General features: G+C 31.7%; 10 protein-coding genes, 1 long non-coding RNA gene and 2 pseudogenes across 25 annotated transcripts in view; 8 read left to right on the top strand and 5 right to left on the bottom strand.

Annotated features, from left to right (window-relative positions):
- Nucleotides 1-24,720: 24,720 nt before the first annotated feature.
- On the bottom strand, nt 24,721-29,750 carry QUA3 (S-adenosyl-L-methionine-dependent methyltransferases superfamily protein). The gene is made up of 7 exons (XM_016327334.3): nt 28,976-29,750; nt 27,945-28,148; nt 27,651-27,861; nt 27,301-27,562; nt 26,672-27,046; nt 25,897-25,992; nt 24,721-25,231 (listed from the first exon to the last, which is right to left on the bottom strand). Exons 1-7 carry the CDS (start codon nt 29,402-29,404, stop codon nt 25,024-25,026), a joined length of 1,785 nt encoding a protein of 594 aa, XP_016182820.1. The 5' UTR covers nt 29,405-29,750; the 3' UTR covers nt 24,721-25,023.
- A 1,073-nt stretch (nt 29,751-30,823) lies between these two features.
- Nucleotides 30,824-33,874, bottom strand: LOC107624864 (COP9 signalosome complex subunit 1). Its single transcript, XM_016327335.3, has 6 exons — nt 33,340-33,874; nt 32,372-32,692; nt 32,090-32,206; nt 31,897-31,982; nt 31,339-31,573; nt 30,824-31,225 (listed from the first exon to the last, which is right to left on the bottom strand). Exons 1-6 carry the CDS (start codon nt 33,742-33,744, stop codon nt 31,049-31,051), a joined length of 1,341 nt encoding a protein of 446 aa, XP_016182821.1. The 5' UTR covers nt 33,745-33,874; the 3' UTR covers nt 30,824-31,048.
- Nucleotides 33,823-43,704, top strand: LOC110268698 (uncharacterized). 3 transcript variants are annotated; one of them, XM_088504794.1, is made up of 17 exons: nt 33,823-34,226; nt 34,782-34,822; nt 34,915-35,170; nt 35,331-35,817; nt 35,899-36,096; nt 36,168-36,239; nt 36,325-36,389; nt 36,465-36,536; nt 36,803-36,892; nt 37,122-37,205; nt 37,284-37,370; nt 37,508-37,562; nt 37,645-38,161; nt 38,251-38,337; nt 38,468-38,596; nt 38,686-38,819; nt 43,293-43,704. In XM_088504794.1, the coding sequence occupies exons 12-16, from the start codon at nt 37,540-37,542 to the stop codon at nt 38,737-38,739; spliced, it is 810 nt and encodes a 269-aa protein (XP_088360920.1). In that variant the 5' UTR covers nt 33,823-34,226; nt 34,782-34,822; nt 34,915-35,170; nt 35,331-35,817; nt 35,899-36,096; nt 36,168-36,239; nt 36,325-36,389; nt 36,465-36,536; nt 36,803-36,892; nt 37,122-37,205; nt 37,284-37,370; nt 37,508-37,539; the 3' UTR covers nt 38,740-38,819; nt 43,293-43,704. The 3 variants fall into 3 exon arrangements, with proteins under 3 accessions (XP_088360920.1, XP_088360918.1, XP_088360919.1); XM_088504792.1 differs by lacking the exons at nt 37,508-37,562; nt 37,645-38,161; nt 38,251-38,337; ... (1 more) ...; nt 38,686-38,819; nt 43,293-43,704 and having other exon boundaries at nt 37,284-37,369; XM_088504793.1 differs by lacking the exons at nt 36,803-36,892; nt 37,122-37,205; nt 37,284-37,370; ... (4 more) ...; nt 38,686-38,819; nt 43,293-43,704 and adding an exon at nt 36,618-36,661.
- Nucleotides 43,705-49,446: 5,742 nt separating this feature from the next.
- LOC110269168 (uncharacterized) lies at nt 49,447-50,679 on the top strand. Its single transcript, XM_021116837.2, has 3 exons — nt 49,447-49,818; nt 50,405-50,455; nt 50,542-50,679. The coding sequence occupies exons 1-3, from the start codon at nt 49,447-49,449 to the stop codon at nt 50,677-50,679; spliced, it is 561 nt and encodes a 186-aa protein (XP_020972496.2).
- Nucleotides 50,680-54,922: 4,243 nt separating this feature from the next.
- LOC107626804 (E3 ubiquitin-protein ligase RHA2B-like) lies at nt 54,923-55,543 on the bottom strand. The gene has a single exon (XM_016329702.1). It carries the CDS (start codon nt 55,541-55,543, stop codon nt 54,923-54,925), a length of 621 nt encoding a protein of 206 aa, XP_016185188.1.
- A 7,171-nt stretch (nt 55,544-62,714) lies between these two features.
- LOC148573020 (uncharacterized) lies at nt 62,715-63,409 on the top strand. The gene is made up of 2 exons (XM_088504717.1): nt 62,715-62,975; nt 63,068-63,409. Exons 1-2 carry the CDS (start codon nt 62,715-62,717, stop codon nt 63,407-63,409), a joined length of 603 nt encoding a protein of 200 aa, XP_088360843.1.
- Nucleotides 63,410-65,523: 2,114 nt separating this feature from the next.
- On the top strand, nt 65,524-66,272 carry LOC107626805 (uncharacterized; annotated as a pseudogene).
- An 8,243-nt stretch (nt 66,273-74,515) lies between these two features.
- LOC148573021 (uncharacterized) lies at nt 74,516-75,496 on the top strand. Its single transcript, XM_088505629.1, has one exon. The coding sequence runs from the start codon at nt 74,516-74,518 to the stop codon at nt 75,494-75,496; it is 981 nt and encodes a 326-aa protein (XP_088361755.1).
- Nucleotides 75,497-78,992: 3,496 nt separating this feature from the next.
- On the top strand, nt 78,993-82,550 carry LOC107624865 (uncharacterized). Of its 4 annotated transcripts, none has more exons than XR_002357062.2 (6): nt 78,993-79,255; nt 79,341-79,396; nt 79,510-79,564; nt 79,651-79,722; nt 80,236-80,513; nt 81,923-82,550. XR_002357062.2 is itself a non-coding variant. In XM_021115400.2 (5 exons), exons 1-5 carry the CDS (start codon nt 79,045-79,047, stop codon nt 80,457-80,459), a joined length of 618 nt encoding a protein of 205 aa, XP_020971059.1. In that variant the 5' UTR covers nt 78,993-79,044; the 3' UTR covers nt 80,460-80,729. The 4 variants fall into 4 exon arrangements, 1 of the variants encoding a protein (XP_020971059.1); XR_002357065.2 differs by lacking the exon at nt 81,923-82,550 and adding an exon at nt 80,857-81,408; XR_002357064.2 differs by lacking the exon at nt 81,923-82,550 and adding an exon at nt 81,198-81,274.
- Nucleotides 82,551-91,542: 8,992 nt separating this feature from the next.
- On the top strand, nt 91,543-93,666 carry LOC107624867 (uncharacterized). The gene is made up of 4 exons (XR_002357071.2): nt 91,543-92,451; nt 92,590-92,647; nt 93,342-93,516; nt 93,608-93,666. It is a non-coding gene; the product is annotated as an uncharacterized LOC107624867 (long non-coding RNA).
- A 5,842-nt stretch (nt 93,667-99,508) lies between these two features.
- On the bottom strand, nt 99,509-106,651 carry LOC107624868 (pentatricopeptide repeat-containing protein At4g21190). Its single transcript, XM_016327339.3, has 7 exons — nt 106,374-106,651; nt 103,361-103,872; nt 101,962-102,073; nt 101,764-101,862; nt 101,207-101,350; nt 100,613-100,825; nt 99,509-100,325 (listed from the first exon to the last, which is right to left on the bottom strand). The coding sequence occupies exons 3-7, from the start codon at nt 102,043-102,045 to the stop codon at nt 99,924-99,926; spliced, it is 942 nt and encodes a 313-aa protein (XP_016182825.1). The 5' UTR covers nt 102,046-102,073; nt 103,361-103,872; nt 106,374-106,651; the 3' UTR covers nt 99,509-99,923.
- A 31,804-nt stretch (nt 106,652-138,455) lies between these two features.
- LOC107626807 (short-chain dehydrogenase/reductase 1 pseudogene) overlaps nt 138,456-144,179 on the top strand; it is a 6,175-nt pseudogene continuing 451 nt past the window's right edge. Inside the window, exons 1-6 of one of the 9 annotated variants that reach the window (XR_015905153.1) lie at nt 138,456-138,545; nt 138,678-138,857; nt 139,423-139,807; nt 140,059-140,189; nt 140,512-140,625; nt 144,147-144,179. The exon at nt 144,147-144,179 is cut by the window's right edge and continues 451 nt beyond it. The product of XR_015905153.1 is annotated as a short-chain dehydrogenase/reductase 1 pseudogene, transcript variant X9 (transcript). Of the gene's footprint in view, nt 138,546-138,677; nt 138,858-139,422; nt 139,808-140,058; nt 141,841-144,066 lie in introns of those variants that run through there. The other 8 variants (XR_015905147.1, XR_015905148.1, XR_015905151.1 and 5 more) reach the window with 8 other exon arrangements.
- Nucleotides 141,886-144,179, bottom strand: part of LOC107626808 (zinc finger CCCH domain-containing protein 48-like) — a 2,760-nt gene continuing 466 nt past the window's right edge. The window contains exons 1-7 of the mRNA XM_088504800.1: nt 144,049-144,179; nt 143,161-143,346; nt 142,968-143,069; nt 142,701-142,847; nt 142,431-142,610; nt 142,207-142,304; nt 141,886-142,102 (exon numbers count right to left, since the gene is read on the bottom strand). The exon at nt 144,049-144,179 is cut by the window's right edge and continues 466 nt beyond it. Coding sequence (XP_088360926.1) covers nt 141,976-142,102; nt 142,207-142,304; nt 142,431-142,610; nt 142,701-142,847; nt 142,968-143,069; nt 143,161-143,346; nt 144,049-144,179 — 971 coding nt within the window. The 3' untranslated portion in view covers nt 141,886-141,975. The remainder of the gene's footprint in view (nt 142,103-142,206; nt 142,305-142,430; nt 142,611-142,700; nt 142,848-142,967; nt 143,070-143,160; nt 143,347-144,048) is intronic.

The raw sequence follows: 144,179 nt of genomic DNA on the forward strand, positions 1-144,179 counted from the left end.
TTTGAAAATTTGATGAAAACGATCTTCTTGATGGTTCTTTTAATAATAGAACTGGATTTTCAATAGCTTTATATTTTGATATTTCTGTTTTTACAATTTTCTGAAATAATTCATCGACATAAATTCTTTTTCTGTTTTTAAATATTATACTATGATGGCTATTTGTTAAAGAATGAGTGTGTAATGTAAATATTATACCAATTATTTGATCTATTAGGTCATCAGTAATTCTTTTGTCACAGATTGCTAAACTTATTGGTGAATTAATTCCTTTCATATATGTAGATTTGATTAAGACTTGTATAGTACTAATATGAATTCATCCAATTTTAGATCTTTTTTGTTGATCCTTAATTTTCTCAATCTGTTTACTCAATTCTTCATCATTTATCAAAGCTATTTCAAGTTCTCCATTAGTAGATTTTATTTTTATAGGGGTTTCAAGTTGAATTTTTCCATAGTATATTATATTTTTTCTATTAAAAACTTCTTTTAAAAGACTTTGTTTATTAAAATTTTCATTTGATTTGAGATTTAGTTCTGTTTTTAGAACAGCCTGTTTTTCATTATCTAATAAAGCAGTTAATCTATAATAATCAGATTCTTCCGTTAATTCTAAGCTTTCTAAATAATTCATAACTAAGAGACTAGGACAAAGATGTACCTTTCTGGAGAAAAACTTCCTTTATTTAGTATATTTTACATAAGGTGTTTTTATCTCCAGAGGGAAGATTGTAGATATTAACTCCAGATGGGAGTTTAAAATTATTTTTCCCTAAGGAAATTCTTTGTCAGACTACAGAATCACCTCGGCAGCTTCCTCCTTGCTCTCCTAGCATATGAGTACTCTTAGCTTTCTGCTTTCTGTTTTTTGATACTTTCTATAATTGCCTAAGAAATCTATTTATAATGGTTGGGTCTGATGGACAATTTCCATCCTTACTCTTCTTATGACGTCATTGCTTACGTCATTGTTTACTATCTTGCACCAGCTACATTATTGGTGCTTTATGACCTAAGCGCTTATGTCATTATGCAATAATATTGAGGGATGCTTCAGATGCACTGTCCTCCTCTTTTATCATGTGGGTGGATCCCATTTCATTATTGCTTTCTTCAGATATTTTCGAGGTGCATAGCTGGCACCTGTGGTCTTTTCTGTTTTTTTATCAAATAGCAGAGATTCCTTCTTATTCCTTCAGGGAGTTTTTCTAAAAGTCCAAATAAATTGTAGAATGCTGATTCAAATTTCACCAAGAGTCTCATTTCTCTTTCTTCAATTTCATTTCTTTTACTGGACACAAGCAGAGTATTTCTACTTTTATAATTAATTCTTGTGTGAGATTCCTTCGTTATTTTTTGAGTTCTTTCAAAGACCCTTGCTAATGTGCTGGCTAGTCTTCCTTCATAACTGTAAATTGTTAAATCTTGAATTTGATCAATTGGTTGAAAATTTCCTGAAAAAATGGACATAAATATTACTTGGTATGCTGGAACCAAACATTCTTCTTCTTCATTAAAAATAGGTTGACTATTTGTAAATTTTAGGGATACATCCCTTAGATTTACATTGTCAATCATATTTTTAAATCTCTTTACTGCATCAACGAATCCTGCAGGAAGCTCACTAATAATTTTTAGATCATTAAAAATTAAAATTGTATTAATTAATCCATACTGAAAAAACTGATAAGTGTTAGATGAGGAAGCATCTGAAAAAATAACCAGCTTTGTTAGCTGTTCTTTGGCAATAGGATAATATCCCAAAATTGCCCTTTTTCTTCAGTCCAATTCAGGATTATATTAAGAGTTTCTCTGAGATTTGATCTACAGACCTTTTTCTTTTCCTTGATTTCAGCCCTTGTAAGAATGTTTCTCATTATTCCTGTTCTCTGGGCTTGAATTAGAGCCTTATCTGCTCTTCTTAGGATTTACTCTGGGTGAAGAGCTTCATATTCCCTGAAGGATTTCTTTGCCTCTTCCAGCGTTAAAAATTCTCCTTTATGAATTATCTTTGATTGATGTGTAAATTGTGCTGCTTTTTCCCAGGCATCATATACTCCTTTCATGGGGCCATTATAAATTACATAATATTTTTTATCTTGGGTGGATTTTTTAATAATTTCAACAATTGTTTTATTTTCTGAAATTTTTTCTCCTCCTAGTTTGTCCACCATGCTTAACTGGCTGAACTCTGATGGTTTTGCTTGTTGTGTTGATTTCATTGCTTCAATGGCCTTCTTGAGGGATTGGATCTGTGTCCTTATTTGCTGACAATACTTGCATTTTTCGAGTTCTTACTCATATTTTTGAATTTCTTGATCTAATGCGTTGTAAACAAATTCCATTCTCTTGTTAATGTATCAGCAATAATATTTTTGTCACCCTTGATATATTCAATTTTTATTGGATATTGTAACAAAAATAATTGCCATCTTACCAATCGTTCATGATTATAATCAACTTTTAAATTATATCATATGAAACCTATTAGATAACTTGAATCTGTCTTTAATGTAAATTCTTTGGGTAGTAAATTAATTTTCTATTTTTTAAGAGTTTTAATTGCTGCTAGAGTTTCCTTTTCATGAGTAGTATATCTCTATTCTGTTGGTGTAAATGTCCCTGAAATATACCTGCAAAGTAATTCCTTTGGGAAATATTTAGAATCTAGTGATTCTTTTTCTTATTCCAAGCTTTTTATAGCTTTCTTAGTTTTTAGACATCCTGACCAGGTTATGTCTGAAGCATCTGTTTCTACTATTAAGTAGTCGTTTTCTTTTGGAATATAAAGTTCTGGAAGCTTTTTTACATAATTCTTTGACTTTTTGAATTTGCATACTATCTTCTTCTTCCCATTTCCATTCTTTTTTAGTACTTAGTTTTGGAAATAAGTTTTTAGTATATTCTGTTATATTCTTTAAAAATCCTTGATCAGAAATATAATTTATACACCATAAAAATCTTTGTAATTGTTTTCTATCTTCTATTTTATTAGGAAATAAATTTACCTTTTCTAAAACATTTGGTTGAAGTTTTAACTTTCCTTGAGTGGATAGAATTAATCCAAGAAATTATATTTCTTGTTTTGCTATTCTTGTTTTCTTTTTGCTAAGAACTAATCATTTTTCTTTACATCTTTTTAATACTATTAATAATTTTTGAAGATGATCTTCTTTATCCTATTTTATAAAAATTAATATATCATCAATGTAAACTAAAACAAATTCATTTAACTCTTTTAGATTTTCTTCCATAAATCTTTGATAGATACCTGGGGCTTGTTTTAATCCGAATGGTAAAACATTCCATTCATAGAGCAACACACTTGTTGATTCTTTTGTTGGGCAAGTAAAAGCAGTTAATTTCTTTGTTTCTTCGTCTAAACGAAGTTGCCAATATCCTAATTTTGCATGGAGAGATGAAAACCAAATTGCTCCTTTGATTTTTTCTAAAATAGAATATTTTCTTGGAAGTTTATGAGCATCACCAATAGTTGCTTCATTCATCTTCTTATAATTAATTACCATTCTTCGTTTTCCCCTTTTAATTTTATTATTGTTTTCGACGTAAAAGGCTGGAGCCGCATGAGAACTTTTACTTAATCTTATAATTTCTTTTTTCAAAAGATCTTTACATTCTAATGAGAACTCCTCTCTATCTCTTATGGAATAAAAAAATTTTATTTGGAACATTTATTTCATTTGTATGATCTTTTAATTTAATGCTTACTAATTCTTTATTTGTATTTTTAATATCTAAAGGACTATCAGCGAAAATTTCACCCAAAAGTTCTTCTATTTTTATTTCAAGATTATTTTTTGGGATATTTATCTGAAAATATAAATTTAAATAACATGTTTCTACTATAAAAAATATTTTAAATTTTAAAATCTTATCTATAGTAATAGTTGGTATTTTTATATGTTTTGATTTTTGATTTATTGAAGAATCGTGTGGAACTTTTAAAACTATATATGTTAATTCTTGAATGAATAGATGATATAGTTTTAAGAAATTATTTCCTATGATAAAATCCATTCCAGAATCTAACATATATATGAATGGAACAATGAACCTATAATTTTGAATAAATATTTCAACCATTTCTGTTTTTTGGTCAATTTTATGTATTGATTTGTCAGCTATTCTAACTTTTAACGGTTTCTTTAATTTTTTCCAATCAAGTTTTATATTTGTACTAGCAAAGTATTGTGTTGCTCCAGTATCTATGAAAGCATTTATAAACTTTTTTATTATTTTTATATTAATAAATGTAGCATTATTGCTCAGTCTCTGAGTCTGTTTATGAGACATATTCAAAAATATAGTATAAATTATCATCTGATTTTTCTAATGGTTCCATGAAACAAGACTTAGCAATTTCTAATTATTTGGTAAGGTCCTTTTTATCTTTTTTTTTGGACATTCATTTGCATAGTGTCCTTCTTCTTGGCAATACCAACACTTACAATTTTCTTTTTTATTTGGGCAATAGTTATTTTTTTGTCTTTTATTTTTATTGTTATTTCTTTTTCTAAAATACCTCTTTTTTTCTCCAGTTTGGATAGTATTTTCTTTTTCTAAATTGATATTTTCTTTTTTTTTTAAATTTTTATTAAGACCATATTTTTGAGAAATTTCTTCATTATCTTGACAGCAAATTCTAATTATATTTTTAAATATTTTTTGAGTCGCTTCTTGCATACAACGTTCTTTTATTTCCTCTCTTATTGCAGAGGTTGCTCCGCCAAAATTATTTTCAATTGTTTCTCTATTTATTTCTCTTATAAATCTTCCCATTATAAATTCATTAGCAGGGTATGAAAGTTTTGTTATATACATACTAAGATAATGGTCTTTATCTTCTTCTTTTAATTTATAATAATGTATTCTATATTCACATATATAAGATTCCACATTACATAAATCATATATTTGAATATTAGCCTAATAGTTTTTTGCTTCTTGATATTATTTATTATAAACTTCTTGTCTATGATCTATAATATTTTTTCCGAAAAATTCTATATACAGAATCATCATTATATGTAATATCTTATCATAAACTATTGTTTTTGTTGCTAATTCTTCTATTTGAAATTCTTATTCCATAATATTATTTTCTTGAGCCATTTTTAATTATTTAAAAAGTATTGTAACTTCTTCTAATTTTTCTTCAATATTCATAATTTTAATGGTGGTTTTACTTTTAGTTATGTTATGTTGGCTATATTTTGAAAATTTTTTTTTTTGGAATTATCTTTCTGAAAATATTTATTTAATATCTGTTCAATTTCGTTTATATTAGGTTGCTCTTTTTTTTATTTCTTTGAAATTTTATGGATACTCATATTTCTTCAAGCATATCTACTATAGAATTTAATTGTGGGTTAAAAGTATGATAAAGATGTGGAGAATTATTTCCATGATAACATTTTTTAGAAACTCCGTATGAAATATAAATTTTTTCAGATTTTTGAAGTCCTTCAATAAAACTTATAGTAAAATAAAGATTTTGAGAAAAATCATTTTGTATTGATTTTAAGAATTCGGTGTCATTACAATTAACATTAGTTAAAATCATTAGTTTTTGATCTATTAATTTTGATAATTTAATTATTTCTTCTCTTAAATCTTCTAATTTACTTTTTTCCATTAGGTGACGCTTTTCTTATAAAATGCTATGGTTTTAAGTGTTTTGTAGTGAAAAGTATGGCTTAGAATGTATGGTTTAGATTTTTTCACGTAGGCGTCTTTAATAAAAATTATTTTTGGGATCTTTATCTTAGTGGTGACCATTTAAATTTTCATATTTAAGGTAGCGTTTGTTTTGAGGTACTGAGACAGAGACTGAGAGACTGAGACTTAGTATCATGTTTGTTGGTTTAGAGACTGATACTAAAATTTCTGTTTCTGTCTCTAAAATCTCAGTATTTCAGTACCTCCAAAAAGTGAAGACACAGGGGACTGAAATTTTTAGAGACAGAGACTGAAGCTTTAACAACATTTTATACCTAAAATACCCTCATTTTAATTAATTAATTCCAATTTTACCTTTTGTACAAATTAAATTAGAGTTTCATTCTTGTTTTAATTTTTGTCTCTTATTTTGCACCAAACAAAATACTGAGATTTATTTTTATCTCTGTCTCTTAGCTTTTATCTTTCAGTCTCTATCTTTTCACTAAACGCTACCTAATAAACTACTACTACTTAAACTATGCATCTTAATAAGTACTCAAAAGGATACCAATTTGAGCCACCAAAGTTATAGTTGCCACACATGTTACAAAAAATGAGAGAGATGTTCTACAAAGATGGATCATCAGCAATTTAACAACAGTGATAAATTGGTCTAGCACTTTGGAAAGGAGAAAATTAAAGTGGTTCAATAAAAAAAAAATGATTATAGGAGGTGTGACCTCCATTTTGTTGATTATCTAGACTTGTTGCTTATCATATTGTTAATTTAGGGTTTAGGTGTCGGTTTTAATTTGCATTAGAGATGGATAATTTAATTTTTAATATTTTAAAGAACACAATTTAAAAAGAATCCTTATATATGTAAGAATCAAATGCTTTACACGAGCATCATTATTGTACCTCCCAATATTTTTATAACTATCTAACTAGTAACGACGACAATGATGTGAGATAAAATATAATCTTATATTCACTAAAATTATTGTCACTTAATTTTTGGATGTAAAAAGTACCATTTACAATCTTTTTGCTACGATAATAATCTTGATGATGATCACCACTAACACTAATATATAAATAAAGAAAATTATGATCAATCACGAAGGAGTAACTTACCCTTAATTGGAGAGGATATGATAAAATTTATATAAATATATATATTTGAAAATCTGTGAACTATTTTCACACAAAACCTCACCATTTTATTACTATTGTTTATTAGCTACAGATTTTGTATCATTTTCGTTGCTAATCTATTGTCTCTTGTTCTTATCATATAACCGGAGGATATAGCAACAAATTGTAACAAAAAAATATTAACAAAAAATAATTAAAACTTACTTTATTTAATATTCATTAAATATTGTAATAATTAATAAATACTAAATTAATTTTTATTTTTTTTGTCTCCTTAACATACGTAGCCTAGTATTAATTACCAGCTAACAGTGCATGCAACTATCATCTAAGTATTTTTTTTTATTGGAAAAGTATAGGTAGACAATGAGAATATTAAACAATATGAACAATGATATGTCGGATATTCAATTCAATAGGTATGCAAATGATTATGTTCATTATTTTTAATTGGATGGTTATTTCTTTTGATTCGATTTACTCATGCACAGTTAACAATGACTGGATATTCAATTCACTATGTGTGCAGATAATTATCCTAATGTTAAAGTTTATGATGTAATTTGGGAGTGGGGTATTTTTTTTACTTTATTGAATTAATTCTAGAATTCATTGTTCATATTATTTATAAAAGTGATCATTGTCTATCTAACAAAACCATTTTTTATTTTTAGTTTACTACATTGGAAGTAAAATATATTAAAAAATATTTTTTTTTTTGTTTTCTTTAAATGTGTATTCTGTTTTAATGATCAAACATAAATAAGTTTTATTAGCTAATTCTTCATGCAATGATCAATGAGGCAATTTTTTGGTAAGAAAAGAAAAAACTTTTTTACCCAAAGTTTAAACTATAGTAATATATAAATTATAAATTATTTGATTTTACTCTTGAATTTGTAAGTCCCAAGTAATTAATTGGAAGGTTTGCACGTGATGGTACTATTTATTTAATTTGCTTGATAGTTTCCTGGTTGCATAGTGAATCCAAAGAAGCATCTTCCATTTTGGTATTGTTTAATACCTAATGCACATATAAAAAAAAAAATTGAGACTGAAACACAAAAATTATAAAATAAAGATAGATTAAAAGATTTGGATTAAATTAAATTTTTATATTAATATTTAATATAAAATATATTATTAAATTAATTTATGTTTAAGTATTATGTTTGGTTTAAAATAAATATAAAAACTTAGAAATAAATTTAAAATTTAAAAAATTAAATAAGAATATTTAAAAAAATGTATTAAAATTTCAGTTTTTAGTCTAAAAAATTTCAATTTCTTTTGTTCTGATTTTCTAAAAATATTGAAAAGACTAAAATTTTTTATTATTTCGAAATTAAAATTTTAATTACAGTCTTTAAACATCAAACACAATATTAAATCCTAATTTCCTAATTTCAATTTCAAGTCTATAAAAAAAATATCTCAAGAGTACAATCACAACACTGCGTATATATTTAATTTCTTGTCAGCTTTCCCTATTATTAGCCGTAAAAGTTAGTGCTAGTGTTATTAGTACGAAGAAGATTTATTAATATATGTTTGGGCAATAAATTTTGTAGCATTATTATTTGATTGGCTTATATATCATGTCTCTTGTTTATCATTTTTGTTTCTATAACTTAAATAGTCATCTACTACTATGAATATTAAAATTTTAATTTCTTTGATACCATCAACAACGAACAAAAATTTAGGCTTATATATATATATCAAGACCTACATAGATGTTTACTAAGACTATTTAGTGTTGGGAATTTTCATTTACTATATATATACATAACAGGGAAATAACATAGGGAAAATTTTAGAAATAAATAAATAAAGACTGTATAAAGTAAATTTATGAGTAAAAGTTGTATTAATTAAACAAAATTATCTTTATTGACCATTATAAAAATAATAATAAAAAAAAAAACTCATTTTTCTCATTATGTGACTTCAAAATTGGCATATATATGAAATATGAACAAGTTGAACTTAGAAGTGGATGGAAAATTAGAACTCGTTGAGAGTAAACGTCATAGTTGTCACACTCAACCTTTCATATTCAAACTTAGCTTAATTATTGTTGATCCTTTCATACAATAGCAATATCTTCTTTCATTTAATTTATTCATTGTTTAGACCATTAATATCTAAACTTTATTTAGTTTTAAAAGCTTTACTGGAGTTTAGGAAAAAAAACAATAGATTTTACCATAAGTTTTAACGTTCTATTTTAGACACACTTATAATAAAAAAGGTAAAATACTAAATTAGTCCCTAGATTTGGACGTAATTCTATTTTGGTCCTTAAGGTTTAAAGTGTTCTATTTGAATCTAAAAAAGTTTTATTTAGCATTAATTTAGTCTCACAGTGAGGTCAAAATTAAATAATTAACAAAATGTCCTACATAACAACAATTCAAGAACAAAATCGATAATTTGGAGAACAAGTACAAGCTTCAGAGACACATAAATGATCTTTAACATGATCTGTCATGCAAGAACCTTTTTTTAAGAGAAAGATTTCGTAAATTTTTTTTATAATTTTTTTTTTTTAAATATTTTTATTTGTTTTATATTAGTTTTTTTTAATTATAGAAGATTTAATACTATATTATAAAATCACTTATCTCAAAAATTTAAATTAATAGAAAGAAATACATAAATAATTATAAATAAAAAAACCTAATAATAATTAGTATAATTATTTTATATGCTTTTATTATTTATTCTTGCTTCATCATATTTGAAACAAGAGTGTCTGAAACTTCACGTCTGAGCTTCTTTTCCTCCCTTGGTTACATCATTATATTTTATTTTATTCTTTTTGAAAAACACATCATTATATTTAATTATTTATTAGGATGCCTGTAACAGTTTTTGGTACTTTCAAATATGATGATAATGTATTAGCTAGGGCAATTTTATGTTGTCAATTTGTGCTAGAATGTTATTAGGTCGTTATTTTTAACTATTAATTAGATGGATGAATGATTTAGTTAGTTTCTTTAAAGTTTAGTTATTTGATAATTAGTGTAGGAGATGTTTAATTAATTTACGTTTACATTTATGAGTGCAATATATGAAAAAGCCCATTCGTGAGTGCAAGTAATTAATTAATTTTGTGTCGTTTTTTTCTTGTTTCGTAGTGAAGACACAAAATCGTGGTTGGGCAAATAAAGAACAAAGAAACCAGAAAAAATTATACAAAAACATATAGCTTCTTCACAAAAAATGAATTGCCATTTTGCATGGATACAGACAATATTGTAATTAATGCTCATAGTTAATAAAAGCAAAAAGAAAAAAAAAATAGTATATTATAATTGAGAGAATCACTTTCTATAATAATATAAATTTAACTTATAGCAAAATACATAAGACAATTAAATTCTTTTCTTTTGTCTCTTTAGTCCAGGACGTAACAAAAAAAATGATTCCTTAATTTCTCATAAAGTCTCCGGGTCTCAATAAAATTAACTTTTTCTATGCTAGTGGATAAATAAAATCACAATTAAAGCTTATCCACTAACATCTAGCTAAATGTTCGGGAGAACGAATGATATTTTAGGGTGTGTTTGATTTGTATTTTATTTATTTTTTAATATTTTTTATTTTTTAAATTTTGTAAAAGAAAATAAAAATAAAAAATAAAAATAAAAAATAATTTTATTATTTTTATTTTGTTTATAAAAAATAAAAATATTAAATAAAAACATAAATTAAGCGCACCTTTAATTTGTGACTCTCATTATTTCTAGTTATTTAAACAAAAATAGAGATGGTTATAAAAATATAGTGTTATATTTTTTTAACTATTTTTATTATACATTTATTTATTTATTATTTAAACCAAAGTATATATAATAGTACAGTAGTTTTCCTATTTATGATAGTACGTTTATAATATAGTTTTTCTTTATTAGGTTTCCTCGTAATTTTAATAATGAAAGTAGTAATTGGATAGGTAATTATTGTAATGATTTCTCCCTAACTTTTTTTTAGTCTCTGCAAAATCTTTTCTTATGTATATAATAACTTGTATACAGATCAAACACACCTTTTCTTATTTTATTAAAGCAAAATGATCATCATACAACCACACAAATAACTTGTTTTCTTCCAGTAAAATTTTTTCCTTTCTATCCTTAATAAAATAAATAAATATTGCATATATAATCAATTATTTTTTTATATCATAAAAAAACAATTATTGCATAAAAAAGAGGAACAATTATTGATATGCACACCACATACCAATACAAAGATTTCATTATTAATAAGCAACTCATGCTTTCACAATGAATTAAAATTCTTAACCATGTAGTAGCTAGGAAATATCTTTTAGTTGTAATTTTTTTTCATGGTATCTCTAGTTTTAATAGGTCAGGATATTATTTAGATTATTTTTTTATTAATTTAATATTAATAGTAATTAATTATAACAAGAGTACATAAAGAGTACATAAAATTAATCACAATTTTTTTTTAATTTGAATTTCAATAACAATGTAATTGAACATAAAAGCAAAAAAAAAAATAGTCATTTTAAGTTAAATGGAAATTGACACTTAAGATCACGTTAATAGATGAAAGATTGAAAATTATCTAAACATATACTTTTTCTTATTCTATGCATTCATTCCAACAGTAAACAAAATATATTTTACGAAGGATCTTCCAATACAATACTTCGGATGGAGAGCTTACTATGCTTTGGCCTACAAGTTGTCCATTCCTAACTGAACTGTAATCAATTACAGTAGTACGAGGTTTAAGATTGTATCGTACTCACCATGATTCTACCCGAGCCTGCCTTAGAGATGATCCTCTCTGCTGAGAACAACTTGGCTGCGGCCACGGATTGGAGATGGCGATCTTGATGGAAGAAGAGGAGAAGGATCACCAGGGTACTCCATTCCTTCATAATCTTTATTGTCATTTTCGAACACGGGTACCATGTACCAACACATGTTTAAACGAGATCCTTCCAAATTCCTTATCTCGAAAATCAGTTCCATGGTTATTTATGAAATGCCAGAATTTGTTTGATTCATCCAACCCAACTAGTAGTACTGTACTTTTTAGATGACTTCTAGTTCCTAAATCCCTTCATTCAAACACACCTCTATTCACCCTTATGTATTCTTTCACTGGCTCATATTTTTTGTATTTTTTCAATTATCGTATAGCCTTAATCTTAAATGTGTTTATTGGAACTCCATATTCATCAACCATTATTTTATTTTTTTATTAGTTAGTAAGAGTACATAAGGAATACATAAGGAGTACATAAGATTAATCACAAATTATTTTTCAGTTTTTTGTTTTCATTCATTTAAAATTTTTAAAATAAGAAGAACTAATTTTTCTCTTTTCTCAACTTTCATTCTTTTTTTTTTTTCTGGTTTATCAAACCATTAACATCACAACTTGAATAGTTTAGGATATAGATTTTTTCCTTATTTTTCCTTTGAACATTTTTTTTTCTTTTTTACCTCTTCCATCAAATTCATCCAATAGACTAACATAGCAGTTTCGATCAACAAGTTGGAAGAAAAAAAAGATTTGAATTCCTATTGATTCATTGATTCCTCAAAATGGCAAACATGGTAAACAGATCCTCGAGTGGTGGTTTTGACTACCAATATTAATCTCCTCCATCAACTCACGAATCTTCGATCTTAAATTTCGAAGAGCAACACAAATTCCTATTGATTCATTGATTCCTCAAAATGACAAACATGGTAAACAGATCATCGAGTGGTGGTTTTGACTACCAATATTAATCTCCTCCATCAACTTACGAATCTTCGATCTTAAATTTCGAAGAGCAACACAAGTCCGATTCAAGATCAATCAAACCCTTATATCTCCATCCTAAAGAAAATTTAGGTAGTAGAGGTCGTGTACAATGGCATGCTTTCGATGTAACAACCAAGGCTACACATAACACCACAATCAATCACGTGATCACTGAGGAGCATGATGATATATTTAGTGACAGACCATTCCAACTCAATTATCTCGAAGAGAACACTTGAATACCTAAGATCTAAGTTTACTCCCGAGCAAAAATTTGCCTTGTTAGAGTTTATCAAAGAAAAAAGTGTGCAGCAACAACGGATGGATTACCATGTGTTCATAACACGCAGTGGAAGAAAAGAAAGTAATTCTAAAGATCTATTTTGTGCTTAAATTTTATTCGAATAAACATATAGATCAAATCTAAATACCTGGCCGCTAAAAATCACTTTCACCTTCGATGGTACGAAGACGCTATGCGTATTCACACTGAGACCAACCTTTGCTATCAATTCTTTGACCAATAGACATCTGATCTAAATTGAGAAATCTCTTATAACTCTTTGCACGCCATAAAATCTTTCTCCAAGAATTAAGCTCACATATGTTGATGTGCGTAGAAGTAAAGGAATAAAACTCTTATATTTTATTCTCTTTTTTTTTCTTTTACTCTTTTTTGCACGCCATAAAATTCTTCTCCAATATATAGTATGAGATTTGTTACTAATTTTAAATTTGAATCTTAATTCAAATTTAAATCGTATCTTACTATTTTAAACTTGAATTTTTCAAATTTATGAATCATATCATAACTCAATTTAAAATAGAATAACTAATTATTCTCAAATCTCATTTAGTATTCCTAATTATCATACTATTATTATATTCTTGGTGCTAGTAAAGAATATAATAATATGTCATTTGAATTAAAATAATTATTTATTTGATCAAATCAAAATAATAATTAAATAATTCTACAGCAAAGATTATAACACTCGTTAGTGTGTGACCCCATAGATTCAATATTAAGCGGGTAGTAAATTAGTCATACTAAATTTACTAATCAATGTTGGCATTTAGCAACACTCCTTAATGACCCGATAGTATGAAGTATTATATTTTTACTAAGAACCCGAGAAGAACAAAGTATAATTCCTTCCATCTTTCCAGCTGTTGGTTAACCCTTAGAGTATGGTTTAATTGTCAAATTCTAACTTGTTACCATTATTATAATGAACTATGAATGACCTAAGAAACTCATTTCTTCAATCATTCAATCTCCTTGGCCAAGGTTTTATTCATCTCAGTCATTATAATCATAGAACTCAAACTTTTTACCGAGGGTTGATGGATTCCTTATTGACTAATCATTAATTCTACAAGTATTTAAATCATACCCAATATCCATTCAACTAGCACCCTAGGGTATTAGGTGTTCGGAATCAAAGTATAATAAATACATTGTTAATTACTATGACAGTCACAGGTCAAAGAAAACTCTATTACTATGTTCATCTTGAAAATATTCTATTGACAAATATGCGGTAATTATAACCATTAGAAATTCTCAAAGTGAGTCAGTTTAATGGTGATATCTATACACCATCTATATATATAATTTAATAAATAAGATCTATTAATCTTCATCTAATGAAGACCATTATATATATATATTGATCTTTTCGGATTATTAATGTCCTTTTTAATAATCCTATGACCAAGAACAATTTAGATTAAATAATAAAAATTTTATCTCTCAATATTATGATCACTATCACAATGATAAATCACTAAATTTAATCAAGGACCTTATTATATTAACATTTTAATATAATAACAATACCAAATTATTTGACACATGAACTAAATTTTGACTAATTCCTTTCGGACTTTCATTTCAGGTAAAACCATTGCATTACATTTTAATGCAAGAATGATGAGCATTATCACTCCAAAATCTGCACTATAGGTCATTGACTCCGGTACAACAGATCATGTGATTTTCGACTTAAAAGATTTTGCAAGCTTTTAAAATATTGCTCCAATCAATGTGATATTGCCAAATGGGACCAAAACTGTCAACATCATCATTGGCATAATCACATTCTCTAAAAACTTTTTTCTAAAAAATGTTTTGCACATTTCTTCTTTTGATTTTAAACTGATCTCTGTGTCAAAATTAACCTCAAACTTACATTGCCAACTATTAATGATGACAAGATTGATCCATATCAAAGATGATTAGCATTGCTAAGTGTAAAGAAGGGTTATATACGATGAGTATATTAGAGAACCAGAATTCTCTCACTTTTCTCCTCCTCCAACAAAGCAAGCTTCATTGGCGGCATCTACTACTCATCCCACAACACCTTCACACACTGAGCACAACAACATTTGACATCTTAGATTATGACACATACCCATGTATAAACTGATTTCACTAAAAAAATATTATCATTTTATAGATTGTATTGCTTCAAAACTTCTTTGTGACTCATGTCATTTTATAAAAATATATATATATATATATATCTTTTGATCTTAGTACAACTGATATAAAAGATTATTTTGAACTAGTTCATATGGATATTTGGGGTCCCATTTCTGTCCCTTCTAACGAAGGACATAGGTATTTTTTTACTGTGATAGATGGTAAGAGCAGATTCACTTGAATTTTTTTTATGAAAACCAAATTTGAAGCATCATAATTGGTTATTAATTTTGTGAATTTTGTCAGAGTACAATTTGAAAAATAAGTTAATTGTATAAGGATTGACAATAGGTCATAATTCACTCTAAAATCTTTTTTTGCATCAAGTGGCATTTTACACCAAACTTCTTGTATAGAAACACTAGAGCAAAATGATATTGTCGAAAACACCTGCACATTTTAGGTTTTGTTAGAGCACTGTTGTTTCAACTAGGAATTTCACATTATTTTTGAAGCACATTGTTTTCTTATAAGCCATTGTATGATAACCCACGCAGCTCACTCTAGCAACTTTGCCAACTCTAACTCTTTATATTCTATCTCACAACACTTGTCATATGATAAACTAACCCCAAAATATAAGTCTCTTTCTCTAGCCATCACCTCAAATCCGGAACCTAGCACTTATGAGGAAGCGGCTGCACATGAATGTTGAAGAAAGGCAATACAAGTTGAATTGACAGCTCTAGATCAGAGCAGAACTTGGTGTCTCACTAAACTCCCAAAATGCAAGGCTGTGGGTTGCAAATAGATTTTTCGGATAAAATTCAATTCCAATGGCACCATAGAAAGGTACAAAGCGAGGCTAGTTACAAAAAAACTCACTCAAGTGCAAGGAGTGAATTATGGTGATACTTTTAGTCCACTTGTCAAAATGACTACTCTACGAGTAATGTTAGCATTAGCAGCGGCAAAAAAATGACATTTGAAACAGCTGAATGTCAATACTGCCTTCCCTCATGGAGATTTGGACAAGAAAGTTTATGAAGGTTGTGGTAGGTTTAGAGAAGGGGGGTTGAATCTATGCCTTTCTTTTAAGTTACTGAACTGACCCTTTAAAACAATATTTGAATTCTGATTCTGTTTGAACTCAGCAGCGGAAATTTATGAGACAATTTATTTTTGTCTCATGAATATCAGAAAACAGAATAGTGCAGAGAAGAGAAAAGCTAACACTAGTATATATCCTGGTTCGGTTGCCTTGTGCTATGCAACCTACATCTAGTCTCCTCCACAACAATGGAAAATTTTCCACTACAGTTAACAGTATTATATACACCAATTTCACATGATTGACACAATCCTTTCACACTCAAGTTCTAACCTAACTTGACATTGGCTATGCTAATACCTAACTATTCACTCCTAGTGCTAACCCAACTAAGAAAGAGATACCTTACAGGTACAAGATACAAGACACAGACATACCTAAAGAAATCTGAGAATAACTCTAGGCTTTTCTCTCAAGTGTATCACTCAGCCTCTTTCCACTCATGGCTTTTACTTGAGCTCTCTCAATATGCCTTTTCACTCAAAAAATTACAGAAAGATAAACATTAAAAAGTAAATTACAATCTGTAAAACATGAAGGAGATTGACTTCATCAACAGCCTCTTTGCTATGTGATACACCAGATTAGTATGTCTCTGATTCAGTTCTTCATTTTTGGCGGAATGCTTCTTTGAAAGAAAGCACTGTCCAAGTAGAGGAACTTCTTCAGAAAACTTCTTCACAGAACAAAATCTCAATACACTGGAAATCTCTCCTTGCCTTCTGAATGAACAACAAGCTTCTTTTATCTCCTTGCATGTTGCTTGGTTCTTCTTCCTAGGTTAACTCCTTGAGCACTGTGCTTCACTAACCCACAAGCTCACTTTTTTTCATTAATCCTCACAATGAAAACTTTGCTTCTGACTTCCCTATCTTGACCGAAAGCCACATTATCACCAGAAAAAGATTTCTTCAATGGTAAACCCAGATCTTGACCATTGAAACACAACTTGATCCCCAAGACATATTTTCAACCGTTGATGTATAGCAGTGAAGAACAGAAATCCTCTTTTTCATATAACCCAAAGTGGAGTGGCAGAACGTTGAAGATGAAGAGAAGAAGATCTGATGCATGTAAAAGGAAATGGGTTACCTTTAACTTTTACCTAAGCTTGATTTGGTTTAAAGTGGATGATTAGACTTCTGCCTTTCAAGCTTAGTCTTTCTCTTTCTTTCTTCTTTCATGACTAGCTTAGGAACTAAGCTCTCTTTCTTACTTTTTCTGAGTTCTGTGATTTGACTGAGACAGAGAAAGAGAACGTTGGGTTGGTGAAAGCAAGTGAGAGGGAATTTGCTTGCTGAGTATCAAAATCGGGCTTAGGTTAGATCACTTCACTTGGTCCGTTTTGATTTCTCATCTTTGTTTTCTTTTGGGTTTCGTTTGAGTTATCAACCCATCAGCTTTGTTTTATTTTCCATTCTATTTGGGCTGCTAAATTGAATTTTGGCCCGCAACATTTAATTAATAATTAGCAATATACAATTATTTGTAATCAACACTAATTATTTATTTTGTCCAAAAATAATGTTTGTCATCACTAATTAATTTAGTTAATTTCTTAACTCAACAGTTTATATGAGGATACCACCCGTTTTGACTGTGTCACAACCAGGTTTAATTTGTAAATTGCAAAAGTCTCTATATGGACTTAACCAAGCAAACAGACAATGGAACATTAAACTCACTCAGACTTTAGTTGATGTTGGTTATAAGCAATTTTTTTATGATCATTCCCTTTTCATTAAAAAACAATCTGAAAGCTTCACTGTCATTCTAGTATATGTTGATGACTTGGTTTTAACCAGGGATGACATTGACGAAATCAATTCCATCAAGAAAATTTTGGATGAAAAATTCAAAATAAAGAATCTTGGTGCTCTCAAGTACTCCTTGGGAATGGAAGTAGTACGCTCCAACCCTAGAATTCTCATTTATCAGCAAAAGTACGTCATGGACCTTCTCAAGGATTTTAGTTATCTAGATTGCAAGTCTCTCTCCACTCTATTTGATTATAATCAGAAACTCTCGAAGAAGTCAGGTACCATTTTAACGAACAATATTACTTACAGACAGTTCATCGGCTGACTCCTTTAATTCACAAACACTAGACTTGATGTTTCTTATGCTGTGGGATGTTTGAGCCAGTTTTTGTACTGTGCAACCACTTCTCACCTACAGGCTGCTTTTTGCATATTTTGATATTTAAAAGGTAGCCCTGCAACTGGCCTATTCTTCTCATCTACTTCTAATTTGAATCTCATTAGATTTGCCGACGCTGATTAGGCTACCTGTGCCAATACTCGTCGCTTCATTTTCGGTTATTGTTTCATGCTGGGGAACTCTCTCTGGAAAAGTAAGAAGCAAACTACTGTTGCTAAATTCTCTACAACTGAATATAGGTCTCTTGCTGTTGTCACTTGTGAAGCTAGTTGGTTTTCATTGATTTGTCGCTTCAAAAGTCTATTACTTTGTTCTGTGACAAATAGTTCAGCCATTCACATTGCTAATAATTCCATCTTTTATGAAAGAACCAAACACATGGAAGTGGACTGCCACGTAAAAGGTATTTATCTGGTTTCATTCATCTTATGGCAATTCGTTCCAAAAAACAACTTAGCTGATTTTTTTTACAAAAGTTCTGCCACCGGGTCCTTTTCTTATTAATATTTTTAAAATAGGATTGTTAGATTTATACAATTCTAACTTGTGGAAGGGTGTTACTTGGATTATTTTTTTTATTAGTTTAATATTGGTGGTAATTAATTATAGTATTAGTAGATAAGAGGGTACATAAGATTAACCACAAATTTTTTTTAGTTTTATGTTTTCATTCATTTGAAATTTTTAAAATGAGAAGAACCTATTTTTCTCGTTCTCTCAACTTTTCCTCTTTCTATATTCGTCAAACCATTAATATCACAGTTTGAATAACTTAAAAAATGAATTTTTGTTTCACAAAAATTAATTTATCACAAATCTAAACTCTATTTACAAGCTTATTAATTTTTATTGTCGATCAATAAATTATTACGTAAATATAATAAAATTTGAACATTTGAAATTTGAAATTAAAAAAATGAGTTCGAATATGGTGACTACTTACCTAAGCTAAATTAATTTTCTTTGTATTTAATATATTTAATTCGTACTGTGGCAATAATAATTACTATCAATAATGATGAATATCAATGAAAGCGCTCCCGCAATGCTATGGCATGTGATCAAGTTTTTATGAAGTCAAATATGCCGTGATGTACATTGAAAATTAATAAGGACCCAAGTTGAAAAGAAATTTAATTAAACACTTTTGGAAAAATAAAGAGAAACAAAACGAAATTTCATTTTATTGAAGTTTAAATTAAAGTCAAAAAACAAACTATTCCAACTGCCTTATTGAAGGCTATCTGATCTGTTTATAATCATTGCTTTAGCATTATATTCCTTTATCTTCTGAATGCAATAATTATTGTACAATATAATATAATGTACACACAATTTCTCAGCGTGCATGCATGGCATTAAGTATTTCTAACTCTACAAGTAGTTAAGTGAAAATTAATGGTTTCGCTACGTTACCAGCAGTATATCTGTCAATTTCTGTCAACTTTTATTTATAATTGTGTTTCATGGAAGTGTGTTCGTGGATGTGTCTAATAAAAATATCTTTTTTATAGCTATGTTTAATAGAAGTGTTTTTATAGATATATTTTCTGGATGTGTCTCTTTATATATGTATTTAAAATATATTAATTATTAGACACATCTACGAACACACTTCCATAAAACACAATTATAAATAAGAATTGGTAGAAGTTGGCAGATAATATGTTGGTACTCTATACTTTTCTGAAAATTAAAAAAAAAAAAAAGGAAGTTATCACATATAGCACGAATATTAATATTTTACTATTTTTAGTCATAATTTTTATTATAAAATATATACATCATTATTGAGATTGATTAATTGCTAAAATTATTAGAATACTAATATTTTTGAAACACCTGAAAATTTTTCCAAAGTTCATAATCATCTTTGAGTATTGGAAGTTCTATAGAAGATTACTAATATTCCACAAATGGTGTATATATAGTGTCATTATTAGTCTATGTTCACGAGCAAGTTCATCTATTTTGTGATGATATAATGTGCATAAAATGTTAGATAAAAATGTGATGATGGCCACATTACATTGAATGCCTCTCATAAGTGATTCTTATTAAATATCTAACTTGAAACTTGAAAGGGGAAAAGGCTCCACCTCCTGAACTTTGTACATCAAAGTCCCCACACTCTCCATCGTCAATGCTATTTTTTTAAGAGTAAATAATATTTTCGATCTCTTATTATTTGTCCAAATTAAACAAACCGTATTTTTATTATGCTTAACTTTTTAATCGTTCATCTCAGTAACTGAATTAAAAGATTTTTATTAGAGTTGATACCCTGACAATTATCTCGAAATGACAACGAGACCTAAAGAAAAAAAAAACATTCAATCCAGTTTTTGATTTTTTTTTTTTTTGAGATTGATTAGCCCCTGTATAAAAAAAATAATATTAATTTTTTTTGGCACAGGAACCTCGTTGTCGTAATTGTTAGAGGCCGAGTTGGATTTTTTTTTTGTCAAGGAACTCGTTGTCTTTTGAAGTAATTGTCGGGGCTGTTTTGAGTTTCTCTTTTTATTATTAGTTTAAGCCGTGTCTGATGACACATCATCAGATCACTGTTTATAAAATTGTTTAGAGTCTTAGATTAATTATTTAAGAGGAAATATAGGGAGCCAATGAAATATCTGTACAATGTGTATAATGAGCTGTATTGTATTTGATTCAGTAGAATATCAGATATTTATTATTCATCATATCCGGATGGTTATTCTGGATAGTATAGGTATATTATGTTTGATAAATTAGTAGTATTTTATTTTGGATGTTCATTTTAACTCATATTGGACAAAATAAACAGCCCATTTTACAGATACTTCATTCAGCTCCCTAGCGGGATTCATTACTTAAATAATTTAAGATAAATTAAAATTTTTGAATTATAAAAAATTATTTTATCCTTTAAATAAATGTCAAAAACCGAAAAAAATATTTATTCTTGTTTTTAGAATAGACAAAAATTTAAATGAATTCATCTCTAATGAAATTAATTCACTAAAATCAATGTATATTTTTAACAAAAAGAAGTTGAATTTGTGTCATTATAAGACATACTTTGAGCCTTTACCATCATGAATGGCAACTTTCTTTCACTTATTAATTTCATTTGATTTTCATATGGTAATAAAAATGTGAAATAGAAGAAACAAATTGAATAGGGTTGTACTGTTATACTTGTACATACATGATGCTCCCAAGACGGGCTCTGTCTGCTATGACAAATCCTCTGCAAAATTTTTAGTGATCTCAGTTCTCATATCTACTCATTATCCTAACCAATTTAATTTTCTGCACTCTATCATTGTATCTACGGAATATATATATATATATATATATATATATATATATATATATATATGCTTCTCCTACTACTATTAGATATAATATATATTTCAATATTTGAAAGAATTTTAAATATTTTAAAAATATTAATATTCTAGTAATTTTAATTGTTAATTTTAATTATAAAAAATATGTATAATATATATTAATTGAAATTGATGGTTAAGAATATTTAAAAAAATTTCTATAATATAAGGCATGTATTTTATATAGTGTGTATATATAATTTTTTTTGTTTACAGTATTTTTTATTTGAACTCTATTTAAAGGTGATAGTTGGCTAATAAATTACTGCACATATAAAATAAAATTTAAACATCCGATATTTATTTAAGTGGACAAGTGAACTAATTATTCGACCACTTACCAATGACTTTATGAAGATGAGTTTGGTTGATTAAAACATTTTTTCCTTTAATGTCATTTTATCTAATGGCATGTTATAATAGTAATATTTCACGTTAATTTTTTTATAACAATGTTACTTAGATATTCACAAAAGACTAATTTAATTCGAGTTTAAAATTGAGGGATTAGTTTAATCAGTTTTAAATCTTAAAAACTAATTTGATCATCGGATAAAAATTAAGAAATCAATTAACTATTATATCCATCTTAATAACACAGATTTTAGTCAAATATATATTATACCTTCTTTGATTTTGTAAAAATAAATAAGATTAATAAGAAAAAAATATCGTGGTCCTTTTGTTGACAAATTCTGAGGCAACAGAAACCTGCAGCAACCCTAATTTATTGGTAGGTTTGAAGTATCCAACTAAGTTTTAGGATCATGTTTCCAAGATAATAGTCATCATACACTTATTCATAATGTATCAATAATATGATCACAAACTATTGTACCCTCACCTTGCCTTCCCCTATTTTTCTCTGTCATGTATTTTGTAACACTTAAAAAGATTTAGTGCATTATTGAATGACTCATCATGAAAGATACTTCTCAATAAAGAAGGTAAGATTAAGATACATACATCTTCTGTTTTACATTTATTATCAAATTAAAAAATAGACTAAAGTGTCGTTTTTATCCTCAATATTTAGGGTAAATCCTATTTGTGTTCTTAACGTTTAAATCGTTCTATTTATATTCTTTATATTTATAAAAGTAATTCAATGTTATCTTACTATTAATTATACATCATGAGCTTTAGTTAGAGTTCTAAAAATCTCTTCTTAAAATTAGAATACAAATGTCTAGGATATAACCAATGATCTATTCCAAATAATAACTCATCAAAAATTGAAATTAATTCCTGCAACATTGACATAATTTACTTTTTTAGGGACATAATTGAACTTAAACACAAATAGTTGGTACAATATTAAAATCAAACACATCCAAGTGAAACCTAATTGAGAATGAATATATTCAAGTGAGAATAGTTGAAAAATATAATCTGATCTATTAGTATAATTGACGGCAGGATAACATTGAATCACTTTTATAAACATTAGAGATACAAATAGGACTATTTAAACGTTAGGCATACAAATAGGACTTACTCCAAATGTTGGGGACAAAAACAATACTTTACTTTAAAAAATATTGTATATTATGTTTAACTAACTTGACTTGATCTAGTGGTTAGTTTAGTTTATTCGTCTATTTAAATAAATATCAAGAGTTTGAATATTGTTTTGTATATATAAACCCTTAAAATAAAATTTAGATCCGCGACAAATTAGCCATCGACATATCAGATTATCGAAGAATACTGTGAGAAAAAAAAATTGTTTTAAAAAATGTGATTAAGAAACCACATTATTTAGTGCCATTACAAGAATTAGAACTCAACAACTACTACAAACCATTATTTGTAATGCACCCAAAAGGTCCAATACATACATCCAACCTACTAAAACTAATATATCAACAATGCATGCACATTAAATACCTGCTTATTAGAAATAAACAGGTCCCCAGCCAAAAAATAAAAAAGAAAAAGTTCATTTATTTTATTTATTATTATTTGTATAATTAAAAAAAAAATACTCTAAACCAAAGGATGAAGACAGAAACATATGTTTTTTAGATAACAATAATAAAATTTGAACTTAAAATCTCATGCATACTATTCAGATTTTAAACCATATCATCATTAACCAATTCTAGTAGCTTGAATATAGAATAGATAACTTTCAATCCAATCAATAATAAACTCGATACAAATTAATCGGAGTAAGATAGTTTTCCTGTCATCCTGTAGAAAAATTCTAATTGTACCAAACTAGATACAAATTAAATAGAGTAAAGTAGTCCTTCTATCATCCTCAAAGAGAATTTTAAATGAGTCTCGGAGTGGATAATCCCATTATTGGGATAATAGTATGCCCAAGATCCAATCTATCATGATTGGCTCTCGTGCAAGTGGGAGATTGTTGGGAATAAAGAGTATGACCACAATCCAATTAATCATGTGTCAAATAATTTATTATTATTATTATATTAAAATATTAATATAATAAAGTTCTTGATTAAATTTAGAGATTTATCATTGTGATAGTGATCACAATATTGAGAGATGAATCTTTTATAATTTAATCTAAATTGTTCTTGGTCATAGGATTATTAAAAAAGACATTAATAATCCGAAAAGATCAATATATATATAATGGTCTTCATTGGATGAAGATTAATAGAATAAATGAAGACAATATTGATCTTTTTTTATTATATATATATTGATCTTCATGGTATCGCCTAATCAAAGATAGCTGGAATTGTTGCATGCACAAAATAAAATTCAAACTCCTGACACTTAAACAAACGAATAAGGTGACAATTCAACCAACTCAAGTTGGTTTATTTGAGTCTCGATCTTCGGCTTAGCAAGTGTTTGGTGTTGCCTGATTGGGCTTTGGCCCTTTATTGAATTTGATATGCTTCTAAAAAATAGCAATATCCCCAGTCCCAAAAAAAAAAAAAATTAGCAATATCAGTGAATATGTAAATCACATTTTTTACTCATTTATAGAAAAAAATGAAACCTCTGACAAGAAAAAATGAAACCTATTTGATCCTTTTTTTAATAAATAAGTAATGATAAATACATGGCATTGAATTACAGTGATCGTCTAAGTTTAAAAAAAAAAATGGCTTATGCTTCCTCTATAAAAATTGCACAGAAGTCTTCACATCTTTTTAGTTTTCTCATATCCACCTGACTTTCTCCTTTATATAAACACTGAAAACCTAATGCCTTTGATGCACAGAAGATAGCTTTGAAACACTTAGCCTCAAAACAGTGAGAAGAAAGAAAAAATTTCACCTAAATTACAAAGTTGTAAGTGAGATCTACTATGAGAATTAGAGCTTCCAGAAGGTCTTGGTTGCAACTAGAATTTTATCTCTGCCATGTGATTCGGGTTCTTTATCGTATATGGTAGGCCTCCACCTCACTGCGCGAGCAATGCGAGCTACTTTGTCGATGGCTTCAGGGATATCCCTCACCACAACGGTTCCTTCTGGCCGCAATATTCGATCGATCTCCACCATCAAATCGACAAGGTTACATCTGCAATGAAGCAAATAGAGTGACCCATTATTGATAGAAACTATGATTAATAGGTTATCATTTAGCACCTTAACAGATTGAGATCTAAGGTCAACTTAAGAATATGGTTATCAAACTTAAATGTTCACCTAAAACTACTGGATCTTAAATAAACTTGGATCATTGAATTCAGCTCGTAAACTCGATTTTGGAGACCTAAATGATTTATGAGTTCACTTCCGAGCTAGATGACCTTGCAGGAAACAGACACTCTAGGCATCTCGGAACTAACAATTCAGTAAACAACACAAGTTGATCCATATTGTATTTTTTATCAAATCATTCCAGCTAGAACAATGAACATCCTATGTGTTTTAGCAAGGCAAGCCCAACAAATGTCTAACTATTCAAACTAATATAACCAAGTTGCAGAAATAGACCATCTGTTTTTACTTTCGTTTGGAATTTTAAGAATTTAAAATATGCATCCAAATTAATGATATAAAACACTTTGATTTTGGATAGGAAAAGAGATATGTACAAAGATAGGAGCATCAGACAGCAATAGCCACAAGTTAGTTGAGGCAGTTATTAGTCGAAAATTTAAATCACATTACACTGTTCCCTAGAATGCATCATCACAACTGGGAAACAACAGATGAAACAAGAGGCTATGACGACCGTACCTTCTTTTGCCAGAAGCTGGATCTTTTGTAAGTGACTCAATGCCAGCCACATGGATCAGATCATAAGTTCGAGGATACGTTGAGAAAGGTTCGCACCTGAGAACAATAACAAAACGTCTCAGATCTAAAACAATAACCCGTTGAAAACTGCAATACATGTTAATGGTAATGAAAATTTTTGCCGGAAAGAAGGGTCCTAATTAAAGAAACAAAACAAGTTGTATAGATGTACTTGAGTTATTTTTCAGACGAATAATAATAATTATCATTAAGACATTTACTAGGAAAGGTTTGCAGGTTTGCCACACTATAGAAGACAAAATATTGAACTCCAAAGGCTCTTTCCCATATCCCCTTAAGGCTATGTTTGGTTGGAAGAAAAGAAATAGAGAGAAAGGCAATAGAAAGGACAGAAAGGAAGGGAAAGAAATTGAGTGGATTTTTATTTTTTTTAAATGTGTTTGGATAGAAGGAAAATAAGAAGGATAGAAATGTTATAAAAAGATAATCTTACCCTTGTATTATAAAATATATTGAAAAAAGTGAAGGGTTAATATTGGAAGTATAAAGAGAAAATAATTTTTTTCTCCCTTTTCTTTCCAACATTGGAGAGACCATTCCTTTTCCTTCCTCTCTAATTTCCCTCCTCAACCAAACAATGGAAAATAATCATTTTCCTTCCCATTTTCTTTCCTCCCTTTTCTTTCCTTCCATTTTCCCTTCAAACAAACATAGCCTAAGTGAAAATACATGAAATTCTGAGCATAGAACTTACCAATCATGATAGACTCCTATAAGACCTCTGTCAAAGACCACGTCGAGAGTGGATGGCTTGCGGGCTGGTACTACATTCATAACCCACACAGGATCAGATTTTAGTGCTGCCGCGAAACCCCCAAACAATGCATTCATGTCCATCACATTTCGTATGGCTGGAGTTCCCAACTTAATGTTCAGAGAATGTTTATAGTAAGCAACCCTCCTCACCCACCGTTTAGTGTCAGCCTCATAGACATCAGCACCATTCTTCAGGAGTGTCGACCGAGGAGGTATAGCCGTTAACCTCTCTGGCCACTTGGGAATCGTCCCAATAGCATATTCTCCTTTGACCAAAGGTGGCTTAGTGACACATTTCTTTAATTTGAAGTACCTGCAAAACAAAATTGTCTTAGTTATGTGATCCCAAAAAATAAATAAATAAATAAGAAAGGTCTATCAACAAATTACGGTGATAACAGTATGTGACTGCTTCTATTATTGGTTCCACGTAATAAAAGAAATGTGCAACAAGCGTGACGGATGGATAGTTTATACAAATATCAATATCAAACAAGATAGAAAGAGAAGCAACAATGGTAAGAAGAAAAATTAACTCAAACAAGCAATAGTCCCATTGGAAATTACCAAGCATAACTTGGGTCATCTGAATCATCACATAACTCAAGTCCAAATTCATTTTGGTTCGGGAAACACAAATCCCCTGTTGGCTTTTTCCAGATAACAGTGTTGCCATCTACAGCAATAAGTTCATAGCATAACGCTCTTGCCACAGCCTGAAGATCAGACCATTCTTTATCTTGTTTAGGCCACTGAACCGGGGGACCTGAGATGACTACATATCCACCAGGGCGAAGCAATCTGTCTACTTCAATGAAGTAAGTTGCATCTGCAATATAGATTTTGTGCATTCCGGCATGAACCAATATTTACAACGATGAACGCTATACAAGGTTCAATGTCAATAATGAACTTACTGTAGGCTGTAAAAGGGATCAAACACCGAGAACAGTGAACTAAGTCAAACCCAAATGCGGGAAATGGGAGTCTGCGAGTACCAAGCATGGCAACTAGAGCTGGTACTCCTCTTTCAACCGCAAATTGTATCTGTGATTTATGGGAATCTCTTGGAGCAAAAGACATGGTTAAAATGTTTTGAGATAGTAAATATCCTCCAAAACTGGCAACCTGCAAAACATGAGATATATTTGCAGGTTATAAAGTAGTATAATCTACCAGTGTCGAGGGAGAAACAAGAAAATAGCTCGTACCCCACAACCCATATCAAGAGCGGTCCTCAAGGTGCCACCACTTATTGGAATGTATTGACCAAGTTTTTCAATATATTGCTCTGCCCCATCTGGAAACATCGTGCCACCTCCAGGGAATATAAAATGCGGTCCTTCGAGCTTCATCCATCCCTGATGACCTTTCCTCTCAGCAATCTTGTTGTGTGGCATGTTGTCATGCCATATCTGTACAGTTTATATTACCACAGTTAGATGGCAGAATCGCAAGTACAAATAACATCATAAAATATAGTATAAAATAATGTTGAAGTACCTCATCAAATAAAAGATGAGAAAAAAATATAAGGTTGATAAAGAAAACACAAATAAAGCTGTCATTTTCTCTTCATAGATAAAATATATTAAAGTAGGCTATTTTACGGATTTCGGATAGCTGAGAGAGGGACCTTAATCTGGAGGAGGCCTCTCACTTATTCGGCTATTGTACTAAAAATCTAATGGCTGTGAAGTGCAAACTGACAATTGATGATTAAATTGAGATTAAACAACTAACAGACCAGACCAACCTCACTCGACAGTATAATGAAACCAAATTTGTTATTTCAATCACCAAAGTCACATTTCCTCCAATATTTTCACAGTTAAAACCAAGAAAATCTTACATGCTTCTAGAGCACGAAATTCCTCATGCTTTTCGCCGTCTACTGCATGACAATTCAGCTTTGCAAATCTTTATCCCCTTAACCATCCATTACAATCACTTTGTTTATCAAGCGATAAACTAAACCTAAGCATGAGAAACCTCTATTCCTCTCAAAACATTGCACCATCCAAACTAATCACTTAATTACAACTATAGCACTACTTATTGGAGTCTACAACAAAAATTATGGCCATCAAGACAGAAAATTGCGGTCATATCACTGACATTTTCCCCACAACTTTCAACAATTAATATTATTCAATATCCAAACAACATGAACTAAACAAAATTCCTGAGACCATGCAAGTTTTTCTTCTAAGTAATCATGCAACCTTTAATATGTATATACCTTATGCAAGCTCTCAGGCCACTGCACCGGAATCCGGTACCCGGTAGGCGGTGGAACAAGGCAGAGTGGAGTGTCCTCCGGCGGCGGGCAATGCCTCTCTCTATAGTAATTCATTTCCCTGCTCAGCTGACTGTTGAGCCTGGGATCCTCACATGGCATGTGGTCCACCATGTCGGCAGGGCACACCTCCACGCTCATTTGTTGCCCCAATTCAATCGCCGCCACGAGTCGGTGGCGCTGTCGCGGATCGGAGCCGGACCGAAGCAGCGTCTGCCGGCCGGAAGCGGCAAGTGAGTCACCTAGAGGGGTGAAGACGAGCACAAAGAAGAGGAATACGAGGCCGAAGAACGCCGCGGAGACAAGGTCAAGGATCCGCCATTGGCGCGTGGAGCTCACGCGCTTTGAAGCTGGGAGGTTTGCGTGACCCATCTTAAACTGAGTCGGATCTGGTCAAATGATCATCTGGGTTTTGCGTTTCGATGCTGTTTGGAGGTAAAAATCGGTGCTTTTATGGTTTCTAAGAAGTAATGATATTTGACTAGTTTTTCTTTTCTGTGTGGCGAGAGGTTGAAGAAGGTTGAATTGAAGATGAAGGAGTTTTGGGGGTTTTTATGAGTTAGTGGGGGAATTTGTTTACGCATGTAAACACCATTTCCTCAGTGCGGAAGACTCTGAGTCAGTGTGTTTTCCACACGGATGTGATGGGAGGAAGTGGATTATTCTATTTTTGGGAGGATGATGGACCATTTTAGTTTCGTAGCTAGATCCTGTTTCGAGAAAAATAAGATTTTATTATAGGTTTACCTTGCTTTTTCATAATTTTATCAAATTTTTATTATTTAAAATTTTATAATTAAATTTTAAAAAATGCTAAGAGGCAAGTAATTTTTGTGATTTGTAACCATTAAATAGTCATTAATGATGGTTTTAATGGTGTGAGATTGGTGTGAGATTTTATCCAAAAGCTCACTTTTCTTTGTTGGTTACATGCTGGCCAGAATTTAACAAAGTTATTGCCCCTACACTTTTTCTTAAATTTTTATACTTGATTCTAAGGAAAATCTATTTACGACTATTTTTCTTTAAATTTACAAATGAAACTACATATTTTAAACTAAACAACGCTACACATTACTTTTTAGGACATTTATTCACGTGATTTTAAGTTTAGTAGTAATATTATTCATTAATGAAACAAAGTATGCTGCATAACATGTTTTTTTTTTTAAAATAAATGAAATTAATTATTTACTTAATTAATATATTTTAAAATTTTTACCGTTTTAAATATTTAAATACAATTTTACTGGTACAGAGAGTGAAATCAATAATTATATAGATTCCGCTGTTACTGGCAGCAAAATCCAAGAAAAAAAGAACACGCGCAATTCATATAATCCTTGATTTCGCTCTTTGTGCCAGCAATATCATGTTTAAACGATTAAAATGGCAAAATCTAAAAATCTATTTAATTGAGTAAATAATTACTTTCGTTTATTTAAATGAAAAAAAAACTGCATTAACATTGAGCAGGATTAATTAATTGAACAAACGGAGAAAGATTGATTTAGTTTGAAGTAGGCTGTGGTGTGTGGAAACAACGAATGAGATGATCTCTTAAGAGTTAAGACTTGGATAAAGGCCTAAATGCTATTGGAATTGGAACAGAATGTGCTTCACAGCTAGTTCCTCAATTTTATAATGTCAGTTATCAAAAGTCACAAAGCACTCTGACTCTGGAGAATCTAATCTATTTCTAGAAGTATAATATAATCCAAGTTTAACAATTTTATTTTATTTTATTTTCAAATCAAAACTCAGATGTGGTATCCTTGTTACAAAACTAGATTTGATGAACAAAAGGAGGTGATTCAGCATATTGAGAATGATTTCCATCAAAGACGAAGTTGCTTTACATAATGGTAAGGTTAAAAAAGAGAAGTGAAGTTCTATCTGAACATGACAGTAAATGTAAGGCAGTTTTCTTCAGTATAGAACCTTGCTCCATTATAGTTGACCGATGCCCACCATATTCTATAATATAAAAATGAAAATGAATTAACAAATCCATAATCAAAGTTTCCTTAATTGCCTAACATTGTAGTCATGCTTAACAAGATTTGATCTCAGCAACATGGACCGAACATCACGATCAAACTCCCTTCCAGTCTCAAGAACTCTCTGAAAGGTAGCATTCCTTTGATCTGCATGCCGTGCATACAAGATTTTGTTGTGTGAATCGATTCGAGCCTGCAAGAGTTTTTGGCATGAAGTAATAAGATTAATATTTTCCCAATTATAAACAAAACCTGGTTGAACACAAATCTAGGAAAACAAGACAACTAAAGTATTTCAAACCAGACCTGTATTTGATTATCGGTAATCAACGCCTCAAGTTCTTTCTGAAGTTCAGCAACTGTTGTCTTGAATGCGTTAGCCATCATGCTCAAATCAACAGAAACAAATGGAAGTGTATACTGGATCAGGGCCTTGTGACGAATTTGATCGTAAAGTGTCTCGACATGGTCATGCAAATGAATGTCAAGCAAAAGATTTGCTTTGAGGTTCCCCAAGTATTCCAAACATGAGGCATAGTGACTGCAAAATGAGTAAAGAAATCACCATTCAGACACAAGCACAAAAAGATATAAAGGAGAGTAATTACGCCATTAATCAATTATCCCAAAAAGTTTTCTCCCCACAAAAATCGATTCAATTCTTTATTAATTCATGTCAATTCTCCATGAAGGCATTCCAACCCAATTATTATAAACTCTGGTAATTTTTCTAGATGAGCAGTGCAAATTCATCCAACTGAAACCCTTCATATTTCTAATAATATCAATCAGAAAAGTGACATAGACCAATCAATCTCATATTGAGAGAGAGAGAGAGAGAGAGAGAGAGAGAGAGAAACTTACCTTGAGTAAAAATCATTTATAAGTTCCCTTACTTCGGGCACTAACTCCAAGAAATTCCGGAAGTTGAGATTGTCTATAACTTTGCTCTGCAAATTATAAGAAAATGAAGTAATAAAATCACAATGACAATATAATCAACGTCTCCCAATGGTCATATAGAAGAATCATCATAACAATATAATGAGTACTTTACCTTTAACTCTGTCCGATCAAATGTTGCAAGTGCACAAAGTCCTCCATAGGTTGCAACATCTTGAGGTGCAATTACTTCACTATAGTGACTCCCTAATTCTGGATTTGTTTCTAAAAACTGCATTAAACAATAAGTGGTTGCCAAAGTTATAAGCAACAAAACTAATAGGCTATCATTCATCAACCAACAGATGAAAAACGAAAAAGACTTAACACTCTAATTCCCAACCAGTAACTAAAGACGCAATGGTCTAGAGTGCTCTAAGCACATCATGGAACCAACCTTTCGAGCAGCAAGCTTGTACTTTTTGGCTTCTAGGTTTGCCAATCCTGCAGCGCAACGAAGCTTCGCTATAGTTATTGGGTCAAGAGCATCCGGTGCTTGTTCTGCTTTGTTAACATAGCTTGTAACATGAGTGAATTGACCCATCTCAATGCTGACTAGAATCACACTCATACACATATGAACGATGTGCTTCGAAGTAGTGCAATAATCCCGAGTACGGACATAACTTTTGAACGCATCCCCCAATTGACCATGAGCATAGTAGAAGTCTCCAAAATCATTGTATCCCATTCTTATGCTTTCTTTGATCAAGTTTGTCTGCAAAAAAGAAAGACAAGTTAAAGGAAGAAATAGGAAAAGGCAGGCCAATGACAACAACGGCCGAATTACTTGAACTAATCAACTACATCTTAGCACCAAAAATAGAAAAGCTAACTTATCATATAAGAAAAGCAAACCAATGTGGTCAATTAACATATAGTATTCAAATCAGTTTATAATTCAAAAGGTCAATGGGATAGTATTCCAATTCGGCTTCTAATCAAAACCGTAGTTTAGAAAAAAGTAATTCGTAGAAAAACATGACCAAGGTGACAGTGGGGGAAATGAGTAATCCAAGTGGAAATGTGGAATACAGAGTCTTTCTTAAGGCAACATGATTTCATTGATTGAGAATCAAAGGGAAAACTTATTGCAACAAAACTATGATTACCTAACGAATGTGATAAACTGTGCCTGAGATTATAAGCAATGAACACTAAACGTTAAACTTATATATACTAACAAATATAACTAAAACTATTAGCTAATTCATAACCAACTCAAAAAACCCAAACAAATCTCTAATTTAAATTATATATTATTCCTCTACCGCAAAAAAAGTGGATCACATCTTCAAAAGCAAAATGTAAATCCCTAGAAACACAATGAATAAAGCGCTGCAAAGAGAAATAATTCATTCATACCCTATACGCATTGAGCTCGTTATCGAGCTTCTCCTTCTTCTGCTCGGCCCTATGATCCACCGCGTCGCACCACGCCGAATCGAGCTCGTAGCTGGGCCCTAACCTCCCATTAATCTTCTGCGCCACCTCCCTCATCAGCTGCGTGTTCTCTCCCTTCTTGATCTCGTCGTACGCCATTCGCAGCGCCTCAAGATTCATCGAAGGATTACCGACCTTCTCGTCGGAGGAGTGGTCAGCGATGAAGAGTAGCCGCATGATCTTCGTCCGGCCAGAGTAGAGGCTCGCGTACGCCTCGATGTCAAGATGGTCACCGCTGATAATCGGCCGCCGGCTTCGCTGCTCGTCCCCGCCGTTGGCGCCGACTTCGTCGGTGATCGGAGCGAAGGTTTCATCGTCGGCGTCCATGTTCGCCTAGGGTTTTCTCTGTGTGTATGTGGGGAGGTTTTTTTTGGTCAGTATGTGGGAAGGGTTTTGTTTCGGTGTGGTCTGGTTCACTGGGTGCAGTGGTCCGATGCTTCTTAGTGTTTGAATAAACAACTTAATTAAATTTTCAGGCCTGCTACATATACAAGCCTTTTTGACTTACAAGTTATACAAATTGTCCAAGCCCAACAAAAAATGACGCGCACCCACACTCTCCACACATGAACGTGAAAACCACGCGCGTTACTCAACCGTTTCACTTTTCCAAAGCGCGCTCATAATGAAAAATTCTTCCTCTTCTTCCTCGATTAATACACAAATCCTCGAGATTCAAGTGACTTTCAACACACAAAAAAGCTCTGAAGAAACCGTTCAAGTCATCGCAAAAAGTACAAAAAATCAAGAAGAAAATATTCAAATCTCCATCAAAAAACACCAAACAGAACGAACAAACATCATTCAAGGTACTGTTTCATTTTTTTTTTGGATTTTTCACATTTCTGTTTCTGATTTAGAAATCGAAGTACTATATCGTGGTATTTTTCTCTCTGTTTCACTGTTCTTGGTTTAGATCTTATATTACTTTTCTAATGAAACTCTTCAAGTCGTTTACGCTATTTTTCGTAGTTGTAGTGAAATGATATTTGGGTGTATAGATATAAACTCTGTTTTGTAAATGTTTGGATGCCTTTTAAGTAGGTTTGTATAGACTTAAACTGTGTATGGAGCATTTCTGGGTGTATATGTCAGTATGGAATGTGACTGGTGCTTTTAGTGGCATTTTAAACTAAAATATCATTATGAACTCGTTTAATTTATGATTTTACTTGTTTGGTTGAGTTGAATATGATTTTGAACTCATTTAATTTTGTTTAATTGAAAAAAACAAAATGTGTATAGGACTGGATTTGGGTGTTTGTGGCTGGTATTTGGGTGCACGTGACTGATTTTTGGGTGTATGGCTCTGGTATTTGGGTGCATTTTTTTTATCTATTGACAGTATTTCTTTTTCCTTGCAGTAAAAATGACGACCAAAAACCAAGGTGAAAAAAAATACAACGTAAGTGAATGTATATATATCTTAGAATAAGTCAATTTTTCCTAATACAAATATAGATTATTTAAATAACTCTAATTTTGCTTTGTTTACAGCAAACCAAAGACTTGAAGTGTGCTACCAAACTACTGAGCAAAAAATTTGAAAAGATGAGTGAACCGAAGAAAGTGATGGTTCATGAATTAGGATTTGGGGGACTCGTGCACATCCCGCCGATGAATGTGCCTCACAAACTTTTAAAGGTGTTGGCTAACTCCTTTAAATTAGGGAAAAACACACTGGAAACCAGCTATGGTTCCTGTAAGGTTACATCCAAAACAATAGGGCACGCCCTTGACCTCAATGCGTCAGGTAACTGATTACAGAAAAATTGTATAGTTCCATTCTTTGTAATATATGAGTGATATTTGGGTGCACATGATTGATATTTGGGTGCATGTGAGTGATATTTGAGTTCATATGAATCATATTTGCATGCATTTCAAGTAATAAATTGTTTTCTTTTTTGTAGGAGATCTATTTCCTGATAAAGTGAGTTATAAGAATCTCTTTGAAGAGAACGAGCTCATTTTTAGAAAGTTTCAGGGCAACACTCTGAAGCAGCTGACTAATGAGATGATGAGTATCAATGTTGAAAGTGAACAAGATCGGCTGATGTTTAAAAGAATTTTCATCCTCTATATTCAGATGGCATTCTTGTTGCCAAGTATAATAACCAAAGTATCTCCCGTGCACATAGCTCCAATTTTTGAGATAGAGAAAATAACAGAGGGCAACTGGGAAGCCCGTGTGCTAAATTTCATCATTAAAGGCATAACGAATTACCGTCTAAAAAAAAATCAATCGATGGGTGCCTTTATGCCTTGATGATAATCTATTTTCATCTCGCAAAAAACAAGGAGAAGAAAGGAGAGAAAAAAGCTGCAGTGCCCTGGGTTAGCAACTGGAACAGAGAGCAGCTAGTTTCAAGAATTAGAGCAGAGATAGATGACCATATGGTAAGCAAACATAATACATTCTTTAATTTGTGTATATTTTATTTATGCAGAAGCTGTAAACTAACATTTCTACTCTTTCAGGGCATCGTCAAAATGGCGGAAATAAAAAAGAAATTGAAAGAAATGAAAGAAAAAGAAAAGAAAGAAGAAAAGAAAAAAAACCAAGTTCTTCCTCTGAGAATGATTCGCCAGAGACTGATGTTGATGTTTCCTCTGAGTCTGAGTCGGAAAAAGACTCAGAAGAACCTACAAGGAAACAACCCAAAAGGGGACCAAAAAGTAAGTAATTATTTTTGGGTGCATTTTGTCCATTTTAAGGTGTTTTTCCCTAATAATTGTTTGCTATTCAGAATGGAATCCAGAAAGAGGAAGCAAATTTTAGAGGATTCCAATTCAAAGAGCATAAGTGAATCCACTAATGAGTAAGATTCTGAAATTATCATCACTTTCTTTTCTGTTTCTATCAAAATTTAATGTATTAACACAAGGTTTCTCATTTAATTTCAGGAGTGAAGAATCCTTACCAGTTAAAAAACAAAAAACAAGCAAAAAAATTCATACTTCCGCCAAAAGTGTGAACTGCCTTCGACGGTATCTCATAATCAATATTGTTGTATTTGTCTGATTCATAATATTTTGATTTTCAGGACGCAACCCAGAAAAAGAAAGCACGTAATCGAGGATTCGTCTTCAGAAGAAGAAAATCATTCCTACGATGGGTAAGATACTTTCTAAACCTATCTTAAACTCTATAATCAAAACTATATTTTGTTAACATGTACTTTTGAATGTACTGTCAGAACTAAAATTGGAACTGAAACAATATAAGGATTTTTAAGACAACATCAATAAGGGTATGTTAAAATTGGGTGCATATTACATTTTTAAGGTGTTTTGGTAGCTGGTTATTTATCTTCGGTTAATTGATAGAATTTTGATATCCTGAATAGTATTATTTACTGAATGATATTTGTTCTATACTTAGAATGCCGGAGGTGAGCGTAGCAACCGAGACTGATCCTTTGTTTCAAGGACAAACGGAGCAGAGCAGTGTAAACAAACCTTCGGATTCCATGTAATTTCTTTCTTATACCATTTTCTAAATTCTCTTTTTACCATATTCTTCTAATTCTGTATATATTTTTTTTAGAACAAAGATCCCTTTAACGTTTTATTCAAGAAAAAAAGGCAGGAAAAAAAATAAAAATCTGCAACTACGTAAGTTCTCAAAAAAAAAAAAAGCATTTCGGGATGCAGTTGGTCATTATTTTGGTGTATCGTTATCTTATTTGGGTGTATTTCAGATTTAGTCGGGAAGAAGAATCGTTGAGTGACCCTGCTCAACAACAGATCATCGTTTTTCGACTATCCTCTCAACCGCTTGATATGTAAGTTTTATAACGAAATTTTAACCTCTAATCTATTTTAAAAGGGTTTTCTTAACATTTTATTTTTGTCTTGTTTAGAGTTCTAATTCAACTATACCTGCCTTCATCCCAGACAACATCAGAAAGTCCTGTCCCACCATTTGAACCATCCCCACCAACAGAGAGGTGAGCAAAATTATTCGGGTGCATTTCGTTATTGTTTGGGTATATTGTTATCTTATTTGGGTATATATCCTGAAATTTGAGCTGTAACTGATATTTTTATAATCTGATTCATTTTCTCTAATCCCACAACACTCCAGAACCACAAAAAGTTGATGAAAGCGCACCAACAATGCCACCAGCTCCATCTAAAATGTAAGTTCATCAAAGTATAAATTTATTTTCAATATCATTCTTTTATTCTTATTGTTATAGTACGATATATGTCATCAAGCAGGGATCCAGCCCCTGAAGCGAGTGCTGTTGCACTATTGATGATGGCCAGGACAGCGTCCTATGTACCTAAAGAATTACCATTGCCATCATTTAGCCTTGGCCTGACTGATTCAAGCCAAGAAGAAACACAGACCCAAGAGGGGGTTGCGCAAGCAGAAGCTCAGGTGGTAAAAAGTCCAGAAACTACAATATTAATAGAAGAATTAGATGTGCTAGTGGAAAAGATTGCAAAGAGTGGAGAAAAGAAAACACCAGATTTTCCAGAAGGTAAAACTCTGCCAACTGAAAAGCAAACCGTGGGCCAGACTTTTGACAAATTTGAAACTCCTGTGAGGAGAAATTTAATGTCGGCCGAAATGAAAGAAAAATGCTACCTCTGGACGACACGTATCAGGACATACGCGAACGACAGTACTGATGAGTATGATTCAATTTGCACACTGAACGCCCAACAACCGTTGGTGCTGTCAAGAGTCCACTTTGCATCCTTAAAAGATACTTCATATATTGAAGTTGACGTAAGATTAGATCAAGATTAATGATTATGTTATGAAATATGACTGCAATATTGATTGATGTAATTAATTTGGCTGTTTTGTTTTTTTAGATTGTGACTGCCATGTGCCTGATCCTCAACCAACAGAATATTAAAAGATTCGAGGAAGAAATCTACTGCCTCCCACCTAATATTGTGGTAAGGTGTAATGTATTAAAATTTGGGTGCATTTTGTTATCTTTTGGGTGCATTTTGCTATCTTTTGGGTGCCTTTTGTTATCTTTGCGTGCATTAAAAGATTTCTTTGGGTGTTTCACTAATGCTGCAGAACATGGCCATTGGAAATCATCCAAATGGGGAGTTCTTACAGCCGAAATCTAAAAAGCCATTTAATGTAGAAGACTACCCAATGTTTATACCATTTTTGGACCGGAAAAAATTAGCATCACATCCATATGTAAGTTTTCATTTCTAAAACTTCTTATCACAATTCTTTGGTTATCTATGAATTAAACTAAAACACTGTTCAATGTGGAGATGTTTCAGATTTTTGCACTTGTTTGCTATTCAAATCATTGGTGGATATGGTGGCTGATGTAAGAAAGAAAAAATTTTATTTACTTGACCCCTATCACAAGACGTGTCCCTCCAAAGATAGAATGAAGCTAAATAAATTTATTGTAAGTTGGTTATGGTTTATGCGTTTTCAAATTATTATAAACTGTCTATACTGTATTCAAAAGCTGTAAATTACAGGTACATAGAATATAAAGGAAAACAACACCAAACAAACTAATATAACCCGTATACACCCAAATATAACCCCTATAATCCAAATATATACCCTAAACCCTAAACCCTAAATCATAAAACCCTAAACCCTAAAACCCTAAACCCTAAATCATAAACCCTAAACCCTAATTATGTACCCAAATATAACCCCCTACTAACCCAAATATATACCCTAAACCCTAAATCCTAAACCCTAATTATGCACCCAAATATAACCCGTATACACCCAAATATAACCCCTATAATCCAAATATATACGCTAAAACCCTAAACCCTAAACCTTAATTATGCACCCAAATATAACCCCCTACTAACCCAAATATATACTATAAACCCTAAACCCTAAAACCATAAAATCCTAAACCCTAAACCCTAAACCCTATACCCTATATCTGAACCTGAACCTTCATTATGCAACCAAATATAACCCGTATAAACCCAAATATATACCCTAAATACTTAAGCCCCTAAACCCTAAAACCGTAAATCCTAAACCCCTAAATGCTAAAATCTAAACCATAAATCCTAAAATCCTAGACCCTAAAATCCTAAACCCTAAACCCCTAAATGCTAAAACCTAAACTATAAACCCTAAAAGTCTAGACCCTAAACCCTAAACCATAAACCCTAAACCATAAACCCTAAAACCTAAACCCTAAACACTAAACCCTAAACCCTAAATCTTAAACCATAAAAACTAAACAAAACAATAATTTTTAACATAAAAAGCAGCATCTGAAAATATATAAATGTAAAATGTCAAACACAAGAAAATTCAGAAATACACCTAAAAAACTGAGCTTTACACCCATATTCTGTAACTATACACCCAAAAAATTATCCCCTGCTGCTGGTTCCCTGAAATGATAATTCATAACATATCCTTGATATTGGCTGGAATTTGGATGCACCACAGATGAGGCATCAAAGAGGTTTAACTGGAAATAATAATCTCACATATTAGCAAAAACTATTAACAAAAAATATTAAACTCAATCACCACATATTTAAAGAACATCACTTTTACCTCGTTTAGAGCTTTCGTTTTCTTCTTCTTTTAGGCATTTGCAATCTGTTTGTCCAACTTTGAACCTAGCCTATTTTTTGGACGTCCTCTTGTTCGAACCCTTGGAGGGCTTTGAAGCTCGTTAACGGATTCCAAGTTAGCATCTTCGTGAGATAACGAACATGTCCCCTTCCTTTTGGCTTTCAGTTCTTCCATCTCAACCATGACAATATCGTATGCACGGTGCAGAATGGCAGTCAGGTCCTCCATTTCTGATGCAAATTCGTAAATATTTTGCAAACAAAACACCAATTCGTCAAACCGCTTGCTCCTTGGCTCCAACAGTGGCTTGTCGTGGTTGCTCTTGATGTGTGTGTGTCGCCTATTTACCTTTTTACTCCATCGTTCCAATATATATCTCGGTGACACTTGGGTTACTCGTTTAAAGCTTAAAACGCTTAGTGCGTGACGGCACAATATCCCTCTTGACTCGAATAATAAGCATTGACATTTCACTTGGGCTGCTACTGAGTCGTAAGTAACCACAAACTTGTTCAATATCGAGCTGGAAAATTGTTCTCCAACTTCGTATACTGAATAGCCTAGAGCGGAGTTCGTTAATCTTGTGATGCAATTTGCCTTCCCTCTGAATTGTGCTTGGACTTCCCTAAACTTTTGGTGAGTGTACACATGTTGAAACTAAGCTTCAATGGAGGATTTTGTTGCACACGGTATCACCGTATGAAAATCTGCAGCATTCGATTCTCTCTCTGCTTGCTCCCTGCTTCCGAGGCAATGATCGTATTGTTTGACAAATTGAATAAGCGAGTTGTTCCGGGTAATAAACTTGTTAAAAAATGAATGCATGCTCTCACTCCTTTGTGTGCTTCTCATCCCATCCCAGAAATGGTGATCTATATAAATTGGAACCCATATATGACGGTCTTCATAAAGATCTGCAAAATACACCCAAATCAGACTACAATGCACCCAAAAAAAATGCAATTTGCACCTCTGCTGCAGATTTTAAGAAACATTACCTGAAAGCCTCTTGTTGTCGACAAGACCATACTTCAGCAGAAAATCATTCCAATTCCTATCAAATGAATCTTTGTTATGAGAGTTCCAAACAACTTGGCTCATTTCTTGTTCGATATCTGCATGTCCCTTATACCCGTTTAATTTGCTAAGAATCTTCTTCGTGATGTGCCAAAGGAAGTTATATATTCGCGCGTTGATTGATTAAAAAATCTGTTAAGCAGGCGCGTGAAACATACGTCCAAAGAGAAGCGTGTTTTAGGGATAAGAGGTATTGAGGACTTGTAACACTTGTAAAGGAAAAAGACTTGTATGTGGAGATTTTTTATTAAATGTTTTGGAGTATTTATCCATTTTGGTCCTTAAAAAATTTAGACACTTTAGTTTCTAATTGAGTACTTATTTGGACGTCATTATCTTGATAAAAAAAAAGATTTATTTTTTTAGTATGTTTAACAAATTTCTAGTAGTAAAAATAAAAACACTAAAAAATAAAAAAAAAATCTTTTTTTGATAAGCCGTAATTTACATCTTTTTTTAAAGATTTTTTTTCTTAAAAAAAAAGATATTTTTTATATAATAAATAAATAAAAAAGTACTTTTAAATTATTATACCCAAACATATAATTGATAGATAAATTTTTTTTTTACATGAGATACCTAAATATAAAATTACTTTTACTTTTCCATAAGATCTCCTAAAAAAAGATAACTCGACAAAAGATCTTTTTTTAGAAACTCACCCAAACAAGCCCTAAAATTAATTACTCGATTGGTTTTTAACAATTAATTTCGTCAGTCACTTAGGTCCTTGACTCCGTCAATTCTAACGGAAGACAAAATGGTCCCTAACAACTCTAACAGGGAACAAAATGATCCCTCACAATTCTAACAGGGGACAAAATGATCTCTAACCTCTTTGTTCGAAAATGACACTATTCTTCCCCAATTTTCATTATATTTCGCATAACCTTAACATTCACACTCTTCTTCTTCACCTTCACAGTCTTCTTTTCCATCTTTTCCTTCCTCCTCTTCAGCTCTAAAATCAAGCTATGGTGTAACTACCACGTATGTCGCACCTACATCAACAAATCATAGACCACACACTTCTTAAATCTCTGTGGCTGGTATACCCACCTCCTCTGCATTTCACCCACCAGAAGCATCCACCTCCACATTCTCAATAACAGCATCACCTCCAACCCCGATAACGTTCACCACATCCTCAAGATCAAGTTTCACAACTACCCCAAAGGCACGTCTGTCTTCACTCTCTAGCAAGCAATATAGATTGTTGGAAATTAGGACATCATGACAAGATTCTCTTTCGACATCATATGTAAATTCTCATTCAAAATGGATGACAAACAGTTTCGACCTTGTATCCAAGCTATCAGCGTCGTTTCCGAACAGAGGAGGTCAGGAACCATTTTGTCCCCTGTTAGAGTTTTCAGGGACTATTTTGTCCTCCGTTAGAGTTGACGGAGCAAAGGACCTAAGTGACTGACGGAGTTAATTGTTAGGGACTAATCGAGTAATTAATTTTAGTTGAGAACTAAAATGTTTGGTTCGAAATTCTTTAAAGACCAAAATGGATAAATACTCAATTTTTTGAAAAAAGACAAATAGATTTTTATAGGGGTGTTCACAGGTATCGAGTATTTGATTTCCTGTCCGAACCCAAATTGAACTAATGCTGTTTTGTGTTAATTGGTCCGAGTAATAATTCTGAAAGTGCAGAGAATTCGAACCAACTCGTAAACCCAAATCTTTATTAATTAAATTAAAAAATATATAAATTTAATATATATATATATATATATATATATATATATATATATATAATATAATATAATATAATATAATATAATATAATATAATATAACCTTTATTAATCAAATTAAAATATTGGCTTATTTATTAATTTTACATGTTTATTATATTTATCAAAATTTTAAAATAAAATTTTTATTTTTTTATGAATTTTTATTTTATCGGGTATTCAATTATCTGAACCGAATTAATTCATTCTTTATCAGTTTGATTTGGTTTAGATACACACACAAAAAAAATGTAAATTCAAACCAATTACAATACAATTAGTTCAATTCTAATTTAACCCTAAATCCGAACCAAGCCAACACGTGAACACTCCTAAATTTCTAGCCTTTTAAATTTTTGATAAATACATCCTTAACGAAATTTAAATAAATTTTTTTTTTTGACTTTTACAAACAGAGGACAATTTCATCCTTCTGTCCATTTGCTCTCACAAATAAATAGAATTGACTGATGTGATTGTAATGTTGTCCAGGTATCCATTACAATGCTATGCTAGAAGAAGACTAAAGTTTGCAGAAAAAGTCCCAAACATGAAAATAACATCGTCGTGAATATTAGCCCTAATGAGATTTAAATTGGATTGTATAAAGCAGTGTATGCAGTAGTTTATCATAGTTGTTCATGGTGGTGTTACTTATATTAATGGCCAATAATGAAAGCTCATTAAGCACGAGATAAAGTGGAGGTGAAGGTGGCAGACGACAAGAACGCTCGATTGGAAATGCGACTCCATGTTCGATGCAAGTTAGAGATGAGAAAGATGGTTTTGCCTCAATATTTCTGTTGGGTGTATACCATATTTTACATGTCAAAGATAAACACTAACCCAAACAAGCTTGCAATTTTTCATGTATATGGATAAAGTTGATAGTGTTTTTTACCAACATATTTTCGTTATGTCCGAATCGGTTTAGGTGAAATAACTACATTGTAAATTCTTTGTGTGGGTTGATGACTACATTGAAAGAATATTTTACTCGAGAAAAATATTTTGGGAAGAAAGAATTAGAGAACAGGATGACTAATCTAGAACAAAGAATAGTTTACTTAGAGAACCAAAAAATAGTAACTTCTGCGTCATAGTTATAACTTTGATTGTTGTAGTTGTTGGTGTTTGTTTGTTTTGGAGGGAAGAAAACTCTTATTTTCGTGAAAAGGTTAGGGCATCTATAATAATTTCTCATTTTCAAAAGGGTTTTTAATAAGAATTTACAAACTTCGAAACGACGTCATTTTCATGATTAGAGACTTTTTTGTTCTGCAAATTTTAGCCTCTTTTCAGCATGACATCATAACGAATACCTGGACAATATTACAACCACGTTAGGGATTTAAATTTTGTCAAGAATGTATTTGTCAAAACTTTAAAAAGTTAGGCACTTATTTGTCATTTTTTCTAAATTCTTTTAAAAGAAGAGATTAAAATATAAAAACTTATATTAAAAATAGTTTATAAATAAATTATTTTATATTTATTTTTTTAGTCACAAAAGTATTTTTTTAAGATAGATAACTTCATTTATTACCATTGATTTTATAATTTTTATGAAATATGTGTCCCACTATCTTAATTTAAGAATGATTAACTCTTCATTTTACCAACTTTCTTATTTTAGAAAATCTTGATCCCTAAAAAAGAGTAGTACCATAAGTAAATAAACTCAAAGATTAAAAAGAATAACATTTCAGAATCTAAAGATTGTGAGGGTGTTGGACTTCAGTACATAGCTTTAGTGTAGAGGAGGCTACAATATCCACCAAGAATGGTTCTCCCTTAAAAAACAGTCTATTTCTCCTCTTTCAGATGAGCCAACAAATGATTGCCATTAAATTGTATAGCACTAGTGTAGTTTCTCTATTCTAGGAGCCATGCTTCCTCGCATTCCAGTAGCGTAAGAAAGAGTTGTTGTGGTCGTCTCTAGTTGCTCAAGGTAAGTCACATTTATCCCATACTTCCTTCGGTTTCTCGCACAAGAAAATACAGTGGCTGAATGTTTTTTGGTGTTGATTGTATCTCTTGCATGTTGAAGGGATCATTGGTTGTTTCCGAGAATAGGATAGGACAAGACACTAAGAATAGGATAGGATAAGACACTGATGAACAAAAACACAAAATTTTGTGTTCTTGTATTCTATTTGGTGATAAACTAAAACAAATTATGAAAATTCAATTTATTCTCATTTTTTTTCATTTAAAAAATTTGAGATAAAAAATATAATAATAAAAAATATAATTATAAAAAATTAATAAAAATAATGAAAAAAATAAAAAAATAAATTGTGTCTCTTATTAGTGTTTCCGTGTCCTTTCTATCAGGATAGACACAAAATATATTAATACAGTGTCTCTGAACACATTGTCTCTATTTATGTCTGTCAAACACAATTTTATGTCTCAGTGTTCTGTCTCTGTAAACAAACGCAACCCGGTGGTTTAAGGTCAATATCGTTGGGAGTCTTTCATGAAATCCTCTCCAAAGGAAGATTTTGATCTTCATTTGAATCTCCATTTTCCAAATATGCTTCCACAATGCAGTTCCTCATAATCTCTGTGCAAAAATCCAGCGGTGGGTGAGGAAAGCTATATGCAGTTTGATATCCAGTGCATACCTCATATGAGCCACTTCTATTGAGAGTCTATGTAAGTTTATCTTCTCTTCCATTTATTCTTGTATCTAGTATCTTCTATGTGATCTCTATTGTGAAAGCGTTGCTAATAAGTACTTGGTTCCATTCACCATTTGGTAAAATTAAATCTCTGACATATATAAATGGTACATTTTACAGATTAATCACTGTAAATTGAAGGATGGAATACGAGTATGGGAATTAAGGTCAGGGGGTTACCAATGATTTTAATGCAACCTCCCTCACTAACTCATCACAACATTCCCTTCTCAATAACCTTGTAACCCTCTAAAATACTACACCAGTCCCAAGAAGGTACAGTTCTTATTTCAGCATTCATTATATTGCCATAGCAAAAATATTTATCTTTAAGAACTCTAGACAGTTGGGATTGTGCTGAGTAGCAATTTTCTAGCACAGTTTGGCTAGAAGAGCTAGGTTCTGAGCACCCAAGTCTTTGAAACCTAGCCCCCTTTTAATTTCGGTCTAGTCATGGTATCTCAGATGATCAAAGGCATCTTACTTTTTGAATCTTTCTGTTGCCACCAAAATTGAGAGATGATACTATGAATCTAATGAGTATGTCTGGAAATTAGAAGTAAGAGAGAAAATAAATCGAAATAGTCTCTCCAATCGCCTTTATTAGAATATGTCTGCCTGCTGAAGAAAGAAGTCTTTTCTTTCAACTCTGAATGTGTCTAAATATCTTCTTCTTAATTTCTCCAAAAGTCGCCCTTTTTTACGTCTATACTAAATGAAGATAGTCCCAAGTATTTGTCTTGTGCTACTATTTGCCCAATATATTGAGTTTATTTTTCAAGAGAGTCTGAGTAGTTGGGGATATTATTGCTAAAGAAAAGAACAGATTTATGTAAATTAACTTTCTGACCACTCACGCCTTCATATGTAGCTAGTAAATTAAGAATGTTCTCATAACTGTCCTATGAGATCTTACAGAAAAGAATAAAATCATCTGTAAGAATAAATAATTAATGGTAGGACACCTTTAATTGATTTAGATTCTTTTAATGAGACTGTTTTATTCTGTCTTATTTGATAAAAAGGATAAATCTTTTATACAAAAGAAATGTAAGATGATAGAGAATTTTTTTTTCAAATATCTCCATTTTGTTTGAAAAAGGCAAAAAGTTGAACTTCAACAATAATAGAGTAAAAAACTATAATTACTACTTTTTTTTGTGTGATTGATCCACCTTGAATCAAACCCTAATTTCTCTCACATAAATCATAAAAATTAAAAAGTGAAATGTTTATTTAAACAAGAAATTTTTTTTATTATAAAAGAAGTCAATTTTTTAATTTTATCATAGTTATTTTAATTAATTTTTTAAAAAATTATAAATTAATCTTAAAATTATAAATTATTTTTTTAAAAATTATAAATTAATCAAGTTTTTTTTCTATTATAAAATATAAAAAAAATCATGTTATTTTTTAGGATCTAATTTTTTTTGTTGTGTTTTCATAAAATTTGCACAAAATTCACCTATCACATTGACTAAACTTATTTATTTACGTAAAATTTGTTTATGAATTCATCAAACTTGTTTACGTTCTAATACGATTTGAATTGTATTAGTATATTTTTATTTTTTAATCAATTTAATTTTATTTAAATAATTAGAATTTTAAATTATAAAATTTGTATTAGTTTGTAATTTAAAATTTAAATAGATATAATTTAAATTAATGATTTATAAAATTTTATGTATTCGTATTATTGTACTCATATGATTAATTATATTTATTCGATTTAAAAAAAAATAACGGTTGTTAATTTTTTTATTTAAATACATTCATATTATTTTCAAATTAAAAGAATATACTTATTTAAAATAATATGAGTACGTTTATTTAAATTTAAAAAATTTTAAAATAATAAGAATATGTTTATTTAAAATATTAAAATTTTAAATTTTAAATAAACCTACTTATATTAGTTTTAAATTTTATTTAAAATAATAAGAGTACATTTATTTAAAAACTTTTAATTTAAAAATAATATAAGTGCATTTATTTGGTAGTTAAAAATTAACAACTGTTATTTTTTTTTTAAAAAATTGAATCAATATAATTAATAATATGAGTACAATAATACGAATACATACAATTTTATAAATCATTAATTTAAATTATATTTATTTAAATTTTAAATTATAAACTAATACAAATTTTATAATTAAAATTTTAATTATTTAAATAAAATTAAATTGATTAAAAAATAAAAATATACTAATACAATTCAAATCGTATTAAAACGTAAACAAATTTGCTGAGTCCATAAACAAACTTTACCTAAATAAATAAGTTTAGTCAATGTGATAGGTGAATTTTGTGCAAACTTTATGAAAATACAATAAAAAAAATTAAATCCTAAAAAATAACATAATTTTTTTTAGAATTAAATTTTTTTATATTTTATAATAGAAATAAATAATCTAATTAACATTGAGCTGGTCCAATATACTAGATAATTTTATTTTTTAGGATTTTTTAATTATAATGTTGGTTAAAACAAATTATATAGTAAACAATTAACTACAATTTTTCAATTTAAATTAGTCAATTTATTTTTAAAATAAAATACGGTAAAAAATCTAATATTATAGCTATATCAATTAGTTTTTTAATTAAATCATTTATATAAAATAAACCGATTTTTTTAAACCAAATAGTAATACGTGTCATCCATAAAAAAAACTTCGTGTCTTTAGACTTTTTTTAGCATGATTCGGCACAGAATCCTAAGCGGATTTTGCAGGTTTTATTTTAGTTTGATTTAGTGTGCTAATTTAATTTAATTGCAAAGTGGCGCGTGCATATATAACTATAAAGTGCAAAATCTTAAGTATTTGTAGGTTTTTTCTAGCATGATCCGATCCAAAATCTGAAGCTTAGGTTTTGCAGGCTTTATTTTAGTTAGATTTAGCGTGCTAATTTAATTTAATTGCAAAGTGGCGCATGCATAACTGTAAAGTGCAAAATTTTAAGCAGATTTTAAAAGCTTTATTTTAGTTAGATTTAGCATGCTAATTTAATTTAATTGCAAAATAGCGCGCATAATTGTAAAGTGTAAACACACATAATAGCTGAAATATTTGTTGGTTCTTAAATGTATTGAAATAGAAATACAAATTATATCTAAATATGTTTAAGAAATAATTTCTTTCTTATAGAAGTGGTATAAATAGTTAAAGGTGGGGTAAAGTACTCACAACACTTCATAGTTTATTCCTCTTTGAGATGGCAACTCCGTCGCAAAACGATGTTGCTTACTTCATGCAAATGACCGGCGCACCCGAGTCCCTTGCACTCCAAAGGATAGAGGTAATTTCTTTTTTCTGTCATTATAATTATGATATTTTTCTTTTTTTCGTTTAACAACTTTGATTGATGCTATTAGGAATCGGGAGGAAACGTGAATGAAGCTGTTAATGCTCATTTCCGACAATATAATAATAGTACGTATTTATGATTTTTTTTATAAAATATATTTTTTTGTTTTTGAAATTTATCAAAAATTTTAAAAATATTCTTAAATTTTATTCTATTTTTTTATTTGCATTAAATATATTATTGGCAGTTAAATTTTCAAAAATTTTATAATTAATCTAATAAAAATATATGACAATTATCTCTAGTTTTTTTTGGTGACTCACTATCTCTAGTTTATTTGTTGATAATTATTTTTATAAAATTATTGCTGAATTTATCTTAAATTTTTTAAAAAATTAGCTACAGAAACATATTTAATGTAAATAAAAAATTTGTGAAATAAAATTAAAACAAAATAAAATTTAAATATATTTTTAAAACTTTTAACAAATTTCAAGAACAAAAATATATATTTTACTCTTAATTTTTTCTTTTTAAAGAATAGTTTGTTTCAAAATTTATTGTTATTTTAAAGAATAAATTTCGAAATATTACTCTCATGTTTATCTAATATTTTATTTTTTTGTGAATAATAATTCTTGATGCTAGCACCAATAATCAGAAATCGAGGTTGGTTAAGTTGGATGATGGCTCTGTTGCTCTCTGTTGCTAGAATGTTTAGACCGTCACTACTACTTAATAAAATTTATAAGAGAAGAGAACTTATTAGAGGTTCACCTAATGGGATTAATGGTGCTAGTGTTAGTAATTTACGTTCACCACAATATGCTGTTTCTACAAGTCAAAATGAAACCGAAAATTCGTCACGTGAAGCTCGTGATTATCATTACAATGACCATTATTCATCAGAGCCCAGTGTCTCACAGCATGTATCTGATAATGATGTTGATAATGATGTTGAGGAAGATATGATTCGAGCTGCAATTGAGGCTTCAATAAACACCAATGTTAATGTATGTATTTCCACAATATAAAGTTAATTTCTTTCTAATTTTTTTAGATGAGTTTTTGTTATTTTGCAATATGTTAAAATTCATATAGCAAAATGTTTTGTATAACAGAATATGCTAAATTTTAGTTTTTCATTAATTAGCATTTGACATAAATAAACTAATTTTTAGAAGCAGAACCATAAAAGGAAAAGAGGAGTATTAGGGCCAGCAACTTTTGTGATTTGTAGCCATCAAATAGTCATTAATGATGATTTTAATGGTGTGATATTTTATTCAATGACTCACTTTTTTTGCTAATTACATGCTGAACAGAATTTAAAAAAATTGCTGGTCCTAGACTTTTCCAAAAAAAAATTAGAGACATATATATATATATATATATATGGTTGAGTGTATAGTACATAGAATTATATATAGTGACTATATAAGTAATTTTAAAATTAAATCATATTTTTTTATATTTTAATAATATTTTTTTAAGATACAATATCCATCTTAGTATAGAGTATAGACACTACAACACACACTTATTTTATTTTTTTAAAGTTTTTCTCAAGTTTTCCATATTGAAACATTATTTTTTCAGGGTTCATTGGACGATGATGATTTGGCTGAAGCACTTTCTCTGTCCTTAAAGGTTATGATTTTTTTTTTTAATTTTTTATTTTTTACAATATATATTAATAGTTCTTATTTGTATTTTCAAATGATATTTGAATTTAGACTGCGGCTGAAGAAGAAGAAGAACGTGAATTTATAGTTAAAGAAATAATAAGCAAGATAGAGCAAAGCAAAGCAGCAACAGCAGAAGGATCAGACATGAATATCATACTGCCTCATGAATTTATATCACAAGAATAAGAGAGCGGAAAGAAAAAAATAAATAAATTTGTGTGATGTGAAATTTTTCAGGAATTAAGTTGTCAATTTACTTAAAAAAATACTATGAAGTTTTCATCTCAACTTAAATACAAATTAGTCAATATATTATACATAAATTAAGAAATAAATATACAGGAATGTATTTTTCTACATATATTTCGACAAAGTTTAGTTTTTATTTCGTAGAAAAAAAAAACAAAGATATACTATAGAGTATAGATAGAAAAATTTATTTGGTCATAGATAACAACAAGAATAACGATATTTTTACCATTTTTTTTCTATTTTGAGACAAATTTCTTTATACTTTCCGAAAAAAATAAAGACAAAAACTTAATCACAAAAATATTTAGAATAGAATAGGTATATAAATGGATTACATTGTGAGAAAAATAGAATAGATATATAGATGAATCACAGATGATAATGCGTTATAAAAAAAATAAAAAATGCTATTTGTACACTAAAATTAATTATTAAAATTAGCCATTAATATATTTGTGTATAAATACATGTGTGATTTAATTTATTTTTAACATCTATTTATATTCCAGCATATATTTTATACTGATAACTGACTTTAATAACTAATTTTAGTGTACATATGATATAAAATAGAGAGTGCAATACTTTTTAAAAAATGACTTTTATTTATTTTATATGATTAATTATTTTAATTATTGAATTTAATTATAATAAATAAATTGATTTTATTTTAATTTATATTAATTTTTTCGTCTTATGTATGTTGATTTATAATTATTAAGAGTATCATAACTCATACTTAATCATTTATTTGATTTGATCGATATAAATATAAAATATTTTCTTATACTTTTATAAAAAAGGACAAAAAGTTAATCACAAAAATATTTACAACGGTGAGATACAGGAGTTTTCTGTCAAATACATACAACACCATCAAATAATAAAATTTCAGAATATTATGATTGACGATAAGGAAAAAAAAAGATATGATGCTATTAATAAGATAGGCCGTATGTGGGGGGCACCAAACTAACCGTCCTCTGGACACTATCTCGTCTAATACTTTATTTGGTTTAAAAGAATTTGAAAAGAAAAAAAAATGAAAGAAAAGAAAATGAATGAAAAAAATAGTTTTTTATTGTTTGAATAAAGAAAAAAAATGAATGAAAAATGTAAAAATATATGTGAGGTTTACGTTAAGATTTTTTTTCTAAAATTGAGAAGAAAATTTAAATTGGAATAGAAAAATGGATAAAATTATAAATTTGTTATTATAACATTAGTATATTATAATTTATAAAGGGTATTAATATAATTTTATTTAGATATGATTTTTTTTCTTTTTATTTTTTCTTCCATCCAAATAAAAGAAAATTTTTTTTTACTTTCTTTTCTTTTATTTTTTTTTCTCATTTTTTTTCTACTCATTTTTTTTCCATCCATTTTTTATTTTGCATCCAAACAAAATATTAATCTCTACTCAAAATTAAAATTAGTAATAGATGTATTGTTATTCATTTGGCAAAATTCAACAACACTTAAGCTATTCAAGAAAACGACATGGAAAAATTAAATTTTCTTTTCTTTTTTTTGGTTCAAAGAAAAAGAATACTGAACTTTAATTTTAGATCAAACACTTTTTTTATTTCTTTTATTTTATATATATATATTTTTATTTTAAATTTTTTATTTTTAAATTATTTTAGATTTAAAATTATAAAATTAAAGCTAATTAAATTTTGACTAAATTAAAAAGATTAGGGTAATTTTTGTCCAATACAAAAAAAAAGAATATTTAAATTTTTTTATAAAATTAAATAAAAATATATTTTTTATTTTTATTAAAGTATAAGGATAGTTGGGTAAAAATATTGATACGAAATACATTTAAAAAAAATTACTGACGTAGAAAATAAATTTTAAGGTAAATGATATAATTAAATCAAATGGAGAACAAAATTACCTAATTTTACCAAATCAAAAAACGTCACCCAAAAGCCTTCTTATGTAATTCGAATTAGACAAAGTCGAACTAGCAAAAATTTTTGTAATTCAAAGTAATCCAATTCGAATTATGCATGGATGTAACCCTTACGTAGTTGGAATGAGCTTGATTCGAATTAGGCATGGATATGGTGTTAAGGGAGTTGGAATCAGAGCGATTCGACATGAAAGGACAGCTCTAGTAATTCGAATTTGTCTGTTACAAATTTTTATAGTACCCTTAACATTTTTTAAATTATTTTGCATGGAATAAAATTATTTTTTTGTGGATAAAATATTTTTTTTTAAACTACTATGCATTGAATAAAATATTTTTTTAGGAATACTATAAAATTTGGTAATATCCCAATAACCTAAATAAAGTAGATGATAAAAATATATATATTTTTTAATTTTTAAATTATTATTGCCTACGTCGAGTATTTTATTTAAAATTTGAGTATACGCATGTATTTACCTAAGTCATTAGGACATTACAAATTTGTATAGTACTCCCCTACCATCTTTTAAGCCATATTTTAAAGTTGTTTTACATGGAATAAAATATTTTTTGCGATATAATTTAAATAAATTTATTAAAAAAAATTAATAATTTAAAAATTAAAAAATATATATTTTATTTCATGCATTAAAAAAAACAAACAAAATATTTAATTATGAGACTTTTTCAAAATATTTATGAGCTATCAATTCGAATTCCATACAATACTCTTAAGTCTCATAATTAAATAGTTTGTGAACTCATTTTTTCTTTTTAAACGATTCTGTATGGAAGAAAATAATTTTTTTTAATTTTTATATTATTATTGATTATATAAAATATTTTATTTAAAAATTGAGTATATGCATGAATATTTATTTTTAAATTTAATTTTTTTAATTGCTTTGTATAAAATAAAATAATTTTTTTAATTTTTAAATTATTAATTATGCAGAAAAGTATTATATTTGAAATTTGAGTAAATATATTTTTTAATAAATTTATTTAAATTATACCATAAAAAAATATTTTATTCCATATAAAATAATTTTAAAAAATGTTAGGAGTACTATAAAAATTTGTAATGTAGCATGTACTCAAATTTTAAATAAAATATTTTACATAGTCAATAATAATTTAAAAATAAAAAAAATATATTTTTATCATCTACTTACTTAAGTCACTGGCATATTACAAAATTTTATAGTACTCCTAAAAAAATATTTTATTCCATACATAGTAATTTAAAAAAATATTTTATCCACAAAAAAATATTTTATACCATGCAAAATAATTTTAAAAAATGACTTAAAAAATGTTAGAAGTACTATAAAAATTTGTAACAGACTCATTCAAATAGGACGGTCCTTCCATGTATAATTCGAATGCTCTGGTTCAAACTACCTTAACACCATATCCATGCCTAATTCGAATCAAGCTGATTCAAACTACGTAAGGTCCATACATAATTCGAATTGGATTACTTCGAATTACAAAATTACTGCTAATTCGACTTTATCTAATTTAAATTACTATTCGTTTTCCTAATTCAAATTGAGCTCATTTGAATTACATAGAAAAATGATGATGAGTGATCCAAATAACATTTTTTGATTTAGTAGAATTAGATAATTTTATTCTCCATTTAGTTTAATTGTGTCATTTGTCCTAATATAATTATTTGTGTGCACTGGTGAAGTAGTGATACTTGCATATAAAAAATAGCAACATGCTCAGAAACTATATTAAAGCTTAGTTAGCTTTTAACGTGTAATAATAATATATATATATATATATATATATATATATATATATATATATCAGGTTAACGATTTTGAGTTGCAATGAAACAATATAGATTTTGGATGTTATTTTTTTTAATGTACAAATCTTTTGTTAGTTTATTCTTCTTGTTCCCATTAGTAAGACCAATTGAGTTAACATTCTTGTTTTGATTAAGGATTGTTATGTTAGAAAAGAAAAAAAAAAGTGCAAAAAGACACGAAGGCGATTGATAATATTTTCAAAAACACTCAAGTTTAATAGAATTCAGAATAACATGACAAATTAACCAATTGTTATTAGTTGTTTGTGTAAAGTTAATTTACAGACTGATTTAACAAAACAACTATTAAAATTATACTTTTAAAATTACTATTTATTCACAATTTTTTTAACAATTAGGATAATAATGCGACATAATTAAAACAAATTAAAGAACCCTATGGAACACAAAAAAAGAAGATGAACCTATTCATCATCTATCTCTGAAGTTGGAAATATGATGCTGCGGCACAATGGGCAAGAATGTGGCGACTGACAGTTGGCACAGCGTCGGAGCCAGTGGAGCAAGCAGCGATCATGAAAAACATGCGAGCAATTTGTACGAACAATCTCTACGCTTGAATCTTCATTACCATGGTCAAACTTCTCCAAACAAATGGCGCATTCAGCATCAGAATCTTGAACAACATTGTACGAGGTAACATGAAGGTTCACAACAATCTCCCGCGTGTTGGAGTCACACCTTCTTGCAGTTTCGACTATGTCAGGTAAAATTTGGTCAAATAGCTCAGGGGACACAGATAGTGAAGAAAATATTTCATGTAACAAGATTGTGTCTTCTCTGCTGAGGTCTGTGAGTGGAGTACCACTACATAGGATGTCTGAAGGAACCAAGATTGCTTCCGTGGCTGTAGTTGTCGTAGAAGAAGAGTGAACCTCAAGAGCTGGGTTTGAGCTTTCACTAATTTGGATCAATTTTTTGGTGCAATTGAAGATGATGGAGAAGCAATCACCGAAATCAAACTCTTGTGGTATGGATGGATCTTCAATGGGAGTGATTTGCAAAGAGGAAGAGGAGAATTCCATGGAAAAGTATTATAAGAAGTTATTGGGGGATTAGGGGAAGTTTAATAAATTCAAAGTACTAAAGTCCCAATAGAAAAGTTGGAAGAGGCATAAGAAAAAGAATGACACAATAAAATTATGTAAATGGTCTCACCAAAATATTTAAATAGAATCCTAACAAACTAAATAAAAGATAAGATAAAATAACTTAATTCAAATCTTTTAAAGATAAGATAATTAAATTGAAACTTGATTTATTTTAGGATAAATTATATTTATTTAGTGTAAATTAAATTTAATTAATTTGATTTATATTGAGTTACAAAGGAGACAATCATATAACAAAATTCAATTTAAGGCATCTACTTAATATCAATTTTTAATTTATTTATTCATATAATTTATCCAAAAATAAAAGTTGTCTTGTATGAGTATGAATATAGATTTTTCGTGCTGAATAGTTAAAATAGGTGTCCAGAATTAATTATATGTAAAAAATTAAAAATGAATAAAAATATTTTAATTTTAGATCAATGAAATTAAATGTACAAAATGATTCTTAACTAATGATTCTTTTTATTTACTTACTTTCTTTTTCATTTATAAATATACTAATAAATACTAAATAATAATACTTTTTCACTATAAATTTGATGATAAATCCTTTGTACTATAAAAAAATTTAGATGTGTAGTATTATTTTATATTATATTTTGATCAATTATATTTGTGTAGTATTGTTGTACTTTTTTTTGAAAGTAACTTAATTTTGAACTCCTTACCAAAAGTAATACAATGGTTGTACTAACTAACATGAGTTGCAATGTTGCATAATGGTTTTAATTCAAAAAAAAATTAGTTTTATTTTTAAAATTGTTGAACAACTAAATTTAGAATATTTTTAAACTATGTAATAAATTACATAAAATCATAAGGTTTTTTTCTAATTTTAGTAATCGGTTATTTGGCACTACATTAACTCCTAAATTCAAGCAACAAAATTCGGGTAATGTTTTGTTCAAAAAAATCTTAGAGAGAAGGGTTGTGCTGGGGTGTTGAAAAACATTTTTTTCAGCAGGTGCTGACATGTATTGGTAACATAAACAGAAAGACACGTATTTATATTGTTGGAACATGCACAGACAAAAATTAGGTGAAAGCAGAAAATTATCATAATGAAGTGAAAGATAGTGAAGTAATGCAGGAGTTGATAAATTGTGATTAATTAATGTTAATTTTGATAACAATTGGGTTGATTTTTTTTATTGTATTTCAGTCTCTTTTTGGTAACTTATACCAAATTGATAATGGGACCAATTCATCTATTTTTTCAGAAGATAATAATAATAATAATAATAATAATAATAATAATAATAATAATAATAATAATAATAATATAGCTTAAACAAAGAAAAAGAGAATCATGATATGAAGGAAGAGAAATGAATTTTTAATAATCATGGCAAACTCTCATTCTTGCCACATGCAGCATATTAAGCAAAAATTCAAATCCAATAACATTTAATTAAATAACTTGGATTACCAATAAATTTATTTAAACTATTAAATAAAAGAGAAAAAAAATTCAATACCATTGACATTAACATCAGATTCCATAATATATAAATGTCTTTATCGTTTTTAATAATAAAAATAAATACATTTTATTCTCTAAATAAAATAAAAAAATTAATACAACTAAAATAAATTCTTCGTAATTATCTATTATTAAGACGAAAAATATAATACTAAACCTGAAAAATATAATACTTAATTTATCATTAACATGAAAAATATAATAATGAAAATGAAAAATATCATATGTTATTTGTTATTTGTACTTTATCACAATCATTTTATTATTATTTATTACCAGCATAAAATAATTTAATATTAAACATGAAAAATTAAATATAAAAAGTATGAAAAATAATTTATACAGTAGCATAACAGATTTATTATTATTTATTATTAATATAAAAAGTATATAATATATTATTTATCTTTTGTACAGTATATTTTTTTTATAAAGCATTGGTATTTTAATAATCAAAATCCATCACTACACCAAAAAGTTCATATCTAAAAAGACACATTCAACTCAAATACATAATTATCACTAAGGCTTAACACTACTTAATTATCATAAGAGTAAAGTATCGTTTTTGTTTCCAACGTTTGGGGTAAGTCCTATTTGTGTCCCTAACGTTTAAATCGTCCTATTTGTATCCTTAACATTTATAAAAGTGATTCAATGTTATCCTACTATCAATTATACTAACAAATCAGATTATATTTTTCAATTATTCTTACTTGGATGTATTCATTCTCAATTAGGTCTCACTTGGATGTGGTCGATTTTAATATTATACCCACTATTTGTGTTTAGATTCAATTATGTCCCTAGAAAAGTGAATTATGTAAATGTTGTAGAAATTAGTTTCAACATTTGATAAGCTATTTTTCGGAGTAGATCATCGATTCTATCCCAGATATTTGTATTCTAACTTCAAGAAGAAATTTTTAAAACTCAAACTAAAGCGCTCATGATGTGTAATTGACGGCAGGATAACATTGAATCAATTTTATAAACGTTAGGATACAAATAGGACGATTTAAACGTTAGGGACACAAATAGGATTTACCCCAAACGTTGGGGACAAAAACGATACTTTACTCATTATCATAAAAAATGGTCAACCATTCTCTATAAACTATCACTTCACTCTCTATATGACAACAACACATTTTAATATCTGCTAAAAAAATGTCTTTCAACACCATAACATTGTCCAAAAAAAAAAAAAAAACATTAGACACTTGATTATTTTACCAAAATTCATTTTTTTCTTTTTTTTTTTATAGGATTTTCCAGGCACCCTTCTCTCCTAGTTCCTAGAACATTGTCATAGGAACAAAAAATTTTAACCACAAGAATACTAACACATGCATAGGAAAAAGAAAAACACATTATAGTGATAGTGGTATTAAAATTGCATAGACCCCTTCCAATTTTATTTTTATTTTTTATTTTAGGTGATGGGAAGAAGGATCCCTGCTGATAACATTTCATTGACAAAACCAATATATTAGTTTTTATTAAGCAACTTCATATCTTAATTTTTATTTTATTTTATTATTATTTATTTTCTAGTACTAATAAAAATGAATAATAGAAAAACAATACAAATTTTCAATTTTTACTTTTTAAAATTTGAAAGAATTCATTTTAGTTTGAAGTTTAAATTTAATGAATAAATAAATTTAAAAATTTTCTCACAACAACCATATCATTTTAGTATTTTTAGTTATTTAAAGTTTTGTTTCTATTTGAATAAACAATTCAATTGTTATTAAATTTTGTTTAATTTTTTTATTTAATTAAATACATTTTATCTTTTTGTATTTTTGTCCAATTGCTATAGTTTTATTTAGTGAATTATCAATTATTTTTGTTGCCTAATTTCTTATCTTAATTTACATTTAACTATAAGTATATTTTCGGTCACATATTAATATTATTATCCGTAAAAACTTTTAAACATTTTATTTAACTAAAGCACAATAAATATATTAAAAATTAAATCTGACATCTTTTTCAAACTTTTTAATTTAGTAATTTTAATATTATTTTTTTGGAGTATATAAAAGCTAAACTAGTTAAATATAAGAGAAAAGAAAAAATGAGTTATTGACTTTTTCTCGACAAATATTTAAATTTTTAACGATTTAAAATTTTTTTAAAATTTGGACATATTGATCTCTCTTTTACATGGGTCTGGCAGACCTAACAAAAAAATTAAATATATATAACACTTTACCACACAAAACTTTACACCTAGGATGTAAAACAGAAGTGACGAGGTATTACGACCTCTAAAATAAAATGTGTACATAAAATAGCAGAAGGATTATAATATGCTAGGAGTATTGAAGAATGGAGGGAATAAAAATTGCGAAATAAAAAGCGCAACGCTCTGCAAATGGAATAACTTGCGTGTGAAGAAAACTATAACTATCAAACATAAGATTATAAAAGTAGAAATAGAGCGCCAAAGATACAAAATAACAAGCTCCTAACTCAGCCCGCGAAATCAAGACTGGTCGAAGAATATTTATACCCAAAACCCAAATGTACATAAACAAAATCCTGTCTCTCTATAAACCTCTAAGAGGATCAAAAGAACAAATTAAGCGGAGAGAGAAAGAGAGCTAAATATATACATATGCATCATTATACAACAAAATAACCCAGTAACTACCTCGCCTCAGGGGTCCAGATGCCTAACGAGATGTCTCTCAACCTGTATCTGAAAAACAACAACATAGTATGGAATGAGAACCGGAGGTTCTCAGTATGATAAAGGTGCCACACACATAATATATAAGGTAGCGTTTGTTTTTGGAGACAGTACACAAAGACATGGACATTAAATAATTAAAACGTGTTTGGTAGCAGAGACATAGACAGTGGACATATTGTCTCTGGAATAGTTTTTTTAATTTTTGTATCCACTCTTTTATGAGGGACAATGATGGACACGGGAATTAACAAAGTGGACACAGATTTTTTAATGAAAATTCTTTCCCATTTTATCCCTACATATTATTATTATTCCATTGTTGCCCTTTTTAAATCATATCATAAGCCCTAATTTTATGTGTTGTGGAGCAGCCTTCTCCTCCCAGGTAATCTTCCCCATGCTCTCTATTTCGTCTCTCCTTCTTCCTTCTCGTTTTTGGATTCTTTTTTCGTCTCACTTCCCAGGTCTAGCTCTCTGTCTCTTCTCTTTCTCTTCTTGCTCTCTGTCCCTTTCTTCTTCTCCTTATTTCTCTTCTTTTTTCGGTGTTCTGTGGTTTAGTACTTCATCTTATTCTTCTTTTTTTTTCTTTGTTTCTTTTTCTTCTTCTTTACTGCGTGCTTCTCCTCTTCATTTTTTTGCTCAACTAATTTAACTACAACATTTCAGAAGCAAATTATTTATTAGAGTTTGTAACAACTTTTGAAATTCACGTGTTCTTCTCTTTCTCAGTCACGCAGGTATATAACTCTGCCTTTCCTTTTTGCTTCTTATTTTCGTTTGCATTTTTTTACTTTAAATTATTGGGTTCTTCTGGCTTCTTTTATTTTTATTTGTTTATATTGTTTGTGATTTGAAAATGTAAAAATTAAATATGAACATGAGAAATTGTCTTTCTGGTGTCAAAATTGTTAATTTATACAATCCTACTGTGAATGAATGATTGAACATATATATTTTGTTCAGAATGGAATAAGAAAAGGAAAAAAATATATTGAAGTCTTCTTATTTATTTGAATGCAAAAATAAAATAATTAATTTTAGTTATGTTGTTATTTTTATTCTTATTGATTATTTTTAGTATTTATGTTATTTTATAATAAATTATGATTTATATTTTTTATCTGTTGTTAGGGAAGAATGGAACCATTGGACCAATCTGAACAATTTAGACGATTTCCTTTTTTTTTTTATTTTATGATTCAGATTGAACTTGAGACAGCCACAATATTAGTTTTGATGTTAGCATTTTTTTATTTGAAAAATAGGAGAAGGAGACATTTGTTGATTAGGAATAGAGAAATTAATACTAATCCCTTGAGACGAAATGTGTTAAGCCGCATCATAGGAGGAGGCGATAGGAATTGTATTTGGGAATTAAGGATGAGCGTAGATGCATTAGGAAGATTATGTGAGTTACTTAAAGTTCAGGGTGGATTAAGCGATGAATGTCATATAAATATACCTGAGCAAGTGATTATATTTTTAATAATTTTAGCTCATCATAAAAAGAATCGCACACTCCAAGTTAGATTTTATAGGTCAGGAGAAACAATAAGTAAGTATTTTAATAAAGTTTTGTCGTCGGTATTACGTGTCCAAAGCCTGTTGTTTGCAAAGCCTGTTCCTGTTTCGGATGACTGCATAGATCCCCGATGGAAGTGGTTCAAGGTACGTCTAATGAAGAAATGCGGTTGTGGTTTTGTATTATATATGGTTTGGTATAGAGATAGTTTTGAACCTTCAATTTCTTTGCTTTAGAATTGTCTAGGAGCATTAGATGGAACATATATAGATGTGACTGTCTCTGAAGAAGATAAATCAAGATACAGAACAAGAAAAGGTAAAATATCAACCAACGTCCTAGGCGTATGCAATCAAGATATGAATTTTGTGTACGTACTTAGTGGATGGGAAGGATCCGCATCGGATTCAAGAGTCCTTAGAGACGCAATTTCACGTCGTAATAACCTCAAGATACCAATTAGTATGTAATAGTTAAATTTTAGGTAACAAAAACACTTCAAAATTTTTAATTCATACAATTTTCTTAATCCTCATAACGTGTCTCTTTTAATTTATAGGGAATTATTATTTAGTGGATGCTGGTTATACTAATTGCAAGGGGTTTCTAGTATCATATAGGCATACTCGATACCACGTACAAGAATGGGCCTATGATAGAAATGCGCCTAGAAACTTTCGAGAATATTTTAACAAGAAGCACTCTTCAGCTAGGAACATTATTGAGCGTTGTTTTGGTTTATTGAAGAAGAGATGGGCAATTTTGAGGAGTCCTTGTTTCTACCAAATCAAGACACAAAATAGAATAATTATTGCTTGTTGTTTATTACAAAATTTTATTCGGCTTAATATGGACTCCGATCCTGAGGAGGACATGTCACTTGAGAATGAGCAAGTGCTTATTGGAGAGGAGCATGGTGATAACCAAGATGGCGACGATGAAATTATTGACAGTGTAGAGGGCAGCAATGAATGGACTGTTTGGCGAGACAACTTAGCACATGAAATGTACAATGAGTGGATGCATAGCCAAATTAATTAGTTGGTTTATTTCTTGTATGTGTATTTTATTTGAATTATTATGATAGTTTGTTGTGTTGGATTTTGTATTGTATTGATACATTATAAAAATAATCTCATGATATGCTTATGATATGCTTTTGTGATGTATTGATACATTATATGTGTATTTTATTTGAATTATTATGTGTATTTTATTTAAATATATTGTAATGATACATTATAAAGATAATGTCATGATATCCTTAGGATGTTCAATTGAATTTTGATTCAGTTAATATAAATTGTAGGGACAAAAGGACAGACATGTTTGGACTGATGAAGAAACAGAGGTATTTGTTGGTTTTATGGAGGAGCTTGTCATTGAAGGAAGAATAGCTGATGCAGGTCAATTTAGGCTCGGATCTTTTGAGAAACTTGCTGCAAAAATGAATGAGAGGTTTCCAGGTGGTGGTTTTCAAATAACTCATTGCAAAAACAAGGTTAAGACGTTGAAAGAGAAATATCAATTTGCTGCTAACATGGCAGCCTGTAGCGGTTTTGGATGGGATGATGTAAAGCAATGTGTGGTTGTGGACAACAAAGAGATCCTAACTGCTTATATAAAGGTTGGTTTACAAGTTTGATTTTGTTGAATTAATTTTACTTTACTTGATAGTCAGTCCTTCTTTGTTGATCTTTTATTTTTTATTTTTTCTAGAAACAAGGAGTAAGGTTGTATACTTCAGGAAAGCCTTTTCCCCTTTATACGCGCTTAGAAAAAATATTTTGTAAGGAAAGAGCAAATAGGGATGCTGCTGTATGCGGCAATGACGCTGAAGAAGAAGTGCAAATGAATGGATATGAAGAAATGGACAAAGAAGATACGGATATCTTTAACTCAAACCATGATTACAGTGAATCTTTACTCCAACAATCAAAATCTGTGGCTTCATCTTCTGGGAAGAAACAAGGAAAGAAGCCTTCCTCATTTAAAGCGGCAAAGGATACCAAGATGATGAAAGAGTTAACTGACACATTGAAATATGTGTTCGATCAATAGGGAAAGCGTTTGGATGCTTTTGCCCAAGCTATGGTAAACACTCGTGAGGAAAAAAAGGCTGGTGATATACTTAGCGAACTTGAATTCACTGATGATGAAGTTATTTCTATTGCACTCAAGTTCTCCACAAATCCTCAACTAGAAAAAATGTTTTGGTCATTGGAAAATAGTCAGAAAGTCGGATTTATTAGAGCTATATTGCATACTTAGAATTAGAGTTAATCTCTTTTAGAGTTATCATTTCATTTTGTGCAGATTTAGGTTCAAACATGCATAATTTTGTTGATGTTAGTGCATAATTAGTTTTAAGTATTGGTTTTATTATGTTACTGCAGAAACTTGTTCAAAATGGGTGCTTAATTAATTTTATGTTTTTTTTCTTCAATTTGTAAATGTTTCTTTTGTTTATGTTCAATTAGAATTTTTAGTCTATTGTGCAAAATATAACTTTATTTATGTTAAGCATGTGCAAAAGTACTCACTAGAAATGATGAAATGACAAATGTTACGATGGATAACCGGAGATTATTGGGCTGGACTCGCTGGGTTGGCCCAATCGTCTATGGAAGGAAGCCTTCGAGCGGATTCGCGTCTTTAGGGCCTCCGTCCGACTTGTGAATACGAGTGAATGGGGGTGGTACCTGCAAAGACACTCCGATGCCTAAGTCAGCAAGGGCGTGAGCAGGTCTAGAGAGTATTGGGACTTAGAGATACCTGAGGAGTGTCAGTGTATTTATAGCGGTGAGCCAATAACCACCGTTGAAGTAGTTCCACCTTTTAAGGTGGATAACTGTCCCTTTATCTTAGGAAAGTTGGGATATGGCTCCTGGAAGTTGGTTGAGAGATCTTAGGGGCAGTTACTCATTTGAGTGAGTGTTTATCTGCCAGCTAATCTTCGTTCCCGACTTCTTTAGAGCAAGTCGTAGTGAGAACCGACTTCTTTAGGGGAAGGTCGGTGTGGGGTGAGGCTCAATCCTTTGGACTGGGTCTTTTCGTTTGGATCTGGGCCTTAGTGTTGGGCCAGTGTATGAACAACAATAATAAAGTCACATGAGGAGAGTAGCACACAGAAATATCTAGCTCTCTCATGTACCAATAAATAAAATATAAATTGCTACTGTCTTGATCGAATATTAAACAACAGAAAAGAAATTAAAAAAGCAAAAGGGTTTGATATTGGAGTAGTTGTCATCATCAAACTTGAACTGCAACTCTTCCATTTGAAGTAGCAGAGAGTTGAACCGCAGCTTCTGGTTTTGTGCCAAAGGCACTCTCATCATTGTTCTTGTCTCCCTTGCAGGAGTAGTAGCAAGCATATAATATCAGTTGAACAAGTCCAGACACTACTATAGTTGTGAAATTAGCTTGTTAGCATTTAGATTATTCAAACAAGGCATTAACAAACACACCTTCAGTCCACTATACCACATATTTCTACCATAGTTAAAACTTGATGTCTTAGTCAGCATATTAACAAGATTATGGTCCATACATTAGATTGCCTTGGCTAAATATTGAATAAATGACCATTTGTACCCATCAGAGATGAAAACACTGACATTTGTACCCATGATAGCTCGAAACTAACCTTGTACCCATGAGAGATGCTGTCCGTGTGACAAAAGTGCCCCGCCTTAGATTTGAGCTTGGTTCGTGCCTTTCCGAACCTACGTGGCACTCCCAAACCCTCCCCCCAATCTGAGCCAACCATTCACCATCATCATCTTCATCTTCTTCACCATCACCATTACCATAACCTCCATAACCTCCATCACCATCACCTCAGCACCGCCACAGCCACCTCCCTTCACCACAACCTCCGGCGACAACCCACACCGCCGCGCCCCTTTCTCTTCTTCTTCCCCTCTTCTCACCTCCGCTGAGCCTAGAGACCACAGCGCCAGCTCCTCCTCTCCACCAAAACAACAAAATTTTCAAACACCAGCATGAATCAAAACACACCTAAATCCACTAACATGCATTTCTAACTAACCAAATTAAGCAAAATGAACTAAAAGCAATACAATGAAAGAAACAGAACTCAGAAAAAAACGCAGGGGATGGAAAATTATTCTTCTGCAATTGTTCCACACAGCCTCCAAAATCAGAACTCCATGGAGCTCAAACTCCACTCATCAATGGCGTCACTGGGACCCGTTCCCTGCAAATTAAACACCGTCATCTCATCCCATTCCAAATTCCCACACTTCTCTCCTCCGAAGCCCTCTAATTGCTCTCTCCCTTCCACTCCTCTATGCTCCTACGCCGTTCCCGATTCCAATAACCCTACCACCAACAGCAACAAGGTCCAACCCCGCCGTAAAAACGCCACCCCACTGGTTATTTCGCTCAAAAGACCCAAACTTCACGGAAGGAGAATCTTCCTAGAGAACCAAAACCCAAACTTGATAATACTCATAATAGGGTCGACCAGAACCGCCAAAACGCGATGTTTGATGCAACCACCCTGAACGTTAATTTGATTGAGTTGTGCGAAGAGGGTAAGCTTGCTGAAGCTTTAGAACTCATGGGTCAAGGTTCAGTTGCTGATTATGGTATTTTTCTCGCCACGTTGAATTTGTGCGAGGGTACGAGGTCGCTTGAGTATGGGAAAAGGGTTCATGAGTTCTTGAGAAGATCGAGGTTTCGAGGGGAGGTTGAATTGAACAATAGGTTGATTGGAATGTATGGGAAATGTGGTAACATGAATATTGCACGCAAGGTGTTTGATCGAATGCCAGAGAGAAACATGAGTTCTTGGCACTTGATGATCATTGGATACACTGAAAATGGCGCTGTGGTTTCTGGGCTTAGCGGAGGTGAGAAGAGGGGAAGAAGAAGAGAAAGGGGCGCGGCGGTGTAGGTTGTCGCCGGAGGTTGTGGTGAAGGGAGGTGGCTGTGGCGGTGCTGAGGTGATGGTGATGGAGGTTATGGAGGTTATGGTGATGGTGATGGTGATGGTGAAGAAGATGAAGATGAAGATGATGATGATGAATGGTTGGCTCAGATTGGGGGGAGGGTTTGGGAGTGCCACGTAGGTTCGGAAAGGCACGAACCAAGCTCAGATCCAAGGCGGGGCACTTTTGTCACACGGACAGCATCTCTCATGGGTACAAGGTTAGTTTCGAGCTATCATGGGTACAAATGTCAGCGTTTTTATCTCTCATGGGTACAAATGATTATTTATTCGCTAAATATTTTATCAGGTGTAGAAATTATTCAGCAAGAGACAGCACTAAAATATCAAGGAAAGCAATAGCCCAAATATACTAATCAATTCAAATGAACAAAATTAAATATTTCAGTGGCATTTTTGTGCATAGAGAAGAACAAGCGATATGTGCAATAAAAAAATCATTTAAAAGCTACCTTTACTACAACTATATGTATAGCACATGCCAGAACCCCTGTCACCAGCACGAACATCAACCTCCAGAACTCTTCCAACAGGTCCAGCAGCAGCACTACAACCAGCACCAAGGGAAAAATGCATTCGACTGCAAAATGCCTTCACAGATTTTATATCATGAAGAATAACTATAAAATCCATAAGTTCGCCACCAATATGGGAATACAAGATCAACACACAAATCTAAGCCATGCCAAGATTTTTAATACCTATACTAACTCGATCTTCTAAGGGTAATATTCAGTTAATGCAATAGAGTTGTGTAAAGATAAAGTCACAAAAAATATTATGTCAATTAAGATTAAATAGTAAAGGAAAATTAAACACAGATGTATTTTGAAATAGGTCCACGTCCATTTCTTCTACTCTTTATCCGGTTTTCACAATTAACTCATAATAGTATGCATAAACATATTGGTGAAATAATACTACACAAGAACTAAACATGCATATATTCTCCTTATCTGAGCATCCCATCCTAAGCCCAGGGAGAGTACAGCTGATGGCGCAGACCATGATCCATCGACTCTTCGAGCAACAACCAAACCAGTACCAATTTTGTAAGAGAGAAGTGCACCAGCTTTGGCAACAGTTAAGATCGCTAGGCCTTTGGCATATTTTAGTAGCAAGCATATAATGTCAAGATCCACACCCACTTCACCGTCATGATCAGACCCTTCTTTTTCACCTTCCAACTCTCCTTCACTCTCCTCTTTGTCTTCCTTATCCTCTGATTCATCATTACCATCAGATTCAGACACTTCATTTGCTCTCATTTTATCTTTATCATTCTTATGCACCCTTTTATGTGGTGCCACCCATTTGTCATGTTCTTGATGTACGGTGGCAGAACTATTACCCTTCTTTTCATCCTCCCCCGACACATCCTTCTCCTTAGGGGTGGCAACACTACCCGAACCCGCGGGTACTCACCCCGCCCCTACCCGCTCGGGGCGGGTAATTACCCGCCCCCGCACCGGGGCGGGTTTTAACGGGGCGGGTTCTTGGGCGGGGCGGGGCGGGGTCGGGTTTAGGTTAAACCCGCCCCTACCCGCCCCGGTATATATAATATATATATATAAATATATATATTTTTAATATATAATATATTTAACATATATAAAATAATTAGTAAAATGATTAATAATATTATATCATATATAAATTTTTACTTTAATTTATGTTATGTATGTAAATGGTGGTTATATAATTTTTAAAATTTTATTTTATTGGTTGGATTTAATAATTATAGGGGCGGGTAGGGGCGGGGCGGGTACCCGCAGGGGCGGGTTAGGGTTTAACATTTTACTACCCGCGGGTAGGGCGGGGCGGGTTTTATGCGAGTTTTTTGTCAGGCGGGGCGGGGTCGGGTAGAGCAAAAACCCGCCCCTACCCGCCCCGTTGCCACCCCTACAGTTCTCCTTATTCGACACGTCACCAAAATGTTGCTTTTCCTCTGCCTTAGTCTCCTCCTTCTTGTGTGGTAGTTGTGTTTGTGTTTGAACCCCTTTAGAAGAAGTAGAAGAGGAGGAAGAAGGTTCTATAATGTCTTCAAAGCTTTCCCTTTGTGTGGTAATAGACGAAGACGAATTCGAGAACACCCCCCACACAAAGATGAAGCACAAACCTAACATTGTCACAGCTGTTATCTTCACCCATAACCGATATGGGCGTTTCACTTTGCTAACCAACTTTGCAATGGCCATAAATCACTCACTCTAAATTCACAACGATCCCAAAATCTACTAGAATTCAACTAAACTTGCACGAATGGAATTGAATCAGACCGAGTCAAGCCACTATATCTAAAATCACAAATCCACATCCACTACACTCTAGCTAATTTAATTGGGGCAAAATCAGCTAACAATGAAGTAAATTTCTCAGTTCTCACACACCCTTAATCTAAAAATCTGAAGTTCAGCCCAAGCTAGCTTTATTCATCTACATCTAAGTAAAAGATTAAGAAAATGTTGAGAACAAACATAGCATTATTCACTCACAACCTAATAGGCACCAAGCTAGATTTATCACATATGAATCTAATAGACACTTTATAGTGAAATTTTTAATGAAATTCTCAAATCTGAGAAGGCACCGTACCTGAAGAACGTGAGGATAGTTAAGGTGTTACTGTTGATAGGAGAAGTGTCAGTTTCAAAGTGACTCAAGAAGAAAAGAATAGAAATAAATGAGATTTTGGCAAAAATAGAAAATGGGTGTTTGAGTTATTGGAGGTGGAAATCAAGAAGAGATTAAAAAGATGATTTTTTTTCCTTCCTTTTTTTGTGCTATTATCAGTTTGAGATTCGATTGAGGAATGAAGAGAAGTACAGAGACAACTACTATTCATTTCCTGAGAGATCAAGCACAGATAAATTAGACAACATTTCCAAACCTGAAGGCATTCAACCAGTTAAGCTATTCCCAGAAAGTAACGCAGACTTCAACAAAATCAAACCACCAATTGACTCAGGAATAGAGCCAGTTATTGAGCAAGAACTTAAATCAAGCACCTAGAGTGCACCAAGGTAGTTGTTATTGCTTTTGTCACTAAACCACTCAGGAATAGAACCATTAAGCACAAAACCTGAAGCATTGAAGGAAGCTAAACGGGTAAAATTGGCAAGTGGATCAACAGAGAAACTTGGGTGAAGACTAGCTTTATGTGTTCTTCTGAAATCGGAAATGTTGATTCCGATAACTGAACCCTTTTGGCAATGAATCCCGGTCCAGTTCCGGCACGGTTTGGTTTTTCTTGGCCAGTTTTTTGCTCTTATACCCAATGAAGATCGAAGTTGAAGCAACGAAAACCATTCGGTTCTTGAACTCGAGAGGGTTAGGGAGGGCAAGGATTAGAGATACAGGGAAGGAGGGGAGGGATGTCTATTTTAGTCATTTTACCTAATAATTTAGTCTTGTCCATGTGTATCCAATTATAATACTAGACATTACATTAGTGTCTTCTCCATCATATCCAAACACAATACACAAACAATAATTTTTAATGTTCTGTTTTGTTCTGTCTTTGTCTCGGTGTCATGTTCTATTCTGTCTCTGAAAACAAACGCATCCTAAGGTCCTGTGAATGCCAGAGGCAATCCTAAAACGCCGACACTCAGATTATAGAGCTTAAAGTATTAAACAGAAGCCATAAAAAGGTGGTTTTCTAAGAGTATCTAAACCTGACTTAACTTAACCTTAAATCTAAATCTCATACTGCCATTCTTCCATACCTCTATCTTCATCAGTATTTCACAGACAGTTAAACAGATAAAAGCAAGCACAAGTAGGTTACAAATACAGCAGGTAGCAGTTATACATTAAACATGGCAAAAACACTTAGGCACACCCAGTTAATGCACAAGCAAGTAATTCAAGTAATATGCAGATGATGCATGCCTGTCCTATGGCTGATGGGGCTCATCTGTCGGTTATCCAGCCAACCCGACAAGTTTGAAAACCTTAGACTATCCCTCGACGTGCATCTCTAAAAGTCTATGCATAGTTTTTTCTCAAATAATCAATATTACTCAATGGGGGTTAATATTCTCGGAAATTTATAGTGCTCGGTCACCCTTACGTCGTAGGGTCAACAGAATATTGAGTTTTCAACCTGGTACACGTGGTGACAAGCCACGGTACTTTATCCAGGAAATCTCGTATCTCAGATCATTCAAATTCATAAGCCATATAAATAATTCAATTATAATTCATCAACATCCACATCATTCTCAATCGCATCTCATTCATCATCATACATCAATCATACTCAATTATTATCCTTCATTATCACACCTCCCATTCTATTCATCAATAGTTCCAATTCAAAACATAATTCATTCTTTTCTAAATGAATCAAACTTAAAACATACTCATTTTCTTAATAACTCAAAATCAAACCATATAACCTTTGAATCTAAATCTTTTTAAATAATCATCTAAACAAAATCTTTAATTTTTATAAAATTTTGGCAGCAGCACCTCTCTAAAACTACATTCTTTTCAATTCAACATACCCTTCCTCATCATTATAACAATCACCACAATAAATCTATTTCAGATCAACAATTATACTCATATAATATTCAAATCCACCAACCAAAATTCAACCATAAATTATAGTTCACAAATCCTAGACTTTTAACACAAAATACCCTCTCTCATTATCACAACAACCTCCACAATAGTTATACCTCAAATCAATAATTCACCAAATCACCAATTAATCAACAAGCAACAAACCAACCATGTTCATCAATAAGATACTAAGTATCAAATATACACATGCAATTCAACTTATCCTATGGTCATCTAGCCTAAGTTTTCACAGAACATTATATATTAAATGCAAGAAACCTAAACCATACCTTGGCCGATTTTCAAGTATTACCCAAGACAATTTTATTAAAAAGAACACAGCCCTCAAAACCTCAACTAAGCAGCTTCCTCCAAGTTCCGGTAATCACAATTTCAAGCTCCAATTATTTATTTTCTCAACAAAATACACATTTATAACACATATATATCCAATTTAATACTCAAAGTTCAAATTCAATGAATTTAAAATAGAATTATCGTATCCTCACCTTACCCAAGTTTCACATAAGTAAGAGTAAACGTTTCCCTCAAGCTAATTGGATCTTAAAACATCAAAGAATAAAGAAATTTAATATTTCTACCAAATTTTCCAAAAATTGGGGATGAAGAGACTGAGCTGAAATAGTAAGTTACCTATGAAATTGTTCTGGTAGAAACGTAGAGCTCGATGCGGTAAACGCGTGGCTATAAATGGTGCGACGATCGGAACTCGGACGGAGAAGTTATGGGATTTTAAAATCACCGTAAGGGTTGGAAGTGGCTTTCATTCTTCCCCTCCCTTTGCTTGCTGCAATGTAACTAATGGAGGAAACGGAAAAAGTGGGTTCACTTAATGTCCTATTGGGCTGGTTTAGGCCTACGGCCCGGTTCGGATCGGTTCGACTCGTAATTGGACCGATTTTTTTAAAATTAGTGTCAAAATTCTCGTTTTGACGAGCTCTATCCTAATTTAATATAATATTCGCATTTCTAATTTTCTTTATTAAAAATTAATTTATCGACTAATTATTTACTAATTTAACGGGGTTTACATAATGTCTTTTGTTGTATTAATTTGGTTGATATACATATGTACACGTGAGAAAATTTTTAAAATAAGACAAATTAAACTTGGGATCTATATATCCAGATTTTAAAAAGATAAAAAATTTAAACATATTTTTAAATTGTTAAAAATTTAAATATTCGTAAACCAAAATATCAAGAACCTATTTATCATTTTCTCTAAATATAATGGATAAATTTCAACCCTATGGTGATATTTTGAGTTAATACTCAAATTGGCCCCTGAAATTTGACCCCCGACTCAATTTAGCCCTCAATGTTTCAATTGTACCCTGAAATTTTGACCCGCGCCTCAAATTGGCCCTTCCGGCATTTTCCGTCACCGGAGAGCTGACCTGACAATTTTAAATGACACCTGGCAGTCTCAAAACGACGCCATTTTACTGTTGGCGCCGAAATCCTTAGAAATGATGTCGTTGACATGAGAAAAGGGGTTAAATAAACTCCAAACATTAACCACTTCAAAAGTGAAATCCAATCGACCTTTTCTCTTCCTTCTCTTCCCGTCGTATACGTTCCCGTCAGAGAAGCACCATGGGTATTGCAGTAATGGAGGTTTGAACCTTTTCTTACTTGTTTCGCGCTCCCTATTGTGAAGATTAATTACCTGGGAGTCATCTTTTGGAAAACAGGTTAGTAACAAAAATGCTGCTCTCAACTACCATGCTCTGTTTTTCTCAAAATATTGGTTGTGAGTTGTTTTTCATTTTTTTCAGTCTACTTCATCAGTGAAACTTTGGGAGAATGTGGTTGATTATGGTTGTTGATGATGATAGAGTTTTTGTTTGTTAGGGTTTAATTTTTTTGCATGTGTGTGACTATGATCAACTGAATCATTCAGTTCTTTGTCCGTTTGAGCAGTCTTTAATTCTTCATATTCCATTTTAAAATAACAATTTTACTCCTTCATGTCCCATTTTAATTTAATTGTTGACTGGGTAATTTCTTGTAAAAATAAAGTATTTTTTGTGCTGAACATTGTCTGCATCAATGACCACAATGAGTGTTTTATTATACATCTGAAATTAAGTGATAATCATGAACTGAACTTTTTGATTTTCCTTAGACATTGACATTACTACTATGGCTTGGAGGTGTCGTAGATGATCATATTCAAGATTTCAGTACATTTATATATTAAAATGGTATCCTTGAATTTCCGTTCCTCGACTAATGAATACACCTGACAATTTTACTTTCATGTGTTTCCTTGTTCCTTCTTGTACTATTATTTACAAGAGTACTAATATAGTGGAAAGGGAGTACTGCATTATGTAATGATCATAACAAGAATATAATTTTGATAAAAAAATCCTACTTTTATACATGAACTTTAAGAGTGTAATTACTAGTTAGAATCTTTGAGGGAAGGAATAACTTAATGATTAAAGTGGAGTCTATTTTATTTCTCAAGAACCCTTCTCTTAAATTTTCTGCATGAGTATTTTAACATGGCACTTGTTAAAAAGCAAAAAAAAAACATCTTTTTAAATGCTTAATATTTTCAATAATGCATGTGATAGTTTACTTTTTCGTACTTCCTTAATAAGTTTTTACGAGATTCATTACAAATTACTTGTTCTTGTTAAGATGTGAACATTATATTGTTCCATGCATAATTATTGTGCAGATTATTACATTAAGTGGTACAGCAAATAAGCTGTTAAATAGAAAATGAAATGGATTTTTTTTGCTTCTGATGTCTGAATTACTCTGCCATTAATTATCCTTGTAAAAAGCATAATCCTTTATGTTTAGGTATTTCAGATACTTGTGACGGTTAGTTATGTAATTGATTGTGTGAAGATTTTAACTTCTTTGTTCTACTTTGGCAATCAGTTGTGAAAAATCTTTGCCCTTTTATTCTCTTTTCTTTTTTTTTTAGATAGGACAATGAATTTCTCTTATTTGCTTTTCCACTTGAAGATTGAAAATAATGCTTATTAATTTTAACAATAATTAAAACGCAGATAAAGCTGGTATGTTTTGTTGAAGGTTTCCCTGTTTATTATTATTATTATTATTATTATTATTATTATTATTATTATTATTATTATTATTATTATTATTATTATTATTATTATTATTATTATGGTTAAAGACCCTGGTCTCCTAGTCCCTATTCATTCTGGCCATTCATAAAGTAAAAGGGATTGTACTTGTTTCATTATATTCTGTGAAGTATTGGCAATGTTGGGTAGTGTTGTATGGCATAATAGTTTGATACTTGAGCCAGAGTTGAATTTACTTTGATTAGCAAAGTTGTAATTGTATCCAAATATTGTTGATTTTACTTACTTTATTTTTTCATGTTTCATGATTAAGGATTGCATGAGACAGATTGAAATTAAACCAAATACCTTTAACAAAATATTCATGTTTTTTAATGGTAGCCAAAACACTTTCAATTAAGTTGTTTAATATATTAGAACTAAGCCCCAACTGAATTATCTGTAATCTGAATTACTATTTTCAATTTATTGAAGTTAGTGTTGTTTTTAACCATTGTATCTCCTGAATCTTATTTATAGATGGATGAAGGTATAACGATTGTGTATCATCATAGAGGCAATTTTGTCACTAAACCAAATGGCAGTTTGGTTTATGACAATGATCATACTGATGAGTTGACTGGGCTGGATGTGCACCCAATCTTCTCTAACGGTGGCCGATTCGGTGAATTAAAGCTACAAGTTGGAATGAAGTTCAGTAACAAGAATGAATTTATGGATGCTGTGAGAGAATTCACCATTCAAGAGGGTAGGGAGATTAAATTTAGAAGGAATGAGAGCTACAAAGTCAGAGCTATTTGCAAGTGGACAACTGGAGAAGATGAGGATATAGTTAGATGTCCATGGGTTGCTTATGCATTCAGGGATTCTGAGGAGACATGCTGGCAATTAAAAACATTTAAGAATAAACACATATGTCCTAGGATGAGCAAAAATAGGGCAGCCAACAGGAGATGGCTTGCTGGCAAGTTGGTAAAGAAATTGAGGAGGTATCCGAGCTTAAAGCACAGTGAAACTAAAGCATATTTCAGGAGAAGGGGTGACCTGGATCTAAACAAATCATCACTAACCAGAGCTTTAATGGATGCAAGAAATATTGTTTACGGTGATGCAGCTGCCCAGTATGGTTTGATTAGAGATTATGCAAAAACTCTACTTAAGAGTAATCCTGGTTCAACAGTAAAGATTGGTACATATCTTCAACGGGATGATCCTATATTTGAAAAAATATATGTATGCCTGGATGGATGTAAGAAGGGTTTTGAGGCTAGCTGCCGCCCAATGACCAGACTCGATAGAGCCTTCTTGAAGACTCGGTTTGGTGGACAAATACTCTCAGCAGTGGCTCAGGACGCCAACAACCATATATATCCAATTGCGTGGGCAATTGTTGATGTTGAGAATAAAGAGAATTGGAGGTGGTTTTTGGACCTGCTGCTTGATGACTTGGGTGACTACATGGCTAACAAATGGGCTTTTATGTCAGACAGCAAAAGGTAAATGAGTAAATATATTTGTATAATCAATTCATATATGCTGTGACGACTGTGATTAAAAAGATTTATTTGTATAATCAATTCATACTTGCTGTGAGGACTGTGATTAGTAAATGTATTCGTTGCGAGGATCTATTTGAGGTCACTTAATATATTTGGGGGGTCTGTTTGAGGTCACTTAATATTTTTTGGGGGGTCTGTTTGAGGCACGATAATTGAAATTTCATGTGTTACTAGTTCAGGGTTTGGCTTCAGCAGTAAAGAAGCTCATGCTCAATGTACACCATCGATTCTGTGTCTGACATCTATGGAAGAATATAACAAACAATGAAAAGAGCAGGAGTACAGAGGACTATTATGGGAGTGTGCTAGAGAAACAACTCGCCATGATTTTGATCAGAAGATAGATAGGTTAAAGAGACACAACGAGGGAGCTTGGGCATATTTGGATAAGTGGCCTAGAGAAGCATGGACTAGGGCATATTTCCGAAACGATAAAAAAATTGATAATATTTGTAACAATGCCTGCGAGATTTTTAACTCGAGGATCAAGGAATACAGAGCTAAGCTAATAATCACCTTGTTAGAGGAGGTTCGGATGTTTGCGATGCGGTCCATTGCAAAAAACAAGGTTAAGTTTTCCCACCATGTTGGTAAGCTCCCACCAATCCAACATAGTAGATTGCAGAAAATCCAGAAAGAATCTCAAAAATGGGTACCGATTTGGAGTGGAGATGAAAAGTATCAAAGATTTGAGATCCACGGTTGGTCTACCAACATGGCTGTTGACTTGGAAAAGAGCATATGCACTTGTAGGTTTTGGCAAATAACAAGTACTGAGGTAGCTAATAATTGCTTATTTCTATTTGTTTGTATCATTTGATTAAACATAGTTTAGATTAGATAGTGACTGGTTTGTATTCATTTAAGAGTTGTTATTTGTTTAACTATTTTATTTGTCTCTGGTGATTGGTCTCTACTTAAATAGATTGTTGGATAATATTTCACCACATCTGTCTTCGTAGGCATGCCGTGTGTCTATGCATGTGCAGCCATCTCCAAGATAAATCGGAATCCTGAGGATTTTTGTCATCATTGGCTGACCATGGAAGCCTATAGAGATACCTACAAGAACTCTCTCAATCCAATACCAGGACAAGATCTTTGGGAGAGAAGTGAATAAAATAGGCCTCATGCACCTAAAATGAAGCGAAAGCCAGATAACCCAAAAAAGACGGAAGGATGCTGATGAAGAGCCATCTAGTGTTAAGAAGTCAAAAACTGAAATCAAGTTGAAGAGGAAATACAAAGAATTCACATGTACTTATTGTGGTACGAGAGGGCATACAAAGAGAAGTTGCGCTCATAGGAAAGCTGATGACCTTGCTAGTGCCCTTGTTAATGCAGCATGGGCTGTTGTTGCAAAAGAAAAAGGTTTTAAGGCTGGAGAGACTAGAGATCCAGCAAATGCTGCTACTACTAACACCCAAGCTGCTGAGATTAATGAAAATGCTCCATTAGCACTAGGGCAAGCTGTTAATGATGCAAATGCTTCAGAGATTGTACTCACCCAACCCACTTACTCACAGCCAGAAAATCAGAAATAGGTAGTGATTGGTTTCTAATATTTGATTAACTGTTAACTGGTTTGTATTGGTTTATAATATATGAGTAAATGTTGGGTAGATCTAATTGATTGATACTATTTGATAATATATTGATTGGTTTTTATTGGGTTGTATTGGTCACTAATTCTGTTAACAATTTCACTAGGTCCCTCCATCAGACCACCTCCACCTCCACAACAGGTCACAAGGCCTGACAAGCTGTAATTTAAGAGGAAAAAACTTTTAATGTGAACCCAATGTAAGGAGGAAGTTCTGGGACAGCTGCACGCTTGTCAAAGTTTATGACATTCATCTCCACCCCGAACTTCAAACCACCAACAACAAAATAGAAAACGATTTGCAATGTTGACTGAAAGTTGTGTAGAACATATTTTGTAGAGAACATTTGATCAAACTATGCTCTTTTGATATTTTGTTACTATGTTATGTAGAGTAATGTTTTGGTTTAGGATATTTGAAACTATGTTATCTAGGGTATTTGAAGTATGATAAAGATACTGCTATTGCTAATGCTGTGATATTGACAATGATTAATGACTATGAATTACTTAATGAATTACTTATTTGTGGGTCCTCTGTCAAGTGCAAGAATCACAAAAGGTTTTATTAGATTTTCTTTTGTCATAACATCTCATCTATTTTTGTTTTCATAGGAACAAAAAAGATAATCATTGAGAGCCGAAGTTATTATTTTGTATTCAATGTTTTCACAAATGAACTATACACTTAAATTTATTCAATAATGGAAGTGCATACTACATATATAATTATCAGAGCCAGCTCCTGATCTTGTCTTCATATACAGACTCATAACAGCTTGACCAATTTGACCAAACTATGCTCTTCTGATACTTATTTGGTTATAAGTTATACCTCCTCTTTTGTATAATCTCAGTTTTAAAGAATTTTTACAGGATATATCATTACCAAGAGAAAATAAAATTTCATTTCTATTTTGTCATTAAATATATAACAATGCTTAATTCACATAACTGATATCACAGTTACATATATTTCATCCTACCTAATTCATAAGCTACAATCACAATTCCAAAAATAATAACAAACACAGACAACATAATATTCCACATTTTTAATATTCTAGTTTCAGCTTCAACTACACTAATTTTCTATCCCAGAGATATTTTTCAATGGTCTTCACTAACTGAACTTTCATTTCTGCCAACTATGACTTCTTCTTCTTCAACATCTGTCCATTTAAAAAAGGCGCACCATCTCTTACCGGTAGTCTACAACACCAAAAATTAAAAAAAAAATTGAGAGGAAGAACAACTACAAAACCAACAAGCTTTTGAGAAATAAGACACACAATCAACTTGCAACAATTCAACTAACTCACATTATAGTTAGAGCATCCATAGAATGGTCTTTCTGGATTGGAATCCGTCCCAGACCACCGAAGAATAGGACGTAACCCACAACCGCACCAATGCGAAACCTTTCTACCTCTGTCACCTCTGTCACGGTGTGCGTTCTTCACTCAGCCACCATGCGAACGAGCTCTACTAGAGCCACTTGAGCCTTGGCTGCTGCTTCCCAACATTCTTCTCAACTCTTGGAGTCACTTTTGCTAATTAAAGAAATTAGGACTTCTAGGTTTTATTAAAAATTTTTAGGGATTAAATTGATGCCTTCAAATATTTTGCCATGTCATCTATATGCAAGGGTGCTAGATGTCAACCAAAATTGACAGATCTGTTTTCTGGTGATGAAAAATGTCGGAAGGACCAATTTGAGGCACGGATCAAAATTTTAGGATACAATTAGAGTCAATTAAAATTTTGAGGACTAAATTGAATTGGGATCAAATTTCAGGGTAGGGGCAGTATTAAATCGCGATATTTTCTTTCCTTGTAAGTCACCAAAATTTCTACTTCGCTTGAGACTGAGACAGAGACAGAAAATGGCGAGGGGAAGCGAGAGTGTGGGTGAGGGCGTACCGAAAGAGATGAGCGATCCACTGAGGCGCACGGTAGCCAGCCTGGAGAATCTGGAAGCAGAGCTGCCGAATATTCTCTCTCTCTCAAACCCTTTCATCCTCTCTAAAATGCCTCCTCTTCAACGCGCTCACTCCCTCTTAACTCTTGCCAACATCACTTCCACCCTTTTCTCATGTAGTTTCATCTCTTTCTTCATTTCTTCTTCTAAATTCCCAATTCACACACATGCTTAGGGCTTTTTTATTTTGTTTCTGTGTAGTGAAGTTGAGATGCAAAGGGACTAATCCAGATTATCATCCCCTCAAATCTGAACTTGTAAGTTCCATTTCTCGCTTAACATTTCCTTGTAGATAGCACATGTGAGTCGAATTATTCTCTTAATGTTAGTTAATCGTTAATGTTGTTGCTTTTGTCTCCAACTCTCACAGGACAGGTTAAAAGTTTACCAACGCAAACTGGAACCCTTTGCGGATGTAGGTCAAGGTACTACACAATTTTAATTTTTTTCTTGAGTTCAAGTTATCTGATCTTAGAATTAATATGAGTTGACTGGGTTTTTGTCTGCGAAGCTCTACCACTTCCTTCTTCTTTCTTGGATGATCAGGCTTCTGTTGACCACTCCTTACGTGACCTCACTTCAGGTAAGTAATTATAAGTTATCAAACTCTGAACTTTTAATGCATGAAAGTGTAAGCTATAATAGTCCCCAACTATAGAGAAGAGACATATTTGTGCGGTGCATTTTTTATGTACTTGGGACTCATCACCTCATCATCATAGAATGATGATACAGTGTGTGGCCAGTTAAATGGGGATCACAGTCCATCCTATGATCCGATGTGTTGAGGGAATGAATCTGAAGTGAGTAGTGGGAGCCACATTTTATGCTATGATGATAACATGATGAGTTTCAAATGAATACACAAAAATGAGTTATTTTATTGCTACTTTTTTTTTTTAGAAAATTAACCCCACTGGGATTAATTATTTAATTTGGGGCAAATTGAATACAAAGTAAAATATTGAATACTTCAAAGTGAATTTGCTTAAGTTGGGGTTTGATGACACAAGCTTACAATTACTAGAACTGAATGGAGTATTACTCAAATGGTTGGATGTATTTCATTTTGAGTAGAAATGGTTATTTTATGCAGTACAAAGAAAAGAAATGGCTAACATGAGCATTGGGGAGGTACCAATGATGAGCAACTATCAGGAGCAGGCTGGTCAGAAGAGAAAGCATCCATCTTCTGAAGAACACCCTGTTCAAGTTTATGCTGAGGTGCACGTGAAGAAAGAACCACTTGAGGTTTTTGGTCATAACAAGGGAAAAACTGAGGAACCAATAGTAATTGACATTTCAGATGATGACGAGTGATGATCATTTTGAGCTGTTTGTGCAGTTGTGCCGCCCTTATTTTTCAGAATCTGGGTAAGAGTTTCATTTGGTGTTGTAAGTTACTTTACGAATTTGATGATGTCTTTCAAACTGTCTTTTGGTACAATGACTGCATGGTGATCCTGTAGGGTATTAAGACTTTATTCTGGTCTGAAAACATTTTTTACTACTATCATTATTTAGTAGTTCATGTCCAAGACTTGTCCAAGAATACTTTACTGAAGAGTTAATCAAAACTTAATTTGTTCATATACTGAATCTGATATAACCATAACTGTGACAAACAAAATATTTGAATTTATAACTGAAAAAAGTTAAGGATTTATAACTGCTTTCTTTGATTCTAAGTCAATCCAGTTGACTTACTCATTTCCAGAACTAAGATTCATCTTATGCTCAAATTGAAGAATCCCAACTCAGAACTGAAGTATGCGGATTCTGGAGAAGTTTCTAGTTATATCCAATTAAGAATTGCTCTAGCCCACAATAGAGAACTCTAGCCTTTCTAACTTTATAACTTGTATAAATGTTTAAGCTTTGTTGATTTCGTGTGATTGGTAAAATTACATTAACCTCCTCTGAACCTCTGAATGTTAAGGGACATTGGACATACCTCTTTATTTCTAAAAGTCTTTACAGAACTCTTCTAAGATTTAAGTTATATCTGACATCTGCTAACTTTATATTTTTCTAAAATGGACACTGACCTCTCACCAGATCTGGGGTTGTCATTGTCAACATATAATTCATGGGGTGCTATGTGTAATTTCACCTAAAATTCAAGGGAGGTTGGTGTACTTTATCATATTTATAACTTGTTATCTTTGAAAGCTTAGCGTATGCTTGGTGTTAAGGTTTGATTATACAATGTGTAATTATTCATTTATTTGTGAGGTTAAATTCTTATGTTCTCAGAAAAGTTCACTTAGGGTGGTTTGGTAAACCTTATGTTTTTCAAAAGTAATGGCTTTTGTAGCAGCTATATTTGCTAAATCGAATAATTGAGCCTTTAAAAATAAGTACAAACTACAACAACTGTGTTTTGGTAAAATTTGTTTTGTAAAATTTAAAATGACTTTAATAAACATAAATATAACTATAATAACAAAAGAATAAATCTAAACACTTGTTAATATATAAGGTTATATTATTTTTTTTAATTTTAAAAAACACATTAGTTTTGAAAAGTATCTTTATAGGAGTTTTCAAAAGCTAAAAGCACAAATACATTATCATTTTGATTTAATTTATTAACCACAAAGTGAAGTGTTTATGTTTTTAAAAATTGCAAACACTTCAACACTTCTCTACTAAACTTTACCAAACCCACCCATAGTTTTGTGACTGGCTTACTGTAATTGAAGATGTATGAGAAAATTAAATTCTTATTTCATCTTTGAATTTTTCCATGTGCTTTTTTACACTTTGATTTTGTTTTGCAGTATAACTGAATAAAATGGAGCTGCCTTGAAGAGAGAGAATTTCGTGTCATCCTTGCTGCTTTGCCATACTTTTTCATCATCAAAGTTTATAATACACCAATTTCTATAATTGGTCACAAATAATCTTGGAAAGAAACTTAGATTTTGAAATTAAGATTAAAATAAAAAAAAGAAGAGAATTACCAAGACGGTCTCTGACTTGAAACCTAGCCCTCTCAGCCCATTTGTTGAGGGGAATCAGAGGGTGAAGATGGAACCTTCCATGCATCAACCTTGCCTCCAACCAACATATCCTTAGCAGCATAAGATATTCCAAACACAACAAAAAGGACCAAAATACAAGTAGCTGAGGAAGCTCTCAAACAACAAAATATAACACAAATATGCCGAGGATTTTTACTGATTATTGATGTGATATAATGGTACACAACTAACTGGTTTTAGCAGTGTGCTGAGGTTATTTATATAGTGGGGGGTTTGGGTGATGAGATATTGAGATGAACTTAGAACTTAGAAGTAGCCGTTAAAAGGGTACATTGGGAATGGTACATGGTGTGGGGACTACAGAGTTATGTTTCTCTTGTTACTTGTTTGGCCTCAAAAATACCCAAAAAGAAATTGTTATTCAGATTTTCATTTTTTTAAAAAAATAAATATGAAAGAAAAAGATATATCCATGATAGAAATACATTTTTCCTATCTTAATATATTCTCTGGTTACAGTTTAAATTGAAAGAAAAAAATAATGTTGATTAGAACTTTTAAGACTGTTTCAATTTTAGCTTGAATTGGTCTATGTTGTAGTTGATTCATTAAATTTTTTCTTTTAATTAGGTAGCAAAAGTGATTTAGACTTTATAGTTCTTTAAGATTTTTTTTTTATTTTAATAAACAATTCACTTGTTATTAAGTTTTGTTTAGAATTTGTTTTAATTGAATACATTTTCTTTTGTTCTTCTTTGAATTTTTATAGTTTTACTTAGTGAGATTATCAGATGTTCTTGGTACCCAAGACACAACTTCATATCTTAGTTTGTTTATTTTTCAGCACTTACGAAAATGAATAATAAAAAAGGTACAAATTTTCAGTTTTTACTTTTTAAAATTTGAAAGAATCCATTGCAGTTTTAAATTTAAATTTAATGAAGGAATAAATTTAAGTAATTTTCTCACAACAACCATATCATTTTAGAATTTTTAGTTATTTAAGATTTTGTTTCTATTTGAATAAACAATTCAGTTGTTATTAAGTTTTGTTTAAATTTTTTAGGTCAAAGATAAATGTTATTTTATTAATATAAAATAAAGGTGTTTCATAAGGAAATACAAAAGAATTGGGTAATCTCATTTATTACCAACTGTGACTGAAAGATTAAGAGTTTAGAAAAGAGTAAAGTAAGAGTAAAGAGAATTAGCAGCATCCATCAGTTATGGCTCATGAGTTCACGCACTAAACTGTTGGCTTCTTTCACTATTTCTGGTGTCGGACTTGTTACCTTCTCAAAAACACACTGAGTGCTTCAACACATCGCCGCTATGAAGAGGGTCTTTTGTCTACTGTCGAATTGAGCTGCTGCCCAAGATAAGACTCGTTATCACCAATTGAAAAAGGTCTCTTCTTCTCTCATCCATAGGTCAGGGGTTATTAAGTTTAGGCTCCAGATTATTGAAGACAGGGGGCATTGGAATAAAGCATGAGAAATTGATTCAGCCTTCAACATGCATCTTAGACAAGTGGCAGGGGTGGATGCAAACCGGCTGTGAACTTGTTGCAACACCGGAAGCTTTTCATGAAGACTCTTCCATAGAAAAATCTTAATTTTATGATGTAATTTCAATTCCCAAATGCTATTCCATACTCTATTGTTCTGTATGTTCTGGGGCCTCAATGAAGTAAGAGAATGAAAGAATCCATAATCAATTTTGTATCCTGACCCAACTTCATATATACCAGATTTTGTCCAGTACCAATTAACTTCATCCTCCTCCTCTGTTGGTTTGATTGAAAAAATTTTATTACATATATCAACTGAAAAAATTGACTCAATCAGATTTCTGTTCCAGCTTCTATCAGGATTTAGTAATGCACTAACGTAATGCACTTGCAGATTTGGTGAGATTGTGAGTGCATTTTATGGGACATTAAAGGGCACTGGTGGTGGGAGCCAGGGGTCATGGAAGATGCGGACATGAGTACCAGAGCCTATATTCCATAACAAGCCTTTCTCGATCACCTTGCGTCCTTCAAGAACACTTCTCCAATCCCATGATGGTACGCTTCCTATCTCTGCATGTAGAAAATCTGTATATCTGAAATATTTAGCTTTGAGCATTCTTGATAGAGTAGAATTAGGGTATTTCATTAGACGCCAACATTGCTTGCCCAATAAGGCCAAATTTTGCGCCCTTAGGTCTTTGATCCCCAGCCCTCCATCTTTCTTTGGTTTCGTCATTGTGTCCCATTTAATCCAAACCATTCTTCATTCTGTGCCTTTTTGACCCCACCAAAATTGCGAGAGCATGCTATGAATCTCAGTCAACAGCGTGTCCGGGAGCTTGAAACAAGAGAGCGTATAAATAGGAATCGCCTCCCACCGCTCTCAATAGCGTGTGTCTGCCACCTGATGACAATAGACTTCTTTTCCAACCCATAATCCTCTTTTTAACTTTATCCTTGATAGCTCCAAAGGTTGCTTTCTTTGATTTTTGGACTATAGAGGTCAGTCCCAGGTATTTGTCTTGTGCTCCGATATGTTCAATATTTAGTGTCTGAGCAATTGCTAGTCTTGTGTTCTGAGGTGTGTTGTGACTGAAAAAGATGGCCGACTTATTCAAATTGACTTTTTGCCCACTGAAACCCTCATAGATCTCTAGCAATTCTAGAATACTTTGGCTTGTATTAGGTGCGCTCTTGCAAAAAAGGATTGAATAATCAACAAACAAAAGGTGATTAACTGTTTGGCATCTCCGATTAACTTGAACTCCTTGAATTAATCTGTTTTGCTCTGCCTTGTGTAGCAAGAAGGAAAGTCATTCTGCACAAAAAAAAAAGAGATATGGAGATAGGGGGTCACCCTGTCGGATGCCTCTATTTGGCTTAAAATAGCCAAAAGGTTGACCTTCCACAACAACAGAGTAAGAAACAGTCGTTACCAATTCCTTAGTCCAGTTAATCCATTTAGCATCAAAGCCCATCTTATCCATAATATACCATAAGAAATGCCATTCAACTCTATCATAAGCCTTGCTCATGTCTAGTTTAATAGCCATTTCATGCTCTGCCCCACTTCTCTTATTTTTCAAATAGTGCATATATTCGTGGGCAATTATAATATTATCTGAAATGAGTCTACCTTTGAGAAACGCACTCTGATTTGGGCTTATAATTTTATTCATAATACCTTGTAATCAGTGCACCATAACTTTAGAAATAATTTTATACATAATTGAAGACAAACTGATCGGTCGTACCTGAGTCATGTCACTGGCATCTGGCACCTTTGGAATCAAACAAATTTGAGTATGATTGAAGCTTTTTAGAATTCTGCCACTGTGAAAGAAACTTCTCACTGTCTTAAAAACGTCACCTCCAACTATATCCCAGAAAAAGTGAAAAAACTTAGCTGTAAACCCGTCATCACCAGGAGCACTCTGAGCATGAACACTAAATGTAGTTCTTTTGACCTCGTCCATAGTTACCGGCCTTTGGAGCCTGCGGTTCATGGAAGCTGTAACCTTAGGCTCCAAATCCTCTAAGTATGGATTCGGATCAGCCGAACAAGAAGAAGTAAAAATACCGCAAAAGTAGTCTTCAGCTACCTTTGCAATATCCTCCGATTTCGATGCAATCTCATTGTCCCTCCCTACTAATCTCCAAATTCTGTTCCTTCGCACCCTTGATTGAAATTTCTGGTGAAAGAATCTAGTGTTCTGATCTCCTTGTTTTAGTCACTTGACCCTAGATTTTTCTCGCCAATAACTCTCTTCTTTCAAATATGCCAACTCTAACTTCTCCTCCAAACTGGTAACCTCCTCTCCCCTATTGATTCCAGCCACCCGCAACTCCTCTAGTTTAGCTTGAAGGTCCTCAATTTCTTTCCGAGAGTTTGCTTTGTGAGTTTTCTGCCATTGAACTAGTCTATGTCTACAATCTTTCAACTTTTGGGCCAAGGAGAACATAGCCGAGCCTACAACTTCCATTCTCCACACTTCACTAACAGTTCTCTTGACACCCTCTTCTCTACACCAACGTTCCTGGTATTTAAAATATCTTTTACTATGCCAGGATTGAGGTTCGATTTCCATCAAGATTGGAGCATGATCCGAGCCTGACTCTGTGAGCTTGTGCACCACTGCATTTGGAAATTTCAGCTTCCATCCCATCCCAACTAAATAGCGGTCAAGCCTCTCCACCAAATCCTCTCCTTGTCTTCGATTTGTCCACGTGAAAGGGCGCCCCACCATTCCAATATCCACTAATTTGTTACTATCAATAAAATTAGTGAATGTTGCAGTGGTGATTGCTGATTTTTGGCCTCCACCCTCCTTTTCTGCTTGGCTTGTTATAGCATTAAAATCACCTGCTATTACCACTTTTTCTTCTAGATGTTGACTCATTGTTGTAAGCTTCTCAAACTGTAAGAATCGAATTTGTTCCGAACAACTCAAATGGACACCAATGAACACCCATACCTCACTACTTCCGACTTCCTTAATTTCGACTGCCACAAAGAATTCTCCACTGTTAATAATTTGAACATTGATGCTATCCTTTCAAGCTAGCACAAGTCCTCCTGCCACTCCTGTCGGGTTAACAATATGCCAGTTTTCATAGCCGCATACCCGAAGTTTTGCTTCCACCTGTCGAGATTGGTTCTTTGTTTCACTTATAGACACAATCTCGGGGGAGTGGGATTTACAAATCCCTTTTAGGGTGTGAATTGTCAGGGGTCTCCCCAAACTCTGACAATTCCAAACTATAGTTCTCATGGCGCCTTAGGTGCCATTTGTAGGCTGGCACCCTCCACCATCTGTTCAATTGTATTTTCATCCTCTGTTCTTTCTTTCTTTGTAGATCCTTCAGCTATACCACTCATCAACCTTCTTTTGGATTCACTTTTAGTATCTGACCCTCCAGCACCTTGTCTTGCTAACCTTTTCCACTTCCTACATTTCTCTGTGGTGAGACACTGCCCAATAGCGAATTGCATAAGCTGCCCTTCATCCTCCTTGGCATTGGACTGACCAGCTATGATAACCTCCATGCATTCTGTTCTAGAATTGGCTGATTGTGGTGACTCACGTGCTGCCCTGTTACCAGTGTCTTGTGGTTTCAAACTTTGTTTCCCTTATGCATTGACATCCTTGCAAATTCTTCCAATAAGCGGTTTAAGACCGGTTTTTTCTTATGTTGAGTGGCCTTATTCTGATTTTGGGTTGAGTTGTTGAATGTTCTTTCTCCTTCAGAGTAGATTCGCGTTCCCACTTGGCTGGCTTTAACCCATTCGCCAATGTCATCCTCTTTTACCATATCACTCCCTGTGTCCTTTAGCAGATCATGGTAGTTTTTTACCTCATGCCCCAATTTTGCGCAATAGGTACAGAACTTTCCAAGTCTCTCATAGCGCAATGCCACTTCTACCTCCTTTTTATTAGGTCCTACCACTATTAACTGATCCCTCACTTACCTGGCAGCATCAATATTGATTTTGGCCTTCACAATCCTAGTTTCTCTACCCCGCATCTGAAATTTACCTACCTCCAACATTGTGCCCAGTCTCTCTCCCAATTTACGTCTAATTTCGAAGGTTTTAAACGATTTTGGCAAACCCCAAAATTGAACCCAAACTGGAAAATTGGAAATAATCTCTTCATCACAGTTCTGATCTTCCTTCCATCTCTTGACATGGAGCACATAATCTTTGAATAGCCATGGAGAACCACGTTCAACATGCAAGACATCCACTTCTTTATCAAAAAAGAATTAGAAGGAATTGTCCCCTTTGTCACTCATGCTAAATCCTTCCAGGTTTCCCCATATAGCCTTCAAAGCATTCCTCATGGTTCCAACTGAGAAGGTTTTGGAAGCAAAGAGTCTGCCATAGAGACTATTGGAGCAAGCGTTAATACCTTCTGATATGTCTGCCTCTTCCAGTAGAATCACATTTCTATCTCCTTTCTGGTTGTCTTTCTCGGTACGATCTTCATCCCTCGTTGTCTCAGCCATGCAGATTAGATAGACTTGTATTGAGATTTAATTGACGTTGACAATGTAGTCTTGACGACAGTAGGAACTCCGTTAAGAAATCCTAACAGAGCACTAAAAAACCCTAACAAGGCAACAACTACTTTGAAAATTTTATATAAAAAGTAATGACTTATAAACTTTGTTTAAATTTTTTAGTTTATTTGAATACTTTTTTTTTTTTGCATTTTTGTCCAATTTCTATAGTTTTATTTAGTGAATTATCAATTATTCTTGTTGCTTAGTTTCTTATCTTAGTTTTATATTTAATTAACTTATATTTTATATCACATTAATATTATTATTCAAAAACTTTTTAACCTTTTATTTAAATAAAGAAGGAAAAACAATCAATTGAGAAAAGAAGAATGATAAAGAGGTAGAAAAAGAAAGAGGAAAAGAAAACGAATCTGAAAAAAAAAAGTGTATATTGTGACTTGATTATATAAAATATTTGGTTGTTTAAAATTAATGTTACCTATGAAGCATGAATACTTGGTTGAACGTGTTTGACATATATATATATATATTTCGAATATAATACTCATCGACACTCATTCGACATGCGTGTTTATTATATTCAACGGTATTTTAATAAAAAGATTAAAAAAATATATTTTTTTCTAATTAAACCTTATTAAAATTGATCCAAAATTTTTTAAACCAAGCGTTTTAAACGATTCAAACAAGATTTCGTGGCTGAGACATGTGATTATGATTATTATGGCAAAGGTGTTTGTCTCAAACTAAGCCAAACCATATTTAAATTCTAATTGTAGTAGTTAGATTAGTCTGTATGAGTCACTGTGAGTGTGTTTGTATGATTAAAAAAGTAAAAGATTTCGATCATTCTAGCAATTCTGCTAGGAAACCAATTAAAAACGAAGTTAATTCTAACTAACTAGTTCAAAAATAAGTTTATTACCAGAAAAAAAAAAAAACAACCTTCTACTATTCTAATTTTTTAAATTTTAAAATAAAATAAAAAAGAATTGACTTAATTAGCTTGTTATTTTTCATAACTTTTTCTTACGTTTACTTATTCGGTTATTCCTATTTAGTTGCTTAGGATTTTTTTGGTACTGATAAATTTATTAAGCAAACCCGGCTAGCTAAGGTTTAGGGCATTGCTCTGAATTGTATTGTAGCAGATCGATCCCAAAAATAGACTCTTATTGATTCTTTTTCCGTAAATAACTAATAATCTAATATTGAATCAGTTTAAAAATCAATAAATAAGAAGAAATCGATAAACCTGTTGAACCAGTAACGATCCCCGTTTAAGAAAAAAAAAAAAAAAAACCTAAAATTCTAAATCATTGGAAACCCAGCTCCGCCTAACCTTGGCTCTTGAAATGATCTCCTCCCTTAAGGGGCAAGCAACACAGAACTTTCAATAAAAACTAATGACAAACTTGAAGTTTCTGTGGAAATAACTATATCTATAAAAAAGCAATGATGGCTATATAAAATACTTGCATGCTCCAAGACAACTATATCTAAATACGGACAAAAGTATACTTGAATTTTACTACTAATAAAAATGTTTTTAAATAATTTAAAAACGCGATAAAAATAAATTAATTTGAAAAATGAAGATACAAAAATCAGGTAAACTTATCCTAATTTTGGACAAATTTAAAATGGACCAACTCCAATTTAAGTTGTAATGGAATGAACCTGTAATTTAATCTCTTAAAATTTTGTTGTGTTAATGAATTAACTAAAATTCTATTTGATGCATTTTGATTGGCTCACAACAAAAATAAAATAATGAAGATACAAGTTGAAGTATAAAAGTAGAAGAAAAAATTTGATAATTAAATGTATCAAGTGAGAGAATTTTATAATAATTAGAATACACAAGAATTAGGTGAGATAAGTCCAATTTAAATTAAAATTGAGCGGTAATTTCTCTAATTTTAGTATAGAATCGAAAAAGAAATACCTGAAAACTGCCAAAATCAGAAAAAGTTAATTCGATTTTTTTTAATTGAAATGACTTTATCTGATATTCTATTTTTTTAAAAAAATATATTTTAGTAAATAATGTTAGAATTATTTTTTTAAAATATTTTATTTTATTTTATTTTATTTAAAAAATATTTTTTGATCTAATAATTTACAAACCCATTAGTATTTTTATTTATTATTTACAGAATATTACATCTGAAGTCATTTTTATTCCGGTAAATTTTTATCTATATTTAAATAATTTGAAAATGTTTTTAGTGGCTAACCCTTCTTTTTGAGCGCCGTCTTCTTTGTCATAAATTCTTCTTCTTGATGCCATTCTTTTCTTACTCAGGTACTGTTATAATTTGAACCATTTTAGCCGTTGCTCCTAAGGTTTTGTTTTTTGTATTATATTGTGATATATGCAATGTCATTGTTTGAGTTTAAAATTGATGTGGATTGTGAATAGAATCTCTCAAATTTAGCCTCTGAATAAAGAAATACACACATAATCCTCCAAATATGAACAATTGGCAAAATGTCCCAAAATGTCTAATTTGCTGCTTTGACTTTGGGGTATTTTGTTAGACATTGTTTATCTTAGGTATGTTTAATTTATTTGTTTTTAGGAGTTAAATTATAAGTGTCATCATTTTTTGGATACTAAATTAGTGATTTATCCTTATTTTTGTATTATCTAGCATTTGACCCTTAAAATATTAGTTTGATAGCAAAATTATGACAACTCTAATTTTTGAAAATAAAATAAAATAGTTATTTGTGATTTATTTTATTTGTTGATAATTTTATTTTAAGAAAATTATTTTACTAAAGATAATTAAATGGAATTTCATGATAATTAGAGTTTAAATTAATTAGAATTTTTATATAATCTTTATTAGATATTTGGTATAATTGAAATTATAATTTTGGTAATTGAAAAATAAGAAAGAATTGTATAATTTAATTTAAATAAATTCTATTTTGAATGAATTATGTTATTAATTTGAACTCATAGGAATTAATTTACTAGAAATGATTAGATTAATTTTTATAAACACTTTATGTTGAAGTCAATTGATATTTATGTACAATTTTTATTATAATTAATTATTTTATAAATTGAAATTAAAATTTCGAAGATAGAAAAATAATGAAAAATTATATCATTCAATTTGAATAATTAATATTGAGTTTAAAAACTGTATTTTATAAAAATGTGATTAATATGTTCATTTTATATTTTAAAATAGAAATAATTAATTGAACTTAGCAATATGATGATAAATAATGTTCCTAAATATTTTTAATAGAGTATGTTTGATTTTAAAATTACTCTACTATTCAATTTTATCAAAATATCTATTCATATTTATCCATATTACTTTATAAATTCCCTAATTCCTAAACCTAAATTTCCAAATTGAATCAGAAATCCTAATTCTCAAATCCCATAAACCCTAACCCTAATTTTCTCCCTTTTCTCCGCCTCTGAACACACCTCCACCCCCTTTTCTTCCTAAACACAATACACACAAAACAGAGAAAGAAACGCAGAGATGGAGAGGAAGAAGAGAAGGAGAAGGGTGTGGCACCGCTGGCTGGGTACCGCCGCCGTCCATCCCATCGTTGCGCCGTGCACGTCGAGCCCGTCCCGCCGCTGACATCGCCGAAAGGAGAGCGACCACCATGAGAGAGCCGTCGCCACGCAGCCGCCGTCCTGTTGCCAACGCCTTTGCGGGGGAAGACCGGAGCCGAGACAGGGAGTAGCGTCGCGAGGGAGAGAGAGGAGGTTGGGTCGCGCTGTCCGTGGAGCTTGCCGCCGTCGCCGTTCAAGCTACTGCTGCTGCCACACTCCACGCCGTCGCCGTCGTCATTCGTGGAGGAAGAGGAAGCAAGTGCGACCGAGGAGAGCGAGAGAGACCGAAGCTGCGAGGGAGAGGAAGTGACGCACGCAGGAACTGCGAGCCAAAGGAGCCACTGACGTTGCTGTTGTGGCCATCGCCATCACCGTGAGTGAAGTCCGCCGCTCGTACTAATTGAGACTGCCGAAGTTGCTGTTTGACTCTGATGTAATTCATCCTTGTCCCTGTTCACGGTTGTCCTCTGTTCTTCCTCTGCTTTTGATCTTCGCAGTTACCTGAATCTCTACCGCCATGGGTATTGCCGTTGGAGTCGCTGGGAACCAATGTTGGAGCTGCCCTTGATGATTCGGATGCTGCTACGTAGGTTTGGAGCTGCTGTGTTGTTGCCGGAGGAAGGGAACTCATCAGAAAAATGTAATTGAGGCTGATGTTTGGTTTGATTGCGTAGTTAACGTGACATTGAGGTAGGAGATTTAACGTTTTTAATTTAGAATGCCTAAAAAGTTAATTATTTGCATGTTAATCATTATTTTTATGGCATTTCCATTCCCTACTGAGAATGTGTGGTTTGTTCTCACCCCAAAATTTTTCACCCAACACAGGTTCGAAGACTCCGTTTGAAGCTGCGGGCGATTGTTAGACCTTATTTATGAGTTAAGTGTGAGTTAATTTGCTTTCATAGAGTTTCTTTGCCCTTATTGCTTAAGATTTTTATTTTATACGGAGGGATATGATTTGTATCTAAGTTACACTTGAATTTGTTTGTATAATATTTACTAATAATTATATGATTATTATTATTTGGTGATGCTTGATATATGATTTGATAAATAAAAACAAAATTTTCTGGCATTTTCTACTAAAACTGAAACACGATATCGAACTAAAGGCTCAATATTAAGTAGTTAATAAGGAAAACAGGTCGGTAACGCCTTACTTTTGGTACGATCATGACGTATTGAAAGTTGGATCGTTACAAAAATGTTCTTCTTTATTTTGTGTGAAAAAATCAAGCAGAACCAATCTTTTGGAGACTAAGGTGTAATTCTCAATTTTTGAAGGATCATTTTTGTCAACAAACTAATTTTTGTAATGGTCAACTCATTTGATGTGTGTATTGGAACATATATGCAATCAAAATAGCTTATTTGAAGACAACCTTTCATTCACACAAGTACTTATTTCATATATGCAGTTTCTGTAGTATTTGATTACTAAGCATTTGATTGATAGTAATTTTTCATTTATAATAAGCTCAGAAGCCTATAAAAGCATTAGTTTTGTTTGTTCATGAGATTTTATTCCTTACAGGAATTAGTTAAACTAAATAAATATAGCATGTTTATTTGGTTAGGTATATGGATGATTCACGACAAAAGGCTGAGTCATGAGTTACAGAAATTTGTTGGTTGGGATTTCTGCTGGAGGCCATTGAAAAGGTCATGAGGTTGATGGTTTTGAACGGTGGAGATTTTGCATCAACAATTATGAGTTGGAAACACTCACATTGAATTGATGGACTCAGTCATGTAATTTTCAATTTAATTATATCAATGCTGTTTAATTAGTTTACTGTTAATTGTGTTGAATTGATAACATTATTTTGTATTTGCACATCAGGTGTAATATATCCCAGGCGCACGAAAAAAAAAAAAGAAAATGTCGTCTATGTTTCATCACATTGAATTGCTGGCTGCCTTGGCGTATTATCCTAGCATCGAATTGTTCGGATAAGATTATAAAGAAAAGTAAAATAAAATTAAAACCACGTGTAGTCACCAAAAAAATCACATATAATAATTCATTTAAGATTGTTTTTTGATAAATTTGTCTTTATTCAAGACTAAATTAATTGGTTAACTTAGCATTCAGAAAAACAAGATATTTGGTTGTTCAGAGAGAGTAGAGAAGAACACATTGTTTTTGTTGTCTTAATGCTAATATTGATATGGATCATTAAGTTTGTGCTCATATAATTAGCTATTTTCTGTATTTTTTGTATGTTTTACTTTAAAAATAAAGGATTTTATTTAAATGAGATTGCTCTAAAATTGAATGATATACTCCTAAATCTTAAGTAACAAACTGTCTTACAATATAACGTGAAGATAAATTCAAATTCTATGTTTATTGTAGTAAAGCTTTGTATTTTATATAGCACATTTTGATTCATTTCTATTTCATTTATGTGTTTCATATAAAAAATTTCGATGTCATTTTTTTAATTTTTCATTATCATCATTATTGTTTGTATTCTATTTTTTTTCTTTATTCTTCTCCTTCATAGATTTATTTTAAAATACACAAACAAATAAATAAATAAATAAAAAAGATAAACAAAAAAATATATAAAAAAAAGAAGAAAATAATGTCAATAATGACAACAACAACCATGATAGTAACAAAGGAGGATAAACAATCAACTGGAAAAAAGAAGAATGATGGAGAAGAAAAAAAAAGTGTATATGTACTGTGACTTAGGCTTTTTTATTTAAATAAATAAATAAAAATGATTAATTTTCAAAATACGCGGAAAATAAAATTGGGATGAAAATACGCATGGTCATCTCACCTATAGGACATGCGAAATGAAAAAACACATCAATTTAAAGATGGCGCCAGCAAAATAGAGACTGACATAGAAAAATAGTAGACAGCGCAAGAAGCCTATCTTTCCAATGCAGGACTGGCCACCCCGAAATGGCTATCTATAGTTCAGCGCCTAGAGTACAAACACGAATTAGGCACACAGTGGCTTCGCCCACGAATTGTGTTGCAAATCATATTTCAAAGCGATATGAGACAAATCCTAAACCTCGTTACGGTTACATGTCATATAATACAAAGCAAGAAAGACCTCGCAGTTTTGGTGGTCGTGGCAGAGTACCTGCACCAACATCTTGGCAGCAGCTTTATCGTCGAGGTCATATCTTCGAAAGGTCATTTGCCGCAAATGAGCTGGCCCGATATCGTGATTCCTGAGCTGCTCAAACACATTTGTTATTATATTGCGACTTAACTTTAATACTAGATTGAATTGAATCGTGGTTGAAAAGAAAAAAAAATCATTGATTTTAATAAGTGAATAATAATGGATGAAAAGAGAAAAAATATGAAAAAGTAAGTGAATAATAATGGATGATTTTAATGAAAAAAATTACTTAAGACCATCTTCACCATCTCAATTTTTATTTGTGACCCACCTGTCATAAAAAGTAAGTATTTGTTTGGGTATTATTATTTTGATAAAAAAAATCTTTTTTCAATGAAAAATGATCTTTTTTTTTTATTTTTTAGCGTGTTTAGTAAATTTTGATTAGTAAAAGTAAAAGCACTAGAAAAATAAGAAAAACATCTTTTTTTGAGAAGCTATAATTTACATCTTTTTTTAAAAGATCTTTTTTTTTTTAAAAAAAATGTTTTTCATGTAATAAATAAATAAATAAGTACTTTTATATTGTTATATCCAAACATAATTGATAGATAAAAAGATCTTTTTGGATGAGATACCCAAACATAAAATTACTTTTACTTTTCCATCAGATCTTTTAGAAAAATATAACTCGAAAAAAGATCTTTTTTAGAAGTTCACCCAAACAAGTCCTAACTCCACATCAGCTTTTGCGTATTTAAAATTAATGTAATTAATTTTTTCAATAATATAATTTAAATTTATAAATTTAAAAATAATTCACTATTAAAAGATATTAATATTAAATAAATTCATATATAACAATAATACACAATATATAATTCGGGATTACACTAATTTGTAAAATTAATTAATATAAAAAAACATAATTAAGCTCTATAGTTGACGACAAGAATTGTGAAATTGCCATATGTGTTCAATCAAGTCCTCTTTCAATTGTCTATACTGCTGCCTATTTCGAAGTAGGGCATTTCTTTGGAAAAATTGATGGTATGGTGCAAAATCTTCTTCTCCCAGCTGAGGTTGTGATAAGCCATTTTCGACATAATCATACTCTAAGCCTTGAGCAAAATTTCCTGCATAAGTGTCTCTTTAATAATAACGGTAACATAGTAACAGCTAGTTTCTAACGACTAATTTTGCAACGGCTAGTTTCGCAACAGCTAATTTTAATAATGTGGTTAGTATTTTAAATTTTAAAAATAAAAATTATTTAATAAATTAATTATAATTTAATTATTTAATTATATAAGTGTTAGCATTTTAATTATTTGATCTAATTAATTATTATAATTATTAACAAATTAATTATGATTTAATTATTTAATTAATTATTATTTAAATAATTAATATAAATTATTAATTACATAAAGAAATAATTATTTATTATAATTATTACTAATTTAATTATTATTTAATTATTTAATATAATTATTTAATTATTTTAAATTTTATATAATTATTTATTTTTAATAATAACTTGTCAAATAATGATATGCTACAACGATAAATTCTCCAAAGGTGTAAGAAAAAAGTGGAATGAAAACCAGCCGATGGAGATGCTCTAACTAGTTAACTATGTTAAATTATTGATTAAATATTTGGGTAGAACCTAAACCTACCTTAAGATTTATTTTATGAATTAACAATGTAGATTTATATTTAATATAGTTAAGTACATTTTTTCACTTTTGACTTTTGAAATAATTTTTGTGAGGACAGCTAATATTACAAAAAGTAACTTCTGAAGTATTTTAAAATACATTAAAAAGATTCTATAAATAAAAATAAAGTGATACTAGAAAATTAGGTAAATTTACTCTAGGTAATTAAGTACCTACTCTTTTAGGATGTGTTTGGTTTAACGTTGAAATCACATCAAGTAGTTCAGTCTTTTTGAAGTCTCAATATTTTTTTTTGCTATATATTTCTCTTTGAACGCAACTTTGATTCTATATTCAAGCGCTCGTTCTTCAAAAGTAACAAATTGGAACTTTTGTGTTCAATTGTTATGTTTGTAGAAGTAATTAAAAAAAATTATTCCTTTTCTACTAATTTTATCTTTCCTTCTCATTTATAAAAAAAACATAAAAAAAATTTATGTATTTTTTTCCTACTAATTTTATCCTTCCTTCTCATTTGTTATTTTTTTATAAAATTTTTAATACTCATTGTTAGTATAATATTTTTTAATCATTTACTAAAACTTTTTTTGTTATTTTTTTATTTGGATTTGTATAATTTTTACCATGTTCTCAAATTAGTATATATTTGAACTTCTCTGGAATGTTTGTGTTCCACAACCAGTTCCAATTACTGTTGGCATTTCAATTTAATGTTTTCTTTAATAACCATCTATAACCCTCCCTTGCACTATACTTTTTTGTTGCTGCAGGCCACCACTTTCACTGTGGTTCCAACTTAGTCAAACTAGAATATCTCAGACCACAAATAAACTGCTTAATCTCATGCGGAATAGGCGTGGTAAGACTATCAACCTCCCAAGACACCCCTTTCCACAAGTCAGCCACCATGAAATCTGATTCAGAAATATGTACATAAGGAACAAGGTTGCAAAGCTTACCAAAAGGAGTCCACTCATCATACCAAACTGATTTGTGGACATCTCCAATATTCCAATGAAGCCCTTCCTTGAGATGCTCATAGGCACTAATAATGTTCTTCCAGGTGGCCGATGAAGAATTTCTACTGTTTCCGTTCATACCAGATTGATTCCTGAGATATTTATGCTTCAGAACCTGCACCCATAACTTCTCACTATTATTTAGACAATCCCATACCAACTTTCCCAGAAGCGCCATGTTAGCACAGGAAGTATCCCTAATACCCAATCCTCCTGCCTTTTTAGGAGTTATGGTGACCTCCCACTTGACCAGAGGCAGCCCTTTTCTAGTCGCTTGGCCTTTCCACAAGAATTGTCTCATCAAGGAATCAATTTTATTACATGCATACTTCGGGAGAAGAGAAATTTGCATTTCATAAACTGGGATAGAGGCCATAACCGATTTAACAAGACAAAGCCTCCCTGCCTTATTCAGTAGGCGTCCTTTCCAACTGGAGAGCTTTCTCGAAATTTTTTCAATAATCTCCTGAGCCGTCTTCCTGGAAGCTCTGGCATGACTGATGTTAATTCCCAGGTATTTACCCAAATCATTGCTGAACCAGATGTTAGAGACCCCTGAGAGAACCTCTTTTCTCCTCTCCGACACCCTCTTGGAACACTGGGCCTTTGACTTATGAAGATTTACCTTTAAACCTGACGCTCTAGAAAACAAGTCCAAACAATGCATGACCTCTATTACTTGAGCTTTTGATGCCTTACAGAAAAGCAAAAGATCATCTGCAAACATCAAATGAGAGAGTCGTGGTCCATTCCTAGAAACCGCAACTGGGTTCCACAAACCTTGGGAAACTCTATGAGAGATAAAGCAGGCAATCATTTCCATACAGAGTACAAATAGATAAGGAGACATAGGATCTCCTTGCCTCAACCCTCTCTTCGGATTGAAATTTTGGAGCCTGTTCCCATTCCACAAAACTGCCAACGAAGAGGAAGTCACACAATTCAATATAAGATTAATGGTAGCCTTTGGAAACCCAAACCGAACCAAAGTAGCTTCCAGAAGAGATGTGTAAGAGATGTAACAAGGCGCAGGAGACTATGGAGCATTGCCTTAGAGACTGTGAACGATCAAAGGCAATCTGGTATATGTTGGATCCTAATATCCTGGACTCGACAGCTGGTAATGCTCTTGAAGAGTGGTTTCGGAAGGCCTTGGCTAACAATGACATATTCAACACTGACAATGGTGCAATGACATATTCAACACTGACAACCCTTGGACAGACCATAAGGTTGTTGCCTTGGCCAGAATTACCGCCAAGGACTTACAGGTTTACAGGAATCGAAGCAATGCTTTTAGGTCTCTCCGAAATTGCCTGTGTTGGGAACCACCGGTAGGCAATAGTTTTAAAGTTAATTGTGATGCAAGCTTGTATATGGATTCAAATTTAGCGGGATTTGGGTGTATTATTAGAGATTCTAAGGGAGATTGGATCTCGGGCTGCTCTGGAAGCATTCCCCCTTGGTCTATAATCAGATGTGAATTATTTGCTGCTTGGAGGGGGCTGGTTTTAGCTTGGGATTGCGGTTTGAGGGATATTATATGTGAAACAGATTGCCTTGACATTCTGCCCATCATGCATTTGCTTACAAGTAGGTATCCATCTGAAGTAACAGATTTGGTTCACAAGATTCAGGAGCTTTTATCTCGTCCTTGGCTTGTTCACTTTGAATGGGTGTCCCGAGAAGCAAATAGAGCTGCGGATTGGATGGCTAAATATGGTGCCAAGAGTAACTCTAATCATGTTATTTGGTCTGAGCCTGGTGTTGATCTCCAACGAATCATCCGCTCGGATTTAGAATAGTTTTTGCTTTGTTTCTTTCCTTGTTTAGTCACCAAAAAAATTAGTATATATTTTATTTACTATTATTATTTATTCTTGTGAGCGAATCGTCTTATTGCCTTTACACAACTCAATTACTCAATCAAATATAGTATTATAAATTTAAATGGTAAATAATTTGCTTTCTTAATGACTCATCTTTTACATTCTTTAAGAATAACATTTTTGTTTTTCAATTTTGAAAAAGAAAAGTATGCACAACAGCACAAGATGATTCACTACTGATATGTGTCATTGTATGAGGTAGAACATAAATTCCTGTGCCGTGCTAAAATCTTCATTGATGCTGGCTAGAGAAGAACATCACATCTTGGTTTTTCCCATTGTAGAATACCTTAGTTTCAAAAGCATACTCTTCTTGTCGAAGAGTGTCTCCAATCTCCATTCTATATCCTTAACACTTTCCATCCTTCCATGATAGAGGCATGTAAACAATACATTCCAACTATGACAGAAATAACTGCCAATGGAAACTCATCAAGTATTGAATTATCTTAAATCATCTATCCCCAACTATTATACATCTAAAACTGGTTCCTTAGTCTCAAAAGAATAACCTGGTATTTGTTTAGATTCCATGGTTCTTGCATTGGCTTCCTGGTTGAATTGTTCATCAACTTCCTCAAACTCTGAAGTCTCTTCTGATGTATCATTGTCGTCTAAGTCCAAATTTGGTTCACCATTCAACTTTGCATGCTCATTCCCTTCTCTGTAGTTGCCTTGATAAGGTTGACCAGACACCTTAATTTTTATACGCCGTCCTCCTTTGACGTATCTATATTTCCACCTAGGTGGTGGATATTTTTGGTGTATCTTCTCATATTTGTCCAACATGCCCACCTCCTTAAAGACACCTCCAATCACTTGCACGACAGTCAAATTAGGATGAACACCAAGCTCCTCCATATCAGCAAAAACCTACAATCAGATCATGTCTGTTTCAGGGTGATATTTGGTGGATATTTAGAGAGTGAATATTTTCTAGCAATTAGCTTGTCTTGGTTATATATACCTCTTGAATTTTATTTATCTTCTATTCTTGTAATTATCATTTCTCTTTTGTCTCTGATAAATTTTCTCCTCCTAAATACATTTCACCAGTTGAACAAGTAATATCCTAGAATTTAGGAATTTCATGACTAGTAAGCAGATTATAAAGATGCAAATTATTTATATTGACATAAAATCACAAATCAGAATAATACCTCAAACATCTTGTCATACATGCCTCTCTTGTAGTAGATAGATATCATTTTATCAAAGAATTTACGAGGCAAGCTTTCCATATACTGCATTAATAACTTTGTCCAAAGCTCTTCAGCTTCATCGATTCGATCATCTTCTGCTAATGCATTCAATAATGTGAAATAGCTTCCCATAGTCCTACCTTGACCTTTGCTTAACATCCACTTTGTTACCTACAGTTCCATAGGTAATTTGCATACGCGGGAACTAATTTAGCCAGATCGAGTATACACAGCAACATAAGACATTAGAAGGTTAAACGAAACAAAAATTAAAAGAATAAACTCAAAATAAATTAAATAGGTCTGGTTCCTGAAGACGACATCCAACAACTTGGTGAATACAACATGAATGAAGACAAGGGCGTTAAGACTGCGTTTGAAAAGGAGACTAAAACTGAGAGACTAAGAACGGAAGACAAAGGCTGAGACAAAGATTACCGTCTCTGGTCAACAAACACAATACTGAGTTCTAATCTTCCCGTCTCAGTCCCAGTCTCTGAAAACAAACACTACCTAAAAGTTTACATGAATAACATTTCTTTGTTTAAGTACCTGTATTACCCGCTTCCACTCTTGTTGATCTTCTAGAGTCTTGAGTGCCTTTTTCATAGTAATTAAAGGGAACTCTAATTCCCAAGCAACATAGGAATCAAGAGCACCATAAACTTCCTCTTTGACATTTGACAGCTGTCTAATCTACACACAAGACACACAGAGACATTAACTTTCGCAAGAATCCAAATCACCTAAGAAAAAATCAATCAGAAATTTTCTACTATCATGATTATCAAGTGAGAAGAAAAAATTGGAACAGAAATTAAAGATTAAACTACCATTTCTAACTATGAAACTTTAAATCAGTGGCAAATTTAACCATGAATGGACGAAACTAGTTTTGTACCCACGAAAGATGGTTTATGCGACAAACGTATTCAAACTTTAATTTTATTCATGCGTAGATTTGTCAATATTCCAAACTTCCAATGGTAGAAATCAGAATTTTTCGTCTTTTGTACAAAATTAGTTTCCTTTATTCATGGTAGATTTGTCGACATGCTGAACTTTTATGATAGAAATGGCATTTATCCGAAATTAAATTAAGAACTTACAGTCTCAACAAGCTTAGCAGCCTTGTTAATGGTCCCAACTCTTTTATGGGTCTTCCAAACTCGTGGATAGCGCGGCCTTGGACCTTTTGCAGCACACACCTGAAATTACAACAAAAGAAATTCAGACAAAAAAATGTTTGAAGCTGGAAGAGTTTGCATATTTTAACAATCATAGTAATGTCACTTCCCAAATCTTACCACAGTGCTTCGTGTGCTTGATGGAATTTCCATTGCTTGAAATGTTTTAGCAATAAGTAAAGGAGAAACTCTCAGTGCATGCATCCTGAAGAACTGTCTTTACAATAGAACACTGAACACCATAACAATAAGAGCAATTCCGCTCATTTCAGTTTCCAATATAACACAGAAAAAGCATCAAGAAAAGTGAAAGAAATAGCATAATTATCAGAACCGAACCGGTAATTGACCCAATCATACAACCGGGTCACTGGTTCAACTGGTGGGCCCGGTTAACCCGGTCATAATTAAATAAAAATGTAAAATTATAAAATTAAAATCAAAAGTTAAAACTTAAAATACATGTCTTCACAAACATATTAATAACAATTAAGTGTCAATCTTTAGACATAACTAATGATGCCAAAAGAGATAATAATCTAGTCACTGGTACAAAATACTTTCTCAATTTAAATAAACAAGAGAGAGAGCAGAAAATAACATAATCAGTAAATCAAATTCAAGGGATGATCTCAAAGTCGCGTCTATATTTTCATAGGACAAATTTGAAACTTGACCAACATTTTCTTCATTTTGATATGCATTTATATCTACATTTGTGTATTTTTCACAAATCAATACCAAGAATAATTCATAATAGCAACTGAGTTGTGATGAAGACATTTTTAAAATTCTAGCAAAAAAAAACCAAACAGAGAGCATGGGAACAACAATTTAACTGAACAATTTTATTCTGAGTTGTAGAGAGCATAAACCGCATTTTCAACAACAAATTCAACTATGATAATTTTCAGCAACAAAAGATTTAGCTCAAAAGATGATTTACAGGTTTACAGATTTACAGCAACAAAAAATTACCTAAGTAATTATTTCAGCAAGACAACAAATTCAAGCTCCAGTGATGATAATCAATAACAAATTCAACAAAGTGATGATTTTCGGCAACAGAAAAAAAGTTCAATGATATTTCCAGCAACAAATTCAACTTTTAGCAACAAAATCAAGGTGCAGTGATGAATTACAGGCTGTTCAACTATGATAATTTTCAGCAACAAAAAGTTTAACTCCAAAGATGATTTACAGCAACAACAAAAATTTAGCTAAGTGATTATTTCAGCAAAACAGCAACAAATTCAAGATTCAGCGATGATAATCAGCAACAACTTCAACTCAGTGATGATTTTCATCAACAAAAAAAAAATAGCTCAGTGATATTTTCAGCAATAAATTCAACTTACAGCAACAAATTTAACAAATCCTAGTTCAGTTACGATTTACAGCAACATTTAGATCAGCAACAATAAAAATTACTTGATTAGATTCAGCAACATGAAAAACTACACGGAGAAGGGAAATCTGGAAAAGAGAGAACTGGGGAAGCGATGATGCAGGGACTCACCAACGGTCCACGGTCCACGGCGACGACCCCAAGGAAGGCGACAAAGCAAGGGACAACCACGCGAGTTGCTTCTGCCGCCGGCGACGAGGCGCCCAGGGAAGACCGTGAGACGTTGAGACGCCGGCGACGAGACAATGAGACGCCCGCAGTGTGACTGAGACGAGATTCGAGTGAGACTGAGAGGCAGAATCGAGAAGAGACAACCACGGACGACGAGCAGCAACAAACACGCAGAGCTCGAGCACTCACTGGCGGAGGGAGGCGCGAGCAGCCGAGTACAAACGGAGGAGAGAGGCGAGACGCGAGCACACGACGCGAAGGACCCGGCGAAAGGCCCGGCAACGGCAGCCAGCGTGCGGCGGTGACGGTGAACCGAGGTGAGCTGAGTGAGAGAGAGAGAGAGATGGGGATAACGGTGTTCATGGGCTGGGTGAGGCCGGGTTTAATGTGACCCAAATCCGGGACGAAATATATACCCGACCTATTTGTTAGACGTTCTAGACCTGATAAAACTTACATATTTTTTGACCACAATTATATTGAGTGAAAACCGGACCGTTAACAATAATTAATATTACATAATATGTATTGTGCCAAAAATATGAAAAGACAAAACAAAACTGCAGGAATCCAATCTTTAAACCATGCCCTCATTATATTAAAAAACATAATTTTGGGAATTAGATTTCATTGTAACTACATATGTGGAGTTTAACATGAACAAGTTTGAACTGAGACACTCAAAAAGTTTAAATGGAATTGAAATGAAGGTCAAGAACAAGTTTATTTCGTGCTCGTGAATTGAGTGACTTCAGCTGAGCAAAGCTTGCAGCTTGAGCCTCCATTTAAGAGTAAAGTACCAATCCGGTCCCTGTCCATTTCTCAAAATGACAAGACGATTCTTAACCAAAAACACGTTCCATTACGGTCCCTAACCCTGTACTCCGTCTGCCAACCCGGTCCTTCTGTCAGTTTTACGGCGAAAACTCGACGGAAATTGCTGACGTGTCAGGTTAAAAAATGGACAAGGACCTAGTTGTCTCTAAATTTAAATTAGTTAGGGGTTTATTTGTCTTTATTATTCTATAAACAATATTTTTAATTATATTTTTATTCATTATATTAATATTCTTTTTTAATAAAAAAGTACAAACTAATTAATAAATTATTCAAATTTAAAAATATCATTTATTATAAAACCAAATAAATAATTTTTAAATATATAAATAATAAACATTAAAATTCAGTTAATACATTAATAATAATAACCCTATGATATACTATTAGTATTATGATCTAGCTAATTTTTACAATAAAGTGAAAACTAATGAACACATTATTTAATATATAGTAAACTAATGAACACATTATCTAATGAGTAGTATATAATAATAATATTTATTTGCCTCTATTAAATTATTAAATTTGACCCCACAATAATTTTTTATTCAACTTTCGACACTTGATAATCAATTTGAGAACTTCATATTAGATTTCCATTATAATAATCAATTTTTAAATTTAAATAAGATTGGTGTTCTTTTTTAGAAATCGGCTCAAAAGAATATTATCTATCCATTTGTGTTTCTTCTTTCGAAATTAGCTTTAGTTTTTTTTTCATAATAACTACACTAATTGAATGAATTTTTTTCAACTATGAATATCATCAAAAGCTAATTGTATGAAAGTTGAGTTTTAAATGATTGTTTAACGACATATACAAAAAAAGGACATTTTTTTTGTGACTAAAAAAATGGACATTTTGATTATATTGTCAAGGTTTCAAAATATGAAATATAAAAAATTAAATTTTAAATTATGTGTTATTATTTAAATTACTATTTTCGTATTTTAATTTGTAATTAGATATCTTGAAACCTAATCATATTTTATAATAATAAAATATAATTATAACAACAATTATACTACGTAAATATAAAATAATCACTTGTATAGAATAAATCTTAAAATACAAATTTTGAAATACAAAATACACATTAAAAATAAGTTAATATATGTATTTATACTCAAATTTATAGTAGATAATTTGATAGCTAATTTTTTATGTAAACGTAATATTTTTATTATAAAAATTATTATCATGTTATATATATTTCGCCCTCACTATCAAAATTTTTTGGATCCGTTACTAGTTATTATTATTAATGTATTAACTGAATTTTAATATTTATTATTTATATATTTAAAAATTATATTTAAAAATTATTTATTTGGTTTCATAATAAATGATATTTTTAAATTTGAATAATTTATTAATTAGTTTGTACTTTTTTATTAAAAAAAGAATATTAATATAATGAATAAAAATATAATTAAAAATATTATTTAAAGAATAATAAAGACAAATAAACCCCTAACCAATTTAAATTTAGAGACAACTAGGTCCCTGTCCATTTTTTAACCTGACACGTCAGCAATGAGTTTTCGCCGAAAAACTGACAGAAGGACCGGGTTGGCAGACGGAGTACAGAGTTAGAGACCGTAATGGAACGTGTTTTTGGTTAAGGATCGTCTTGTCATTTTGGAAAATGGACAGGGACCGAATTGGTACTTTACTCAAAAAGTTTAACATGAACAAGTTTGAACTGAGACACTCAAAAAGTTTAAATGGAATTGAAATGAAGGTCAAGAACAAGTTTATTTCGTGCTCGTGAATTGAGTGACTTCAGCTGAGCAAAGCTTGCAGCTTGAGCCTCCATTTAAAGACAAAGCAATCAAGAGGAGAAATTATAACAGAAATTAAATTATGTAACAATATCTGCTACAGTTCAAAACAGTAGCAAAAGCTAAGAAATTTGCTCCATTTGGGTTTGAAAGCATCAACATCCACACTTAATCAGAGTTCTAATAATAAAAAATTAATACCCATATCTTTAATCAGAATTTTAATAATCAAAATCAACACCCACATTCCTAAATTCACAAATTCTGATAATCAAAATTCTTATTCCCTAACCAGAATATTAATTAAACAATAAAATTAATTATTTACCTGAGAAAAAGACCGGAGAAGAGAGCAGAACAGAAGGAGCGGGACTAGCAGCGCAGAGCAGTGGCAGGAAAGTAATAGAGAAAAAGACGACCGGACCAAGCAAAGAAGCGTCAGTAGTCACCGAGAAGCAGGACAGCACTGTAGGTCATCAGTCGTCGGACGTCACCGAGAAGTGGGGACTGCCGGACTGGGGACTGGGGACTGGGGGAGAGAGGCTGAATGGCTGAGGGAGGCAGGGAGCTTGAGGGCTGCATTGTTGCGTGTACTCCCCCGCCCTGTCCTAATTGTGTAATGTGTATGATGACTGGCCGGGTCGGGTGACTCGAGTTATGGTTCGGTCCCGGTTTTATTTTCTTTTCAGATTTTATTTTTTCACTCTGGATCAATTTTGGGTCACTTCAGGTCCAGGTCTTCATCGTCCGAAATGCTTCGGTCAAACTGGCAGGATCGAGCCGAGTTTTAAAGTCCACAAACGTAACAGCAACGACTTGCTTGAAGAATGAGGCTGTGAGAGTAGTGAGGGAATAGTTATCAAATTCGAACGGATCAGCCGGTTCGATCGAAAATCCAGTAAACCAGATCTTTAATTGATCCGAATTAACATTCAAACAGTACAAGTAAAAGAATCGGTCAAACCTAAAAAATTCGGTCTGAAGTGCAAACCGAACCAGATCGATCAGCGCGCAAGATGACTCAGATACCAATTTCAAAAATTTGCTTTCTTAGGGGTTCAAACATGGGAGTCCAAGAGCATAAAAGACTTTTTAACTACCAAACTAAGATACTCTTTAATTTTATAAATGCCTTTTTATAAATATATTATAACTTATTAGATATATTCTAATTAATAACTTCATCTTATCAACTCTTTCAGTCATCAACTCTTTTAGTCATGCAAAATTTAAAATCTCCTTACACTTTCGTATTTTTATTCTGTTGAGTAATTTTTAATTTAATTTAATTTAATTTTTTATTTTATATTTACTTACTTAAATTAATTATTTTTTTATTTTACATAATTATTAAAAAAATTAAATGTTGTTAAATATCTCTAAATTAAAAAGATAAACAAAAATATTTTTATTAATCATACCATAATTTTGATATTGATAATTATGTAAAATTTATTAATATTAACTCTTTTTCAACATATATTTGATTAATATAATTAATTAATAAATTATTAAAATATTAAAATAACTTAATTTTGTATAAAAAAAATTTATTATAAAAGAATTAAATTTTATATAATTATTTAATTATAATCGAGTCAACCGGTTTAACCTGTTGGGTATATTAGTATGAGAAGATAACAAAATCTTATATTTGTGTAGTAGTTTCAAGGCACGATTAGATCGCTTTCTTTAGAGAGATATTTGTCCCCACACTTAGTTGCTATAGGGTTGATGACAATACTCTCCCAGAATACAATGAAATCTAAGAATTTCTTAATTAGCATTAGTAAGAAATTCTCAACTCTCTTGAACAAATAAAATCTATTAATAGTTGATTAAAATGTACACTTAGTACTTCCACTTATGAAATAGTGGACAATGACTTATTTATACATATTGCACATAGCAATTATGATTAGTTACGTATACAAATGGTTGTGTCTTTTCTATTGCCAATAGATACAATATTTTGAATTAAAGAGTTGTGTTCCTTTAGCTAATAGACACAATGTTTTGAACATACACAATCATTAAAAGGTTGTGTCCCTTCAACCAAATGGTACTAAACGGTTAGTAACCGTTTATTAATATTAACAATATTAATAATAATATCAATAATATTAATAATATTAATTAATCAAATTTGTAAATACCCTTCAATCCCCCACTATTTACAAAATTTAAATGTCATACAAGTATATGCATAAAGAATGTGTCACTAAGATTAAACATTCTTTTAGTGTAAATTTTAAAGTTCTAACGAAGTAATAGGTGTCTAATCGATTAAACTTATACTCCATATGCTAGTACCAAAAATCACACACATTACTTATACCCTCCAAGTTCAAGAGTTTACAATTTTAAGCACTTGTATGGCCTTGTACTCATCCTGGTTTCATGAATATTTACGAGAATAAAACCTCTAAAATTCTCGATTAGAGCGGCACCACTCTTATATTCATATATGTGGAATCTTTTGATAGATAATATTATCATTCCATTAAGAGTTTAAACTCACCCTCCTAATTTATTGTAAATAGTACTAAATCCTATACCTTAGTGCTCCAATTGCTAAATGATGGTTTCAGTGGCTAAGAGAAGGGGGGAGTTAAATCTTAGCCCCCTTTTTTGTTGCTAACACTTGCTGAACTCAGAAGAGACTTTTCTGTTTTGGCTCGTCTCTGGACACGAGACTTTTTGTTTTGTCTCGCCACTTGCCACGAGACTTTTTGTTTTGTCTCGTCACTTGGCACGAGACATTTTAGTTTTTGCTCCTGTGCAGTAGAAAACAGAAATGGAGTAGGAGAGAAGAAAGATTACACCCAGATATATCCTGGTTCAGCTGCTAAGTGCAGTGCAGCCTACATCCAGTCTCCATCACAACAATGATGGAATTTTACTATAATCAACCTGATTACAAACTGTAAAGTGCTAACCCAACTTACAAGGGGATTCCCACAAAATCATGAAACACAACATAGATGAACAAAGGAACTCTAAGACATCTATGGCTTTTTCTTTTAATTTTGCACTCTCTGCCTTTTTCCGCTCTATGGCTTTTTCATACAAACCTCACTGTTTGCCTTTTTCCATGAGACTCAAGACATGACAAAATTAAACAGAAAAAATACAAAACTGAATACATTGAAGGAGAAGAGAAAACTGTTAGCTCAGGTAGCTCTGAGAACTCTGTGCCTTGCACTCTCAAATTTTCTCCTTGCTCCAAACAGTGGCTGTTCTCTCTTTTTAAAGAAGAGGGAAGCCTCCACACTTTGAAGCCAACACCCAAACCAACTTCTTCCTCCTTCAACAAACAGAACTGGTTCGGCCACATAGAGAGAGAAGAGATAACCATGCAAAACCCAACATGCAATTACCTCTGGTCCTTTCTTGATCATCACCCTTCATCAATCCGAGCTCTCCATCCTTGGCTTGCTCTCCAAGATGGATTTCTGGCCCTTGATGCTTCATGATGAAAATGACTTCATCTGCTTTAATCTCTGCCTCAACCATCACTTCGCCACTCTAGCTACTTCCTGTGGTGGTTGAGCAGAATCAAAGACAAGCCATGCTTCAAGAATCTCCCTTGCTGGCCGAATCTTTACCTTCCATTTTTGAGCATGAAGAACTCAAGATAACCTCACCAAATCTAACCACATTTGGTGAGTATCTTAGCCACAGCTCATTTTTATTTTAGTATGTTTTCTTGCCATCATTAGCTTATGGTCTTGATGCATGCAACTTCTTCCTTTTCTTGGTTGATGAGCATAGCGTCCATAGCTTCCTGGACAAGGACCGAAGGAAGAAGAAGAAAGAGATGAGAGAGAATGTGAAGTTAAAGTAAAAGCAATTAAATGAAACTGAAACATATTGATAGATTACTTTTACTTCCCTTGCTTTGAGTAGCGTATAGCATTAATCATAATGATTCCTTATCAAATCAAAGTCAAGTTCTCTCTCATGTTTCCAAGGCTAGCTTATTAAGTTTTGAAATCCATTCTTAGCAAGCAATGGAATCCGTTGGAAAGCATGAAGCCTATTTGCTTTCTTAGTTTCGGACCAGGCTTGGAACCATTCATCACTAATAAGACTTGGGCTTGTAGTATTGAAATTAAAGCTGGCCCAATTAATAACATTTGCTTTCCTGATGAATTTGATTTCGGATCAAGCATAGAGCATATAAGAAAGCATTTGTTTGGGCTTGCAACAATAATATTTATTCTGGCCCATTTAATAATTCAGCCTCATGGTATGAGAAACATGTAGCAAGGCTGATTATTGGGCTTAAACTAGAAATTCATTTTTCGGCCCAATAGAAAATCTGCACAACAAAATTATTAATTTAGTAAGTATGAATTAAGATCAAATTAATAATTTTGTAATTAAATATTTTAATAATATTTGTTCATCATCAAAATTAAATAAGTTTTCCAAACTCATCAATCTCCCACTTGATAACAAACATTATTAAAATTGAAATGGAAAGAAATTTAGATATTGAGTAAAGAATACTCCCTTTGAATTTGAATTTCTCCCCCTTTCTAAATGTCACATAGCTCCCTCTTGATGCATGCTTATTTTACCAAGAGAAGCACTAACCTGTAACATTTAAATCAAGCTTCAAGTAACAATGTTATTTAGCATATTTTATGATGCTAAATGCTTGATCTATGAGCAGTTTTAATTGATAATCAAAACTCATTTGATATCATAAACTGATTTACTGCTCAAACATAAACAAAAATCTATCCAAATATTTTCCAAACATTTCTTGTTAGTATATCAGAGCAAAACAAAATGATGGGAAAAATATTTGAAGTACACATGATCAAAACAAGGCAGTTTTAATATATTACACAATTTAAAGGAACTGCCAAAAATAAGTTTTCAATCCAACAAGTTTATCAATGATGAATCAACAGCCAGGCATCAAGGATAAATCAAACATCATTATAAACCAAATGCCAAATGAGTATTAACTAATCATGATAAACCAAATGCTTCATGCAGTTCAAACAGCAGTGACCACAGTAAAACAAATGCTATAACAACATTCATTCTTTGAACACATGCATTCTTTGAATCAAGGGTGATCATAAATTTTCAATTTTGAAAATTTCATCCCCTGTTCTCATCTCCTGTTTTTCCATCCCCTGTTTTGTTCCAATTTCAATTTTGGAACATAAATTTCCTCCCCCTTTTGTCATCATGGGGGCACTTGCACAAAATATGATCATCATAGCAAAATATTCAAAGTAAAGTAGCAAAAGTATATCACAGTATCCTAGAGATTATCCTAGAGCAGTGAGTATCAAGTCATGCTCCTACAAAAAACAAATTGAGCCTAATGGAGCCAATATCAAACAGAATAAAAACAGTCATTTAATCATCAGAAAAATTAATATCTTCTTCCTCAGCGCCTCCTTCACTTTCATCTTCCAGATCCTCCTTAAGAGATGCTAGCATCAGGCTGACCCTTTCTTTGCAATTTTTCCAAGCTTTCTCGCTTTCAGAGGCTTGCTTGCGAGTCTCTTTGTGAGATTGAATCATCATATCGGCCATGTTGGAGAATTTACCCAAAATTTCTTTGATGGATTTGACTGTTTTGGAAGACTCTGGCCGAGTCTCATTGTCACTGTCTGAAGCCACAGATTTGCCCCCTTTGGTTCCTTTAGTCGCTCCTCCTCCTCTAATGGAGGATACTTTGTTTTCCACTGCCTCATTCAACAGATCAACTTTAAAGTATTCAAAAATTCTTGTTAAAAACATACCATAAGGCAGATTTGCCTTTTTGGTGCTTCTAACAGAATCTCACATATGCCTAATCATGATATATCTAAAAGATATAGGAGTAGAGGTAACCAAAGCAAATAATATGAGACAGTCAGAAAATGTTACTCGATTGTGTGAGCCACTTTGGGGAGTCAAGATATGGGTGATGATTCGGTGAAGCAGAGAGTTGACTGGTCCTAGAGCTTTGTGGGTTGGAATCGTTCCATGCAAGCCAGAAAGGTTCTCGCAAATGTGCTGAAGAACTGCTTTGTATGAAACGCCAACTTGTGTGTCCCATTTGTCTACCATATATGCTCGTGGTCCTTCATCCTTGAAGCCCAGGGCCGCTCCAATGGTCTCAAAATCAAGGGCTATTTGAACCCTTTTGACATAGGAATGAAGAGTGCCATCAATGAGTCGCATATTGGCGTAGAACTCTCGGACAAGGCCAAGATAGACTGGTTTTTGAATGAGAAGAAAGGGGCTTCCAGTTGAGGAGTTCAAACAGAGTGGAGATGTTGATGCCCTTGTTAGTGAGAGTGTCGAGATTCACAAGATAGGTTGTACATAGATGACGTTTTTCCATAACATCATTGTGAAACTCAAAAGAAGTGCAAGAGTTGAATCTGCTAGGATCAAAGTGGGAGTGAGTCTTGCCATACTTGTTTCTGAATTCCAGGGATTCCAAGTTTGGTGGTTCGGTGGTGTTATGAAGAGCAAAATCCTTCGACTTTTGAGCACTCTTCCCGAATGCATGGGGAGTTGATCTCTTTGGTGGTGATTGTGGAGGGGAAGGAATGGGAGAAGTATGAGACTCCTCTTCTTCCGTCACGGGAACACTTTTCTTCTTCCTTGAGGAAGTTTTTGTGGCAATGACTTTTTTTCTCATTGTGTCTGTGCGTTTTGATGGGGGTGAGGGTGATGAAGATGATGTAGAATGGATGTGAATGTGTGTGTGTGATTGTGGAGTAGACTGTTTTTGAGAGAATAGAAGCCTTTCACTTTTTCTTGGCGCGGTTTTCTTTTTCATGGTGATGGAGGAATGAAATATGAAAGGTTATGGAGATAACCGAATTGAGTGGAAGGGAGATGTAAGGTAAGTGACGCATTAAATGAGGGTTGGAGAGAGAATATGGAGTGAGTAATGACCATTAGTGGGCGGTTAATGACCATTATGGGTGGTTATTACCCAAAAAAATGATTTCCCTTTTTAACTTTTGAAATCTAAAACTGAAAAGTTGTTGCCTTAAATCAAGGGATTAAATGGAGAGAAGGATTTTGATTTGACAATAACCACTTCCAAAAAGATTTGATGACACAAGAAGGAGATTCTTATTTGTAGAGAGATAACTGCCATAACTGTTAAGGTGGGGTCAAGAAGTTTTGGTGGGGCCCATAAAATTTGAACTTCAGCGTTGCCTCCCCCTTGATCATAGCTCCTCCAACAAGCTTGCATTTTTATCTCGTCCAAACCTACGAGACAAAACAGGACAGTGTTAAAAAAATTCACAAATTGTCAATGAAACTTAAATCAAACATTTCCAAACTTTTTCTCAAGGTACAGAATCTATCTTCACAGAGGGGTTTTGTAAAAATATCAGCAATTTGGTCTTCAGATTTTACAAATTGAATATCAATAGTACCCTTTTGCACATGTTCCCTATTAAAGTGATATTTTATCTCAATGTGCTTAGTTCTTGAGTGCAAAACAGGATTTTTTGAAATGTTTATAGCACTCATATTATCACAAAATAAGGGTATACTATTGATTTTTAATTTGTAATCTTCCAATTGTGTTTTTAACCAAATTAATTGGGTGCAACATGCAGATGCGGAAATGTATTCTGCTTCAGCGGTGGATAAAGCCACTGTGGCTTATTTCTTGCTTTACCACATGTTGAGTGAGCTTCCAAGGAAGCAACACATTCGGACGTGCTTCTTCTATCCACTCTATCTCCCGCATAATCTGCATCACAAAACCCTACTGCACAAAATTCATCAGATTTAGGATACCACAAGCCATAATCACAAGTTCCCTTAATGTATCTAATGATGCGTTTAACAGCCGTAAGATGGGATTCTTTTGGGTGAGATTGAAATCTTGAGCATACAGCCACACTTTGAACAATATCCAGTCTAGAGGAGGTAAGGTACATGAGTGAACCTATCATTCCCCTATACTTTGTTTCATCTACATCTTGACCATCATCATCCTTTTCAAGTTTTGTGTTGGGATGCATTGGTGTTCCCATTGCTTTGGAATTTTCTAGGCCAAACTTTTTAATAAGTTCTTTTGCATATTTTCCTTGGTAAATAAAAGTACCACTAGGAGTTTGTTTAATTTGGAGGCCAAGAAAGAAAGTAAGCTCTCCCATTAAACTCATTTCAAACTCACTAGTCATGAGTTTTCCAAACTCTTCACACAAGAAAATGTTGGCCGAACCAAATACAATGTCATCAACATAAACTTGAACAAGGAGTATATCATCATTAGATGCTTTAATGAATAAAGTAGTGTCGGTGGTACCCCTTTGAAATTTATTTTCCAACAAGAAGGCACTAAGCCTTTCATACCAAGCTCTTGGAGCTTGTCTAAGACCATAAAGAGCCTTAGTTAATTTGAAAACATGATTTGGAAACTCTTTATGTTCGAAACCGGGGGGTTGTGCCACATACACTTCTCTATCAATAAAGCCATTAAGGAAAGCACATTTAACATCCATTTGAAACATTTTGAAACCTTTATGGGCGGCATAAGCAAGAAGCAATCTAATTGCTTCCATTCTAGCTACCGGAGCAAAAGACTCATCAAAATCTATACCCTCTTCTTGATCGTAACCTTGGGCCACTAATCTAGCCTTGTTACGAACAACTTGTCCATCCTCACCAAGTTTATTTTTAAATACCCACTTAGTACCCGTTACCTTCTTACCATCCGGATAAGGTACTAATGTCCAAACCTCATTCTTGTCAAATTGAGCTAGCTCCTCTTGCATGGCCTTGACCCATGATGGATCTTCAAGAGCTTGTTTGACATTGTTGGGCTCTATTTGTGACAAGAAAGCAAAGTTGCTAGGTTCGGATTGCCTTTTGGTGGAGGATCTTGTTGTTACACCATGAGAGAGATCTCCAATGATGAAGTCATGAGGATAACCCCTCATAGACTTCCATTCTCTAGGCTTTCGGACAGGTGTAGAGTTTTGATGAACTTCTGGTGGTCTCACTGTTTCAGTTGCTTGTGCCTGCTCAGGAGACAAAATGGAAATATCTCCTCCAATCTGACGAGACAAAACTGGGCTGACAGATTCTTCATTTTGCACAGATTTGGGATTTTCTTTATTTGTTCCAGCCTCTTCACAATCTAAATCAATATCCTTCACAATACTGGGAATTAAGTTAGAATCACAAAAGGCAACATGTATGGATTCCTCTATGGTTCTATGCTCTTTGAGATAAACTCTATAGGCCTTGCTTGTGGTGGAATATCTAACAAACATTCCTTCATAGGATTTTGGATCAAACTTTCCAAGATTTTCTTTATTGTTAAGCACAAAGCATTTGCATCCAAAAACATGAAAATACTTAAGATTTGGAGGGGTTCCTTTCCATAGTTCATATGGTGTTTTCTTTAACCCTTTTCTAATGATTGTTCTATTCAAAATATAACATGCTGTGTTCACAGCCTCAGCCCATAAGAATTTAGGAATTTCACTCTCACATAACATAGTCCTAGTCATTTCTTGAAGGCTTCTATTCCTTCTTTCAACCATCCCATTTTGTTGGGGGGTTCTAGGGCATGAAAAATTATGAGAAATCCCTAAGTCATCACAGAATTTTTCAAAGTCTTGATTTTCAAATTCTCTTCCATGATCACTTCTCAAATGGGCAATTTTCAAATCCTTTTCATTTTGAATTTTCTTACAAAGGGTGGAAAAAGCATGAAAAGCATCATTCTTATGAGCAAGGAAAAGTACCCAACCAAATCTAGAGTAATCGTCTACCACCACAAGACTATAATGTTTACCTCCTAAACTTTGAGTTCTAGTAGGACCAAAAAGATCAATATGTAACATTTTCAATGGCCTTTTGGTTGAGATTCCATCTTTTGATTTAAAAGAAGATTTTACTTGTTTGCCCAATTGACAAGCGTCACAAGTAAGATCCTTATCAAACTTGATGTTTGGAATTCCTCTAACCAAATTTCTTTTGACTAGCTTAGAAATTTGATACATGCTAGCATGTCCCAACTTTCTATGCCAAAGCCATTTTTCAGATTCAAAAGATGTAAAACATGTTACATTTTGTTCCTTTAAATCCTCAAGAGTTAATCCATACACATTGTTGCATCTTTTAGCTTTAAGAAGAACATTCTCAGTTTTCTCACACACAACTAAACAAACAAATTTCTTAAAAATAACTTCAAAACCCAAATCACAAAGTTGACTAACACTAAGTAAATTATGTTTCAAGCCATGTACAAGGAGAACATCATTTATACAAGATGAGAAATTTTTACCCACTTTCCCGACAGCCACAATTTTTCCTTTTGCATCATCACCGAAAGTGACAAGCCCTCCATCATATTCATCAAGCTTTATGAAGAAGGTTGTCTTTCCGGTCATATGCCTAGAGCATCCGCTATCCATATACCACATATTTTCATTCCTTTTGGATGCTAGGCACACCTACAAAAACAAGCTTAAGTAACCTTAGGTATCCAAATCTTTTTGGATCCTTTTACGTTAAACCATCTTCTATGTCCTAAGCCATTGTAATCAAAAACAATTTTATAAACCTTATCACCGACCATTCTTTCACCAAAAAAGCATTGAATGGGAAAGTGTCCATTCCGATTACATAGTCTACAAAATCTTGGAGTTGCTGTTTTGTTAAAGTAGGTGGGATCTTGAAATCTTGTGTCATTAGAAGATGAAGCAATATTTTCAAAATGTGATTTTTCAGATTTATAGAATCCCAACCCAGCCTTATCATAAAGAGGTTTTTGACTAGCCAATATGTGATTCAGACTTTCGAAACTTTGTGTGAACTTGGCTAAGTCTTCCTTAAGTCTTTTAACCTCTTTAAGCAACTCTTCATTTTGCTTAAAACAATCTACATATGCAAGAACAGAATGGTTACTTTCACAGCTTCTAACTTGGGCTCTTAACTGCTTATTCTCTTCAACAAGATCACAAGCAGTTTCGGCCTCTCTCACCTTTTCTTTTAGAAAACTGTTTTCAGCCTTAAGAATGGTGTTTTGTTGTTCAAGTTCTTGATTTTCCAGCAGAAAACATCTTATTTTTTCAGAAAGGTGGTCTATCATAAGATGAAGATCTTCAGTGTTAGGGTTATGAAAGACTACTTGATCTATGTGGTCTGCCATGAGACATGTTTGTGACTTGGTCTCGGTTTCTTCATCATCATCATCAGAGTCATTCTCCAAGTCTTCCCATGTGGCCATCAGTCCTTTCTTCTTTCCTTTTTTCGGCTTTTCTTCCTTCTTTAGCTTGGGACAGTCAGATTTGAAATGCCCCATTTCCTTGCAATTGTAGCAAGTTACTTTGCTAAGGTCTTTCTTCACTCTCCTTTTGCTGCTGCCTTTGCTTTTGAGCTTAGCCATTTTCCTGAATTTTTTTGCAAACAACACAAACTCATTTTCAGAAGAGTTATCACTGGATTCTTCATCCAGAGGGTTAGTCATAGAAGAAAAAGCAATTCCTTTCTTTTTTGAATCTTTTTTCAAATAGGTGTTTTCAAAAGCAAGAAGATTTCCTCTCAAATCATCAAGTGTCATGGAATCTAAGCCACTGCTCTCAGAAATAATTAAAGCTTTAGTTTCCCACTCTTTTGTGAGACATCTCAACACTCTTCTCACTAGCACAGATTCAGAGTGTGTAATTCCCAGAGCATCTAAGCCAACAATGATGGAATTGAACCGTTCGAACAATTCATCAATGGACTCTCCTTCCTTCATTGCAAACATTTCATACTCTCTATTCAACATGTATGTCCGAGTCTTCTTTACAATGGTGGTTCCTTCATGGGTGATTTGCAATTTGTCCCAGATTTCCTTTGCCGTTGTGCATCTTGATACCCGTCGGTATTCCTCGAAGCTGATAGCACAATTGAGTAGGTTTACTGCCTTGGCATTTAACTCCACCTTCTTCCTATCTTCCTCGGTCCATCTTGCTTCTGGTTTGAGAGAGACAACTCCTTCGGCACTTGTAACAGTTGGATATTGTGGTCCTTCCAAGATGATTTTCCATAGTCTGTAATCCACTGCTTGTACAAATATCTTCATCCTCTCCTTTAGGGGTGGAAACAGGCCAGGCCAGGCCAGACTTTGCTCTTAACAGGCCTGGCCTGTCATACAGTTAATTGGCCTGAGCCTGGCCTGCAGCCTGTTATAGGCTCTTTATAAGGTACTAGGCCTGGCCTGTTATTCAGTCTGGCCTGGCCTGTAGCCTGTTAAAAGGCCTGATAATTTTTTTTTATAAAAATAAAAATATTATTTAAAAAAATTATTTTTTAATAAAAATATTTATATGTAATATATCATATATTTAATATTTATAAAAAATTTTAAACTTTTAATGTATTTAAAATATACAAAAATATTTAAAATAAAATATAATAGATTTCAAATATCTCATAATTTTGTTATAATAAATAATTATTTATATATTTAATTATATTTTAACAGGCCCAGGCAGGCCTGACAGGCCAATAAGGCTAATTAGCGAGCCTGGGCCTGGCCTATTAATGTATTAAGGCTTTTAAAAGAGCCTGGGCCTGTGCCTATTTTATAACAGGCCAGGTCAGGCCAGGCCAAACACAGGCCAGGCTGCAGGCCCCTGGCAGGCCGCCTGGCCTTTTTCCACCCCTACTCTCCTTCCAATAAGTATAATTTTTCCCATTGAAAAGAGGGGGTCTATTGCTTGATTGACCTTCAGTCAGATTATAGGACACCACATTTGCGCCACTATTTTCTGCCATGAGGATCTTTGCTCCAAGCTGCAAAGCTTGATCTCTTTGAGACCAAGCTCTGATACCAATTGATGGTTTCAGTGGCTAAGAGAAGGAGGGGTTGAATCTTAGCCCCCCTTTTTGTTGCTAACACTTGCTGAACTCAGAAGAGACTTTTCTGTTTTGGCTCGTCTCTGGACACGAGACTTTTTGTTTTGTCTCATCACTTGCCACGAGACTTTTTGTTTTGTCTCGTCACTTGGCACGAGACATTTTAGTTTTTGCTCCTGTGCAGTAGAAAACAGAAATGGAGTAGGAGAGAAGAAAGATTACACCCAGATATATCCTGGTTCAGCTGCTAAGTGCAGTGCAGCCTACATCCAGTCTCCATCACAACAATGATGGAATTTTACTATAATCAACCTGATTACAAACTGTAAAGTGCTAACCCAACTTACAAGGGGATTTCCACAGAATCATGAAATACAACATAGATGAACAAAGGAACTCTAAGACATCTATGGCTTTTTCTTTTAATTTTGCACTCTCTGCCTTTTTCCGCTCTATGGCTTTTTCATACAAACCTCACTGTTTGCCTTTTTCCATGAGACTCAAGACATGACAAAATTAAACAGAAAAAATACAAAACTGAATACATTGAAGGAGAAGAGAAAACTGTTAGCTCAGGTAGCTCTGAGAACTCTGTGCCTTGCACTCTCAAATTTTCTCCTTGCTCCAAACAGTGGCTGTTCTCTCTTTTTAAAGAAGAGGGAAGCCTCCACACTTTGAAGCCAACACCCAAACCAACTTCTTCCTCCTTCAACAAACAGAACCGGTTCGGCCACATAGAGAGAGAAGAGATAACCATGCAAAACCCAACATGCAATTACCTCTGGTCCTTTCTTGATCATCACCCTTCATCAATCCGAGCTCTCCATCCTTGGCTTGCTCTCCAAGATGGATTTCTGGCCCTTGATGCTTCATGATGAAAATGACTTCATCTACTTCAATCTCTGCCTCAACCATCACTTCGCCACTCTAGCTACTTCCTGTGGTGGTTGAGCAGAATCAAAGACAAGCCATGCTTCAAGAATCTCCCTTGTTGGCCGAATCTTTACCTTCCATTTTTTAGCATGAAGAACTCAAGATAACCTCACCAAATCTAACCACATTTGGTGAGTATCTTAGCCACAGCTCATTTTTATTTTAGTATATTTTCTTGCCATCATCAGCTTGATGGTCTTGATGCATGCAACTTCTTCCTTTTCTTGGTTGATGAGCATAGCGTCCATAGCTTCCTGGACAAGGACCAAAGGAAGAGGAAGAAAGAGATGAGAGAGAATGTGAAGTTAAAGTAAAAGCAATTAAATGAAACTGAAACATATTGATAGATTGCTTTTACTTCCCTTGCTTTGAGTAGCGTATAGCATTAATCATAATGATTCCCTATCAAATCAAAGTCAAGTTCTCTCTCATGTTTCCAAGGCTAGCTTATTAAGTTTTGAAATCCATTCTTAGCAAGCAATAGAATCCGTTGGAAAGCATGAAGCCTATTTGCTTTCTTAGTTTCGGACCAGGCTTGGAACCATTCATCACTAATAAGACTTGGGCTTGTAGTATTGAAATTAAAGCTGGCCCAATTAATAACATTTGCTTTCCTGATGAATTTGATTTCGGATCAAGCATAGAGCACATAAGAAAGCATTTGTTTGGGATTGCAACAATAATATTTATTCTTGCCCATTTAATAATTTAGCCTCATAGTATGAGAAACATGTAGCAAGGCTGATTATTGGGCTTAAACTAGAAATTCATTTTTCGGCCCAATAGAAAATCTGCACAACAAAATTATTAATTTAGTAAGTATGAATTAAGATCAAATTAATAATTTTGTAATTAAATATTTTAATAATGTTTGTTCATCATCAAAATTAAATAAGAGTTTTCCAAACTCATCACTAAATAACTTGTTATTACCCATTAAACCTTGAAACTAGTGGTCTACTAGAATAAGGTTGGATTCCCATCATTTAGCAATAATAGGTTTTAATCCCATTTTAACAGTAGTTTCTTTGATTTTATCCCTTGACAAATCTTTAGATAAAGGGTCTGCTAAATTTCCTTGAGATCTTACATAAGTGATGGTAATTACACCATCATCTATTAGTTGCCTCACAAATTTATGTCTCAAACTTATATGTCTAGACTTTCCATTATAAACCTTATTATATGCTCGAGACATGGTTGATTCATTATCACAGAAGATTGAAATGACTGTCGTCTGCTGTGGCCACAACTTCATATCATATAACAAATTTCTTAACCATTCCGCTTCTTTACCTGCGGCTGATAAAGCTACAAACTCAGCCTCCATAGTAGAATGTGTAATACATGTTTGTTTCTTTGAGGCCCAACTTATTGCTCCACCGCCTATGGTGAAAATCCATCCTGAAGTGGATTTGTTATCACTAAGATTTGTAATCCAACTTGCGTCGGAATAACATTCTAAAACTGCGGGATAATCACTATAATGTAATCCCAAGTTTATGGTTTTCTTGAGATAACCAAGAACTCTTGTTATAGCTTTCCAATGTTGATTGCTAGGCTTTCCTGTAAACCTTGATAATTTGCACACAGCAAATGCTATATCAGGTCTAGTATAATGCATTGCATACATTAAACTTCCTATAGCACTATCATATTCTAATTGTGCTATAGGTCTTCCCATATTTCCTTCTAATTTAAGATTAGGATTATACGGCGTATTGAATTCTTTAATTGTGAGATGATCAAACTTTTCCAATACCTTTTTGATATAATGAGATTGACTTACAGTAAAGTCAACTTCATTCTTATGCACCTTTATGCCTAATATTGTATCAACTTCATTCAAATCCTTCATCTTGAATTTAGAAGTTAGATACTCTTTCGTTATACGAATTCCTTCTAAATTTATTCCGATGATTAACATATCATCAACATATAAACAAATGATTACTCCATAATCTTTAGTAAATTTTGAGTAAATACATTTATCCGCACTATTATGTGAGAAGCCATTTGATAATACCACTGAATCAAACTTCTCATGCCATTGTTTAGGTGCTTGTTTTAGCCCATACAAAGACTTAATTAATTTGCAAACTTTCTTTTCATTTTTGGGTAGCGCATAGCCTTCCGGTTGCTCCATATAAATTTCTTCATTAAGATCTCCATTTAGAAAACCCGTTTTAACATCCATTTGATGTATATGGAGCTTATGTATGGATGCTAATGCTATAAAAGTCCTAATAGAAGTCATTCTTGCCACAGGTGCGTAGGTATCAAAATAGTCTAGACCTTCTTGTTGTCTAAACCCCTTGGTCACTAACCTTGCTTTAAAGGTTTGTAATGAACCATCAGTATTATACTTTTTTCTAAATACCCACTTACATCCTATAGGATTTGATCCTGGAGGCAAATCAACTAAGACACAAGTATTGTTAGATAATATTGAGTCCATTTCATCATTTATTGCTTCTTTCCAAAAGGCAGAATTCCTTAAAGCCATAGCCTCTTTAAATGTTTGAGGATCACCCTCTATGTTCATAACAATAGGAATCTTGTTTGTTACAGAATTTCTAGTTCCTTCTACCAAAAAGGTGATAGCCTGAGAAGAAATAAAATCTGGACCCAAGTCCTTTTCTTTTCTTACTCTCAAACTCTTCCTTGGTTCAATCAACTCTTTGTCGTTTAGACGTTTATTATTTTGATTATTTATTTCTTGTGAAATATTAGTATCATTTTGGGGATACTTTGAATTAGAAGTTGAATCATTGATAAATTTATTTTCAATAAATTCTACTTCTCTTAATTCAACAACTACATTAGACACTAAGTCTAAAATTCTATATGCTTTAGAATTTTGAGCATATCCTATAAAAGTGCCTTTTATGGCTCTTGGCCCGAATTTGGTTCTCTTTTGATCAGGAACTCGATAAAAGGCTAAACACCCCCACACTTTAAGATAATTTAAATTAGGTTTCCTTCCTTTCCAAATTTCATAAGGAGAAACCTTTCTATGTCTTGATGGTATCCTATTATGGATATGACATGATGTCAATAATGCTTCACCCCACAAATTGTAAGGCAATTTTACATTTAGTAATATTGAATTAACCATATCCACTAAGGTACGATTTTTCCTTTCCGTCAAACCATTTTGTTGCGGAGTATATGGAGCGGAAGATTCATGCACAATACCATGTAATTCACAAAAGTGATCAAATTCATTAGAAAAATATTCTCCACCTCGATCACTATGAAGAACTTTTATTTTCTTATTATGCATATTTTCTACTTCCATTTTATATTTTTTAAACATTTCAAAAGTTTCATCTTTATTTATAAGCAAATACACATAAGTAAATCTAGAACAATCATCAATAAAAGTTATAAAGTATCTTTTTCCTCCTCTATTAATATTGCCATTTAGTTCACAAATATCACTATGAATCAACTCCAATAAATGTGTATTTCTTTCAACTTTAGGAAAAGGTTTCTTAGTAATTTTGGATTGTATGCAAATATCACATTTCTTATTAAAATCCTTGTTAATAAGATCAATATAGTTATTCTTTTGCATATATTCAATTGATTTGTAATTTAAATGTGCTAATCTACTATGCCATAAATCACAAGAATCAACAACATACAATGAAACATTCACTTTATTAATACTAAGTTTAAACATGCCTTCAGTACAATATCCTTTTCCTACGAATACATCATTCTTAAGCAAGATCATTTTATCGAATTCCATTACAACTTTGAATCCTTTCTTACATAAGAGACTAACAGAAACTAAATTTTTTCTCAAATCTGAAACATGAAGTACATTTATTAAATTTAATTTCTTTTCAGATGTAAAATTCAATTCCACAGTTCCTTGACCACAAACTTTGGCTGAGTTGTCATTGCCCATTAAGACCTCTCTATTGTTCACTTCTTCATATGTTTTGAATTGGTTGCGATCATTGCAAACGTGAACAGTAGCCCCTGAATCTAACCACCATTCAAGTGATTTTCCTTGTGTTGCTATGTTAACTTCTGTAACCATGCCAATATGCATGTTTTGTACTTTTTCTACAACCATAGCAATTAGATTCTTCTCTTCCACTAAGTTGGTCTTTGGTGCTTCCTTTTTCAGAAGTCTACATTCTTTGATATAATGTCCTTTCTTATGACAATGATAACACTCTCTTTGTCTCTTCTTATCTTGCTTTGAATCTTTAGAGAATTTTTTTTCTTCTTATTGGTGTTGTTTTCACCAATATGATTCACTTTAGAACTTTGAGAAAGATACACAGCATCACGTTTTCGAGTTTCCTCTTCTATACGTATATGCCTTAGTAATTTCTCAATTGTGAAGTCCTCACTAAGATGTAAAAGTTTCTTCCTATAACCATTCCAAGATGAAAGCAATTTTGAAATAATTGCTCCAACTTGTAATGATTCAGGGATCACCACTTGTAGATCACGAAGTCTACTTACAAGGATTTGTAATTCATGAATTTGATCCATGACAAGCATAGTATCATTCATAATAAATTCAAAATATTTCATCATAATAAACTTATCTGTTCCTTGTCGTTCGGTATTGTACTTTTCTTCCAAAGATTTCCAAATCTCTAATGGTGATTGAATTGACATGTAGAGATCATAGAGTCGGTCGGATAAAGTATTGAGAATATGACCTCGACATGCAAAAGTATTTTCATCGCGTTTCTTTTTCAATTGAACAATCTTTTCTTTCTCTTCCGGTGTGAAATTTTCAGCGGCATTGACAATTGGTGTAGTCTTTGGGTCAATCACATATGCAAGATTGAGAACTTAAAGAAGAAACATCATCTTGTCTTTCCAACGGTTGAAGTTCGTTCCATCAAAGCGATCTAATTTGACAAACTCTTGATTCATGACCTTGAACATAGTGTTTTGATCTTGTGCCATCTTCAACAATATCTCTCTAAAATTATTGGGTATATTAGTATGAGAAGATGACAAAATCTTATATTTGTGTAGTGGTTTCAAGGCACGATTAGATCGCTTTCTTTAGAGAGATATTTGTCCCCACACTTAGTTGCTATAGGGTTGATGACAATACTCTCCTAGGATACAATGAAATCTAAGAATTTCTTAATTAGCAATAGTAAGAAATTCTCAACTCTCTTGAACAAATAAAATCTCTTAATAGTTAATTAAAATGTACACTTAGTACTTCCACTTATGAAATAGTGGACAAGGACTTATTTATACATATTGCACATAGCAATTATGATTAGTTACATATACAAATAGTTGTGTCTTTTCTATTGCCAATAGATACAATGTTTTGAACATACACAATTCTTAAAGAGTTGTGTCCCTTTAGCCAATAGACACAATGTTTTGAACATACACAATCATTAAAAGGTTGTGTCCCTTCAACCAAATGGTACTAAACGGTTAGTAACCGTTTATTAATATTAATAATAATATCAATAATATTAATAATGTTAATTAATCAAATTTGTAAATACCCTTCACAACCTGTGACCCACCGGTTGAACCAGTGATCCGATGATCCAGTAGTTTGATCGGGTTGATTACCAGTTCGATTATGATAACTATGGGCGAGGGAAGTAAACACGGTGAAATAGAAGAAGAGAGAAAAAGGCAGAACTGAGAAACGGTGACGACGAGGGGAGTGGAGATTGACGAAGAGACGGCGAGAAAGCGAGAGGCGCGACGGGACGACAGTAAGAGGAGAGGCCGAGATCCTGACGCAGCGGCTCCACGGCGGAGTTTCGAGTGAGGAGGGCCGCTCCACGATTGGCAGCCGAGCGAGGTGCAGTAAAACAGCAGAGCTCAAAGAGCGTGAAGCTGGGAGAGCCGAGAGAGTATACAGATGGGATTAGATCAAGGTTCTAAAACTAGACTCATCATCAAACCGTTTTAGTTATTAGTTTATTAGTCTAACTGGTTCAACCAGAAAATTATTTTATAATAAAATAATAAATAAACATATTAAAATATAATTATAATCTAATATAAACTTTAAAATGTCATCCAAATTAAAAGCACTACGTCAACTAAAATCTTATGATCTTATCAAAGTACAAACTCAAAGATTAACAAGGATTAATAAAGATGAACATAAAGTTAAGGGTAAAAAACACATATAAGCCAATAGCAGACTAAAATTACACGAATCAGCCAAAACAAAAACTGCTTCATGAATCCACCAATGCACGTTTATATGTAGTTCGAACCGCTAAATTCGAATTCCATTTCTACATAATTCGAAACAGCTGGATTCGAATTATACACAAACACACGCACACACTAATTCGAATCAGGTGGGTTCGAATTATACACAAACACACGCACACACTAATTCGAACCAACTGGGTTCGAATTACACACAGTAATTCCTACACCCACGCACGCATTTCCAAGTAATTCGAATTTGACTTATTCGAATTATTCATGGTATAATTCGAATTATGCTGTTAAAAAATTAATAATTTATTAAAAAATTTTATTAAAAAATTTATTAAAAAATTAATAATTTAAAATTAAAAAATATATATTTTATTTCATACATTAAAAAAAGCTAACAAAATATTTAATTACGAGACTTCTTTAAAATATTTGTGATCTATCAATTCGAATTTTATACAATACTCTTTTGTCCTTTTTTAATAGCTCATGAATATTTTTTAATAAATTTTTTTAATAAATTTATTTAAATTATACTACAAAAAATATTTTATCCTATGCAAAACAATTTTAAAAAATGGCTTAAAAAATGTTAGGAGTACTATAAAAATTTGTAATGTTCTAATAACTTAGGTAAATACATGCATGTACTCAAATTTTAAATAAAATACTCTACATAGTCAATAATAATTTAGAAATGAAAGAAAATATTTTATTCCATACAAAATAATTAAAAAATATATTTTATTCTAATACAAAATAATTTTAAAAAATGACTTAAAAGATGTTATGAGAACTATAAAAGTTTGTAATATTCTAGTGATTTAGGTAAATACATTATAAAAATATTTTTTCTTTAATTTCTAAATTATTATTGACTATGTAGAGTATTTCTTTAATGTCCTAAGTCATTAAGATATTACAAATTTTTATGTAGAGTATAATTTGAATCACCATATAATTTAGGAGTACTATAAAAAATATTTTTATCATATATTTACCTAAATCACTAGAATATTACAAACTTTTATAATACTCATAACATCTTTTAAGCCATTTTTTAAAAATTATTTTGTATTAGAATAAAATATATTTTTTAATTGTTTTGTATGGGATAAAATATTTTCTTTCATTTTTAAATTATTATTGACTATGTAGAATATTTTATTTAAAATTTGAGTACATGCATGTATTTACTTAAGTTATTATAACATTACAAATCAAATTTTTATAGTACTCCTAACATTTTTTAAGTTATTTTTTAAAATTATTTTGCATAGGATAAAATATTTTTTGTAGTATAATTTAAATAAATTTATTAAAAAAATTTATTAAAAAATATTCATGAGCTATTAAAAATGGACAAAAGAGTATTGTATGGAATTCGAATTGATAGATCACAAATATTTTGAAGAAGTCTCGTAATTAAATATTTTGTTAGCTTTTTTTAATGTATGAAATAAAATATATATTTTTTAATTTTTAAATTATTACTTTTTTAATAAATTTTTTAATAAAATTTTTTTAATAAATTATTAATTTTTCAACAGCATAATTCAAATTATACCATGAATAATTCGAATCAATCACATTCGAATTACTTGAAAATGCGTGCATGGGTGTAGGAATTACTGTGTGTAATTCGAACCCACCTGGTTCGAATTAGTATGTGCGTGTGTTTGTGTATAATTCGAACCCAGCTGGTTCGAATTATGTAAAAATGAAGTTCGAATTTAGCTGGTTCAAACTACATATAAACGTGCATTGGTGAATTCATGAAGCAATTTTCGTTTTGGCTGATTCGTGTAAAATTTTGCTCTCCTTGACTTATTATTGTGATTTGCCCTAAAGTTAATCGTAATGAACAAGTAATATTCTCAAATTCATAAAAATTTAAATATTGAATAATTTATAAATTGTTTAATAATAATATTAATATTCTCAACTAAATAATTTAATTAATACATAATCCCAGACATTATTATCCATAGGAAATATGAGCAACAAATTCACCCAAATTTCTAATGCAAAAAATTTTCACATGGATTTTATAAGGTTCCTGAACAAGAATGATTCATTCTATTAACTAGTCACAGTGAATAATCAGGTTTATACACTTCTCAAAAGTAGTTCCGGATCATTTACAAAATATCAATAAATAATTGGCAAAATTCATTAACTATGACAAAGCTAATTTCTCAAAAGCCTATATTTTAACTAACTTAACAATCTAAGTACAATTAAGTATAGTTATTAAAATTGAATCAGTAATTAATTCGTTTATACGTTTAAGTTATTGAGTTATTGGGTTAACTAGCGAGTTACTGATTCACCCGATTGATTCCGTCATAATTAAATAAAAATAATAAAATTATAAAAATAAATTAAAATTAAAATTGAATAAAATATATATCTTCATAAATATATTAATAACGCTACATCAGTAAAAATAATTATCTTATATATTAATTACATGAATAGTTATTCAAAAGAAGAGATATAATGAAACAACAGTGTAAAATATTTTATAATGTTAATGTATTAAAATTAAATTATAAAAATAAATAAATACAATATTATTATTGAAAAATAAAAATAATATTTTACAATATAATTACTTTAATATGATATAATTATTAGTTTTTTTGGGATGATAAGTGTTTGGTAAACAAAAAGTATTGCTTTTTAGTATATATAATTATTAGCATATTAACAAAGGAAACACTACCCTAGTGGTTGACTTGTACGCGAGAAAAGCGGTTTGGCTACTTTCTTGTGAAGTTTGATGTGGTGAGGAGCGAAAAAAGTTTTTTTCTAGGATGTTCATGGATGATTGAGGGAAATTATGTTGCAGTGAAGCCTTAAAATCAAGAGTTGGCAAAGCGGGCCGGTCTGTCCCAATTCGCCCCGCCCCGCCCCACCTAGGCCTGCCAACTAAGATGGGTTCAAAATGCTAGTCCGCCTCGCTTTATGGCGGATTGGCGGGTCGACGGGCTAGCCCGCTTGACTCTTTTTTTTTAAAATAAAATTCATTAAAATTAATCAAAAAATAATAATTAAAAAAATAAATACAAATAAAAAATAGTCAAATTATAATATAATTTTTTACTATCTTTTTTTTTAATTTTTAACTTCAATAAAATTGTTCAAAATAATATTTATGAATAGAATCATCTTTATTTTAAAAAATAAGTCACATAATTTGAACAAATATACAAAATTGTAAAATAAATAAATAAAGTTAATAACTAAAAGAAGAATAAAAATAAAAACAAAAAAAAATGTTTAAAAATTCTATAATTATTAATTTTATAATAGTAATAACTCTTTTATTTAACAAAAATAAAATAAAAATCTTTGGTCCGGCCGGCTCCGCCCCGCCAAAACCTGTCAATTTGGCAGTGCGGATTTGGTGAATTTTTTTAATTTGACGGGCTCCAAATTCTAACCTGACCCGTCTTTTTTAGCGGGTTGACTCGACGGGTTCAACTCATTTTCTCTTCTCTAACGGAAATCATCTAACAGTGTCAAATAGTGTGTGATTTTTCTATTTGACTAGTTAACCATTATATATTTATAGATAACTGTTTGTTTGAATATTTTCAATTATATAAAATTAAATTAAATTTTATTAAAAATTGAATTTAACCGTTTGGAATGAATTATAAAATTATAGTCTTAGAATTGAGTTCTAATATTTAAAATGTTTATTAAATAAATTAAAATTTTATAATAAATATTTTCGTCCTTTATTAATATAATATTATATTTAAATAATAAATATATTTATTTATTAAATTATATAAAATAATAAAAAAATTTAATTATATTTTTTTAATTAAAATTTGTTTATTTCTTTTAAAAAAATAAAAAATAATATTTTTCATCTTTATAAAGTACGTAGAATATTAAAATTAGAGTCTATAATTAATAAAGTTATCTACACAAAAATAAATTAAATTATCTATTAAAAATTCACAAATATTTAAAATTAAAATTAAAAAAATAAATTCATACAATATAAGTATTTATTTGTCAAAGTAAAAAACATAAAAATATCACTCAAAGTCTACTTTAAAAATTACAAGAACTTTATGAAACTATTAGGCATGAAACAACCTAACTTAGTATGCAATCATCCTAAACGCAAGTCTTTTGGACATCCAAAAAAGACATCAATAAAAGTAGGACTCTCAACAAGCCCCTCAATAACTTCAAAAAATTTATCATCTTATACATCCAAGTTACGAATTGATTCAAATAGTTTAAAAGTCTGCCAAATATAAAATTTTGTAGTGATAATAGCTTGTGCAATTTTTTTATTGGTGCAGAAACTTCTTTAAGTTCTTATGAATTTTTATCACTTGCTTTTCATTTTTTATTTCTGGAAGACGAAGTATCAGTAGCAATTTTTATCACTTACCTTTCATTTTTTATTTTTGAAAGACGAAGTATCAGTAACAGATGGAGTGACACATGAAACTTGTGTAGTTGGAGTTGTTCGAACACTCTCATTTTCATATTCAAAAGTATTAAAGCTTCCAAATGAATCTCATTATTCACTTGCATCTCATCAATATTATTAATATTGATGTCCTTCTCATGTGACCATCTTCGTAATTTTTCTTTAACAGTCCCACTTCGATATTAGTTACTATATCTTTCTCATATATCTTTGCATAAAAATATCCAAGTGAAAAAAAGTTTTCCTTTAATCTGTCTCAGTTTAGGAATAGATTGAAAACAAAAAAAAATAATTATAACTTAGTATACATTTAGAACATATACTTACAAATGCTATCAAAAAAAGTAATATTAAATAGAAATGTCATACATATTTTTATTAAAAATTTCCATATTTCTGAAGTAACCTCAATTGTCTTAACACTTTCATTCCATCCTATTCTACTTTTGGATACTAATTCTTTTTGCTAGTACCTTTTGATTTGTTTCTTGAGAATCTTTAAACGATTTTGTACTTTGGTCTTATTGACACTTAAAAAAAAATTCATTAATTTCTTTTACTATTTTTTTTATAAGCTTCTGCTAAAAATGTTCTATCTTCCTTTTGTCCCTTCTTCTTTTGTTCTTTGAAAATTTCAAGTAACAAACCATCAATATCTATGGTCCATCTAAAATATGCATTTGCTTCATTTCCTCCTTCAGCATCAACAACTTTCTGAGTATTCATATTGTTACCTATCTTTATATCCATAACAAATTTATATCATAAAATGCACCAATAATTAAAAATATGATATGTTAAAAATAAACATCAAACGATACATAAACTAATGGTCATTGTATAAACAAGTAATAATTTAAATGATACATAAAACTCAAGTTTAATACAAAAATACTTAATAATATAGTCTCTTAAAAAGACTTAAAACTCATTCAATAATACAATCGTTTCACATTTGTGCGACTACAGAGTCTCTCAAAATTTCTCTCATTCGTCCATCTTCACTTCTAGCAATTTCAACATTTGTAGAATTTTATTCAAACACACTATTATTGAGATTCCTTTCAACTTGTGTAATAAATTCTTCGTTTGGATCAAAATTTATTAAGAAGTTATACAGAATACAACAAGTTATAACAACTATGCTCACAATGTCTACATCATATCTAGTCATCTTTACTATGATAGAAAATCTATTTTTCATAATCCCAAAAGTTCTTTCAATTACATTGCGCAATGGTGAATGTCTTAAATTGAATAACTCTTTTAGATTTTCAGGAGGGTGTCGTGAATATTCTTTTAAATGATATCGAGTACTTCAATATAAAGGGGTAAATACCATTTTCGGCCCCTAAACATTTTAAAGTGGGACATATCGCACCTTTATCATCCAGAAACCTCAACTGGGTCCTCAACCAACAACATAAGTGAACAAATCGACCCCTGTGACCGGTTGCTAACAGGTTGCCTGGATGACGTGTCAGGTGGAGACTGAGTTGTCAAATGCAGGTGCCAAGTGTAAGTGGAAGTTGTTGCAGGGACTCAAAATCCCCTCCCTACAACTGAAACGGAAGCATTCTGGCAGGAGCGTCGAGAAGGATGAAGAAGAAATTTGTTCCTCCAGTGTGCAATTGCGGATCATACGCCATTTTGTTCGAATCTGGAACTTCAAAAAATCCTAGGAGGCTTTTCTTTGGTTATTCTTATTTTAAGGTAAATTTTTTGGAATCGTTTTTGTTTGGGTTACTGCGTTATTTTGGTAACTTGTTGGAGTTGAACAGTAGGTATGTTTGATGTAGAACAACACAGGACATTGCAAATACTTTGCCTGGCTGGATGAGTATGTTGCCTCTTTTTGTATTGATGAAGTGGTACAAGATGGAGTATCGGACCCAATGAAAAAGATGGAAGAAAGAATTGCAGAGATAGAGAAGAAGATGGATGAGGTCAAAAGCGATGAGAAGAACAGTGGTGTTCTTAGCAGATGAAAAATATTTGGGTTGATTTTGCTGGGCATTGTAATAGGAAATGGATGTAGTCTAGTAAATATGCCTTTGAACTTGTAAATTCAGTGTTTTGTAATGGGGGCAATTCTGGATGTAGTGAAAGAAAAGAATATGAAATTGTAATAAACTATGTTTCTGGATTAATAGAGTTTGTTTAGTCAGTTATGAGTATTTTCTAAATTTCATGATTTGTGTGTAATTGATTGACAGAATCATGGTTAAAAGAAACTGAAAATATAGTAACAATGCACATTTACACTAGGATTATACATTGTCATTTCACAAATCCAAGATTTGGAATATGCAGTTCACAAGCCATGTCAGTTGCAGGGAGGGGGTTTTGAGTCCATGCAACAACTTCTACTTACACGTGGTACCTGCAGTTGACAACTCAACCTTCACCTGACACGTCATCTAGGCAACCTGTTAGCAACCAGTCACATGGGTCGATTCGTTCACTTATGTTGTTGGTTGAGGACCCGGTTGAGGTTTCTGGATGATAAAGGTGCGATATGTCCCACCTTAAAATGTTCAGGGGTCGGAAATGGTATTTACCCGATATAAAGTGATAAAATCAGACCTCATCAGCAGATATCCAGCATCTACTAAGCAGAATTTATCTAAAAATAGAATTTAAACTATTTACTTAACTAATACTAGAAGAGTGTTTATTAAAAATAAAAAATTATTAGAAAATTAATACATTGAAGAACAGTTTGATTATCTTCCTTACTTAGTGCATTATCTAAAACTCCTGAGTCTGAAGCCAAGCCTTTTCACCCAGGCATCACATAGGAGAATTTTAAGGCATCACATAGGAGAATTTTAAATCAAATATACAAGCTACCAATACATTTATTTACGGGTAACTTTTCTTTTCTCTATATTTTGACACATTTTCTTTTGAACCTTTAATACGAATATGTGTTTCGTCTATAGCACCGACACAATTCTAAAAATTTTAACAAAAATGAGTGATATGACCATTTGAAAATACAAAAAATATATATCAAAATAATAAATGAATTTTATTTTTAAAATATGGATAAAACCTTTCTTGACAAAGAATTTTTTATGGAATAACTATACAATCTAGTTGAATGAAAAATTAATCTTTACATCTTTAAAAATTTGGTGAAAATGACGACGGGTTATTTAAGTGGATTGATGAAAAAAATGAATCATGTCTGCAGGAAGGGAAGAAGAGTGGAAATGACATTAGGAGGTGAAAAACTTTAATGAAAGTGAATGAGTAAAAAAAAAAGTAATTATGTCACATGAATATTTTAGGCATTTTACATTTTAAGTGAAATTCTAATAGAATAGAATTTTAAATTAGACTCAATTAGATAGAAATTGATTTTAGGAGAAAATAGTGGAATTGAATTTCATTTAAACTTATTTATTATTTTTTGTTTCAAACGATGAAATTTAATACTTGTGGAAATTGAAGTCCAAAAATTTTCAAACAGCCTGTAAATACCTACTCTTTATGAAAGTTCTCCTCCCACCAATGCCTATTGCAATCTGCTACTTCATAAAAAGCTATATCTTATAAATGAGTAGGAAAAAAAAAAGCTTAATTTTTGAGCTTCAAACTTAGTCCAATGCTCAAATATAGCTTTTTCTAACTTTAGTGCTCATCTGGTCGTCTATAGTAATTGGTTAAAAAATATTGCAGTAATGTAGCAACTCATGCTTTAGGAAATATTGCAGCAGCAGTAATTTATACTCTCTCTTATTCCTCTGAACTGAACAACCTTCCACAACACAGTGTGAAAGGGTAGAACGCTGAAACTGAACGACTGAAAACGACAACGACAAGAAAAGAAAGAGCTCGGTGGAGAAGTAAAGAAGAAATGGCATTGTTTATTGGCTTTAACAAAAATCGATCAATTTTCAATTTGGTTTGACCGAATTTTCAATTTGGTTTGACCGATCAATTTTCAGGTTCTGTATCAGCTTTTAATCCCAATAGTTTTACTTGTAATTCTTGTAATCCGAATGAGATAAAGGTTGCGAGTATAAACCAATCCAATTAATAAATTGATAGTAACTGGTTCAATAGTTCAACCAGAATTCAATGGTACAATTAAATATAAAATAAAATTATTAAAAATTTAATATATAATTTTAAATATTTAAATTCAATACTTTTTAAGCAAATAAAATTTAAAATTTTACAATTTCGCATAATAAATTATCTATAATCTATCATTAAAAGTTCACAAACAACTTAAAAAATCAAAATTTATAATTAAGTTATCCATCTTTGATCACTTTGTGATTGTTCTATCTTCAATATACAGCCCAAAAAAAAATTATCCATAAAAAATTAACTCAGAAAAACTTCGAGAATCATTCAAATTAAACACCAATAATTATTTTAGAAAATCAGCAACATTATTTCAAAAAGGGGTAAATTACAAAAAATGCACTCGAATAATTTTGTCACTGACAAAAATACACCCGAATTTTGCTATCGACAAAAATGTCCTCAAATAATTTAAAAACACGACAAAAATATCCAACATTAAATATGTATTTTTCAAAAAATGCTTTACAGATTGAATTTTGATGCAATTTTTTGCAAGTATGATTAGAAAAATGAGATATTTTTATTTTTAAAATTTGGTAATTTTTTGTTAAGTATATATTTTTTGTGATTTTTTAAAAGTATTATTGGTTGTTGAAAAAAATCACAAAAAAAATATACTTAGAGAAAAATTACCAATTTTAAGGATAAAAATATCTCATTTTTCTAATCATGCTTGCAAAAAATTGCATCGAAATAATTCAATCTCTAAAATATTTTTTGAAAATACATATTTAATGTTGAATTTTTTTATCACATTTTAAAATTATTTGAGAGTATCTTTATCGATAACAAAATTCGAATGCACTTGATCTACTAGTGGCCAAAATTCTATTCTAAAAACATTAATTGAAAATGAAACAACTAAGGCTTTTTCTTCCTTTTTCAATCTTGATAAGAATTTTTTGTTTTATATATTTTTTCTATTATATTCTTATTTAATTATTTAAATTTCATGCAAAATTGTAATTACTCAATATTCTATGATACAAATATAAAAAACAAAATATTGTATGTTTTTTATTTTAGAATAAAAATTTTTAGTAACAGCATAACATTCCTAAATTAGCCACTTTTATTATTTTATTATTATTGATATCTTCTTTAAATATGTTGCTCTTTTTCAATCCAACCTAACAATTTACTCGTACGTCTACGCAGGTAAAATAAATAGAAACCATTATAAGGTAAATGTAGACTACATTTAAATGATTAATTGATGTAAAAAATAAAAAATACCATTATTAGTATTTAAAAAATAATGTAATGTAATTTAATATAGAATAAAACATTATTATTTTAATTTTTAACAGTTGAGTTAAATAACAAGAATTTTGTACATTATTTATATTTATATTTTTACAGTATCATTTATGAATAATAATATAATATAATACTTTTATAACATTTTATTTTTTTTAAATAGCAATTTTTTTTACTTACTTAAAAATTTTCATATATTTTTAAACAATATCAATATGACTTTATTTTTTACCCAAATAATATTTTAAATATGATTTATATTTAGCCTATTGTAGTCTTCATTTGTCTTTATCTTACTAGTGGGAAAGAATAGTTACAAAGAGAGAAGTTTTGCTAAAAAAAAAAGTAAGTAAAAGAAGTGGAGACCGAAGATAAAGTATGTATGTAGTTAGATCTTTCTAGAACAAATTTTCACTTCATGACTAGTAAGCACACAATTTTTATTTTTTTATTTTTTTTGCGAGGTTTCAATTTAATGGTAAATTTGACTAATGGATAATTAACTTTGTCACTGTTATTTATATATAGTAGGCAGATTATCATGGTAATTAAGTGTGTCCAATGACATATGTTTAATAGTATTTATTTGGTATGATCATTTAAATGCGGATTGAGACTTTTGAGTCGGATGAAAATAGTACTTATAAGAGATTTTAACGATCAAATTAATCTAGATTTAAGAAATATAAAAATTATAATTAAATAATATATTTTAAAGTTGTATTTATTTATAAATATCAGACACTAAAATAAAAATACAGAAATATAAAATTATATTTAATAGATAAAAAATAGATAAAAATATTATATCCAAAAATATTGAATTAGTATATTTTGTGTCTATTTTGACAAAAAATATATTCACACTAATAACAAAAGACACAATTTATTTTTTATTTTTTATTATTTTTATTAATATTTTATAATTATATTTTTCTCAAATTTTTAAATTAAAAAATAAAATAAATTAAATTTTTATAATTATTCTAGTTTATTACCAAATAAAATATAAAAATACTAATTTTTATATCTTTATTTTTTGTGTCTTGATTTTAGTATCTTATTTTGTTCTTTTTTTAGAACTAAACTAAGTCTAAAGATACGTTTAGTTTGTATTTTTATTTTTAGTATATTTTATTTTTTGAATTTTGTAAAAAAAAAATATAAATAATAAAATTCTATTTTTTTATTTTTATTTTTTATTTTCACATTTTTTTAGTAAAAATCAAAAATAAAAATACAAACTAAACACTTTTTAAATGTGTAATTAGCCTTTTATTGATAGTGTTTAATAAAAATAAATGATGAGGACCAAGAACGGCGTACAGAGTCTTGGTACCCTCTGAAAAATGCGCAATAACTAACATATTAACGAACCATTTATATGTATCATTATCAGACCAAGTTAGCATCTCAAGTAGTATTAATTATTCATAATAATTTCTAATCAGCATCTTATTAGTAGTAATTCATGCTAAGAAATAATTTATGTAAAATGCTAACTTAATTAACGGTTATAAAACTGAAACAAATTAATCAAGTTAAAAACTCAAAACAAACTATACTCAAATTGATTGTTATCTCAGCAAACTTGTAAGAGGGAAATCATGGCAAGTGGCATACATGCATGGAAATAGTGCTCATGATATCTTCTTCCCTGATTTCTTCGTTAAACGAACAAGGCCTCAAATTAAAGATGGAACAAGCGCCACAGAGGTAAAGTACACCACTATTTTTGCTTGAGACACTAGCATTTTCAATGCTCTTTTCTTTTATATACATACTTCATCCCACTTCAAACCCTATCTGAAGCAAACAAAGGAATTGGATCTGTTTTGTTTTAGTTTCTATTTTCAGTATTTTTTTTCTAAGAAAAATGAAGTTACATTATTTTCCAAATTAATCAGATATGCAGTTGTGACTGATGCAAACAAAGGAATTGGAATAGAAATAGTAAGGTTGTGTTGACTTCCAGAGATGAGAAGAGAGGCCTTCATGCTTTGGAAACTCTCAAAGATCTCTCTCATCTTGTCCTCTTTCACCAACTTGATGTTGCTGATCCTGCTAGTGTGGATTCTCTTGCAAATTTCATCAAATCCGAATTTCGAAAACTCGATATTTTGGTAACTTGACAAATTAAATTCCATATATATATCACTTTCTTTTTCTTTTTTTGTTTGCATGAAACGGGATACAAGATGAATTATGTGAAAATAAAATTTCCATGTTTGCATTTTTCTACTCAGAAATAAGTTTCATTGACTATATAAATTTCTATTGTATGATTTGGGATTTTCTCATTTATTTTCATGTTTGTTAGTTGCATGTTAAGGTTTTTTTTCCTTACAATTCCACTAAAAAAATGTAATTGACTAATTTGTTCTGAATGTAATAAATTAAACTTCTCGTATGAAGCTCTGCATGCAAAGAGGTTTACTATCAAGTCATGTTTAGGGTTTATATTATTAATTTTGAATACTAACCAGGAATGAGTTCATTGTCGTAATTAATAACCTTGACTTGGTAGCTTTCAATTGAAATGGATTCTATCTTTTTCCTTGTCATATATATTGATTTTTGAATATTATTCTTGAAGAAAAGAACTGCATTTTGTTGATCAACAATGCAGGGATTGGTGGACTTGTGATTAAGGACAATGATTTGGTCCCTCAAGTGTTATTGAAAAGCAGGGTAAGAATTTTACAGCCAGTTTGGTTAATATTTTTTCATTTTTCAACATTTTCTATTTTAGAATTTAAAAAATATAAACCAAACACAATCTAATATGTTTTCTTAGTATATTGAATTGGGTGAAATTTTTAGGAATTATCAGATGATGTAATAGAGAAAGCTGGAATCGTTCAAACATTCGAGCTAGCTGAAGAATGCTTGCAAATAAATTATTATGGTGCTAAAAGAACATCTGAAGCCCTTCTCCCTCTTTTTCAATTATCTGAATCACCAAGAATTGTGAATGTATCATCCTCCCTAGGAAAGTTAAAGGTAGGATACTCTCTTTCTTTGTGTTTTTTTAAGGTTTAATTATCTAATAATCTCTATAGTTTTACCAATTATGTGATTAGATTTTTATAGTTTAAAAATTTATAATTAGATCTTTATATTAGGTAAAAATTTGTAATTAAATCTTTACTAATGATTATTTTTCAGAAAAAAACACGCCAATGCTAAAATATCTGCTTTTAGAATATTCCATATTCATTCTACATCAAACACAAAATCAAATATTTAAAACAAAATTGATTTTTTTAAACAAAAAGTAATTAAAAAAGATCGATTAGAAAGTTTTTATCTAATATAGAGACTCAATAGTCAATACAGACTTTTAAACTATAAAGATCTAATTAAAATTTTGATGAAAGTATGGAAACTAACAAAAAAAATTAAACCTTTTTTTCTTAAAAAAAGTTAGTAGATCTTAGATTGCTTTGCTAAATTTGGTTGTTGCTCTACTAATAGGCTTATTTTATTACTTTTTATTCTACATTACTATTTTATGATTCTGTTTTGTAACTCTTATTATTATTAATTTCCATGTCTAATAATTCAGCGTGTATCAAATGAATGGGCTAAAGGAATCTTGGGTGATGCTGAAAACCTTACAGAAGAGAGAGTTGATGAAGTGTTGAATGAATTTCTGAAAGATATCAAAGAAGGGTGTTTAGAAAGAAAAGGATGGCCTAAGGTTCTTGGTGCCTATATTCTCTCAAAAGCTGCAATGAATGCATATACAAGAATTGTTGCTAAAAAGTACCCTACTATATGCATCAATAGTGTGTGCCCTGGCTATGTTAAAACTGATATAACTGCCAATACTGGATTTTTAACGGCAGAAGAAGGTGCTGCTAGTGCTGTCAAAATAGCATTGCTTTCAAATGCCTCTTCTGGCCTTTTCTATTCTCAGAATGAAGTTTCTTCATTCTAATCCAATTGAGGTTGGTTATGTATATTCATTTCTTCTGTTTTTGGTTATGTATATTCAATTAGAAGAAACATTCCAATTTCAAATTTAACAAAAAATAATCTTTAGTGTGCTTTATGTTAGTCTTATTTAGTAATCTGCTATAATATTAGCCGAAATTGGTTGTCATAGTATTTTATATTGTCTGGTACCTTGATTCAATGATTATGTTAACTCGATTACTGTCTCTAACAACTCACAGTTTGATATGGACATCTTTTTCAGTTGAGCAAAACTTTTAGCAGTTGAGGATGTAAACAAATCACTAAGACATACAGTAGATGGTGCCAAGTTCATCAAACAATTACATGCCAATTTTCAAGTGTTCAAGATTTTCAAGAAATGGGGCCATCCAGGTTTGCTCAGAACCTATGGATTTAAGCTGTGAAAGAATTTTGGTATAATTTTGGGTGTCAAGCAAAGGCCTTTGTGAGTTGAATATCTGTTTGAAGCCACTATCAACCACTGGGAATGTCAATCATGTTTGGATCTTGTGTTGGTGATGAATATTTTACATCAAATATTGGCTCAATAGAATCACATTTCGATTTTATCACCACCAACTCTTTCAAATCATTCAGGGAAGAAAGTAAATGAAATGGTAGTAATGCATTTGATGAAATTTCACACCACCAACTCTGCCTCTGCCTCACATGATTCTATGTGCAATTCTTTCAGATTGGAGGAAGGCTATAGTACCAGTGTTATCAATTTTGGACATTCGACACAGCTGCTTTGACAAGTATACTATTCTAACCCATTGATGGATTGCAACACACATAATTTGAAGAGGTACAATTCTTTTTTAAGTTTCCAATAATCTCCTTATTACTAGCTTCATCTATTTTTGAGGGTTTCATCATAGTAATAGCTTACTTCCATTGTTTCCAAGTTGGGTGTCTTCTCAAATAATTCAATTGGCACATTAGACTTATTATGCTCATCATCATTAAAACGGTAAAGTTTATTCAAACTCTCAAGATTTTCATCCTTACATTTTTTTCAACCATGAACTTAAAGCTTGAGTGCATTTCCAATTAAGAGTCAAATTTTCCATCTTGGAAATATCCTATGACCAAAAGGGTTTATACTTATAAATAACTTTTTGAAGCTTGTAATTAAAAAAAGTAAGGGTGTACTGCTTTTAGGTTCTACGAAGGGACCTAAATGCTGCAGAAAAGTTCTAACAGTCGAAAATTATGTTGCCTATTATTATGTAGTTTTTCAATTGGTCACTTTCTTTTTTCTTTCTCCTTAAAAAAAAATCAAAACTGATATTATAATTTCAGAAGTTAAATGAAGAATTTAAAACAACAAGCATACTTTTCAAAATTGATGGTCTTATTGAGAATTGTATAATACATAGAATGTTACATTATACATTGGAAGTTAGAGTTGTCAGATGAAGCTAGGTCTAATTACTAAATGGGGCTACTAACTCTCTATTTCTGAATAGCTTTGGCATCTCTCTTTCCTTTGAAGTTCAGCAATATTGGTATCCCTTAGAATTAGAATTCGGATCATATTATTGACTCTCTTCTTTTAAGTTTTTCTTGATTCTTGAACACAACTTTTATTTCTTTTGGTGCTTTGCACCTTTGAGCCTAGCGGTGACTCTAAGTGTTTTGTTTTCAAGTATTACCACCTGATATATAAACACCACAAGCACTTAACTGGGGGAACCTTTTGGATTCGAATTTAGCTTTGCTTAAATTCCCAGACAGTGGTGCTCAGAGCCTTAAGCGTACTCTTTAATAGCTTTAGGTCACGACTTTAAATGTTCAGTCTCAAGGATTACTTGACACTTTCACACCACAAGCATATAGTTAGGGAGAACAACTCTTTTGAGCTTTTTAGGCCAATTTTCGACCCTCCTAACCATTGATGCTCAAAGCCTTGGATCTTTTTCTTTTTTTATTTTCTTATTTTTTTTGCTGTTTCTTTTGCTTCAAGAATCAATCTTTTTGATATTTCAGAGAATCAATAATACTTCTTTAAATTCTTGTACCTTAAGAACCAATATGCCCAACCCCAACATCAAGTATACTCAGTTAATTCATACATTCAGAGAATAAAGATAAGGTCACCACATCAAAGTAATTAGAATAACTCATCATGTAACTCAAAATCTTATGTATTTTACTACTCTTCTAACCATTTCCACACATTCAGCAAACCAGTCTCATCTCCAGTAAAGAAGAGTCCGCCAGGGCCTATCTGAAAGGATCGAACTTCTTGTCTTGTAAATAGTCGACCTCTCTCTAGAAACCTGTAGAAGTAGGCACAGTAAGTAGCTACAACAGTAAAAAAGAAAAAAAAAAAAGCCCAGTGAAAGTAGCAAGACAAGTAGTTGAAAGATTTATCATCACTCACGTCGGCAACTCATACATACGAACTGAATTATCTTTGCACGAGCAGAACAATATTGGCTTCGCCTCTACATCAGTCATCCCATACAGTCCAAGAACAGCCTATAATAACAAATAAAATAATAAAAAAAATGAATTGGACAAACCAATCATCTCCTTCTTAAACAAAATCAAAATATCAGCTTAAAGACATATTTGTGAACAAAGGTTAGTGGTTGAACAACTTACAATTTGGTGAGTGTGAGTGTATGCCACTTCTAGAGTTCCCTCCTCAGTGCACACCCAAACATTGACTGTGCAATCAGATGAACCCGATAACAAGTAATTGTCCCAGCAAATAAGTGATGTGACAACGTCGGTATGCCCGTTAAGTGTCATTGTGCACTGGAATGTATCAAGGTCCCAAACCTGTAGATAGCAGGGTAAGAAATTGCTTAGCTAAAGGGGAATAGTGTGCAAATTACATGAAGCATATAAATAAATAAACAAAAACACTACCTTAATGCTATGGTCCATGGATCCAGAATAAAGCATCTTGTGACATCCAATAGCAAGACAAACCACTGGTTTACTATGACCACTTAGTGTTGCAACCAGTTTGAAAGGAGTCTCAAAGCTGCATCTCCAAGCATAAATAACACCATCCTGCAATTTAAATAGATTATTTAAAAACTAATGGACAGCAAAAGTAGCTGAAATGTCATAGTTATAATCAGTAGCAAAGGTTGAATTACAACAATCTTAAATCACTGCAAGGTAATTTACCTCTGCTCCAGCAAGGAGGATATCATTGCCAACATTCAAAGAAAGGACTTGCCCTTTAGGTCCATCAAGAGTAACATCTGCACCCGTCTGAATATTCCATGCCTGAACAAAACAACCACAATCAAATTATAAGTTTACAGTTAAAGCTCCTATACATAAGATACCATTATTACAATTAAACCAAAGAGCTTACCTTCACAGCATTTTTCACACCGGCAAAGATCCATGGGCCCTCAGATATAAGTGAGGTAACTGGAGAATTAAGATGGATCATGTTAACACAACGGCCAGTGTTGCAGTCCCATGCCCGAACTGTGCCGTCAGTGCTACCAGAAATAAGTTTGTTTGAACCAGCCGGCAGTGCAATGCCAGTGATTGCCTATAAACAAAATTTGAATATTAGCATAAACGAATCCAACTCAATGGCACTTTTAAATATTAGTAGAATGTTGCTCTTATGTAAAAGCGTGTCCTAGATTAGATTTGATACTCTTCGGCAAGGTGGGTAAGATTTCTAATATACATTTTCTACTTGAATTTGATATAATATGCGTGTTGATGGCAATAAAATAAATGCTGTCTTAGCTTGCTGTCTTGCTTAACACTTGAATGACAATAAAATAAATGCAGTGTATGTAAAATGTATTAGATTCCATTTCCATATCAATTTTAAACTAAGGATCTTCTATTCTAATTTATTCTAAGCTAGGCAAACACGGTTAGTTTTATGTGAAGCAGGTGCTAAGCACTGGCCTAAAAAATTACGGCTCAATTTTCCAAAGTTAGTTCTTAATGTCTCTTATCATGGTTGCTTCTATAGAATGGATTCTTTAGATTTTAGAAACAAATATTGGGATTATAAGTTTATAACTAATACAATATAGACACCTATGCTTTGTGTTGGATTTTTTTTAATTTATTGCAACTCAGTTATGGCATCTCTGTAGTTTTTCACTTTTTGCTTATCCCTCAAACTTATTTCAATTGCAATATTCACTTAACTTTCAAATTAAACCAAGACAAAATACACTTTCGTGTGTTCATATCAAATAATAAAAGGTGGAATCAGACATGTATGTACCTTGTTGTGTTCATGAAGCTTTGCAAGTGTAGAAAACCCATCACCATAAAACCATGAATGCAAATTCTGACACAAGTCACCATCCACACAATTATCAGTCATCCAAGATTTGCAAATACTGCGTGATTTAT

The sequence above is a fragment of the Arachis ipaensis genome, chromosome B2 (assembly GCF_059453495.1).
Source record: "Arachis ipaensis isolate K30076 ecotype BB chromosome B2, ASM5945349v1, whole genome shotgun sequence".
In the NCBI taxonomy this organism is placed as follows: Eukaryota; Viridiplantae; Streptophyta; class Magnoliopsida; order Fabales; family Fabaceae; genus Arachis; species Arachis ipaensis.

Coding starts and splice junctions, on each gene's coding strand:
- QUA3 (XM_016327334.3), bottom strand. CDS start 29,404: ATGGGTCACGCAAACCTCCCAGCTTCAAAGCGCGTGAGCTCCACGCGC. Junction 27,862..27,944: donor CTCTTGATATGGGTTGTGGG/GTACGAGCTATT, acceptor CATGTTTTGCAG/GTTGCCAGTTTTGGAGGATA. Junction 27,563..27,650: donor GATCCCTTTTACAGCCTACA/GTAAGTTCATTA, acceptor TCTATATTGCAG/ATGCAACTTACTTCATTGAA.
- LOC110268698 (XM_088504792.1), top strand. CDS start 34,043: ATGAAAAATTCTTCCTCTTCTTCCTCGATTAATACACAAATCCTCGAG. Junction 34,823..34,914: donor AAGGTGAAAAAAAATACAAC/GTAAGTGAATGT, acceptor CTTTGTTTACAG/CAAACCAAAGACTTGAAGTG. Junction 35,171..35,330: donor CCTTGACCTCAATGCGTCAG/GTAACTGATTAC, acceptor TCTTTTTTGTAG/GAGATCTATTTCCTGATAAA.
- LOC107624864 (XM_016327335.3), bottom strand. CDS start 33,744: ATGGACGCCGACGATGAAACCTTCGCTCCGATCACCGACGAAGTCGGC. Junction 32,207..32,371: donor ACAAGCTTGCTGCTCGAAAG/GTTGGTTCCATG, acceptor TGTTTAATGCAG/TTTTTAGAAACAAATCCAGA. Junction 31,226..31,338: donor TTACCGATAATCAAATACAG/GTCTGGTTTGAA, acceptor AAACTCTTGCAG/GCTCGAATCGATTCACACAA.
- LOC107624868 (XM_016327339.3), bottom strand. CDS start 102,045: ATGCATGCACTGAGAGTTTCTCCTTTACTTATTGCTAAAACATTTCAA. Junction 101,351..101,763: donor CTGCTAAGCTTGTTGAGACT/GTAAGTTCTTAA, acceptor TCTTGTGTGTAG/ATTAGACAGCTGTCAAATGT. Junction 100,826..101,206: donor AGTGGAAGCGGGTAATACAG/GTACTTAAACAA, acceptor ATGGAACTGTAG/GTAACAAAGTGGATGTTAAG.
- LOC107626804 (XM_016329702.1), bottom strand. CDS start 55,543: ATGGAATTCTCCTCTTCCTCTTTGCAAATCACTCCCATTGAAGATCCA.
- LOC148573020 (XM_088504717.1), top strand. CDS start 62,715: ATGGAGGAGCTTGTCATTGAAGGAAGAATAGCTGATGCAGGTCAATTT. Junction 62,976..63,067: donor TCCTAACTGCTTATATAAAG/GTTGGTTTACAA, acceptor TATTTTTTCTAG/AAACAAGGAGTAAGGTTGTA.
- LOC148573021 (XM_088505629.1), top strand. CDS start 74,516: ATGGATGAAGGTATAACGATTGTGTATCATCATAGAGGCAATTTTGTC.
- LOC110269168 (XM_021116837.2), top strand. CDS start 49,447: ATGCTAGCACCAATAATCAGAAATCGAGGTTGGTTAAGTTGGATGATG. Junction 49,819..50,404: donor CAATAAACACCAATGTTAAT/GTATGTATTTCC, acceptor TTATTTTTTCAG/GGTTCATTGGACGATGATGA. Junction 50,456..50,541: donor CACTTTCTCTGTCCTTAAAG/GTTATGATTTTT, acceptor ATTTGAATTTAG/ACTGCGGCTGAAGAAGAAGA.
- LOC107624865 (XM_021115400.2), top strand. CDS start 79,045: ATGGCGAGGGGAAGCGAGAGTGTGGGTGAGGGCGTACCGAAAGAGATG. Junction 79,397..79,509: donor ATCCCCTCAAATCTGAACTT/GTAAGTTCCATT, acceptor CAACTCTCACAG/GACAGGTTAAAAGTTTACCA. Junction 79,565..79,650: donor CTTTGCGGATGTAGGTCAAG/GTACTACACAAT, acceptor TTGTCTGCGAAG/CTCTACCACTTCCTTCTTCT.